The sequence below is a fragment of the Peromyscus eremicus genome, chromosome 8a (genome assembly GCF_949786415.1).
Source record: "Peromyscus eremicus chromosome 8a, PerEre_H2_v1, whole genome shotgun sequence".
Lineage (NCBI taxonomy): Eukaryota > Metazoa > Chordata > Mammalia > Rodentia > Cricetidae > Peromyscus > Peromyscus eremicus.
In genome coordinates, this window is record NC_081423.1 from 15399494 (window position 1) to 15543672 (window position 144179).

At 48.7% G+C, this 144179-nt stretch overlaps 1 protein-coding gene across 1 annotated transcript; it reads right to left on the reverse strand.

The window, feature by feature from the left end:
* Positions 1 to 1161: 1161 nt before the first annotated feature.
* On the reverse strand, positions 1162 to 86829 carry Sh3pxd2b (SH3 and PX domains 2B). The gene is made up of 13 exons (XM_059270236.1): positions 86728 to 86829; positions 58734 to 58814; positions 48628 to 48703; positions 43005 to 43081; positions 31605 to 31696; positions 30600 to 30625; positions 25441 to 25575; positions 21550 to 21654; positions 17934 to 18051; positions 14362 to 14588; positions 12347 to 12396; positions 11061 to 11186; positions 1162 to 4505 (listed from the first exon to the last, which is right to left on the reverse strand). Exons 1-13 carry the CDS (start codon positions 86800 to 86802, stop codon positions 2952 to 2954), a joined length of 2742 nt encoding a protein of 913 aa, XP_059126219.1. The 5' UTR covers positions 86803 to 86829; the 3' UTR covers positions 1162 to 2951.
* Between the last annotated feature and the right edge of the window lie 57350 nt (positions 86830 to 144179).

The window sequence follows — 144179 nt, forward strand, 5'->3', positions numbered from 1 at the left end:
GCTGGAAATGCCTGGCACGGCTCTAGCCATTTCCTCCCTCCCCTGGTCTTGGACTGGGGCCATGATATAAACACAAATGGCCACGAGTGACTCTGGCCAGAAAATACAAGCCAAGTCTCATTTTACCGAGTGGCCGTTTTCAAGTCCAGGTCTCCAGAGGTCAGGCCACACTACACTTGCTCTCAGGCAGAAACAATGCAGTCGTGGAGCCAGAGAGCAGGGCCCATCTGCAGGGGTCTGTGGCCAATGTTTGGCCAGGGGGTTGTGGGGGCAACACCTAAATTCAGAAACTGGGTCACCTGATTGCCTGCAAGGACTATACACATTTCTCTGCTGGTGGCCAGTATCTGGACGAGGCTGGATGTGCCATCAACCTCCACATCTTAACTTTCTCATTACATATTGGGGCTGATCCTTGGCATCTGACAGGGCTGATGTGAAGATCAGTTAAGGGGGGTGGTGGCAGGTTCCTGTTGGTGATCTGATCTGTGATTGGTCCAGACACTGCTACCATGGTCTTAGAAGTTTTCCAAGGCAGGGATGGAGGGGAGTCTGGTACACGCTCCATCCCAGAGGAGTGGCCACATTCCTGGATGTTGAAAAGCTTAGTCCCAGGTAAGGGAAGCTGGGTGAGTCACTGACTCACTTCCAGTTGACCAGAGCAAGATGACCACTATGGTTGATGGAGCTCGCCACAGAAATCTCCAGGCTGTGCATGTGACCCAAGAAAAGGACAGTGAGCAGAGAATGCACCTTACATACCTACAGTTCACCTCAGCACGAGGATAGGACAAAAGGCAAATTCTAGTACCTGCTGCAAAGTAGGGACGTGCAAACTACTTGAAAAGGTTACAGAGAGTCAAATGCAAACAAGAAAAACAAAAACAAAAATGCAAAAAAACCCCACCAAAAAACAAAAAAAAACTTTGCCTCTTCAAAGACCTGTAAAACAGCTTCATGAAAGCTATTCAAGTGAAGGTGTTGAAACTCAAAAAACAACACAAAAGCTATGAGGCTTCCTGCACAGTGGGGTGTGTGTGTTGCCTTGAAGAAGTGCTAAGACTCTCTCAGCCTCCCCTCTCCCGAACTGCCTCTCTCTCCTGAGGCCCTGGGCATAGACTAAGCAGGAATGTCCTTCAGGAGGGGCCTCATACCCTGGGGGGTGGGGGGGCTGAGCAGAGGAACAGAGCCACGTGCCACCATGGGTCAGAGGGGCACAGAGACGGGGCTGGGGAGGGGTGGGGGCGCAGAAGAGATCTGCTTGCACAAAATCTTTGGCACTGCAGGTAGGATGCAAACACCTTGAAAAATGGGCTTTGTGGTTCCCAAAGCACAGGTTAATAAAAGAAGGGTGTGTGCGAGTGAGAGAGATTCCTGGGGTAGGCATAGAGCAGGACAGGGCAGCCTCTTCTGCAGGGTCTTTGGGATGAGATGGAGTTCTGTTCTCTCAACCCCACCCCTCTGTTACAGGAAGCCTGTTCATAGGTACAAGTTGCTCTGGGCTGGGGGCTAGAAATCTGAGTCCTGATTTTAGCCCTGTGATAGCTAAGCAGACCTCTTGAGGTCCCAGTTAAGTCTATTTAGTCAAAATAGGGAAGGGCTGCCCTGGGCAGTTCTCCAGGAAGCCACACCTGCCGGGGGCAAGAGTCTTGGCTACTGCAGGGTCTTGGCTACTACTGCTCTGCTTAGTTTACCACAGACCCGGCTGCTGGTCCTTGGCCACCAGAGCCCTCTTTAAACCACCAAGAGACACTGCCTCCGCTCTCCGTATTCCCCATCCCCACATGGGGTACCAGCCTACAGGCTCTGTGCCAGCTACCAAGGATCCAGGGCATACCCTGCCCCGGAGAAGCAGCCACAAGTCTAGGGCAGTCACTACTGTCCCCTTGCTCATACCACAAGGAAGCCCCCAGGCCATCTGCCCTGGTCAACCCGCCTCTCCTCCCTCACCGGCTTGTTCTTGCCAGAAGAACATGGGTGTTGGAATCAGGCAGGCCTGGACTCGAACCTCCTCCCCCTCCTCTTCCTAGCTGGTACGTCCTGGGGCCCGTATAGCCTGCGTTTTCTCATCTGGAAAATGGGTGCGATAGAACAGTGGGGGCTGGTTGAAGGTTTGGACATGAAGGCAAAAGCCCAAGGGCAGTTTGGCACCTACTAGGGAAAAAAGCTCTCACAGGCTGTATGCCTTGCAAAGGGCCCCTTACTTAAACAAACTTGGAGACTTGTTTTAGGGACTGGGGGAGGTGGGACTGGGAGGCTTTTGTAATTTCAAAGCCCTGGATGGACCAGAGGCTGCAGCAGTGAAGTGAGGCATGCTCCTTTAGGACTGATCCTGGTCCAAGGCAGACGGGAGGCGGGATGAGTGAGTGAATCTCCAGGATCACTTCACGGAAGCTGCATCTGGTCAGGACGTAGAAACAGAAAGCCTGGAAGCCGAGTCCTTCAGGACACGGTTCTTCCGGGTACCAGGCATTCTGGGAACACTGAACAAAGCCACTACCGGGCTTCCGGAAACATGGAGACGTTAGAGTTGTCGCAGGCCGTGTGGGCTGTCCCTCTATGCCACATCTGAGCACTGGGGTGCAGTCTGGAAGCTCTCCAGGTGACAGGTCTCAGACCTGGAGATCTGAGTGTCACTGTCCTGCTCCTAGGTGACAATGCTATTGACTAGGAGGATGGGTGCTACTATAGAGAAAGATGTTGATGTGATCTCTACCTAGCAAAGGCTGTGTGGCTTTCGAGCCTTTTGGGGGGTGCCACAACAGGAGAATCAGACCCCAGGTGACAGGACATCTCTGCACCAAGCATTCTCCACTCTGGGAGGGAAGAAGCCACAGCACCCCAGTGGCCTCCTTCCTTGAAACTGTGTGGAGACTGATAAATTAAGATGCATATTAAATACGTGGGAGAGGCCGGCAGGGACTGCGGGGTCTCTGGGCAGGGTGGGGAAGCTAAGGTTTCTTCCGGAGGTAGTTGGAAGGAATCCAGCCTTCCCAGGAAGGAGCCCCGCTGAGGACCTGGCAGAACCACCAGCCACTGCTGTTCTTCTCCCGAACTTCAAACACTGTCCCTTCTTGGAAGCTGCTGGTGTCTTCGTCTCCTTCAAAGTTGGCCACAGCCACATACAGTGAGTCCTTTGGGCCATCGGCATTGAGGAAGGAGGCTGCTTTCTCTCGGTTTTCTCCCACCTTGCCGGCCAGGCGTGGCCCCAGCCCACCTTTGCTTCGCACGTCACCCTGGCCTGCCGAGGAGGAGGAGCTGGTCAGGAAGGGTTTGGCTTTCGGAGGGACAAGGAGGGCACGGCCTGGGGCAGGAACGGCCCGGCTTTCGTTGGCTTCACGCTGTGGTCCTCTGACCTCTGGGAGGGGCCTGCACAACAACGGTGATGAGGAGGTCTTCTTGGGGGGTGGGGGTCTCCGAGGAGGGACCACGGGTCTTTGCTGGGTAGCTTCTTGGACAGGCATAGGCAAACTTTTGGGTGCAGGGTCCGTGGTCTTGGCCGGCCTGGGAGAGGCTCTGCAGGGTGTCTCCTTTGGACTCAGCCCATCCTGTCGGCCAGACCTGTCCTGACCACGGCCAGGTCCCTCCGCTGGAAGGAAGCTTCGGCTGAGAGCTGCGTCATGGCCCCCAGCAGCATGGTGGCTCTCCCCATCCAATAAGGCTTTCTCCTGGGACTTGGCAGGTCTGAGCTTGCTCCTGAAGTTGTAGATGTCCACTTGATCTTCCCTCTGAGCTGGCTCCGTCTTGGGGGAAGGAGTTGGTTTGGGCCTAACCTGAGGTCTAGACTTCAAGAACAGATTTTGGGGAGTGGCTTCCGAAGCCTTCTCCTCGGGCAGCTCGGCTTTGGACCTGGGGACAGGACGGAGGTTGGGCTTCTTCACTTCCTTGGCCAGCACCTTGTGGCCACACTCCAGTCCCATGTCGTTTTTCAGTGGGAACAACTTGGTTTTGTCGGGTTTGGGCTCTGGCTTCCTGCTGTCCCGGGCCGGCGAGGCCTGCTTGGCCGGAATCATTGGCAAAATCATGCCAGGTGGCTTGGGGGAGGAGCCCCGGAGTGGCTCCATCTTCTGTCTCTCCCTCTCCAGCAGCTCCTCTTCGGACTTGATGATGGACTCTTTGCGTGGAGGGAGGCTGGGCTTCTCCTCCTGTGTGGGGTCTGAGATCTCCTCATAGCCTGCTGATGCAGACAGGTCTGAAGATGCCTTTCTTGGGGCCTCTTTTCCCCCTTTCCAGTCTTTGGACCACAGCATCCCAGAGTCCATAGCACCATGTGGTGCCTCGGGCAGGGGCCTGGAGGGCCCCACTGCTTCTGGACCCAGACTGTTCTCCATTGCAGCTGCATCCCCAAGCCGGAGCTGAGTCATCTCATGAGGCAGGGGAGCCAGGAAGTTGGGTCTTGAGGCTCTGCTGGTCTTCTTGTACTTGTCAATGAAGGTTGCTGGAGCCCATCCCTCCTTATCGTCCATCTGAATGTACCACCAACCACTTAAACTCTTCTCAATCACCTAGGAGGGGGACAGGAAAAGTGCTTAGTAGGTGTGACACCACAGCCCAGGCAGGGGCCACAATTTATGAAAGATCCCACATGAAACAGGCACCCTGGAAGCTGTCCTCTGAGCCTGCAAATTCTATGAGGTCTATGCTAGACCAGTGTGGTGGTGTGGATGAGAATGACCCATAGGCTCTTTATGTTTGAATACCTGGTCCCCAGTTAGTGGAACTGTTTGGGAGAGAACAGGAGGTGTGGCCTTGTTGGAGGAAGTGTGTCACTGGGGGTGGGCTTTGAGCTTTCAAAAGACTTGTGCCATTTCCAGTGTCTCTCTCTGCCTCTTGCTTGTGGATCAAGAAGTGAGCTCTTAGCTGTTCCTGCTGTCATGCCTTTGCTCTGCCATCATTGCTGAGACTGCAATCCCAACTAAAGGCCTTATAAGTTGCCTTCGTCATGGTGTTTTGTCACAGCAACAGAAAAGTGACTAATACAACCAGCTATGGACACTGTATCAGGACACCTCATTGAAGGTGGATTCTTGTCCATATTGATTTTTGAGATGGGAGTATTGCTATACTGCCAGTCTAGCTTCTAAGTCCTGGCTCCAGCCATCCTCTTGCCCTAGCCACCTGAAAAGCTGGGACTGTAGGTGCACACTGCCATATCTATCAGGTTCTTGTCCACTTGCGGACTGTGATGAGGACCCTTTGAAAGATGTGGCCGACAGTGCCTTAGAAGGCACCTGTGGGGGAGGAGTACTTACTGACATGCAGGCCCTCTGCACCCTGGTTTTAAATTCCCTTTCCCTCCGTGAGGTGGGAAGCTACAGGGATCTACGGGCAGCTGCAGGTCAACTTGAGAGGACTAGGCGACCAATGCCTCCTGCTGCAATGCCAAAGAAGTACAGGGCAAAAGCCACGGAGAGGGAGAACTACCCTTGATCCTGGCTTCTTCAGCCGAACACTAGAGGAGCTGGCTGGTGTTTACAGCAGCTACGCCATATGAAAAATGGGAATCTTTAAACACAGGAATCACACTGAGGTCGATGACATGCTATGGCTACATACAGGGGAACAGAGGCCAGAGGAATAAAGTGAGTTCATCTCTCTTTCTCTCTCTCTTTTTTTTAGATTTATTTATTTATTATGTACACAGTGTTCTAGTCTGCATGTATGCATGCAGGCCAGAAGAGGGCACCAGATCTCATTACAGATGGTTGTGAGCCACCATGTGGTTGCTGGGAATTGAACTCAGGACCTCTGGAGGAGCAGTCAGTGCTCTTAACCTCTGAGCCATCTCTCCAGCCCCGAGTTCATCTCTTATCTCCATCTCTCCCTCATGCCCATACCCACTGGATTGAATGGTGGGTAGAGATGCTGATGTTATTTAAGATTTGATGTTCCCTTTGTCTTTTTGATCTAGTATCATCCGAGGGAATTCTTGGAGATGAGCGACACACAAACTGTATGCTGTGGGCTGAAGTGTGCCCCCGAATCCCTGTGTGAAGCATTCACCTTCAGCACTCCAAATGTCCTTGCCTCTGGACGGGACCTTTAAGGAGGTAACTAGGTAGAAATGGGTCATAAGAGCAGGCTCTAGTTTACTAAACTGATATCTTCAAAGGAAGAGATTTGGAAATACAGAGTAAGGGACTGCATGTCCAAGAAAAGAAGCCACAGGAGATACCAATCCTGCCACACCTTCATCTTAGACTCTAGCACCATGAGAAGGTAAATCACTGGGTTTAATCTAGCCTATCTGAGGTGTTTTGGTATACAGCAGGCCTAAGGAAACCAGCAAAGGCAATTCCCCAGCAGGTTCTGTACACAGGAAATGTGATGCTCATGACCTTCCTGTGATCCAGGGACCATCATCCCTTTCTACAAATGCAGAGCAGAACCTCAGGAGAGCTGAGGATTGGGAAGAGGGTTCTGGAGAGAGTGAATGGTGGAGTGGAGCACGGAGGGCAGGCAGCTGGGCTCTGAGTACTGCCAGACTCTGACTCTTAGGAAGAGCCAAGCCTGGCCTGAGAAACTGCTACAGGAGTCATAAGGACTGAGGCCTGGCAGGAGCGACAGAGGGCATAGACTCAGCACTGGGAGACCAACTCTGGGGCCTGCAGTCCTGGGTGTCAGCTCAGAGCTCTGCCACGTGAATGACGACAGCAGCGGTAACACCCAATGGCAAGACTTACTAATGCCCAGACACGCAAGAGCGCCCCACCTTTGTGAAAGCAGCAACTGCACTTGGTAGGGGTCACATTAGCCAATCAGAGGGAAGGTCACCAAGGAAAGGATGCCGTGGACAGGCAGGACATAGTCTAGCGGACTGACAAATATGTGACTGGTATGCTATTATACTCAGTAGTGTGGGTCCAGTTAATGTCACTGCTGGATACATGGCCTTCATCAGCAATTCAACTCCATCACTAAGCCAGCGTGAGGGAAGCTAAATGGGACAATGATGAAGAGAAGATGCCAGTGTGGCTTTGTGACAGACACTTAGGGGAAAGGAGAGTGGCAGAAACTCCGGCCATCTGGATTTCTTTTTTTTTTTTTCTTTTGAGACAAGGTCTCACTAGGTAGCCTGTGCTGCCCTGCAACTTCCTAGGAAAACAAGGCTGGTTCCAGCTCATAGAGGTTGGACTACTTCTGCCTCTTGAGTGCAGGGATTAAAGGCATATGTACCCACACCTGTTGCCTATTTGGGTTCTTGTTGGTAGACAGAAGCCACGTGTTATGATGAAAGAAACAAATGCAAGGTCGCTAGAACTAAAGGAAAGGAAAGAACCTGGGCTTTAAAACCAGACAGATCTCAGTTCGAGTCTCTGTTCCACCTCTCACTCACTGCACCCTTAGGCGAGCATACCCACTCCCTGAGCTGCATCTGTGAGACAGGCTGACACCGATCTCCCAGGCCTCCTGTCGAGTACAGTCATCAAGCAGGTAAGGCACCAGGGAAGTGCCTACATCAACAGTACAATCACCACCGCCACCCCACTGCCATCTCAAAACATGTGTGAAAGATAAACAGGGCAGACAATGAGCGAGTCTCACTGTACCCTGACTGCCAGGAGCTTCTGGATGCGTTAATGAGCGTGGAGGCCTGAGATTATAAAGATATGAACCAGAAAGCAAAAGAGGAAAAAGGAAAACGGTGTATGGAACTCATCACACGAAACAACAACTGTTTAAGCCCCAAGCATTAGTGGCAATTATTCCCTCAAAAAAATCCACCGGTAGGATCTATCAGCATTGTGGAACTGTAAAGCAAAAAAGTCTCAAGGTGGGTGGTGGCGATGATTTTGTTAAACAAAGCTTGACATGGCTGAGCATGGTAGCGCATGCCTTTCATCCCAGTTCTCGGGAGGCAGAAGCAGGCACTGTGAGTTCTGGCCAGCCCGGTGTACATAGCGAGTTCCAGACCAGCTAGGGCTACGGGGGTGGGGGTGGGGGTGGGGAAGCGTGTTGTGCTGGATATGAGTTTGTCGCTGGACCAGCTTGAGCAAGAATAGAGGAGAAAGGTCAAAAAAGAAAAGGAGCTGCAACACTTCCACTGATGCCCCCGTTTTCAGTGCCGACGTGTTGCTGAGATCCTGAGGATCCCTGGCAGACTTCTGAACGTTCTGAGCCGGGGTGGCAGCGCTTACTGCTCAATACCGTGTGTTGGTAGAAACTGCAGGAGATACATTGTCAAAGGATCTCTAGCTTTCATGAACTGAACTGAATCCAGGGTCTGTGTGTGCACACCAGGCTTACGCTCTGCCATAGAGCTGTGCCCCCAGCCCAGGGAAGCTGTGTCTTAAAACCACATGGTGGTTTTCAGCTCTCAGGGGAAGAAGGCTTTTATAGCCTACATGGTTTCAAGGTGGAATGGACACTGTCTTCTCTTTGTGTAACACATTAGAGGAAAGAAGTCATGAATCTGCAGCCCAGATCAGAGGGAAGTAGAGGGTGGATCAGAGACTAAGAATCCTCAGGTGACTCCTGGCAGTTTCTCAGAGGGCAGGGAGTTCTGCAAAGGGAAGGAGACAGGGAGGCACTGAGGGAGGTGGGGGCAGGAGCAAGGGCATGCCTGGGAGTAACTAGCATGTCACTACACAAGCAGCCAGCCTGGCTGGCCTCTGCCCTAGGTCCCATTCTTGTATGGGAGACTGCAGGTGGCAACTATGACCCCCTGCAGGCTGGGGTCACAGAGATGTGACACTGCTCCATAGTTGGCTCAGAAGGCTCTGGAAGCCGATCAACCTCTTTTGTGTATTTCCACGGACTGTCTGACTCAGAGCTGCCTTGTCTTTCACTTCATTCTATGATGCTCGACGATGGGACCCAGGGCCTCACATGTGCTAGGAAACTGGTCGACTGCTGAGCTATAGCTCTAGCCCCTGTAGCCCAAACCAGGGACTGACACCACGGAGTAACTGCAGTGAGTATCAGTAACAACAAAAAGAGTTGACAACCGAGGAAAAAGATAATCAGTGGTGACAGCAGGAGTGCAAGTTAAACCACCATCCTAGACAGACAGGGAAGAACAGCAAGTCAATCAAAGGCCGGTGAAACAAGAACAGGCAGCTGCAAAAAAAGAATCCAGCTGGGCAGTGGTGGTGCACGTCTTTAATCCCAGCACTTGGGAGGCAGAGCCAGACGGATCTCTGTGAGTTTGAGGCCAGCCTGGTCTACATAGCGAGATCCAGGACAGGCACCAAAACTACACAGAGAAACCTTGTCTCGAAAAAATGAAAATAAAAATTTTAAAAAAGAATCCAGAAGAATCAATTAAGAATGGAAATGAACATTATAATTGTTGAACGACAATGAGGGACATACTGAACAGCTGAAGAGCACATTGGTGAATTTAGAGACTGGGCAGGACGTCCTATGGATGTGCCACTCATCTTCCTACGGTCAATATGTCATCTTAGATTGGCCATGATATCTACCATCTATAGAGAGGTACGTAGGAAAAAGTTATATTGTTACTGTTTTGGGTAAAAATGATAAGCCAGAAAGTATATGTTCCACAGAGTTATAATCTTTTCTTTCTTTCCTTTTTCTTTTCTTTTTTTTTTTTGGTTTTTTGAGACAGTTTCTCTTTGTAGCCCTGGCTGTCCCAGAACTCACAGAGATCCACCTGCCTCTGCCTCCCAAGTGCTGGGATTAAAGGTGTGTGCCACCAATGCCCGTTGTAATCTTCTCTTTTTGAATGCTTGCTAAAATCACAGATATGATCCTAGGAATGTGAGGGGGATGGGGTAGGGGATTTAGCTCAGTGGTAGAGCGCTTGCCTAGCAAGCACAAGGCCCTGAGTTCAGTCCTCAGCTCCAAAAACAAAAACAAAAACAAAAACAAAAAAAGGAATGTGAGGGGGTGACTGGATTATAGGTATCCTAGAGATGAGTGGATTTAATCTCTGCCTCCTGAAGTGGAGGAGGAAGCATCTGGCCAAAGTTTACTCATGACAGAGCAGAAGTCGGGGGGGAGGGGGCCAGAGGCCAGATCCCTTGGCTCTGTCAGGAGGCATCTTTGCAGATTTCTCATCCCGCTCTTGGATGCTATCCTGTTACCTGCAGGCTTTCTTGAGAGCATTGGGAAACATCTTTCATCCCTACACTTGTGAAGATAAAATTTACACAGGAGAAGAGAAAGGACTTCCATTGGTTACCCAGGGATCAGAGGACACACGCAGAGAATGGGAGGGGAAGATGGGAGAGGGGAGGCAGGAGGTGACAGGAACACAGGACCAGGAGAGGGCGCAGTGGATAAAAGCACTTGCTGGGTAACACTAATGACCCAAGTTCGATCCTTGGACCCATGGTGGTTCAGGTCTGTATTCCCAGCCTCGGCACTCCTATGGCAAATGGGAGGCGGAGACAGGAGACTTGGCCAGAAGTTCACATGCAGAGTGCAGCAGCAGAAAAAACAGGACACTCTGCCTCAAAAACAAGGAGAGAACCAATTTGTGGAAAAACTGTCCTCTGACCTCCACATGCAGTGAGTGCCCTGGGTGCATACACAATAAACAAATCCTCTTAAAAAGGAAAAGAGAGGGGCTGGAGAGACGGTTCAGGGAGATAAGAGCACTGGCTACTTCACCAGAGGACACATATTCAGTTCCAGCACCCCCATGGCAGCTCACAACTGTCTGTAACGCCAGTCCCGGGGATCTGACACCCTGGACACATGAGATACACAGACAGACAGGCAGGCAAAACACCAATACATATAAAAATAAATAAAAATTTAAAAAAGAAACAGAAATACAAGCCAGCCACACAGGGCCATATATTGTATGATTCCACTCTAGTGAGAAGGACTAGGGGGTTGAGGTAAAAAGGGCGGTGCTGGGTGGGGGGACAGGGTTTCTGCTAAGGGCGTCGGAACTGGAAGGTGGTGATGGTTACACAACTCTGAGTAAAATAAACCACTGACTTTTACACTTCACTTGGCCAACAGTTCGGTATGTGACTATGACGATACCTTAATCAAGCCGTTGACCTCATCTCCCCTGCCCATAGCAAGAGTAAGAAGAGAAAAGGCAATGCCAAGGAAGGATTGACAGCCGGTGTGCTCACCTCGACCTTCAGGCCGGCCTGGAAGCTGATGCCGTCTGGGATGGTGGTCTGGAACTCTGCAATGGTGTAATACTCTTCTTCCACCTGGGGCGGGATGGGAGGCTTCGGCAGGTTGAGGCCTCGAGGCTGGCAGGATTACACACAGAGCTGACTGAGTCAGGGTGGGATGGAGGGACTAGGGGTACACAGCATCACCACTGAAGGGGTACTTACTGGGAGGCCTAATTAGTCTCTGAGGGGCAAAACAGAGGATTTGACTGTCATCTCCTAGTTGAGATCTCACTTGCCCTTCAACTTTACAGAAACAGGAGCGACACGGGACATTCGGGTGTATCAGGAGAATATGAGAAAACATAAAAGTGTCTGAATGTAAGAGGCAGCAAGGCTGTGGGAAGACCACAGGTCTTTGAATCAGACCCATGTGGGCTGGAATGCTGATGAAGGCCATGTCGAGCCTCCGCTTCATCTCCTGTACAGCGGGCATCCTAACACTACTGGCCCGGAACATTGCTATGACGATTAAATTTGCTACTGAGTGAAGCACCTGGCACATTTATGGTGCTGGACAGGTACCCAAGAAGTGGCAGACATTTTCAAAAGGCCCCTTTCCAAATTGCTTGTGATCACTAATGCTTTACAGTTTGAATATCTGTATACACAGTGAGACATCCTGGGGATAGGATCCAAGTCCAAACACAAAATACATTTATGCTTCATGTATATTTAGCCCAACTATAACATTTTACAATATTTTTAGTGCATCTGTGTTTTGACTGTGATCTCTCATGTAAGGTCAGGTATGGAATTTTCATTTCACTTTTGGTGTCATGTTGGCACTCAAAGTGTCAAGATTTTGAAGGATTTTAGGTTTTTGGATTAAGAATGTTCGATGTATATTGGTTAAAAAGGTACCTATAGGCAGGGCATGATGGTGCAAGCCTTTTCCCAGCACTCAGGAGGCAGAGGCAGGTGAATCTCTGTGAGTGTGAAGCCAGCCTGGTTTACACAGAGACTTCCAGGCTAACCAGGGCTATAAAGTGAGACTCTATCTATAAATAAATCAGTGAATTAATGAATTAATAAATGGACCTATAGAGTTAAAAATGGATCAGAATACGAGAATGTCACCACTGACAAACTGTGCTGCTAAGCTTGGGCCTGCTTCACAAGGCTGGCTGCATGAAAAAGAACTGCTTGGAAAGCACTGGAACAGGTGAGGTCTGGTGGGTAACCAGACAGGCCCCTGGCCAGGAAGGGGGGGGGGGCCGAGGCAAGCGTGCACTTACAATGGTCATGTCCCGGCGAGGAGGGGGTCTCTGCCTCATCTTTGGTGATCCTATGGAGAAACAAGACTTCACTCACATGCAGAGCTCCACAGACAGCTTCTCAGTTGTGGGAGCCAGGTGGGGTCTCCTCCCTCCCTCCTCTGTCCAGGAGCCACATGTTCGTGTTTCCACCAGCCTTCATGAGAACAGCCTGCTAGACTCTCCTCATGCTAGGCTCGGGACCCTCCATCAACATGGCCTTCCCTGGTTCTTTTCTATATGGGAATGGTAGATGAATGGTTCTGATTCTCAAGTAAAGGGAGGCTGTCCACACAGGGCATAAAGCATAAAGGACTCAGAGCCATACAGGGCTGGCTCAGACTCATCCTGGCACAGCACAAAATTCCTGTTTGACTCTGAGCCATAGGTCCTTTTTTGTGGAAGAGCCTAATGCATACCTCTCCCTGGCAGCTGGGGTAATGTGAAATGCCGACTTCCATGTCTACTAGAATATTAGAAAATACAACAGAGTGCTAGCCAAGACATTTAGTTGCCTATATAAGGACTACCTTGCAGCTTGGTGTTGCCATGTGACTAAGTCCAGTGGAGGATGAGGGAAGGTGGAACATTTGAGTTCTTTCACTCCTCCCTGCCTTTCACTGGTTGGATAGTGATGGGTCACACTGAATGATGAGGTCAACAGGAAACAGATGCAGGAGACCAAGATCCTTGACTGCACGGAAGCATCATCTCAGCTATAGACACAAAACTGCTCTATTGTGTAGAATGGAAATGAGTCTCTAGACCAAATGAGCCATTGTTATTAGGTTATGTGTGTGTGTCTCAGGGGAGGAGACTTTGATTTAGCATCTGAACATCCTAATAAAGTCACGTTACTTCAGATTTTCATTAGGTCCCCGGGTATTAGTGGACTATGCTCTTGACTATGAGAGTCCAGAATCACAGAACGAGACCTGCCATGGCCTGTAGCACCCATGAAGCTCTTTGTACTTAAGATGGTACAGAGAGCATGGAACTCGGCTCAGTGCCCTCATCTCTGTGAGGGGTTGGAGTCCGTTCTCCACAGATTCTTGCTGCCTTTAGGACCAGCACAGGGTGCTGGGCACTGTGTTGAGGCCACAGTTCTAAATACAATCCAGACAACTACGAGTAACCCTGCTCATGGGTGTATGGCGAATACTAACAGTAAAATATACACAGGGAGGCTTTGAAAAGCAAGAGGGGTGAAGTACTGTGCTGGAAGCAAACCCAACATGGGGTCAACTTTTCTCCCCCTGGTTCACATATGAGGCCATGGAGAAGACTACAAGGGTATGGGCTTGGGTTCAAGCCCCAGTCCCACTGTTACCAGGTGAATGACCTTGATCTCACCACCTATTTTTTCTGATTTTTTTTTTTTTCCGAGACAGGGTTTCTCTGTGTTGTTTTGATGCCTATCCTGGATCTTGCTATGTAGACCAGGCTGGCCTCGAACTCACAGAGATCCACCTGGCTCTGCCTCCCGAGTGCTGGGATTAAAGGTGTGCGCCACCACCACCCGGCTATTTGTCTGATTTTTATCTGTAAAACAAAAGCTGTTCCTCAAGCCAGGTGGTGGTGGCGTAAGCCTTTAATCCCAGCACATGGGAGGCAGAGCCAGGCAGATCTCTGTGAGTTCAAGGCCAGCTTGGGCTACAGAGTGAGTTCCAGCAAAGCTACACAGAGAAACCCTGTCTCGAAAAACAAAAAACAAACAAACAAACAAAGCCGTCCCTCAAAGGTTGGCAGGGTAGCCAGTGAGCTAACCAGGAGATTCCTGACACACACTAGGAGCTTATCATCATGATACAGTGGGACAATCTAGGGAAGGACCAGTACACTGTTCAGGTTCTGTACTCTGCTGGGTGAGTTACCCAAGGTCCCCAAGTTTTTATTTTAACCTGCAGGACATCAACAGATGGCAGGCTGTTGTAAGGAAGAGGTGCTCTAAGCTCCATAGACCTCAGCTGTCTGGAGCAAGGGTGGGTGGCACTCACTCTGCTTAACGTCACCATCTGGCACCAGGCGACTTTCAAACCGGCCATCCCTCTGGTTGTTGAGCAGCTCCTTCTCCCTGCCCAGAGCATTCTGCTGCCGAGAAACACCATCCAGGTCGAGGGCCCCTGAGTGGGCAGATGAGCTGGGGCCCAGCTTTGGGGGCAAGGGCTCCCCGCTGCTCTTCTTTAGGTAGGAAGCAGGGGCCCAGCCCTCTTTGCCCTGGAACCTAGAAGGAAGGGGAAGGATTCTGGTCAGGTTGGTCCGTGTGTGTGTGTGTGTGTGTGTGTGTGTGTGTGTGTGTGTGTGTGTGTGTGTGTAGGCATGCCTCTATACATCTTGTTCAGGATGGTGGGTGTGGTGGTTTGAAAAAAAATAGCCCCCAAAGGGAGTGGCACTATTAGGAGGTGTGCCCTTGGAGGAAGTGTGTCACTGTGGAGGTCGGCCTTGATGTCTCACATATGCTCAAGCCACGTCCAGTGAGACAAACCACATCCTGTTGCCTGCAGGACAAGATGTAAGAACTCTCCGTTACCCTCCAGCACCATGTCTGGTTGCACATTGCCATATTCCACCATGGTGATAATGGACTGAACCTCTCTGAACTGTAAGTCACCCCAATTAAATGTTTTCCTTTCTAAGAGTTGCCGTGGTCATGGTGTCTCTTCAGAGCAACAGAATCCCTCACTAAGACAGTGGGACAGTGAACTGTGCATGTGGGCCAGAACATGCAATTCACTGCCCTCAGATGATGCCTACCTTAGTCTTTTTTTATGATTTATTCATGTATTTTTATGTAATTTGCATGTATGCCTGCATGACTGAAAAGAGCATCAGAGAGAAGAGAGGTTCAGGTTACATGACAGATGGCTGTGAGCCACCATGTGGGTGCTGGGAATTGAACCCAGGACCTCTGGAAGAGCAGCCAGTGCTCTTAACTGCTGAGCCATCTCTCCAGCCCCCTACCTAAGCCTTTACACTAGCCTTCCAGGTCTTCCCCACCTGGTCTCCACCTGTCTCTCTCAACAGCTACTGTGTCCCACACATCCTTCCACTTGCATCTCCCAAATGCTCCACTGCTCGTCACTTCCCCACACTGCTGCTTTGGGTGGGCCGCTACCTGGTAAGCTCCTCCCCTCCCTCCTGGTGGCACCTGCTCCTCTTCCCAGGCTTTCCTTAATGTCATTAAGTCTTCTTCTGACACCCAAAAGAGGCCCAATCTCCACAATGGCCCTCTGGCTTCCGCACACCCCGTAATCCCAGCACCTGCAAAATGCACTTGGTTGTGGCTTTCCTGTCTCTAGTTAGAATATGAGCCCCTGGGGACGAGCAACCGGGGGTCGGTGAACTCAATAAAGAAATGAAAGGCCAAGGGGCCAAGCCGCCCATCTCAAATCACATCGTGGGCAAGCAGCGGTAAAGCTCTGCATCAGCGCCGTCCCCTATGGTACCACTGTGACGGTGACAACAGTCACAGCAGTGGCAGCCAGCACTCCTGGCACCTCCTCTGTCAGAGCTACCCTAAGCACTTTACAGCTGCTAGTGTGTTTGAGCCCAGCCAACCTTGGCAGGAGGGACCGCAGGTCCAGCCCCCAACCCCCACTTCCCAGCAAAGCTTTTTAAGCACCAACGTGACCCCACCAATGGAAAATTCCACACTTGACTTCATGTGATGGATCACAGTCAAAATGCAGCTGTATTAGATTTGCATGAACTCATCTTCCAGCTGTGCTTATACAGTGTATATGTAACACAGTGAGCGAATCGGGTTTACCCACGGCCCTCCTCACCCCCAAGACATCACATTACACATATGCCACATTCCCCAAAGATGAAAGCATCCCAGATCCCAAAGACTTCTGTTCCTATTTCAAATAAGGGATTTTCAACCAGAATTGGGATCTGTTTAAAAGACAAGAAGCATGAGACCCATTGGTGTTAAACACCTCACTCAAGTTTACAAGCAAGTCTGTGGCAGGAATAGACCCAGACCTCTTAACTCGTTCTTTGTGGCCTTTTACCAGCAGCCCCAGCCCCTGGTTTGAAGCCTCACACTGACAGACAGGGCTCTGTGTCAACTGACACTTAGATGTGAATGGTGCAGTTCCATGTTGGTGGCCCCTGAACTGAGGGATGACAGGGACTCTGACACACCAGCTCAAGGTCCCTAAAAAGGGTATCAGGGAGGGCAACAACTGCCTAATTCTCACATGGCAGAACTTGGGTTTCATAAATAACCAGTCAGGTCTGTCTGGACCAGAGATGTACTGGAGCAAGCCCACACTGGCTCACCAGAGCCCACTGCATAGACTTCTTCTGAACTTCACATTTAGTGGCATCACATTGGTGGCCTGAAAGTGGCTACAGGACAGGTATTTACACCATGGAAATCAGCCAACCCCACTGAGAGCTACTAGTACCTCTCCAAATAGGTGCTCACACCTTTGGGGAAAAAGGAATAGACCCAGCTGACTAGTCATGATATATGGCAGAGCCAAATCTCATTAAGAATCACTTAAAGGCCGGGGGAGGTAGTGGCGGCCCTCACTACGGAGTGAGATTCAGGACAGGCACCAAAACTACACAGAGAAACCCTGTCTCAAAAAACAAAACAAAACAAAAAGAATCACTTAAAGAAGCAGGCAGTGGTGGCGCACGCCTTTAATCCCAGCACTCCGGAGGCAGAGGCAGGAAGATCTCTGTGAATCTGAGGCCAGCCTGGTCTACAGAGTGAGTTCCAGGACAGTCAGGGCTATGTAGAAGCCTGTCTCAAAAGAAAATAAAACCCAAAACAAACAAACAAACAAAACCCCCAAACAACAACAAAACAAAACTACTTTAGAAACAAAATGGCCTGGGTTTCAGTGAAAAACAGGTCACTTGTAACTGGAGGCAAATTTACAAGGAGATAGAAATCTGTACAATTAAGCATTTGTCAAACTTAAAAAGCCTTCTAAGAGGGAGTAAGTCTTGCTTTAAGTGGAAAAAGCTAGCTAACATGCAGCACAATCCACATCTTCAGGCCATCATTTGGGACACAAGGCCGTAAGCACAGACAGCACACATTCGAGAGTGAGCAGGCTCCGGGGCGAGGAGGGCACGAGTGCCGATACTTTCCAGCTTTGGAGGACCCTTAAGCTCACCCTGATAACTGCCCCCTGAACTCCAGAGCTGTGAGTTCCAGAGTATGCTACTCTGCAGCACGGTACCATGACAGTCACATGCCATTTAGTGACTGGGTGATTTCTGAGAAATGCTTAATTAGGTGACTTCTACCCCGTGCAAACACCATTTTACACAGACTTAGAGCAGTTCACTACACACCCAGGCTCTGGTGTAAGACATATAATAGTGTTCTACTCTCTGAGGCTTGGAGAACTCAGAGGTTTTGCCTGTTAGGACTTTACAGGAAAGCTATGAGCAGGGAAGGGAGGCCAAATCACATTAAGATGTGTCCCTTTCCCAGCTGAGGGAGAAATGTCACCTGCCTGCAGTTTCTCACAGACCTCTGTGAAGGTGGAGCCCATGCTAGACCCAGAACCCACCGAACCACAAGGGAGGCACAGGCAGCTACCTGATCTTCCACCAGCCTTCCAGGTTCTTCTGGATGACTTCCACCACAGCCCCTCGCTCTAGGTTCATTTCGTCCTGGTCACGAGCTGTGTATGGGTAGATGACTGTATACTTCTCCTCTGCAGGGACACAGGGTGATGGGGTGAGAAAGAGACCGGAGGAGTCCAGGATGCTAGCTGTGAACTGGGATCACAAGGAGAGAAATTCTCTGCGAGATCTCTGGCTCCCCAGGCTCCCGCTGAGCTCTAGAGGCCCCAGTCCTGACAGCCTTGGCATTGCAGAACCTCCCTCCTTTCCTTCCAATCTGGACCTCAAGGTCATGGTCCATGACTTCATGCAACATTCGGACCCACAGCATCCTCATGTCCCTCCCTCAGGTTAGCTCCCCAATTCCAGGAATTACCTCTAACTAACTCTACTTCCTCTGGGAAGAGTATGAGCTCCATGAAGGCAGAGATTGGTCTATGTGAGTCATGTCTCTGTCTCCGGCACTGGACTGTGCCTGGAAAAGCTGGTAACTATTTTATGAATGAGCCTCTGTTTAGGGAGGGAGCATGTTCTGAAACCCCCCTGCGGGTTCACAGAGTGAGTTAAGCCTCCTGGGCTCCTGCTAGCTCTTGCTTTATGGAGACCAAGAGTCCAGACATAAGCTGAAACTGCCACCAAGGAGGGGACAGAGAGCACTTCTCATTACCTAGATGGTGACTAGAGTCCACTTTTTACCAGCTATGTTGCAGCCCCGATCCAATCACGCTTATTTCCTGCATGGCTGGGTTCCTTCCCAACCCACTCTCCCCACAAGCCACAGCACCACCCTTACAGCCCACACTCCTCCTGAGAGCCATCTCCCACTGTGTTACCACAGCGGCCCAGAGATCCTGCTCAGTGGCAGACCCTGGGCAGGATGCTTGGGAGGGTAAGGGAACAGTTCTCATTTCCAGTGTCTGCTCTGGCTGCTGACACAGAGAAACACGAACACATGTCCCAGGGGAGCCCAGCAAGGAGAAGAGAGGGCTGTTCTTAGATTACATTTCAGTTCATAGGTGAGAGGCTGAGCCAACCATGACCCAGTGCTCACGCTTCCTGGGAAAACACTTAAGGCATCCGTTGCCAGCCAGCTGCTGCGGAGGAGGTGGGAAGCACTCAGGCAGTTATTTATTTATTGAAATGGCCTGCTGACCGACTGAGGGGGCTGTGCTGACTTGTGGTACACATCTTGTGTTCAGCATGGTCAGCTAGTTCCCCTTGTGCTGATTCAGCAGGTACCAGGCTGGGGTAGGAGGGAGGAAGGAAAGCAGGATTCTGCCGGCCAAGCACAGTAGTTTTGTGTGGTTCAGGTGGGAAGGGGCACTATCTGGATCCTCATCTGAGTGCATTCAAACCCATGAGCCCTAGGTCCCCTCAGGCTCCAGCTGGGAGGGTTCTCAAGCTGTGGGATTCCAGAGATGCTGAGTGACTCCAGACTGAGCTCAGAGTCTACACAAGCAATTCCTGTTTTTCTGCTCGTGGCTCATCCATGTGCAGTAGAGGTGGCTGAGCCCCTACCTCCTGGAGGGAGATGTGCCTATGACCCTGGTCTAGTCACAGTACAAGGCCTGGCTATTGCAAATTGGTTCAGGGATGGCACACAGTGGGAGAGCTAGGGGGAACCAGTCTTAGTGCTTGTGTTGAAGGAGAAGCTGAGTTATTGGTGACTATCCCCGACAGGTGCCTGGGATTGGTGTCCCGAGAAATAGAGCTGTGTCAATGAAACAGAATAGGGCACAGGTGATGAGGGTACATCCAGCCTTGCTTGAAGCTAGTTCTAGCCTGGCTTTTTAGTGACACTTCCTATTCCTTAAAAGACAGCGTTTCATTCATTATGCAGCTCAAGCTGTCCTCAAACTCATGATCATCTTGTCCCAGCCTTCAATTGCCTGCCACACATATGAACCACTCACCACCAACCTGGCTTTTCATACTTTTGGTTTTGCTTAATCTGGTTGATGTGGCTTCCTCCTGTGACTCAAACAAGTCTGGTAAAAGTAATGGGGCTGCCCAGTCACTATGATAGAAGACCCAGGCACCTTTTTAAACTGGGACACTTCAGAGCCCCAAGGCTGTCAGATACCCAGGTCCACTCCTCCCCATCCTGCATGCTTGCACACACAAGATGACAAGATCATGTTTTTTACATGCAGCAGACACACGCAATCCCAGAGCAGGGAGCTCATGCAGATAGATGCAAGGACCTGGCTCCAAGCACCCAATGCAAAGAAATCTCCAAGGGTAGGCACCTTGACGCCAGCTGATGGCATACAAGTCCCCCAGAGTCCGGCGGCGACCCACAGACCGGGGCAGAGAGCAGTACCTCCAGGAGACTGGCCAGGCAGCATGTTGGAGGGAGGGCAGAAGGCAGAGTTAAGAGACACTGACTCCCAGGGGCTGTAGGCCTGGGAGCACCTAACAATGTTCCCTAGGTGCTGAGTCTATTCCCAGTTCCAGGCATCCTGAGAGGAAGTGCCTGGGGAATGAGTGAAGAGGTGTCCAGTAGACATTCTATTCCTAGAGTGATTATACTGATAAACTGTCACAGTAGAGGGAAAGAAAACTCCCAAACCTGTAGGAAGATGTGCTCTAGCTGTGTGGCCCTGGGCAAAAATCAGCCTTTCTGAGCGTGACTCCACATCTGTGAAATGGGGCTAATAGTTTCTTCTCAGGCATGCCATCATAGACTGTGTAAGGAGGCACAGGCTGCCATCAGTGTACCCCCTCCCTTTAATCTGAGCTCATCCTGTGGTAGCCTGTGGTAGCTTGGCCCCCAGCTCCTGGAGGGCCATAGAAGCAGAGCAAACAAACTCTGCAGAGTGTCAACTCAATGCAAAGCCACACGCGATGTTTGGGTGTGTAAATTTTGGGGTTTCTAGACCCTCCTCTCTTTACCCCCTTTTCTGACATATTTCATTTGTCTCTTTGCTTCCTCAGAGCCACCCACTGAACCCCAAAAACACTCCCCTACCCCCAGGCAGGATGGGGACACAGGTCACAACGTTTTCATGTTCAGCAGAGAAGGCTGAGGCTTAGAGAGGTGTCTCTGTCCCAAGATTACTCTGTATGTGGCAGAGGTAAGATTCACACTCAGGTCTGTCTGACTCCCAGACACCTGTGTGCTACCAGAGGCACTGAGGGACTCTGCTTTGGGGAATTCTCGGGGAGAGGAAGCATGGGCCTCCGCATTGCTGGAATGTCAGGCATCACCACATAGAACATCTACCATGAGATGTCCCCTGGAAAAGGAAGTGTGTGGGAGACAGAAGGGAACACTTACACCAACAGAAAAATCAGGCATGTTTAAACAGACAGGGTCAAAAGACTTGTAAATGGGCACGCATAGCTTGGTATTGTGGCAGTGTTCAGGAGGGTGTCAGCAGCAGTCAGGCTGGGAGTCCCATAAAAGGGCGACGGCCTAGCTTTGACAAGGCTCACCTAAGGCAGCTCCCACACACCCATAAGGAAGCATGGGCTTATCCTATAGTTCTAATCCCAATCTGTTCACAGGCTCTGGACCCTGAGCTAGTGAGCTATCAATCCCAGAACAGAGGCTGCCGAGAGGGGGTGACCAGGAAGCTCCCTCCTACCTTCCTCAGGCTGGAGGGAAAACTCATCTTGCACCCCGTCCTGGCCCTCGAGGCAGGTCGCAGGAACCCAGCCTTGCTCCTCAGCGGTGCTGACGAACCACCAACCTGTAAGAAGAATGCAAGGCACTGTCAGTGGGGCAAAGTGCACGCACGTGCGTGCGTGTGTGCGTGCGTGTGTGCGTGCGTGCGTGAGTGCGTACGTGTGTGCGTGAGTGCGTACGTGTGTGTGTGTGTGTGTGTGTGTGTGTGTGTGTGTGTGTGTGTGTGTAATAATCCAGCTGTCCTTCGGCACATACGGGTCTGTTTAGAGGTGCCCTGAGGGCAGCAGGTCCTCACATACAGCAGTCCCTCATATTAAGGGTACAGGACACACCTAGGACCCTCCCACACCCCTGTAGACTTGAACTCATCCACAGGAGACTTCTACCAATAGTGATGTCAAAGCTGTCAACAGTTAGGCTGCATGTCTGGGGGTCACGGTAGGGAAAAGCTCTGGACATGTTCAGCACAATCACATTGTTTTTTTCTTGATTATTTTCTATCCATGGTTGTTTGAATCCAAATATTCAGAACCCACAGGTGTGGAAGCTGACCATATATTCTGCTGCTGAACAGTTAATGTTCAAGTTAGGCTAAAAAAAATAACTAGTTCATTGGATAGAATACAACTGCCAATAGTAGCTACTAACTGCTAAAAAATAAGCTAATAAGAAACTTGTTCCTGAGCCTGGGACAGGGATGAGGGAGATCGCCCAGAGTAAGGAGCCTATAAAACATTTGCCATTAGTAGGGTGTGCAAAGGACTGCTCACTGTACTTGCAGATCTTGTATGACCTTCACATTACTGTCCTCACGGCACAATGAGGAAACTGAGACACAAAGAGGGTAACAGATGTGACCATGTCCATCAAGCGTGTGGCAGGGCTGTAGTCGGTATCTGATCCTAAAGGCACTGGCCTCAAAAGGTACTTGGTGCACGTCAAGAGGAATCTGGCCACAGACTGCTTGACAGGCTTTACACTCACACCAGGTGCTCTCTGAGGAAGGGCTGTTGAGGGCCCAATGGCCTCCACCTAAAGATGTCCATGTTCTAATCCCTCAGTGTCTGGGTTTTACATTTGTGTTTACCAACCATGAAATCAAAAAAAAAAAAAAAAAAAAAAAACCACCTTAAAAAAACCCACAACTCCATGTGTCCTGAATACATAGACCCTTAATATTACTCCCTAAGCCTGTGGTTCTCAACCTTCCCAATGCTGTGACCCTTTAATACAGTTCCTCATGTTGTGGTGATACCCAACCATAAAATTATCTTGTTGCTACTTCAGAACTGTAATTTTGCTACTGTTATGAATCGTAATGTAAATATCTGATATGCAGGACATCTGATATGTGATCCCAAAGGAGTCTCGACTCACAGGTTGAGAACCTCTGCTCTAAACATACAGTAAAATAACTATTCACGTGAATACACAGGTACATGAAGCACAATGCCACTTGGAGAGGATGTAAAGTATATGGGGGTTGTGTACAGGTCAAAAGCAAACTCTCTGCCTGTTTATATAAGGGGCTGGAGCATTATCTGCCCAATCTATCTTCCTGTTTCACATCCTCCCTAGCAACCCATCCTGGCGGCCCAGGGAACGGGGACTCCTTTCTCATGTCCCCTGGTATCTCCTTGCCATATAACCTGCATACATCTCTCTTGGGAGCTAGAAAACCACAAAGAGTTAGGAACAGTGGAACTCCAGCTCTACAGCCTGTAGAGACCTGGGGACAAATGATCAGTCATTTGGAGTCTGGTTCATTCAGCTATAGCACAGAGATTAAAGTGATGTGTATTTTTCAGTTTTCATCCACGGGTCACTATTCCCGTAGCTTTCATGACTTAAGTGGCAAGAATACTCTGGGGTACTTTAGGCCTCAGAAGACTGGGATGCAGTCTCTCTCTGCCCTCCTCCCGCCTGCCCCTTGCATTTGCTTTTTCTGCCCAATGCAGGCAAGGAAGCAAGGATTTCCCTTCTGCAAGGGAAGTCATAGAAGCTAAAAATATGCTCTAATCTTTTCCATCCTGGAGCTCCTAGCTATAAAGAAATTAAATTATCTGACCTACTTTGATAATAGATTATAAAATCCCATTTTGGAAGAGTTCCTACCCCATACCCTGGAATACAAATATAACAGAGAGGCCAAGAAGAGTCTGGATGAGCAGCCTGGCTGGCTTCCCCAGCATCTATTAGCATTTGATCTGACCCCTTTTATCCAATCACAGGTCAACACAGCTGTCAACTGTGCAGTGAGATCTCTGAGAACCCCAGGGGTTTGGACAGCTTTTGGAGCACAGAGGTTCCCGGAGGACAGCACTCACAGAGGGTATGTGAGTGCAGGGTCTCTCCCACCACTTGCCTGAGCATCCCTTCACCTATATCCTTTGGAGCATCCTTGACAATGGCCCTGCAGGCATGTTTCTCTTGGCCATATAAGCCACTTAATGGAGACAGAGGGGCTGTGTGAACCATGCTTGATAGCCAGCTGTAGGACGCACAGCAGAACAACTGGGTTTGTACCTGGCTAAGGCAACGAGGGACGGACTGGGGGACTGAGCCTTTGCGATCCAGTGCTACCACTAGGTGGGCAGTGTCAGAACAGAATTGGACTAAAGGACCTTGAGGTGTTCACTGAAGACGTGGGTGCTGCTTGCTGTGGGAGAAATCCTCCTCATACCTTTGACAGTCACAGACGTGACCTTGGAAGAGTTAGAGCTGGGACACTGAAATGATGTTGGAGCAGTACTTCCTTCCAGGTCCTCATTGCCAATGACATCTAGATTGCATAATTATGGAGGTATGGTTGGCTAACACCAGCCTCACCACTAGTGGTGACATGACCCGGAGGATGCCGGAAACACCGTTTTCCTGTGTTCTTGGAAGCAGGGACTATTCCTAGATTGCACAGTAGGGTCTGATTGACTAACGCTGGTCTCATGACTAACATGAGTAATGGAAACTTGAAGGATGCTGGACACATCGTCCTTCCACAGTTACGTGGATTTAACCAGCCACGGGCTATCATAGAGCTTGGCCCCTAGCAACGTGACGAGCCACTGGAAACCCAGCTGGGGAGAGGGGCTGCTCACTCCCTGCTTTTCCTGCATGGTATGATGGCTGCTATGTAGCTAAGGGAAGAGGAAGAAGGAAGGAAACATACATTTCTGGAGCACATGCTGTGTGCCAAGTCTCTCTCTACACTCCATCATTTACTCTTTCAACAGTCCTTTGACAGTTTTCTGTGTTTTGTGAATGACAGAGCTGGTGGCCAAAGATACGAAGTGACCTGGACTGATGTGCAGTGTAGAGTCCAGGCCCCCAGTCTCAATCACCCCCACCTCCACCCCCATGGATGTGACCAGTGGTCCTGGGATGACAGGTTGGTTGAGGGGACAGGCTGATGTCCATCTTCTCTGAACAGTTTCTTCTATTTTTTTTTTTTTTTGAGACACAGTCTCTCTATGTAGCCCAAGGTAGCCTAGAATTCGAGGTTCTCTCGTCTCCACTGCACAAGTGCTGGAATTACAGGAGTGTGCCATCTCTCTCAGATCTGCAGCTCCCAAGGGACTCCCAAGGGAAATCAGCAAGAAAATTCTCAGTGGAGCACTCAACTCTGTTGATAAGTACTTGAAAACCAGAGGGAATGTTTATGGTACTGAGCATCAGAACATTGGTAACATCGGACCCAACAGGCTGCTGAGGCAGTGGCTACGAGCCCGCCCTCAGTGGCTCTGGGGAGTCAGACCAGGTTGGTCTGCTTATTTGTTCTGGAGCTCCCACATGCTTCTGGTTTATGGGGCTTGGTGACGGTGGAGGGCGCGGGAGAGGTGGTCCACATCCTTACCTGACTCATTCTTCTCAATGATGTCCACTACTTGGCCCACGCTGAGGCTGATCTCTGAGCTCTCCTGCTTCTGATAATCTGCCACCACCACATACTGCTCCAGGACCATGGGGTCCACTGAGGTCAGGTCACTCCCTGTGGACAGCAAATGCCATCAGACACCCTGTTAGCTCCTGCCCATGCACGGAAGAGCAGGAACCAGGGGAAAGGTTGAGTCAGGGGGCTTTCTTTCTTTCTTTTTTTTTCTTTCTTCCTTTTTTTGAGACAGGGTTTCTCTGTGTAGTTTTGGTGCCTGTCCTGGATCTTGTTCTGTAGACCAGGCTAGCCTCAAACTCAGAGATCCGCCTGGTTCTGCCTCCCGAGTGCTGGGATTAAAGGCGTGTGCCACCACCACCCTGTGGGTCAGGGGACTTTCTTTTTCTTTTCTTTTTTTTTTTTTTTTTGGTTTTTCGAGACAGGGTTTCTCTGTGTAGCTTTGCACCTTTCCTGAAACTTGCTTTATAGACCAGGCTGGCCTCGAACTCACAGAGATCCGCCTGGCTCTGCCTCCTGAGTGCTGGGATTAAAGGAGTGTGCTACCACCGCCGGGCCAGGGGACGTTCTAAGCAGAGAAAATCTTTGTTACAGGATTTGTTTCACGCCCCCAGCTCCCTATTCTTGCCTCGTCTCATCCACTTGCTTACTCAGCCACCAAAGTTTACCAAGAGCACTGGGAGTCCCAAGGGGTTCCCAGTGAGTAAGATGTGGCACATGCCTAGAAGCTGGCTGCTTATCCGGGAGCTCAATAGTTTGAATGCTGAGGTCACCAGCCAGCCAGCCTCCATCCACCTAACTTCATCCTAAACTCCTCACCTATGAACTCATTAGTCTTCAGTGATGCACCACGTATTCTGCTGGAGACCACAGGCACAAAAATGGATGAAATGGATGACCTTCAGTCTCGAGTAATAGGGGAAATAGACACATGGAAAATATACATTTACACATACATATGTATACACACATACATACTGGAGATCAAATCATGTAAGTTTCAGTTTGGAAATATCCAGCATGGCGGGTCAGAGAAGGAACAGGCAAGGCAAAGTTGTACCAAATGATCTGTCAGTAAGACATCCCAGGAAATGACAGAAAGCCAAGACTCATGACGGAAGGTGTCCTTGGAGTTGGGAAGGACTGGAGCAGGTGGAGTCTTCCATGATGGGGAAGGCCTGGGAACCTTCAGGAATAGGGGGAGGCTAGGAGGCAGAGTTCTACCTGAAGGAGGGCAGGGTACTGAGAGAAGTGCCCGAGGAAGGCACCGGTCTGAGGCCAAGGACTTGGTAAGTTTGGATTTTTAAATCCTGAGGCGTCAATTAAGAGTTCTATGAAGGGGGTGCTGGAGAGATGGCTCAGAGGTTAAGAGCACTGGCTGCTCTTCCAGAGTTCCTGAGTTCAATCCCCACCACCCACATGGTGGCTCACAACCATCTGTAATGAGATCTGATGCCCTCTTCTGGCATAAAGACCTTCATGCAGATAGAGCACTTGTATACATAAGTAAATTAATTAGAAAGAAAAGAGTTCTATGAAGGGAATGGCAATATTTACAGCTGGACAAGTGGCTCTGTCTGCCAATTAGAGAGAGGCAGAGGCTGGCAAGGGAGAGCACTCCAGGCTGAGGGGGTGACCTCGCAAGAGGCAACGGGGACATTGGAGCTGAGCAGTGGTCCCAGAAGGGAAAAGTGTGGGAAGCGCTTCCAGGCAGGCGGCTTCCCTGGTGAGCGATGCGTGTGTCACCCGGAGCTGTGCAGCCCTGCTACCCACCAAGACAGATGGGTACACACACAAAAACACCACGCAGAAGACTTAAAAGGAACATCTCAGTTCAGAGACGTCAAAGAGAAGGGGCCGGCATGGCATGTGGGGGGCGGGGGGACGGCCTGCTTCTTGGCTCTGTAAGCAGGTTCTGACCCTTTCCTGCTGTGGGGATGGAAGGAAGGCATCTGAGCAGGGACTGCACTAACCACCTGCACCTGAGTGGAGAGAGCATGAGGGGAAGGGAGAGAAGAGACGAAGGATGGAGTTGCTGAAGAAGGCTGGATGGGGGGAAGCCTGGAAAAGAACGCCTCACAGGCTGTGGACCATCGTAAACTTTTCCAGTATCACTGTGCTTGAGGTGGGCACTGCCTGTCACAGGAAGAAAACAGGCTGAGGACGGTAAGTGAATTGTCCCTAACCACACAGCTGGCTACGGGCTCCCCATCCAGGTGTGGAAGTGGATGAAGGAGGCAATGTCTGAGGTCTCTGGCTTTCTTTCCCTGGCAGTTCCTGAGTCCATCCCAGAATCCAGCCAAGCTGTGTCCTTTCTTTGCGTTTCTCGAAGGTTATTGTCACTATTCCCAGCTGTCAACTACCACCTCCTCACAGGTCAACAGTTCACCAAAGCCAGACAGCCACATAGGCTGCAGGTTCTTGCTGAGGCATACTTTAGAGGTAAGAGCAAGGAACTGCTTTTCAGCACTGCTTCCAGGGCAAATTGTCTGCGTTTCACTCAGAACACTCCATTTATCAACATTAATGACAATAAACAAACAAACAAACAAATAAGATCCTGGTATCCGTGATTAGACAGTAGCCTTAAATGACCATTCAGGTGTCATGTAGGAACCCCTACTGGCGGAGTGTGATATTGCAACTAAGCCCTATTATGAATGGTATTATTAGGATCCTCTGAGGCAGATAGGTCCTAGAAGTTGCCAAGGATGAAATCAAAAGATTCCTAGGCTATATCACATGACCCACAAGGAATCGACAGCAGAAGGGTTATTTCTGTTATTAACGCTAAAAGGATTCTCAAGCCACACAGTGCCTACTCTACCAGACGAACTTTTGAGTTAGGTGTTTTTTCTTTCTGATGACATGTCTTGAATGTTTAAAATGATGAGTAATGCCAAAGTGAGATTTATTTTCCTTTCATAAGTTCACTAAATTGCAAGGCTTGCTGGAAGAATCTGTAAATAAGCAAAAATCAAGAAAAAAAAGCTCTTGCAAGCCATCAGATGACTTGCTCAGCTGTGGTAAGATGTCGTGCCCCCCCCCCCCCCTCCGTGGGATGAGCAGAATTTGAGGCCACATGAGTCAAGTCTGCAGGAGCCAGCCGGCTGTGACTGGGCAGTGCTAGGGACAGACAAGCCTTCTTCCATCCAGGGTCTGTCATAGGAATAAGGTCTGTTTTTAATTTACATCTCTTTAAAATTCAATCAAAAAGGCCGGCTCTAAAAGTCAAGGCAGTGTCCACCAGTCATTTAAATAAGGAGCCCATCGAGGGTTCAGAGCCAGAATGAAGAAAGGTGCCACGTTCCAGCCAGTGGGATTATAAATAAACCCGAGCCCCACCACGGCAGGTGAGTGATGTCAACCACAGTCACCACAAATTAGAGCCTCGGCTCTCTCTTCCAGACAGGTCCCCTCATCGAGCCTGTTCCAACTGGACACTCTCATTTTCCCTAATCAGAACTGCCTCTTCCCTCTCTCTCCTCCTTCTCTCCCGCTCCTTCTAGGGGAGCCTCTGCATATTCAAAGCCAGAAACTCTGAGACCAGCCCAGAATGGCAGCTGCTCTCTGATCTTTGCTAAGAAAAGAAATGTGTCATTATCCCAGGCTGAGGGCCGTTTGCAGCTTTAGCAGCATGCCATGGTTGTGGCCAGTGCCCACTAAACCCCAAAGGAGAGCCGGATGCAGTCAATGAGCCAACGGGGCTGGGCTGATGCCAAAAGCCGTGCCTCAAGGAAAGAGGTATGAGGTAGGGCTTCTGTCCTCACTTTCCGCCATGATCAGCCTAGAGGCCTGTAAAGCTGACCCAGGCCCTAATCCCAGCAGGAAAAGGAGACCACAGCTGGGAAATGTGGACCTGCTCCCAGAGATATCGACAGGCTTGAGTGATAATCAAACAGCATCAATTAGATATTACTATTAATGTGTTTATCATATACTACTATAGACCTTCTGATAATCCTATAAAACACATTATCATTTGTGTGTGTGTGTGTGTGTGTGTGTGTGCATGCGAATGCATGTGCACTTGAATGGAACTCAGGGCCTTGTTCATGTTGGAGAAGTGTTCCACCACGCACTCAGGCCTGGATATCACACAGGAGGAAACTGAGTCATCAACTTTCACTTCTGGAATCTCTACTTGTGCCTCCTCCTTCCCATGCATGGAGCCTCTCAAACTTCCTGGGGTTCAATGAGATTAGAGGCTAGGGCCCCGGAAGCTCTGAAACCCACACTGGCTTCAGGGGCCCTCAGGAGCATGGACCATATAAGAAGAGTGGGGCTGGTGAGCTGGTCTTTAGAGTGCACATGCCTGTGGGAACCATCACCCCCAGCCCCACCTTCTGTCTTCCATGACCACCTCTGCTAGAAGAGGGGCATCATCCTAAGAACAGAAAGCTTCCTGTGTGAGAAAGGAGCCCAGCAAGGCTTGAGTGACACGCACCAAGCTCTGACCAAAACAGTGGGCTGAAGGAAGCTTAGAGGCCAGCCAGAGCTGAGGTTGTCAAAGGACCAGACCCAGATCTGTAGCGGGCTTCACCTCCCTGCTTCAATGCTTGGTATCCTCTCGTTCTGGAATTCCCTTCTCTCTTTGGAAAGCTCACCCTCAGTGTCCACGATTCAGGGCCTCCATCATCTTACCTCTCCCTGCATCCTCTCACCCTCCCAGCACTTGAGAAGGTTCTGAGTGTCCACAGTGCTTTGTACGAAGTGGAACAGAGGCACAGAACCCTCTGCAGCATGGTTAGGAAAACATCTGTCATATCATGCCACAAGGGCACTCTCATCTCATCCACTCCATAGTAGTTTTGTTAAGGGATGAAACAGCTTCAAATCCTTCTTCTGAGAGACAGGGTCAGGTATTAGTTAATCATCAATCATCAACTCATCCATTCATCCATCTTATCATCCACATACAAAACTACCCATCCATCGGTCCATCATCTCTCTGTCTACCCACCCAAGCATTCAACTACATACCTGATCATCATCCATCTGTCCATGTATCCCTCTGTCTATCCATCCATCCACCTACCATTCATCTGCATTGCTGTGTCCCCAGCATGGAACCCAACAAGGGCACATGGCAGGAATGAGAACAAGAGAATGGAATATCTGCTTACCTGATTTCTTCTTCCCAATATGCTCTCTGTGTAGGAGAGAGGAGTGAGAGAGAGCCAGTCAGTCCTTCTTATGTACTGATCTGATCCCATTAGGATGCTGAGAGTCTCCACCCCACAGCATCCTCAGTGTTATATGTACTGATCTGATCCCATCAGGATGCTGAGAGTCTCCACCCCACAGCATCCTCAGTGTTATGTACTGATCTGATCTCATCAGGATGCTGAGAGTCTCCACCCCACAGCATCCTCAGTGTTATATGTACTGATCTGATCCCATTAGGATGCTGAGAGTCTCCACCCCACAGCATCCTCAGTGTTATGTACTGATCTGATCCCATTAGGATGCTGAGAGTCTCCACCCCACAGCATCCTCAGTGTTATGTACTGATCTGATCCCATTAGGATGCTGAGAGTCTCCACCCCACAGCATCCTCAGTGTTATATGTACTGATATGATCCCATTAGGATGCTGAGAGTCTCCACCCCACAGCATCCTCAGTGTTATGTACTGATCTGATCCCATTAGGACACTGACAGTCTCCACCCCACATCATCTTAGTGAGTGGATGAATCCAAGCCCACTCCAGGAACCCAGGCTTCTTCTAAGAAAGATTCCTTCTTTGATTCTGCCTCTATCTGATAAGTGTTTTAGATCCTGGGACCAAGTTTTCTATGCATTTGGGGGAGTGGGGACCCTAGGAAAGACTCTCAGTCTACGCAGCCATCATACTCTTTGGTAAGCATAGTGGTGGTGTAGAAGAACTGTGGATTAGGGATGCTTAGCCAGGTTCCACTGCCTGTCAAATGGGACCATCCTTACCCGTGTGCAGTGTCTGTGCAGGCTGCAGGCAGTGAGGCCCTGCAGGGGCCAAGGCAATGACCTCTGGCTTAGTTTATATTTTGCTGATTCTAGATCCCTGAGGGTCAGAAAGCACAGCAGGAGGGGAGGGAGGGAGGGAGGGAGGGAGGGAGGTGTCACCTGGGTAAGTCCACAGACCAACTTACTCTTTGGGAGGATTCAGGTCCTCAGGTCTTGTCTCAAAAAACTGCAGTACCTCATCACACTGAGAGATGTAGGGGGGCAGCTGGATCAGGGCCTAGAGCAGAGACACGGGTGAGCCCAAGGAAGGAGAATGCTGTCACCAGAGGTTCTCAAACTCAGGTAGGCGTTAGGACTGCATAGGCGGATTCTGTTTTGGAGTATTAGTTTAAGATGTGTTACATTCATTTGTGCTGTGGAATATTTGTTTAATGATACAAAGATGTGCTGCATTCTTTTATGTTGCATTTGTTTAACTCTGTAAATCTGTCTTACTTTGCCTGCCTAAAACACCTGATTGGTCTAATAAAGAGTTGAACGGCCAATAGCAAGGCAGGAGAGGGATAGACGGGGCTGTCAGGCAGAGAGAATAAATAGGAGGAGAAATCTAGGCTTGAGAGAAGAGCAAGGAGCAAGAAAAGGAGGAGAGGAGGACACCAGGGGCCAGTCACCCAGCTACACAGCCAGTTATAGAGCAAGAAGGAAAGAAAGACAGATAGAATAAAGAAAGGTTAAAAAGCCTAGAGGCAAAATGTAGTTAAAGAGAAACGGGATAATTTAAGTCAGACAATGTAGCTAGAAACAAGTCAAGCTAAGGCCAGTCATTCATAAGTAAAAATAAATCTCCCTGTATTTATTTGAGGGCTAGGTGGTAGAGCTGGTTCAGGTCCCTGTTACTACAGCCATGGTGTGTGTGGGGTGTTGTGCAATAATCTTTTTCTATACTATAAAGATGTGTCTTTGCCAAGGCACCATCTGATTGGTTTAATGAATAGCTGGATGTCCAATAGCTAGGTAGGAAGAGGTTAGGTGGGACTTCCAGACAGAGAGAGTAAAAAAAAAAAAAAAAAAAACAAAAAACAAAAACAAACAAACACAAACAAACAAAAAAACCCTACAGGATCCCAGGATCCCCCCCCCCCCCCAGCTGAGGACCAAACCCAGGGCCTTGCACTTGCTAGGCAAGCACTCTACCACTGAGCTAAATCCCCAACCCTTACAGGATTTCTAAAGCAGAAATTGGGGCCCACCAGAGCTTGTGATTTAGCAGCCTGTGGTGAGGCCTGAGGATGGGCATTTTAACAAGCTTCCTGACATCTTTGGCTTGGAGAACATGCACATATATACATGCACTCTCCAAGATGTGTGGAGATAATACATTCTGCTGGCATATGTTCAAGCATTATATGTTCATATTTGTATAATCCAGCCCACACTGTACATGCTATTTTGGAAAGTGATGCTTTCACTAACAGTGTGAACTCCATTCATCCACCATCTTCTGCTGTCTGCCATCTCTACCACACCACTGGAGAGCATCTGGAGTGTGTAACACATGTCTGAATTTCCCAAGCTGAAGCTATAAATCCCAACAATTTGGATACAGGTTGGATGGAAGTCTCCAGGGTGATGGAGGCTTAGCATGCCAGCCTTCCACAGGCCAGTTCCTAGCCATCTGGCAGAGCGGCTCAGGTGGGTTAAAAACAGAGCCTGGCTACATCTACTGGCAGGCTGCATGAAGCGAGGTAGGGGCAAAGGAGGCCACAGGCATTTGTTCTGTCTGCTGATCTACAAACAAGTATTCATTCAAGGATTTAACAGGTATCTTCTCTGCCAGTGCTCATCACAGAGGTGGCACCACACTGAAAGAACACCACAGTTCAACAAACATTTAGTCAAGGTCCCCTCCTTTCCCAGTGCAGGTTCTGGACCAGGAAGATGGGGGTGCAGAGGGCTTGTGGTAGAGCTGGTTCAGGTCCCTGTTACTACAGCCATGGTGTGTGTGGGGTGTTGTGCAATAATCTTTTTCTATACTGTAAAGATGTGTCTTTGCCAAGGCGCCTTCTGATTTGTTTAATAAATAGCTGGATGTCCAATAGCTAGGTAGGAAGAGGTTAGGCGGGACTTCCAGACAGAGAGAGAAGGAGAGGAGATGAATCTAGGCATGAGAGAGACACCAGAGGACACAGAGAGGAAACAGGAGGTTCTACATGGAAGAGAGGTAAAAAGCTATGAGGCAAAACATAGATTAACATAAATGGGTTAATTTAAGTTATAAGAGCAAGTGGGACAAGCCTAACATATAGACCAAGCTTTCCTAATAATAATAAGTCTCCATGTCATCTTTTGTGAGCTGGTGGCCCAAAGAAAAATCTGTCTACACATGGTGTCCAATGTGGGAGCTCAAATATCCACACCAGGCCTGAGAAAGCTAAGGAAAGTTCTGGACAAGAAACTGCATGCAGCTTTCTCTCAGGTGGGCTGGTGCGTGGTGTACAGAGGCACAGCTACCGGCCGTTGCCTGTGGGCTAGAGCCAGCCACCAGTACCATGTGCCGGTGCCAGACATGGCAGTTTAAAATTTGTCTCACACGGTCGGAGAACACTGCAGGTGCTCAGTTCATATCAGACAGATCCATATGGAAAAAAACCTCTAAACAGGTTACAGTGTGTTTAAAAAATGTATGTAGGCTTAAAAGAAAAGAAAATGAGTATAGACAGTCATAGAAAAAATAGTTTATAAATAATAAAGTCTTTAAAGAGAGAATAAAATAATATAAAAAAGATAAGCCATGTAAAGATGGAAAATACACAGGGAGTCTGGATCCTGTTTGGTGCCTTGTTAACTTTGAATTTTTTAATCATCATTGATGATGAGCGAATGACAGTTGCTGAGAGACATGGGATTCTGAGAGGGACTGCTGATTTAAGCCAGCCTAGATACTTTAGGAATGCCTTAACTTTAAAATGGAAGTCAGAAGTATATTGTTTTGGGGAAGAGGTTATGCTTTTTTCCCACAGATTCATTCAAGGTTGATAGAGATCAGGTTTGATTGGGGGAGACCCCTTGAAAATTCTGGTTAAAGAAATAAACCTAGACAAACTACAAGACAGGTGACGTATATTTTACCTGCTCAAACATAAAACAAAACAAAAAAAATCATCTTGGCTGGCTTGTGTACAACTCACAGTCCATACTTGTATTAATGCAGATATGTTTTTTTTTTTTTTTTGAAAGCTTGTGTGTTTTCCGAGCAAGGGGACCATACACCAATGAAAACAGGTGCCCAGGTAATCCAGCCTCTCACAGTGCCTCTGTTACAGTTTCCTCAGAGTTCTGCATCCAGAACAGCTTCAAGGCTATTGGCTGAAATCGTCCAGCCTCACAGACTATTCTAGCCAGGACTGCAGATAAACCTTGTGCTTTCCCATTGCACAGAGACTAGACAACACATGTTAGGGCTAATTTTCCCCGGACTTTATCACTAGCTCAATTTTCTCAGGGTCCCCTAAAGATTCTATCACCCCCAGATAGCAGGAAGCAGTCTAGAGAACATGATGTCCACACCCCTAAGAGGTGGTGTGGGTGGCTTTTGGTCATTTGTTGGGTTATGGGTGTTTGTCACCATCTACTCTCTGTGAATTTCTCCTCTAGGCTCCTCCTAGGTGGGACCGGATAGCATTTGTCCCCTCATGTCCAGCTAGTATCTTGGAGCATGCTCACCCATTCAGGGGTCCCCCTTGTTGCAGCCCATGTCAGGATTTCTTTCTTTGGACTGAACAACATTCCATTGTCCATGTACATCACATTCCCTTCATCCATCCATGAACAGCTGGGCAGGTGGCTCCACTTTTTTGGGGGGTGGTAGTGCTGAGGATGGGTCCCAGAAATGTTCACACTAGGTAAGTGTTCTGTTGCTGCATTCCACCTCAGTCCTGAATGAGTTTTTGACCCAAACTCTAAGCTACCTCCACAAACTTAAAGTGGAAAGGTATAATGTGGGGTGGGCAATGGTGCTGGAAGTCTCCTCTATGGTCACTGTCCACTCTTCACCCCTTAGGGTGAGAGATGCTCACATATGGCTTGTTGATAGTTTTAATTTTTTTGAGGTTTTATTTATTTTTATTTTATGCATATGAGTGTTTGCCTGCACGTGTATCTGTGCACCAAGTGTGTGCAGTGCCCCCAAAAGCCAGAAGAGGACATCGGATATCCTGTGACTGGAGTCACAGACAGTTGTGAGCCACCGTGTAGGCACAGGGAGTCGAACCCAGGTCCTCTGGGAGAGCAGCCAGGGCTCCTAACTGCTGAGCCATCCTCCAGCCCCTTGTTGATCATTTCTCCAGTCATGAAGCACCTCCTATTCTGCATCCGGCACCAGGACTGACCTCTGCCAGGGAGAAGGACCACACTCTGCTGCTCCACCTCCCATTTTGATGCATCTCCTTTTTCTAATTCTGGGTAGTGAGTGGTCATCCTTCTGCCCAGGATACCTGCTGCCCAGGGCTCGCTGTGGGTCTGTCCTCTGAAGTCCTGTAGCTTCTGCAGCTGAACCACACCAGGGAGTTGTGATGGGATGCCAGTTGAACTGTGCCATGCCCTGCTGTGTGGCGTACAGACACCATACATCTACCTAGTCTGTGACAGCAATGGGCTTCCCAGCAGAACTCTCAAGAATAAACTAATGCTCTCTCTAGTGAGCTTTGCTCTGGAAGGGCAATGCACTTCTATAAGTCGAGTCCTCCCCCCCCCCCCCCCATTTTTCTCTTTTGTTTTCCACCATGAGTTGGGAATGCTTAAGAAGTCCTTGCTGGAACCACACTCTACAACTTTCCAGCTTCCAGAACCATGAGCCAAAAGAAACTTTTCTTCCTTATTAGATATCCAGTCTCAGCTATTCTGTTATGTCAACAGGAAATGAACTAGGCTAGGCTGTACTCAGATGTCCTGGGGCTGGAGTGTAGCTCAGTGAAAGAGCACTTGCTTAGCATCCATGAGACCCTGGGATCAATTCTCAGTACCAGCAGGTCATAGTGGTTCACACCTTTAATCCCAGCACTTGGGAGGCAGAAACAGGCGGATCTCTGTGAGTTCGAGGCCAGCTTGATCTACATGGTGAGTTCCACGACAGCCAGGGTTACACAGTGAGACAGTGTCTCGAAAAAAACCAAACCAAACCAACCAACCAACCAACCAAAAATCCCCAGTGCCAAACTTAGAACAAAACCCAATTCATTTTAGAATACCTTCAAGGTATCAGCCATGTCTGTCTTGGATCAATCCTATAGTCTATGGTCATCAGCATTGCCGCTGTTAGACGTGATTTTTTTTTCCTCTACTGAAGAAGTGAGATGCATTCTACAGCTATTCTGACATTCTGGCCCATGTGAACAGCAGTCAGTGAGCCTGTGTCTCACATACATCCTCCATAATGGTGCCCTGGGGCCAAACCTCTTCTTGAGGGTTTTATAGCTAGGTTTAGCTGGTCTGCCCCTAGAATGTGCTGCATCTGTCGTGGGCAACTGCTGATGCCAAGAGCTGCCAGACACACAGCTGGGATTTCAACGAGCCCCACAGCAAGCTGAGTGGCTGTTTATAAGGCCGTGTGACAATACAAGCTCATCATTGTGACAGGTTCAGGAGTCATGTTTTCACTGTGTCTTTCTATAAGTTCTTAGATGAACTGTGGCCAAATAAATACATCTTCTTTGTGGTCAGGACATTTTGTGTCTTTAAAAATCCCTCCATGCCTAGAGATTCTAAGATCTTTATAGCACTGCCTCTTAGAGGGCCGGCTTTAAGCTCCTGGAAGTGGTCCCACTGTTCTGTGAGGCTTCAGTTATCTTCCATATCCCCATCACCATATGGAGACCCTTTATCCCAGAATCCAGTCTTTCCCAATGATCCAAAAGTTTGTCTCTGTCACTGTCAACCTGACCAACCTGCAGGGGTCCGATTCTGGGGTCTCAATTTGTTTCCAATAGATTTTCTATCTGGTGACAATTATGTGAATAATGGTAACTTTACACTATGCCCGGCAGAGCACTTTCTTGAGTTTTACTACACACTTGACAGCCAGATTTGGGTACCAACAGTCCTTGCCTATTTCTACCTGTTGGAGATGATCACTTTCTACTAAAATTAAGCTCAGTGCAATGGATTCCATTGCCTTAAGTCAGTTCACAATGTCCCTAACAGATGTCTAAACATTAGGAACACTTGAGGATCTAAAAGTGCAAATCTTGTGACAGAAGAGACATTTTCATCTCCTCCAAAGAGGGCAGGTCCTTGATGCTGACCCAGGGAATCTGGGCAATTAAAACATCAAAATAATGGCTCTGTTCTTCTGATTTGTTGCAGGGCTCAGATCATAGAAACTAAGCAGTTTCTTTCTTGTGGTTAATTCATGATCTCTGTATCATCTCTCACCCCAGGCAGCTGTGGGCAACTGGTGTCTCTTAGAGCTCCACGTTCTAAAATCTCCTTTTCAGAATAAGATGTCCAGAGGCTGTGGAAGCCCTGGGCACCAGTGCAGCTGGAGCTGGAGAGAAGTGGGTGTGCTACTTAGAGAACAGGGCGCAATGATGTGGGCAGAGGAAGGACAGCTTCTGGGAAATGTACAGGCAGGAATTGTCCAGCAGGGCAAGGTGACCCTAAGGACCTAAGGTTCTTGCCAGCAGGGCCTGGACAGGGGGATGCTACCTCCAGAATGGCAATTTCAGGCTTTTTAGGTTTAAAAAGGAGACATGGAACTTTCCTCTGAGAGTTGGAAAGTAGTAGCAAAGTGCGTGTCCCTGCCTCCTACCCCTTCTGAAGATGACAGTTAGGAGGGAGGAATGTATCTGCCTTTGTTAATCTGTGTTCTGTTGCTATACCAAAGTAACTAAGGCTGGGTCCTTAATGAGATGAAGGTTTATTTGGCTCATAATTGTGGGGCTGGCCAGAGCCCCTGGCTGTGTCATAACATGGTAGAGAAATTCAGAAAGGAACAAGAGCACCAGATAGTCTTGACTTCTATAACAGCAAGCTCTTGAGGAAACTAAGTCGCTTGGGACCAGTATGAAGCCCAGTTCTTACGGGCTCTGCCACCTGAACACTGCCACACTGAAGGTCAAATATCCAACATAGGAACCTTCTGAGGAGCACTCTCCATCCACATTCAGACCATAGCACTGCGACACAATCCAGGCCCGATTACTTCAACCTCTTTCATTTTTATTTCTTCAGAGACAGTAATCGGTACCCAGGGTGTTAAGTCTGGGCTCAACTTGCAAGCCCTTCGATACTGTTACTATGCCTAGCTGAGAGGCTTCATTTCTTCCTCTACACAACAGGAATATGGAAATCAACCTTGCAGAGTCACTGGAGGGATGGAACAAGGTCATGTCTGACCAGGAGCAGACAACACCAACAGGAGATTTTCAGCCTTTACTAGATGTCGCCTGACCAAAAGGGGCCATCTGTCCCAACACTACCCCCTTTGGTATAAAAATTTTCAGATTTATTACAGTATAATTTACATGCCATAAACTCACTCACTGCAAGTGCCCAGTTCAGTGTTTAGTAAATTACAGAGTTCTATCCTCATCCCTACAATTCAGTTTTAGAACTTTCCCATTATCCCAAACATCAAATTTGCAGTCCATCTCCCCACCCATGGTCCCAGAGCCCAGGAAACAGTTCATCTGTGTTCTGTGCTCATAAATTCACCCTGCCTGTACATTTCATTCGGTCAGTCAATTTCTGCATCTGGTTTCTTTCACTATGCATCATGTTTCTGTGATTCCTCTAGCTTGTAGAAGCTACCCAAATTTAATTGCTTGATATCATCAAGTTGTAGACTGCCCTTCCATTTGGCTACTACTTAATGTTGCTAGGAATGTTTGCATCCAAGACTGTGTGTGGACATAAGTGGTCTCTTATGTATAGACCCAGGGCTGACTGTGTGATAAGTTCCATCGGATGTGTTGAAATAGGTTCTTGTTATGTATCCAGGCTGGCCTGGAATTTTGTGGTCTTTGTAACCCAGCCTCGCAGAAACTGCCCCATTATTTCCCAACGTGGTTTCTCATTTTATGTCCCATCAGGATGAGGGCTCCAGTTTTCCCAGATCCTCACTAACATCTGGCACAACTGCCCCATGATTAATAACAATCTATGGTCCCTGTTTGCATGACTCCACTGGTTCACAATGCTAAACATCTCTTCATGTGTTTATTATTTTTTTAATTTATTTTTGGAAAAGGCTCTCGCTTTGCAATCCTGGCTGGCCTTGAACTCTTTTGCAGATCAGGTTGGCCTTGAAATCACAGAGCTCCTCCTGCCTCTGTCTCCCGAGTGCTGGGATTAAAGTTGTGCACCACCACGCCCAGCTCACAAGTTTATTGTAATCCCTGTCCTCTCTTGGTGAAGGCCCTGCTGGAGTTCTTCCCCAAGTCTTTTTATTCTGGAGGTTTTTTCTTCCTTCCTTCCTTCCTTCCTTCCTTCCTTCCTTCCTTCCTTCCTTCCTTCTTTCTTTCTTTCTTTCTTTCTTTCTTTCTTTCTTTCTTTCTTTCTTTCTTTCTTTCCTGAGACAGGGTTTCACTGTGTAGTCCTGGCTGTCCTGGAACTCACTCTGTAGACCAGGCTGGTCTCGAATTCACAGAGATCTGCCTGCCTCTGCCTCCCAAGTGCTGGGATTAAAGGTGTGTGCCACTATGCCTGGCTTTTTGGTTTTTTTTTTTGTTTTTTTTAAAGCAGAGAAGTTTGTCAATAGGTTTGATGATGGCTAACTTGACCCCCCATTTTTTTTTAAAGGACCATTACTTTTGGTGTCACATTTAAAAACTCATTCCTTAGTCCAGGGTCATGGACCTCCACATTTTCTTCTGGAATTTTTACAATTTTGGCTCTTTTATTTAGGGCTGTGGTCCATTCTGTGTACGCTTGTGCATGTGTACAGGTGTGTGTGTGTGTGTGTGTGTGTGTGTGTGTGTGTGTGTGTGTGTGTAGGTGAGCGGTCTAACTGGATGTCTTCCTCTGTCACTATTCACCTTGTTTTTTGAGATGATGTTTTCCTGAATCTAGACATCACCAATTCAGCTAAACCACATGGTCACTGAGCCCCTGAGACTCTCTTCTCTCCTCCCCAGCACAAGGATTACACATGTGTGCTGTCATATCTGGCTTTTTACATGGGTTCTGGGGGTCCAAACTCAGGTTTCCAAGCTTCAGAAGCAAACACTCCCCACTGAGCTATCTCTCCAGCTCCTGTGACCTCTTTTGAGTGGATTTTTGTACAAAATGTGAGATAAGGGCTCAAGTTCACTGTATTCTTGCATGTGTACAGATGCTGTGGGCTGAACGGTACCCTCCTTTCACCCTCAAATCTATATAGTAAAGCTCTAACCCCTCAGGATCTATGTATTTAGAGAAGGGTCTTTACAGAAGTAGTTGAAGATTAAACAAAATCATTAGGGGTGAGCCTTAATCCATATGAACAGCATCCTCTGGATTAGGGTGCAGATAAAGAGAACACCTCCCGTACAGTCACAGACAGCTAGCCCAGGACAAGGCCTGAGAGACCCTGCTACTTTCATTTAAGCTTTTAGAAGTGCCAGAAAACCCATCCTGCTGTTGAAATCCCCAAGTCTGTAGTGACTAGTGGCCCCAATAAACTATGAAGTGGCTAGTTGTCCCATCTATTTATTAAAACTCTTAGCTGGGCGGTGGTGGCATAAGCCTTTTATCCCAGCACTCAGGAGGCAGAGGCAGGTGGAATTCTGTGAGTTCGAGGCCAGCCTGGTCTACAGAGTGACTTCCAGGACAGTCTCCAAAGCTACACAAAGAAACCCTTCTCCAAAAACCAAAAACCAAAAAAACAAAAACAAAAACACCCAAACAAAACACCTCTTCCCTCTTTGAACTGTTTTGGCATCTTGCTGAGTATCACTGAGCCTGGCATTTTGGAACATTTACTCCTGGTTCACAACATTGTCCAGTGATCTGTGCATGGGTCCTAGGAAAGCACCACAGAGTTTGGATTACTGCAGTTTGTACAGAATCTAGGAAATGGCAAGTGTGACTTGTCCTTTAAGATCCTTTGCATTTACACACACACACACACACACACACACACACACACGCACACACACACACACACACACACACACACACACACAGAGTTCATCTTCTCAGCACCACTGTGGTAGTTTAAATGTAACTGGCCCCCATAATCTCATAGGAAGTGGCACTATTAGGAGGTGTGCCTTTGTTGGAGTGGGCATGGCCTTTTTGGAGGAAATATGTCACTGTGGGGGTGGGCTTTGAGGTTTCCTATGCTCAGATATTGCCCAGTGTCTCAGTTGACTTCCTCTTGCCAGGAAGATGTAGGACTCCCAGCTAACTCTCTATACCATGTCTGCCTGCACGCAGCCATGCTCCCCATCATGATGATAATGGACCGAGCCTCTGAAACTGTAAAGGAGCCACCACAATTAAATGTTTTCCTTATAAGAGTTGCTGTGGTCATGGTGTCTCTTCACAGCAATAGAAACCCTAACTAAGACAGCCACTAGGAAGCCCACTGGATTTCTACAGGATTAAGTCTCGACTGAAAGAATTTAGAAGGATGGCTGCTTTTGCAGCTCCTAGTCTTCCAACTTATGTGTACAGAATGCCTTTCCATTCAGCTAGAAGTTTTTTGTTTGTCTGTTTGTGAGCCAGGGTCTCAGTATGCAAGCCTGGTTACCAGAACTGTGTAGATGAAGCTGACCTTGAACTCACAGAGAGTTCTGCTTCTGCCCCAGAGTGCTGAATAAAGGCGATCACTACCACAGCCAGCTTTACTCAGAGCTCTCTGGACTCTGCTTGGCAATGCTTTGAGGTTCAGACTATAAATCCTGCACTTTCGGGTAAGTACATTTTTAAGGGTTTTTACTTTTTTTGTTTTGGAAGCTGGTGTGAGCAGAACTTCTCTCAGTTTTTAGACAGTGTCTCTCACGAAACCCAGAACTTGCTGGCTGGCTGGACTGGCAGGCCAGCGAGCCCCCAGGACCTACCTGTCTCCACTCCTAAGCTCAGGGTCACAGGGACTTAATGCCACTCTCAGCATTTGAAATAGGTGCGCGGACAAACTCAGAACTTCGTGTTTGTGTGGCAAACACTCTGCTGACTGAGTCATCTCCCCAGTGCGTTCTTAACTCCACTTTTGGATAGAGAAACAACTGGCGACTGCACATGGCACCTGCATCCTGTGATCTTTCTGTGCTCACCTAACGGAGAAACTAAAGGAAATGAAAACACGCTTCCTTCCCGACCAATCCAATCCAGCCCAGTCCAATTCAATAGCACCAGAAGGCACATTCAAGGGGCAGGAGACCAGCTGCTCTATCAGTAATAGGGGTTGAATGCTGACTGGAACATTCATGCCCAGGGCCACACCACACAGCCACTGAGAGTGGATTTGGGTTGATGCCACAGTAGCACGGGGGATTTGTATGTTTTGTTCTGTTTTGTTTCCCACCCTCCCATGAACATGTGGCACACAGAAAGGAAAACAAAACAGAACACCCACGAGGGAAGATGGTGTTGGCATCTCAGCTTACCTTACAGTACTCGTCAATCGGTATCAGGCGTTTGACAGCCACGTCCCGGATGTGGCTGCGGCGGAAGAGGATTTTGCCTGCAGGAGATGAGAACACATTCAGCATGGTAGGGAGTAGTGACCTGCCCTCTGCCACCTGGAGTGGCTGTCGGGGTGGACTTGAGGGCTATCAAAAGTCCTGGCTGCCCTCAGCATCTCCAGGCTGCACCGGGAGACAGCTTGGGTAGCCGAGCCAAGCTCAACTCCTCAGAACTCTGCCACTGTAGCACAATGGCTGAGGAAAATGAGGCTCATGGGGAAAAGCTTTAAGTGTTATGAGGATTGAACTCAGAGCCTCGCTCATGCTAAGCACATGCCCTGTGATGGGATTACACTCCTGCCCCACCTCCACACCAGGGGTAGGTTAAAAGCACAGTCATTGTACATATTTATGGGCCACACTGTAACTATATGTGCAATTAAAGTGTTCAGGATGACTGGCGTGGCCCTCACTTCCAGCATTTCTCATCCCCGTTAGAAACACCCAAAAGCCGCTCTACCAGCTATTTTAAAAAACCCAATCTGCAGTTGTCAGGCGCGGCCCCCTACTGCCCTGTAGTGTCGGCTGCTAGTCCTTCCTTCTCTCCTGATAACCAATCCCACCCTCTCCCAGTGCTCTCCACTCCTGTCCAGGCTCTGGTAACCGAGACTCTACCTGCTCCTTCCATGAGGTCATCTTTCTAGATTCTGCATTTGTGTGAAACCATGGGGGACGGCCCCTGCAGGAAGGGTTCCTCCAGGGTGAACCCATGCAAACCAAGGCTCTCAGGCTGCACGAACAGCTCAGAGCAGAAACTCACCCCCTTCCTTCCCTCATTCATGCCTCTGCTCCTGTCCAAGGGCTCCCCAAACTTGGGAGCTATTTGTTTAATGATTCTGTGCCTTTCTGCTCCACCCATGCTTGCAGAAAAGAAAAATCTAGGAGATAAAGCACCAAGGGTTTGAAGTACTCCGTCTTTGAGTGGCAGACGACAGGTAACGTTTTCTGCTCTACGCTTTTCCTAAAGTTTCTATCATATTTATTGCTTTTGGAACCATAAAAGCATCCTCCCACAGAAGAGGGGACAGTATTGACAACCTGCTTTCCTCAATGGGCCATCCCCATGGGAACAGGCAGGGGCGGGGGCAGCAGGCCCTACTGGTTGCCCTACCATGGAGGAACCCTGCTGGGATTCTGGGTGGGGCATCCTTCCCAGGGCAGGACTGTCCCCAACCCATCATTTCAACTCCCATGGATGGAGCAGGTGGCCTTCCCAGCCTCAGTCACTGTGACAATCAAATAGCCCTCCTTCTCATTTTCACTGGTCTCTGCAGGCAGGGCTGTTTGCAATCTAGACTCCACTGAAGTGCCACAAGCCTGTGAGGCTTCATGACTAAGAAAGAGTGTGATGCTATGGAGCAGCCCTGGGCAGCAAACGCTTTCTGCTGTTACCTGTTTCTCAAAGTGGGAGAGGATCTCCCCCCCAGCCCCCAGCCCCCGCAACCAAAACTAATGTGGTCCCATTTGGTGGCAGTTCCCTTCTGTACATCAGGGAAGGAGGGTAGTATTCAGGCTTCTTACCATAAAGGTAAGTGGGCTCAAAGTATTTACAACTAGCATGGCATTACTGCCAACCCACAGCACAAGGAACAGATTTGTCTCAAAGCTACTACCCAACTAAAGAGTCTGTTTTGGTTAAAGTGTGTGTGTGTGTGTGTGTGTGTGTGTGTGTGTGTGTGTGTGTTAACTTGGCACAAGCTAGAGTCATCTAAGAGGGAAGCCCAGGTAAGAACATGTCTCCATAAGATTGGCCTGTAGGGAAACCTATGGGGTATTGTCTTGATTAATGATTCATTGGGGAGGGTTTAGTTGACCGTGGGTGGTGTCACCCCTGCACAGGTGGCTGAATGAGCCAGGAGCAAGGCAGGGAGCAGCAGTCCTCTAGGTTTCTGCTGCAGTTCCCGCCTTGACTTCCCTCAATGACAGACTGTGACATGGACGTATTAGCCAAATAAACCCTTTATTCCCCAGATTTGTGTCTGGTCACAGTGTTTTATCAGAGCAATGGGAAGTAAAGGAGGCCAGAGCCCAACGCTAGGGCTTCACCCAGGAGCTGAGAGGGTGGGAACTCCCCAGGCACACAACAGTGCTTCCACACAAGGACCGAAGGTGTGGCCTTGAAGGGACTCTGGGGACACTTTGTAGCAGGAGAAGAGCTCACTAGAGGGTTACAGCCAATCCCTCCTACACTGTGAGGCCGGAGGGCCAATGGCCTCTGGAGTCTGTGGACTCAGAGAACAGGGCTTTGTTCTTAGAGATCACCTCCACAACACACCTAGAGCCTGGCCCCTGGTAGACCTTACAAAGGAGTAATTACTATGTGTCCCCCAAAACAGTGTGGGGATGCACGACACTCTAGTTAAGAACACATCAATCCTTTCTCCCACCCTCAGCTTTCTGGCCAGCCAGCCACATCAGAGCCAGGTTACACTGAGGCCAGGAGCCAGGCAGCCAGGCCAGTGCTCTCAGTGGTTCCTACTTGTTGGTGATGCCTCTCTGGTGAAGTGTGAGGACAGCCAGCAGGGGCAAGGGTCTGGGTCTAGGATCAGGAAGGACGGTGGGGTTACCTCCACACTGGAGTGGAAAGGGTGTTCAGAAGAGAAACCGGCTTTGGTGGGAATGGGCGGCTTTTGTTTTCCATAGTGGAACTGCAATTCTTAGTTTTCAAGTCGCATCCTCTGCCAAGTTGGCCTCCCCAGCTCTCCCTGGGATGGAAAGTCCACACAGGCCGGTCCCTTCCCCCGCCTGTGTGCTAACATGAAAACTGCCTTTGTCTTGCTGACAAGGCAGTCTGGGTAGAGAACTGACCTCAGGAGAGGAGACCTACTTCCTGCCCATGGCATTGGCCTGGGGAATAGCTGAGAGGTGGGCTCAGAAGGGATGGGCCAGAGTTCCTGGGACCCCTGGGGGTCCCAAGCTGGAAGTGGGCACGAGGACAAAGGGGCTAGGCCCCGAGAGCAGCATTTGCATGAATTCTTGCTAGAAAAGAATTACGTAACCACAAAGGCTTTTAAGGGCTGGGGAGAGGGTCGGGCTCAAGTTCTCTGCCTTGGGAAGTTTCCCAGAGCTGACTTTTGCCTTTCATCCAGAAGAAAGCTACGACTTACTGCTCCCCTCTTTCTTGAAGAAAGTCTGGCTTTTAGAGCCTGGCTGAACTTGAACATTCTTGGTCATCCCAGGGTGATGCCAACATACAGAACCAAGAACCCCCAAAGGGAGGCCCCCCGACTCTCCCTTGCTGCCTCTGCTGAGAGCCTATTCTGAGCCAGGAATTAAACCTGGCAAAGCAGATTCCCTGTCTTATTTAACAGATGTGGAAACAGAGGTGCAGGGGAGGGGGAGGCTGGGGGTAGTGATTAAAGTCACGGGGCTGAAGAGGGCTGATTCCAAAGCATGTGCTTTACAGCCCTGAGTTTTGGCTACTGCAGCTGGCACATGGGGTTCCCTCCAGTGGGGGTAAAATTCCATGTGGTTGATGCTATCCCAGTGGAGGGATTAGAAATGTTAGGTTTCTGTCTTTTTTTTTTTCTTTTTGGGTAAAGGAGTCTCCTAGCGGAGGGGGCCTAGCAAACACAGCTAGCCCAATGTTCAACCCAGCCAGGCTGATAGTGTCTGAGAACCTGCTGACTGTCTGACAGGGACCCAAGAAAGGAAGAAGATGACAAGCTCTCCAAACCATGGATATCTGAGACTAGGGGGACTGTCAGCGTGCCCATCAACCCTGGGTAACAACAGCAAGTGAGCAATGGCCCTCCGTGACCTGTCAGACATTTACACAATCCTCACGGGCACCAGCATTACAGCACCATTCCCATCTCCAATTGGCAACAGAGGAAATCAAACCTGCTCTCGAATCATTTACCAAGGTTAGGGGTGTGCGCGTGCCCAGGGTGCCAAAGTTGGAAGCGACTCCAGCGTGAAGCTTGGAGCCAGCCAGGCACACCTTTGTTCACATCCCAGGTCTGCCTACCACGCACGCGTTTGTGGTTTCTCTGGGCCCTAGTTTCTCCTCTGTGACAGGGGTGTGGTACTGACTCCCTGTAGGGAATGAACTGGGGTGACCAGTGTAAAGCGCTCAGCCCAACGCTTGTGTCAGCTGTAAGCAGCAGCTGTTGACGTTTGGAGCAGGTTCTGTTTCCGAGTAATCCCTCTTCTTCACCTCAAGCCTGGACGTTACTCTTTGGTAGGGACGTAGGGGTGCTGGGGGTGCACACAAGTACCAGCCAAGACTGCGCTGTACCCTTTGCAGCAGCTGGTGGGACACCTGGCACTCAAGGTGCTTGGTAGATTTGTGTACTGTGAGCCCCAACATGTCCTGCCCTAATCCCTAGTCTGTGGAGATGATGGGACAGTCCAAGCCTTACATTATCCTGGGTCAGCCTGGAAACCACATGAAACCTTCTAAGCGGACTGCTTTCTCTGACAGGGAGGTTAGAAAGATCTGAAGTGTCAGAAGATGTCTATGTCCCATCACTGGCTCCCTATGAGGAATGCAGCTTCTAGATGCTGGAGCGCCCCCTGGAGGGCCCCCCCACTGACAGCCATCAAGCCGACTTCAGGGAACTCTTTTTTTTTTTTTTTTTTTGGTTTTTCGAGACAGGGAACTCTTGTGAGTGAAATGTGAGTGAGATTGGACCGTTCTTCTCTGGCAAGTCCAGGTAGCCTGGTTAACACCTTAGCTTTGGCCTCATGAGGGTCAACAGGGAACTCAGCTGAGCTTGCCAAGCCTTCTGCTCCACAGAACTCTGAGGCAATAAGGGCTGTTGTATTGCTGTTAAAACTGTTGGTAACTTGTGACGTAGGAATAGAACACAGATAATGAACACAGTGGTTATACCAACCAGCTGCTGCCCGTGAAAACCCTCTGGGCTCCAGCTCCCACCCGAGAGCTGGGAGAAGCTGAGCATCCTAGATGGCAGGATCCCACTCAAGGTCACACAGTAAGAGGCATATGCCCATTCTTAGCCACTCACTCTGCCCTCGGCTGAGGCTCTTGTCAGTGGAGCCGTGCTGGTTAGTTTGACATGGTTAGGCCCACGTCAACTAAACACAAACTGGAGGGACCCAGAAGAGAGAACTCAACAGAGGAACTGCCTCCATCAGATTGGCCTGTGGGAATGCATGTGTGTGAGTGGCCTGTTCTTCATTGCTGAGTGATGTGGGCGGGCTCAGCCCACTGTGGGCGGTGCCACCTCTGGGCAGGTGGTCACGGGCTGTAGAAGGGAGCAAGCCGAGCAAGCCATGGTGAGTTAGCAAGCAGCTTCTTCCACAGTCTCAGCTTCGGTTCCTGTTTTACCTTCCTCTGATGACAGACTGTGACGGAGAAGTGTAATTGATGCAATAAACCCTTTCCTCCCAGAGCTGCTCTTCCTTTGCGGTGTTTATCACAGCGATAGGAAAGCAAACTAGAAGAGAAACAATGTCGCGCACACCCCCCCCCCCGCCCCCACCGTGAGAGGGGGTGAGCTCATGTGCTCTACTGGGGATCAGGAGCTGTTCTTCAGTGGCCAGGCTTGCCCTGTCCAAGAGCGCGCACCTTACCCACCTGGCAGAAATGGAATGATCCTCTGCTTGGGATCCTTCTGTCCTCCTTCCATGGGGAACTTGTCCAGCATCTGCATCTAAACAGGGTGGGAACAAAAGCAAAGACCGTTCTCAATATGGAATACACATTATCTGACATCTTACAGGCGTATGTGAAATTTGTGATTTGACAGATTAGAAGTTCCCTCTGTGTAGCTTTCCAGAAACCTGAGGTAATGGGGATGGGGGCTGGATCCGAGGACCATGTGAGATCAACTGTTTACATCCACAGTGTCCAAACTGTGAAAGCTTGAAGGTGCAAGGGACCATTCTTAGTTGTTGTTTTTTAAGATCCATTTTAAATTATGTGCACATGTATACACATCTGGGCCACATGCATGCAGGTGCCCTCAGAGGCCAGAAATGTCAGAGCCCCTGGAGTGGATTTACAGGCAGCTGTGAGTTATCTGATTAGATCAGGAACCAAACTTGGGTCCTCTACAAGCAAGGGCAATGCATGATCTTAACCACTGAGCCATCTCTCCAGGCCACCATTCTTGGTTCTCCTGGAGAGTTTAAGCCATGGCACTTGAAATGTGAATAAGAGCCTGACGTCTTCTGTGTCACAGACAGCAGGTCACTCTGTATTCTGAGAAGTAACAGGTTTGTTAAAATGCCCTTCCACCTGGTTAAGCCCATGCTTATGATATCATTCTATTCCTGACCCACTCTGAAATCCCCAACCTGCTCAGCAGAGCCCAGTGCCTGGTTGTATGTTGTATGCATGAGCCAGCCATGAAGACGAGCAGTCTCTAAAAGAGTCTGGGAAATAATCTGGTGACTATGAAGTAGTGTATGAGACACCATGAAACAGTCAGAGGTAGAGGATGGAGTTGGGGAGCAGACCATAAAAACCAGTATCTCTGTGTCTTAGTTAGGGTTTCTGTTGCTGGGAAGAGACACCACAACCACGGCAACTCTTATAAAGGAAAACATTTAATCGAGGTGGTGGCCTACAGTTCAGAGGCTCACTCCATTATCATCATGGCAGGGAGCATGGTAGCGTACAGGCAGACATGGTGCTGGCTACATCTTGATCAGAAGGCAACAGGAAGTGAACTGAGTGTCACACTGATTATAGCAGCTTGAGCAAAAGAGACCTCAAAACCTGTCCCCTAGAGGGACACACTTCCTCTAACAAGGCCACACTTAACTTCAACAAGGCCATACCTCCTAATAGTGCCACTCCCTCCGAGGGGCATTTCCTTTCAAACAACCACACTCTGATGGTTTAAGAAAAGAAAGTGAAGCTGGGTGTGGCTGTAATCCACAGGCAGGTGGGGCTCAGTGAGCTCAAGGCCAACTTGGTCTACATAATGAATTCCAGGCCAGCCAGGGCTACATGGTGAGACCTTGTAAAAAGAATTCATTTTAGAAAAAGAAAGAAACTAATGTGGAATGTCTGGCTTGGTACTCAAAGATCTGCCACTTAACTCTTGTGGGTTCTTTTTTTTTTTCGAGACAGGGTTTCTCTGTGTAGCTTTGCGCCTTTCCTGGAACTCAGGCTGGCCTCGAACTCACAGAGATCCGCCTGGCTCTGTCTCCCGAGTGCTGGGATTAAAGGCGTGCGCCACCACGCTCTTGTGGGTTCTGATGTAACTGTAAAGGTCTTCTCTTTTGGTTCCTAATAAAGACAGCATATCATAGCACTATAGTTAAGGCTGGGCCAGGGGAGGTTCCCGGAGCTGTCCGCAGCTGTATGCCAGGTTTCTGAACCCAGGGTTGAACTGTACTTTCCCATCTCCCTGAAATGGGCCACGTCTAATGATCAGCGACACATATTACTTCAGGGTGGAGGTTTGCCATTCTCTATTTCCCGCTCTTGTGATGGACTCACACTCCCTGCAGTCCTGCGGGGGTGGGGTGGGTGCAGAGCCTCAGCAACCCCACCCATGGTCCAGCCCATGGCCTGGTTGCCCATGTGGGATGCAAGTTGCCCCGCTGTCTGGTGGAGTTATCTGTTTTTGATTTTGTTTTTTGAGGCAGAGGCTCTCACTATGTGGCTCTGGCTATCCTGAAACTATGTAAACCAGGCTGTCCTCAAACTCACAGAGATCTGCTTGCCTTAGCCTCCCAAGGGCGTGTCTCTTGGCTGTCACCACCAACCATGATACCTGGCTCAATAATACAGACGATGGCCTCTTTCTGGCAATGTTAGGGACTGAACCCGGGTCTCCCCACATGCTAAGCCAGTACTCTACCACTTAGCCATCCCTGAGGTTACCTGCTACAGCAGCATATCCTGATCTTTCCTAATTTACAAGGAAGCTAGAGAGGAGGAAAGGAGTCCCGGGCCTGTCAAGAATGGCTGACGGGTGACAAGCGTCCCCACCTTCAGGGGGAGGATGCTTCAGGGAGCTCATCACCCTGACTTCCCACACTGTCTCTCTGATGGAAAGAAAGAAGTTTGGAAAAGTCCAGGAAAAGAGGCTCCGGGAAGGAGCAGGCACACAAGTAAAGGAGGAAATGTGTTCATGGAGCAGGCAGGTGCTGCTGCATCTTAGCAGGACTCCCCGCCCCCTGCCCCCCAATTCTCAGAACTCTATAATGTGAACACTAGCACCCAAGGTCCTAGAGACGAAGAAATTGAGCCAGTGCCTACAGCCCAAGTGTGGCAAGGCCAGAGCCTGCAGCTCAGGGGCTTTTTGTCACTGCAAGGCTGCACCTCTGCCACGCCAAGAAGACACAGAGAGGGCAGGGGATACGTGTGCTGGGCTGGAGCTCCTGGCTTCTTCTGTGCTGTTTTATACCAGGCCCTGGGGGAGTGGGCCAGCTTCGGTGCGGCTGGGCTTGCCAGGCAGCTGCGGTATGCAGAGGCTTTATTCATGGATTTTATTATTATGTGCAGTGCTAGGGATAGACCCAAGGGCTTTGCACATGCTATGTAAGAGATCCTGCACTGTAGCCACTGGGCTACCCTGGGTCCTGTTATCCATGGCATTATTTGTGGCTGTCCATCACTGGTCCCCACTCTGTCCTGCATGGGAAATACTCGGTCCACTGTCCTTCCCTGACTGCCAAGGCCACTCTGGGCCTCCTGGGAAAGATGGATTCATTTATGAAGAGTGCTTCTATATCAGCACAGAGCAGGCTTTCAATAAACACAGGCAGAATGGATGCTAACAGTGGGGGAGACTGGCAAGTTCAGGTGGTACCCCAAAATACTCTGGACTTTCCAAGACATTTTATGGTGAACTTAAAACTACCCCAAAACACAGAAGTTTAATGAAAAAGAATCAACGAATCCAACAGAGACAACTTTTTTCCTTTGGGAGATCACTTCAAGGCACAGTTAAATAACTCTAATGAGTAACAGTCATATTACTAATATAAAATAATAATAATAATGGTTACAGTGCACTGCAGCTGACAGTTAAGTCTTCACATTTACTTTCATCTGATCCTTACAACAACCCTCTGAAACAAATGCTACAAGTTCAAAGTCACAGATGAGGAAACCTGGGGCCAGAGAGGGGAATGAACTTGCCTTAAGCCACACAGCAAAGCAGCAGCATGATGTGTCCAAACACCTTTGTCTAATCACATTCTCCTAATACCACTCTTTAGCTGGCTTCAAGGTTACATGGATATGGAAAACCAGCTGGAGACAAGGTAAGCTTAATACTCTGTGCACACGTGAGCGGCACATCATTCCCTTCTCAAAAGCAATTCATCAGTCTTAGCTGCAGAGGCTCTGAAATTGATACTCTTGCCTAATGCTATCTATCTCCTCCCCCACCCCACCCCCAACCCCACCGCCACAGAGAAGCACGTTGTCAAGAATGCACAGTAACAAGGCCGCTTCTGTTCTCTTGGTGCCTTTTGAGACCCTCTCTGGATCTCCACACTGGCTAACAAGCGCCCACACTGGCTAGTGATGTCTGCATTGGCTAACAAATGTCCACACTGGGTTATACACCACTGGTCTAACCTCAGCTAAGTCCCTTTAGAGCAGACAGCTCAGGTGAAATCCTGATGCTTCCTCCACCGGCTGCATCCTTCGAGCCTGTGAGGCCGTTTGGGAAATGAGGGACATTCTGCAGGGGGCTGTAAACACTACTTTGAAACTGATTTGGGAATAACTTAGCAGTCTGGGAGGCTAGTTGTTTGTTTTGTTTGATTTGTTTATTTATGAATATGTATGGTCTGTCTGCATGTATGCCTGCAGAGGGCATCAAATCTCATTATAGATGGTTGTGGGACACCAGGTGGATGCTGGGAACTGAACTCAGGACCTCTGGAAGAGCAGCCAGTGTTCTTAACTGCAGAGACATCTCTCCAGCCATGTTTTGTTTTTGTTTTTTAACTGTGTTACACATACACAATGTATAATACATCTGTCAACCCTATATGGGTGCACAGTTCTGTGGCCTTATGCACACTCACTCAGCGGACACCCATCTCCTCCATCATCTCCACAGACTTCCATCAGCCAGAGCACCAAATAGCTCTCATCCACCCTGCCTGGTGTCACCACCTCCACCTTCCGACTCAGTTGACTACTCTGGGTACCTTGCACAAGTGTAGTGAAACATCTGTCCTTTTCTCTCTGGCCGTACTCTACTCAGGGCACAGTGTTCAGGTTCGATCATATTACAGCCAGTACAGGAATTGTTTTGTTTTGTTTTTTGTTTTTGTGAGACAGGGTCTCTCTGTGTAGCTACATCTGTGACCCTCCCCCAGGGGGACACACTGAACCTGGAGGACTCGGAGTGCAAAGGCTGTATAACACAGTGTGAGGTGGACTCATGTCTGGGGCTTATCTGTAAAGGACTCAGGTGGTGCTCAAGCTGGAGGGAGGAGATGTGCCATGAACCCATGAACAGGATTCTGAGGGCAAGTTCACCTTTTCAGACACACCCAAAGGTAACCCTGGGTCCCAGGGAGGTAGTGGTCAGAGCCCTGCTGTTTGGGGCATGGACTACCGCTCTAAACTTGAGTGTTGACACTTGTCAAATGGCCATGGTGCTGACCTCATGCTGGCAAGGGAGGGTTTGGTGAGGTGGCATTTAAGACGGGTACCTCACAGTTCTAGGCAAGAGTAGTTGATATTAATGCATTGCTCTGCTGGGTGCTGCCCCGAGACTTGTGGGTACTCCAGTCACTCATCCCCAGAGCCTTGCTTCAATGTCCGCTCCCTCCAAGACGTTCTTATACACTCTACTCACCAGCTCAGGCTAAGGCAGAAAGTGAAGCTCAGGGACACTGAGTGACCTGTCCAAAGGTTGGGACCACACATCAGGTGTTCCTATTCCAAGCTCAGGGCTCTTTTCCATCCCCTCCAGCCTCATATGAACAAGACACATGGCTAGATGTCAAGTCTTAACAGCAGACATGACCATAGGAGTCTAACTTTTCTAAGAAGTCAGGAAGGTGGGTCCTTATTATGGGGACATTTTTGCTGGTGACAGTGTCCTTTCCCATGAAGTAGCCTGGGCCATGGGCCTTCTACCACGAGTAACAACCTCTCTTTACACTGTTTCCTCTGCTTAAAATTTTCCACCCACTGGATTCCCCAATGCCCTCTAGCAGCTGGTACCCAGGCACATTATCAAGATGTTGATCCTGTTTTTCTGTCCCTGTGCAGGCCTCCTATGGTCCAAGATGAGCTTAAGCCATAGGGGACATTCTTTTTCCCCTAAAGTAATAGTGCTGATGTGCCGGACACAGCCTGGAGCAGTAGCTGCTGCTGTGGAACTCACCATGGGGCCCAGAAACAATGGAGAAAGACAAGTCTTTGACATGGTGGCCCTGGGCCTAGTTGTATCCAAAGCCAAAAGTCCTTAGATTTCTCAGCTGACAAACAGGAGCTGGGAGCATCCAACCTAGCCGGGGGTCTCCTATCAGCGCCATGACAGTCTGACAAAAACCGGACGTCGGGCTAGAAAACAGTGAGAACTGGACTGACGCCCGGCTGTCAAATTCCGAAGTCTGGAACCTCAAGAAACTGGTATCATGTGCCCCCTTTCTCCTTCTGATGATTCTAAGCAGCCTGGGCCTGTCAGTCACCCTCCCAGCTGGCACCTGCTCCATACTCAGCGCAGGCCTGTTCTTATAGTCTCAAGAGCTATACCTCACATACCACAAAAGCCACCCTTTAAAACGACCACGCAGTGGTTTTCCGTGTATTTACACAGTATGCAGTCATGACCACTATCTAATTCTAGAACATTTTCAGCACCCTCAAAAGATACCCAACACCTACAGCCACTGTCTGCCCATCATCCCCTCCCCCAAGCCCCGTGGGATTGCCCCTTCGGACACGACCACCAATTTTAACCTGTAGCTGGTAGTAAAAGTGGCAACAGAGAGCGGAGTGGCTAGCGGCATGGACTTTGGTATCACGCAGCCTCAAATCTGAGTACTGTCAAACTAGCTGTGTGACTGGGCAAGTGAATGGACGTCTCTGAGCCCAGGCTCTTCCGTCTGCGTGATCTGATAAACTGGTTGTGAGGACGAAACGAATGGACCGGGCCCACGAACAGAGCTTCAGAAATGCTGGCTGTTTTTACTGACATGTCCCCACATCACCAATGAGAGCACTCAGACACAGTGGAGTAAAGGAGCGGGCCCAAGGCCACACAGCTGGGGGTGGCTGGGCCCAGGTCTTCTGCGGTCTCTGCTTTTTCTGTTCCACCAATTCAGTGGCTCTTCCTCCGCCCAGCCTCAGCCCTCCCTCCCTCTGTGAGCCAGTTCAGCGGCTCTTCCTCCATCCAGCCTCAGCCCTCCCTCCCTCTGTGAGCCAAGTCACTTCTTTAAAAAAAAAAATCAAGGCCATGTGCCAAATGGGACATGGAATCATGAAATCATCTAATGTTGGGGTATCGTGGCCCCATATGGGCTGGTCTCCTTGCCTAATCCTTGGGGACAGCTGAGCTGAGTGGACATGGATAGGGGAAGGCTGCTTCTAGCTTGAACCAGAGCCACTAGAATACATGGTTTTCCCACCCTGCAGCCACACCATCTGGGACTTCTTAAAACTGGATGAAGCCGGGCCTCTGGACAGCTTCACCATGCCAGGGATGGCCACCCGAGGCAGCCAATTCTGCTCCAGCAAACCCCCAATCATTACTACACTGAGCTGGGAAGAAAACCTGGCTTTTAAGAAATCAGTGAGATCAGGGGTCTAGTCAACACAGGATTTGGGCTGGGAAGACCTGTGGCCAGACCCAGCAAAGGAGGTCATGGCAGGTGTCACATCTGTGGAGAGGGACAGATGACAGGTCAAGCACTCAGCCAAGTCCATCTCATTGTCATAACAAGCACACGATGGAAGTACTTTCTTTCCCATTAAAAGCAAAGGAGGAAATGGAGGAAGCAGAGGTAACACCAAGCTGAGACTGAAAAGGGAAAGCGGAGTCTTGAACTTGGGTTTGTCTTCAGCCTTGGGCCAGGCGGGAATAGGAAATTCAGGTAACAGTCTAGCCACACGCTTCAATGTGCCAGTAGTCAGACACTTTCCCATTCACAGGGCTCCTCCCACCCTGCATTCCCTAGACAGTGTCACCTGCTCCCCACCACAGCTGACAGGCTGGGGTGGAGTCTGACCCAGGATCCTGGAGACCACCAGATTCTCTCCCCAGGGACTCCAGGTTCCTGAGAGCAGGGAAAGACACTGACGGAGACGAAATGTGCTGCCCTGAAGACAGATCCTGAGCATGTTGGCCAACAGACAAGTGAAGAGGCTGGTCTAGAGTGGTCAGTGAGAAAATAAAGCAGGTTGAACAGAGGGGCCTGAGGTCACTGAGACGGCCAGGAGCTGCCGGTAGACACTAGGCCCTTCCAAGGTCACAGCACTGCTTGTTTTGGGTTCCAGGCAACACTCCGCTCTGCCCATGAATCCAATCTACTCCTCTCTTCATGTGTCAACCAGTGGAGTGGGCTCTGCTCTGCCGCTCAAAGTAACCCTGGGAAGACAATCATGTCACTCTTGTTCCTTAGCCCCACAGCCCCTTCTTGGAGGTGCCAGGCTGGCAAGAAGCCCCTGAACACACGCCAAGGCAGAGCTCCCAAGGTAGACACCATTGCCTGTAACAGCAGCCTAGCAGTGGGCAAAAGCCCTAGGTCACCTGCATTATCACCCGTCTGTGTGAAAGGGCAGAGCAGCCCGGAATGCTGTTGGTCACTCTCCCATGGGGCTGTGTCACCTGCTCAGGGCACTGGATGGTGCCCGTCATCACCACTGCCCCATGCCCCCTTTTCCTGTGTTTTCTTCTGTCTGCTCATTCTAGACGGTGGTTAGTTTATTTATTATGGGGCTGGGATCAAACTCGCGGCTTTGTGTGTGTGAAGCACGTATTCTCTCATTTAGCTGCATCCCAGCCCCACAGCACATTTTACGGATAGCCCCACTGTTTATTTATATTCAGCTCACTTGCAGCAGAACAGTCGAAAATTATAACTGTGTGTGACACTGCTTGATGTGGCTGCATGCTGCTGAACACAAAGCATCACCGATGAGCTCATTATGTTTTCAATAATTAAGTGACTGGTATCTCACTCGCTTTATACGGCGCAGCAACTCCTGGCTGCGTGTCCTGAAGGCATTAGATTTAGCTGCACTTGAGAAAGCAGTTAAGAGCCTATGGCTGTCTGCCCTCCTTTGCTACAGTGGGACAAGGCTCTGAACATTCTCTAGTCCACATGGTCAGGAATGGCTTGGGTCTATGTAGTCACGGATGCTTGCAGTTAATGTTACCAGAACCTGAGATTCTCCTTCCCAACCCAGACTATGCCCTTGATACCAAGGGTGGAGCAGCCACCCAGGAAAGCCCATTGGCTGTCATAGTGATCGGCATAGAGAGAAGCCAATGAAACACAAAGTGCCTGCCAGGACATGTGAGAAGTCTTTGTTACTCTTTCCTACAGAGCGTGAGCCCAGAGTTGCTGGAGCCATTTGCAATCACGTGTGACTGAGGAGGAAGCCAATACCACTGTGAGGACACAGAAGGAGAAGTCAGGTCAGATGACGGAGTGAAAACCCTACAGTAAGCCGTGCCTGAAGTCTGGAAGCCTTCTCCTCCTGGGACAGTCAATCACAGGGCCAAAATACCCAAAGCAAATCTAGGTTGGTTCTGTCACAATAGGGCAGACACTGCACATCCATTGTGGGATGGAGGCTTGCCCTGGACCCTCACCACACAGTAGGGAGAATGCGCAAAAGTTCAGAAAGCCAGGAACATCCCCTAATGTCTGTGGCAGACATTGTCTAAAGAACTTTGCCACATCATCTCCTGAAGGACCCTGACTTCTCCAGCCTCCTAGGAGCTGCCCGCTTTTGGAGACATGGAGATGAAGCCACAGGCCCAGGATTAGCATTGTTTCACGCTGGTGAAGATGAATCCTACTGAGCTGTCCTCATGTTCCCCAGCTCACTGTGAGACTGGTGGCACATGTTGATCATGTGTTCATTCATTCATTCATTCATTCATTCACATCCTCACTCACTCATGTCAAACACGCATCAATCACTAAGTGAGCATGTGCTATGTACCAAGCCTTGAATAAAAACATTAAGGAAAGAAAGGATGAGGAAGACAATGGTCCCTGACCATGACTGTCACAGTCTAGAAGAAAAGATAGATAAGCTGACAACATCAATATGAAGGAGCTCACAGCACTGGGTGATGCCTCCTGACGAGCTGAGAACAAAGTCAGACAAGGCTTCCGGAAGCTGGAGAAACTGGTGGCGGACAGTTATCCAAGCCAGCGAGTCCGGTAGGAGAGAGAGCACAGAGTAGCATCCCAGGTGAGAATCAGTAGTGTAAAATCTAGCAGGTTGGACTGGGAGGTGTCCAGGCAGACTCGGCATCCTGGATCACCACATAGCCACTGTACAAAACTCGCTTCAACATGGTTCCAGAGCCATGTGTGGCGTCCAGACTGGCCCCTTCAGGGGCAGCCGACAAGCACCTCTTATTTAGTTAAATGTATCAAAACATAGGGCAACCAAAGACCTTACTCACGTCCCAAGTAATGGATGTCAATTTAGAGTCGAGACCGTGAAAAGACAAGGCTCTCAGGTGACAGTGTAGGGAAAGTCGATGAACCTTCTCCACAAATGCCTACCTGGAGGTCGAAGAACTTGCTGTAGCGCCGGTAGATGGCCTCTGTGGTGCCGCTGGACCACGTGACTCGGATGATGTAGACCTGCAGGGAGGGACAGAAGAGACAGGTGTTAACCACAGGGGGTGACATGGTTGGAAAGCATCCTCTTCCAGTTCAGGTCCTGGGAATTTCATCCCCATGGAACAGTGCTGGCAGGTGCCCCTTTGAGAGGTCTCCAGTGGGTTAGAGGCACGAGCTCAAGGGTTAACAGCAAAGGGAGTTCAGTCCACCCGTCTTCCTCCTGCTCTCTCCCATCTTCTGCCACGAGTTAAGCATCATAAAGGCCCTGTCAGATGCCAGCCCCTCGATCGAGGATTTCCCAGCTCTTTTGTTGTTGTTGTTGTTTGTTTGTTTTTCCGAGACAGGGTTTCTCTGTGTAGCCTTAACTGTCTAGAACTTGCTTTGTAGACCAGGCTGGCCTCGAACTCACAGAGATCCGCCTGGCTCTGCCTCCCGAGTGCTGGGATTAAAGGCGTGCGCCACCACCGCCCAGCCGGACTTCCCAGCTCTAAGAAATAAACCTCCATTTGTTACCAATTACCCACCGGTGCCATTTTATTACAACAACGTAAAGCAGACTAAGAAAGTCTTCATCCCTGAGACTGAGGAGGAGTTTGAGGCAGAAAAACCCTGAATTTCAATCTCAGCTTGGCCAAGGACCAGCCGGACCAGTCAGTCCCTTGCTGTCTCGGAGCCTCGGCTCCCTCCTCAGTAGAAGGGGAATAGAGTCCCTGCCTGCAGAGCTGTGTCAGGGACGGTACAGGGCCAGCTTGGGGCAGCTGCTACTCTTGGGACTGTAAAGGTGACTGGCTGCTCCCCAGGTGGCTCTTCTTTCAGAGCAATTCTTAAAACCTTCACATTTGGGGTTGGGGATTTAGCTCAGTGGTAGAGCGTTTGCCTAGCAAGCGCAGGGCCCTGGGTTCGGTCCTTAGCTCCAAAGAAAAAACCTTCACATTTATCAAGAGGAGTCAGGGCGCTTGCATCCTTAACCTCTTCTATCACCCCAAAACAGCCACCCTGATGTTTCCGCCAGTGAGGACTCAGGCTAACTCAGAAGTGTCTTGAGTCTCAGCTGCTTCAACTGTAAAGTAGGCTAACAGCATCTGTCTCCTCTGTTTCCTGAGCTATATGAAAGCCTAAAAAAATAAAGGTCATGAATCATCTTAGCAACCAGAGGACATGTCTCTGACCTTGGTCACATGTTATGATACACACAGGAAACAATATACTGATACAAATTTGGGGAAACTGAGGTATCTGCTGGAAGGCAGGCATATACCTCAGTGGGGACAGCAGTGGGTCCCTGCTGGCTCTGGCTGGCAGTGATTACCACAGCACATTGACTTTTCTCCAGGGAGCCCTCTTCTCCATCCTGCCCAGCCCCTTAGAAACAGAGGCGGGACTATCCAGGGTGTCTTGGAAGAGGCGAACTAAGCTGGACCAATCAGGGTCAGTAAGCCTCAGCCCTGGGACTCTAGCGTTAACTCTTGAGAAAGACCAGTGCTCCTCCTCTGAGGCTGCAGGGGCCACTGTCCCATGTCTGCGGTGAGGTCAGCCTGAGAATGAAGCCACATAAGGAAACTCCAAGGATGCAATCTGACCGTATCTAGTTCAGCTTGAAGTTAAGTCTACAGACACCTGTTTCCTGAGCCAGTAATTACCATTTGGTCCACAGAGAGCTATGTATAATTACAATAAACCTGTATAATTATAATAAAAATAGCTTATCATTTTCACTTGTACATATTTATGGGGTATGGTATGATAGTCTGATGTATGCATATCATGTGTAGTGATCAAATCCAAGTGTGTGTGATATATATGACTGACATATATGATAGACATATATCGTATGATATTTACATGTGCATATGTACACACATATACATACACACACATAATGGTGCTGGGGATGGAAACTGAAGAAGTTAAAAATGAAAGAAATGGTACAACTCAGCTAAGCTAATGACTTCACCTTCTAGTTGGGTAAACTGAGGCCTAGAAAGTGAAAACACAGTATTAAAGGTCCCTGTCCCTGAGATGTACAAGCAAAATTTGGCTAGCGGGCTGCAAAGGACATTACCATTAAAAATTAAAAGAAAAATAAAAAAATATTAAGAAAGACTGCCAAATATTTTTTCTTAAAATCAACGCACGGCACCTTCCCACACATGGAGAGCCTCCTCGCCTATGATTCACTCCTGGACTCCTGTTATCAGTCTCTGAAGTCCTTGGACTCCAGCACACCGACTGCTCCGCAGGAATGAAACCCTGAACAACTGATGCAGTGCTTTAGGCATAGGCCAGACTGTCACAAGGCTTGTCCTACACCGGTCCTGAGGGCTCAGGGCTGGAAGATGGCAGACTCCTGCTCTGCTGCTGTGGGACACTCACAAGGTGCCGGCCTCTCTGGCTGTGGTGTCCTTCACCCTGGAATGGAGACAGCAGCCTCCATGAGAATCAAGTATGACAATGAAGGGCTATGGCCTTGTCTGGAGCCTGGTACACATTAGGAGCGCTCACTAGCTTCTCCCATGCTCCCGTCTGGTACCCTTCCCCCGTTTTGGGCTTCAGTACCAGTTTCTCTTGGAGAATTACCTCCTTTCTCACTGTTTTGCTATAGGGAGGCATGTTTCCCATGCCTGGTCAAATACAGCACTGTCTGGCCCTGGCCACAAAAAGGGGCCTGCACCTGACCCAAGCCAGGCTGACAGAATTCATGATCTCCAATGGCATCCTAGAGGAGATTGGACTCATGGCCTCAGAGGTGTCAGCCTCTCCCCGCTGAAAAGGCCCGGTGGGAGAACACCATGTGAGGAATGATTGCATGACAAGCATTTGCTTGCACAGAAGAAAGCCAAGTGAAGAAACAATGTCTTTATGGGATGCCTTTTTAAAAGCCTCAAAACTCATGAGCAGAAAAACAACTAACTCAATTACAAGAGGCATGCAAAAGACTTGATCAGCCTCGTCACTTGAGTGGATAGGTGGATGGCAAGAAAGGCAGTGAGAAGATGACTGTGCCACTGCCACTGGAGAAGGGCAGACTAAACAGTGATGAGAAACCATGCTAAGTCTTGGTGAGGGTCCTCGCCAGGACCATGTGCCACAGGCCTGGTCACCAGCCTGTGGTGTAGCCACCAGTAGGCAGAGTCCAGAAGGAGGAAGTGAAGTTACTGGGAGCTTGCCCATGAAGCACATGCTGGAAACCCTGTCTCTTCCTGTCTTTCTCGTCGCTTCATGGCTAATATGCTCCACCATACACTCCCTCCATGATCTCTGTTGCCATCACAGATCCAAACGCAGAGGAGATAACTACCCTAGACCTCTGAACATACCAGCCAATGCAAGCTTCCCCTCCTAGACCTTGTGTATCTCAGGCATTCCGTCAGAGCAACAGAAAAGGAGCACAATTGTGAATCTATTAGCACAGATGAAATGAAAAACACTGACTTTGTTGGGCACGATAGTACTGCCTGTAAGCCCAGCACTTGGAAGTTGAAGCAGAAAGATTAGGGAGTTCAAGGCCAGCCTGGGTTACACAGTGAGGACCTGTCCTAATTGTCACTGTGTTAGCGTTCCAGTCACTGTGACAGATTGCCTGATATAAACAACTTAAGAGGAGAGATCGAACTCATGGTCTCGGAGGAGTCAGCCTTTCATGGAGGGAGGGCGTGGTGGACCAGAGCCACACATACCGTGGTGGCAAGACACAGCCTCTGAAGCACACAGATGACAGCCTACTTCTGACTAGGCCTGACTCTCAGCAACACCACAGGAAAGGACACAATGCGCCCATTAGCCAGAGCCTTCTCTGGAAACACCACCTGAGCCACACAAAAGTATGCGTTGCTAATCTCCTTCATGCTTCTCAATCCAATCTTTCGAGCTGACAGTTGAGACAAACCGTTACCACAGCGAGCACAGGAACAAATGGTGGAATCGGGCAGGCCTGCCCCCCCAGATGACTCCACCTCACCTCATCGCTCTCTCCCCAGGACCCCCCTCTGTTCTCTGGGTCCCACAGGGTTACAGAAGGACTGTACCTCTGGGTCACCTTACCAAGGCTCAGGCACAGGTTCCTAGATGCTGAATGAGCTTGGGTTCTGTTCCCTCCTCCTGGTTCCTATGGGGAGCCCTGACCATAGGGTTATGTTAGGTAAAGTCCTTACACTGAAGTCAGTCACCCCGGCTTCAGCGAGCCATAGTTGGCTTCTGTGCCTGAGGTTCTACATGTGGGGTGGGAATGGTCAGCGACACTGGCTTGCACTGAACACAGACTGCTTTTTCCTTCGAGTCATTATTCCAACCAACACACCGAACACTGCTCACACAGCATCTCCATCGGGACCAGACACCAGCATCATGAGTGACCTAGAGATACAGAAAGCACGTGGGAGGATGTGCGTGGGTTCTATGCAAATGTGTTATTCCACATAAGCATCTGCAGATATGGATGCCTGTGGGATAGAGGAGCTGGAATCAAGTCCTCATGGGTACCAAGAGATAGCTGCACATAATTATATGCACAGTACGTATACGTGTTTACACGTATGCATCACAGATACACACATACACACCCATGCTACATCACACACACGCACAGCTGCTTCTTGTCACTTGAAGTAGCTCTGTTCTACAGTGCTGCCAGTAATAGTGACTCGGTCAGTACTCAAGCATTACTCCTTGGAGAAACAGTTAGGATCCTTCAAGTTTTCAAGCGTTTTTATCATCAGATCAATATATAACCTGATCATCTATGCTTATGTTTCAGGACACTTGATTAATATGTACAATTAGTTCACTCACACTGAACTCAACGTCCAGCAGCTCCATCACTCAAGCCTGAACGAAGCTTTTCTAACCCATGCACACTCATGAGGCCCAGCAAGCCTTTCCCACTCAGGGTCCCAGGCTGCACCTCAGTCCCAGGCTTGGGTCCATCTAATATAGTGGAATCACTAACAACAAAAAAAAAAATCACACAAATGTAAAAGGTGGGAAAAAACAACACTTGTTCAGGACCCAAGAGAAAAAACCAGGGAGCCAAATGTTGTCCTGCTCAACCTCAGCTGAGAATGTCATGTATGGCTGGATGACGTGAACTGTGACACTGGGGGCAAGCCCGTGCCTATAAACATCCCCCAAAGCCACGAGTGCTCATTTGGGCCACAGATAAATGTCATCAAGCATACAAATTCATAAATATAAATAATGAGGATGGACTTACACATAAATGTGTGTGCGTGTGTTCATGTAAACACACATGCTAACAGTTACTCTGGGCTAGAAGGAATATGGAGGAGTTTTTTTTAAAACTCTGGTCTTGATGCTTTCTCATATTTCCAGACGTTTTTATGCTGTACCAATGCTCCTCAATGTATGATGGGCTATATCTTGACAAGCCCTTAAGTCAAAAACCTTCAGCAGAAAATGTACTGACTCCACCTGATCTCCCCAACACCCCAACTCAGCCACGCAGCCCCCTGTGTGGTGTCAGCTGTTCCCCTCCGTGGTGTGACTGGCCAGCAGCTGTGGCTTAACACTACAGCCTCAGAAGAGTATCTGACTGAACAGCACCAGCTACACATCAGAGGCCATCTGCATTGTCTAACTAGGAGAGAAAAAAAAAAGACATCACCTCCTGGGAAAAAAATGAAAAATACTTTGTTCTGAACCCCAGCTAGCATCTTTTTGCTTGGTCCCCAAGGCCACCATATACAAGTGTGACCAGTACCACAGGGATGCCAGGTACAGGATGGCAGAGTCTAGCGCTGACCTCAACTAGATCCGGCTGTACAGTCTGCATCCAGAACTCATTGTGTGAAATAGGGTGTTACTTCTGTCTCTCGGAACCTTAAGTTCTCTGCAAAACAGGTGAAAGATGCTGGTAATCCTTACCTCCTGAGCTGATGGAAAGTTCCAGAAATGAAATACATGCTAAATAAAATCTCAGCTTAGGGATGGGATTTGTAGGAAATGTTCTCTGAATGGTGTTCAACCCTTCACCCTTACTACTTGGCAAGTCTACACCTGGGCCATGAGCCCCAAGTCCTTACAGGGCCCCCATAAAGCATTTAGGAACCTAGGCCCATTTCCAATGTCAATACCCCAAAGGGTTGGATGTTTCAAGAATAAAGTCTGAAGCCAAAATCTAGTGTACAGCTCCTTGGGAAATCAGAGCTGGGCCCTGGTAAAAGTAGGTGGTAGGACAGAGATAGCCACGCCATCTCCTGTGGGACCCCGAGTGCTGGGTCAGTGGTCATGCCTCATTCCTGCTCACCTACTAGCTTAGGGCCTAGCACTTGGCTGCAGCACCTGGAGAGGCCCTAGAACATGGACAGGCCATTTCCCAGGGCAGTCTGACGGCCAGCTGTGATCTCAAAGGGTTTCATCATATGAACTGCAAACACATTGAGTTATTTCTTGGAGGCTGAGGGGCATCCTCCAATCTTATTCTGATTTGCAGATCTATTGCTGGAGTTTCTAGGGCCTTCTGGGCTTGGCTCCAACTCCAGGCTGAGAGCAACGATTGGATGGGGCCACTGTGCTGGTCACAGGACAGTCGTAACCCTGGGGGCTGCAGGGCCAGAGGCTGATACTTATTTACCTTCCTCACACTCTTGCCCAGAATGTCTCCTGCCACGAAGGACCAACAATCTCAGAGCAGGCCACACTGGCCAGGGGGATTTAACATCAGAGTTTCTTAGTCCTATTTCTAGCTAGTGTTACTGGCTTTCCATTTATGGTAGATGGCTACAGTTTCCTTTTAAAAGTAACTGAATTGTCTAGAGTGCATGTGAGGAGCCAGGCTGCGCTGGGAAAATATAGTAAGGCAGTCTGTGGGCACAGAAAAGCTCCCATGATGCCGTGCCGGGAGAGCTGAGAATGCGGACTTCCCCGCCATTCTCTCTGCGTCTGCAGTGCTGCTGTTCATAGGCCATTGGAGGACATTTCCAAAGTCAGAAGCACTTCCCTGCCTCTTCTGTGCTGGTGGGTGGTCTGCAGTGACCTGAGGGTGACTGAAAAAAAAATCTAAAGACAAGGCCCAAGTGGGACGGAGGCGGTTTCTCCACAGGAGGGTTGAGAAAGCTACGTCAGCAGGACGGTGCTGTTATTCATTAGCAACGTCTGCCACGGGGCAGGCTGGATGGTGAAATGCATGCTACAATCCAGACTTCATGGGGAGACTCATCCCTCACACTACTGCAGAAATCAACTTCTTCAGGGTTATACTTCAGCTGCGGGCTCCTCCCGCTTCCACGACAGGGAATTTTCTTACAGGTTCTCTGAGATAACCTTTGGGCTTTCCACACAAAAGCTTGTTCAGAGAAGTGTAAATCTGAAGAACTCTTAGGCCAGCTGTCAAACTGGCCTGCAAGAAGCCCCGGGATCCGGCAGAGGCCAAGTGGGTGGGCCTCTCTGGACTGTCTACCCAGTTTCCATAGCACATGCCACTTTTAGCTCTTCTATATGTAGGAGAGGGTGTAACCAGCGGCCCACAGACCAGATTGTTAGACACTGTGGATCCACGGTGCCACGGGCAACCATTGCCTAGAGCCTGCGGACAGGGCCCCAGCCCTTGGCAGACTGCAGGGCCTTCCAACACTTTAATAGAGGAAATTCCTGCTTTAGGATAACCTTCACTTTATAGTTAGGGAAAGTTGGAGGGAGTTGCCCAGGGCCATGTAGCCACAGGGAGGAGGGTTGGAACCAGAAGCCAGGGCTCTCCTTGGCAGGGGTTAGGGCAGGGGTCAGGGCAGGGTCTTCCCTCTAGAAAGCTGCTCTTGATCCCAGAGAAGAATACAGCTCTTTTGGGGTGGGGGTGCAGAGGGCACAAAGAGCATCACTGAGAGGCTGTGGCTTCTGTTCACAGGCCATGGTTAGTCCAGTGAGCCATCAGGCCAGAGTAACTGACTCAGCCCTGCTCTGCCACCAAAGCAAGCCCGAAGTCACTCTGCTAAGTGATGCCAGGCTAAGGAAAGGCAGCAGGGGAAAGAACATGCCAAAGGAAGATGGAAGGAGGGCATCTGGGTTTCTAGGTGTGGTGGGGTAAATGCAGTTAACAATGTTGTTATAGATTTTAAAATGGCGAGAAGAAAGGCTGGGAGTGGATATAGAAAAGATAGCCATTTAAGGCAGCGGACATACCAATGACCAATGTGATCATAAAACAATGTACCCAAGTACCCAAACATCACACTGTGCTCCATAAATTGTCAATAAAAAGTAGTTTAAAGTGATTCAGATAAACCTATTTCCTGTTATGGAGCACCTAGGGATGTGTTTAAGGAGTCCACAGACCTCAGGAATCAAAAATCATCTCTAGCTGGGCATGGTGGCACACACCTTTAACTCCAGCACTTGGGAGGCAGAGACAGGTGGACCTCTTTAGACAAGGCCAGCCTGGTCTACAGAGTGAGTTCTAAGACAGCCAGGGCTATATATAGATATGTCTCAAAAACAACAAAAATCATCTCTAAAACGTCAGTGGGTTTCCCTCAAAGTTCCCACCCCAGCTGTGTTTCCAAGCTGAGAGATCCAGCAAGGAGCCTGATGGTGCTCGTGCCTCTGGCAGTGTGCTGCCCTGGCCATGAGGCCCAAAATGGACAGCAGAGTCGGGGTGAGAGGGGTCAGAAAGAGATGGGTGGGAGAGAGAAGAATCGGGGCGAGGGTAGAGGGTGAAAGAGAGGGAAGGGGGGTAAGGAGAGAGAAAGTGGGGCTGGGAGCAGCACGGTGGAGGACCATGGACGCAGCGGAGGGAGGGAGCTGCAGCTGGCCTCCTTTGGGCCTACACTAATAGGAAACACGATTGCACAGCTCCTCCTGGAGACCCTGGGTTCCCTTTGGTTCCGATCTGCCAACTCTCTCCAGCTGTCAGCCCAACATCTGGCCTATGTAGGTCAGCGCCTCTAGCCTTTTTCTGAAACTGCAACACGCGCAGTTTGATTTCCCAACACCCCACGGCAGCCCCGCCACAGGAAGTGCTGAAAAAATGTGGGTTTCTCTTAAATAAAAACATGTTCAATTTATTCCTGGATAGGAACGCTGCCAAGCTTCATGGTGCTACGTAGGAACACTGGGTGCTAGTGGGCAGTGCTGGGTGCTAACAGGGAGTACTGAGTGCTAGGAGGGAACACTGAGTGCTAGAAAGGAATACTGAGTGCTAGGAGAGAGTACTGAGTGCTATGGGGGGAACTCTGAGTGCTAGAAAGGAATACTGAGTGCTAGGAGAGAGTACTGAGTGCTGGGGGGGGAACACTGAATGCTACGAGGTAACACTGGGTGCTAGGAGGGAGTAATGAGTGCTGGGAGGGAGTACTGAGTGCTAGGAGATAATACGGGGTGCCAGAAGGGAGTACTGAGTACTAGGAGGGAGTACTGAGTGCTAGGAGGAAATGCTGGGTGCTCAGAGGGAAGGCTCTGGTACCTCTCGGTACTCAGGAAGCACTAGGAAGATCGAGGTAGGCAAGCCAGGGCGCATGCAGGGCATGGAGCTCTGCCCCTGGATCTGGGCCTGTTTACTGTTATGTACCACTAGGCCCAGCCCTCACAGATCACCTGCCAGGAAGGTGGGGTCACCCTGGGGTGAGACAGAGCAGGAGATCAACCAGTGGGGAGGACAGGTTAGCTCCCCGCCAGCCCACCCGCCTCTTCTAGGCCCCAGGCCAGAGCTTTCCTGTCCCCAAGTCCGCAGCAGGGGTCACCAAACTGAGAGGCACCCCTCAGCAGGAGACAAAGAGACCCTGGAGGATGGCAGACTGCCAGCCCTCTCTCCCTCCTTCTTTCTCTTTTCCAGTTTTTCCAATTAAGTGAATGGTTGGAATGGGGCCCAGACACAGGAGTCCGCAGTGCCCGGCCCCAGCCAGGATGCACCAGATTTAGGGCTGGGCCCCAGCTGCCTGTGTCCACTGGGCACACTGCAAGGCGGGGGCTGGCGGCTGAGGGCTGTGGTTGCACTTGTATGCAGGTGTGCGGCCAGGAGGCAGGCAGGAGGTGGAGGGGACTTCAAAGGAAAAGCTGGGCTCTTTGTCCAACGTGCTACTCAGCCTCCTCTGTTCACAGGGCCGATACACACAGGCCTGCTATGTGCCAACTGTGGCGGTGGCCACGCAGAGCAGAATGCCACATGACGGAGAGGTTATAAGGACCTCAGCCAGCCATCCCTTCTCCTCAGGAGCACAAGACTGTCTCTCCTGGGGATACTTTCTCTGCCCTCCCACCAAGCCACTTCCCACTGGAGCCTCAACCGACAGCCTGAGTCTGAACTGGCCGCTAGTTCTGGGTTCCCTAGAACACCAAGCCATGTACCCGGCTGCCACCTAGTCTCTCGGGACCCTCCAGCAGCAGGGCCCAGTCTGTCCTACCACTGTTCTGCCAGGGCCTGGGGACAGCGGGCTTTTGAAACATCCAACAAAAGAGATGAAAAAAGCCCAAACAGGGCTCCACGGTCAAAGATCACAGTGACCTCTCTCAGCCTCTGTGCCTGGACAGTCACAATGCTCCTGAAATGAACGGGTGAACGGCTCAGCTGCCAAGGGGAGGAGGAACAGAACCGCTTTGTGACAAGGAGAATGCAGCCATGGGCTGAGCCTGGGGGGGAGCCTCACTCTGCCCGCCGCTCTAAGCAGCAGTGGATGGACATACAACGTCCTCGGGTCATAGGAGCCGCACGGGAGCTTCGTCCCACTGCTGGCTGAGAGGACTCGGGTGTTCCTTGGGAGAGCTTGACTGTCCAGTGCCCTGCCTGTAGCAGCCCTTATAAGAGCTCATAGACCAGTCATGTATGGTGCCACATGCCTTTGATCCCAGAACTCAGGAGGTAGAGGCAGGTGGATTTCTGTGAGTTTGAAGCCAGCCTGGTCTGTGTAGCGAGTTTCGGGCTAGCCGAGGATATACAGAGAGACCCTATCTCAAAAAGAAAAGGAACGTTAGATCAAAAAAATGATCTGTTCTGTTTTGTGTTTTCTGTTTTGGCCCAGGCTGGCCTTGAACTCCTGACTCTTCCTCCTTTCTCTACCCTGTTGAGTACTGGGATTATAGATGCAGGCCTGCTCGGGGTTAGAGAAGCCTGAAGATAGTGCCTGTCCTATCTGGTCACAGGCCAATGCCCAGATCTGGCAATTAGCAAGCCAAGGCTGGAGCTCACAGCACGACCTGTCCCTTCCCTTGGGCACACTTGGACCCTGTGGTGGGAGCCACATCAGCAGGAAAAGGTGGAGCACTGGTGATCAGGGAAGGTGGAGCACTGGTGAGCAGGGAAGGTGGAGCACTGGTGAGCAGGGAAGGTGGAGCACTGGAGGGCAGGGAAGGTGGAGCACTGGTGAGCAGAGAAGGTGGAACACTGGTGAGCAGGGAAGGTGGAGCACTGGTGAGCAGGGAAGGTGGAGCACTGGTGAGCAGGGAAGGTGGAGCACTGGTGAGCAGGGAAGGTGGAGCACTGGTGATCAGGGAAGGTGGAGCACTGGTGAGCAGGGAAGGTGGAGCACTGGTGAGCAGGGAAGGTGGAGCACTGGAGGGCAGGGAAGGTGGAGCACTGGTGAGCAGAGAAGGTGGAACACTGGTGAGCAGGGAAGGTGGAGCACTGGTGAGCAGGGAAGGTGGAGCACTGGTGAGCAGGGAAGGTGGAGCACTGGTGAGCAGGGAAGGTGGAGCACTGGTGAGCAGGGAAGGTGGAGCACTGGTGAGCAGGGAAGGTGGAGCACTGGTGAGCAGGGAAGGTGGAGCGCTGGTGAGTAGGGAAGGTGGAGCACTAGTGAGCAGGGAAAGTGGAGCACCGGTGAGCAGGGAAGGTGAGGCACTGGTGAGCAGGGAAGGTGGAGCACTAGTGAGCAGGGAAGGTGGTGCACCAGTGAGCGGGGAAGGTGGGGCACTGGTGAGTAGAGAAGGTGGAGCACTGGTGAGCAGGGAAGGTGGAGCACTGGTGAGCAGGAAAGGTGGAGCACTGGTGAGCAGGGAAGGTGGAGCACTGATGAACAGGGAAGGTGGGGCACTGGTGAGCAGGGAAGGTGGAGCACTGATGAACAGAGAAGCCAGCCCACAGGTCTTCGTGCATGGGCACGCCTGGGCCTATTCACACTTTGGTCCATGTTCCCTCAGGTTAGGGGGACATTCAGGGCCAAGGACTGGAGCTGCTACTGGACTGGCCAGGCGAAGCACTCTGCTTGCAGACTGAGGTACTGAGTGCTGGAAACACCACTGGCTTGGGCCTGTGGCTCCAGCTGGGCCTTGGCTGCCAACTCACACATGTCTGCACACATCTGGCCCGAGCGGCATGGGAACTTTCCAATGGCAAGCTGTAGTGCTGGCGCCAAAGCCCAGGCTCAAGGCGCTAACCTGCAGGCTGGCTCTCTAGGAACAACTCCAGGGCAGGCATGCAGGGTTTGCTGAGATCCAAAGACTGCCAGGCCTTAGAGGTGCCTGGGCAATGTGAGAGGGGCTGAAGACAGTTGGGGCTGCCCCGTGTTGACAGGGCTGCCTAGGGTCATGGAGTCGATGACAGCACCCACTAGGTGCGCCACACAACTACTTCCTTTACGATATGCCACTGGTTTTGGACTCATAGAGGGTCAATAGTTTACCCACGGTCACACAGCCACATGTGACAGAGCTGAGATTGGTCCTCAGCCTGTGTGATATAGGAGCCAAAGCCCACGGTATGTGGTCAGCCACCTAAAGGGCCTAGCACAGTACCTAGCACCCAGCAGTTAATTCATAGAGACCTTAGTAGGGCCTTCATGGGCCATAGGCCATCTGGGAACTCTGAAGAACACAAGGGGGCTAGTTCTGCTAGTGGCACCTGGGGACACTTTCCAGGTCAGAAATAACTGCTCTGGGTCTTGACGGGTGATAGTGTCTTCTATCTGGCAACCACACTAATGACCCCTCCTCCTAGGAAACCAAACCTGTGTGGTGGAACATATGATCTACCCCATTTTGTCGCACACCAAAATGACATTCAGAGAAGCTATAATGGCACTTGTCCAAAGTCACACAGGGACTGATTAGGGAGGTGCCAGAGCAAGGGTCTGGATTCCTTCAAAGCAGAAAAGCAGAGTCATATCACAGTGGGGTACCACCTCACCCCAGCCAGGCAGGTGACTACCAAAAAGACAAGACATAAGAAGGCATCCTTCCTGGGGACGTAAACTAGTACTAGACTGTGGGAAATAGCATGGTGGTCCCTCCATACCCCAGAACTAGAACTACCACCATATGACCCAGAAGCCTGCTCCTGGAAACACCCTCAGAGGAAGTGAAGTCAGTATGTCGAAGAAACAGCTGGACCCCCATGCTCACTACAGCACTGCTCACAACAGCCAAGGAACAGCTCTGTAACGGATGAATGATGGGTGAGAAAATGTGGCCCATGCACAACAGAACATTAATTGGCTAGGAAAAGAATATGGCGACCTTGATGGACCCGGATGACATTATGTTGTGTGAAATAACTAAGGCACAGGCAATTACACCCTAAGATGCAAGGTGTCTTAGGGTTTCTGTCGCTTGATGAAACACCATGACCAAAGCAACTTGGGAAGGAAAAGGTTTATTTCAGGTTACATTTCCAGGTAACAGTCCATTGATGAGGGAAGTCAGGACAGGAACTCAAACAGGCCAAGAACCTGGAGGCAGGAGCCGATGCAGAGGCCATGGAGGGGTGCTGCTTACTGGCTTGCTCATCATGGTTTGCTCAGTCTTCTTTCTAATAGATCTCAGGACCACCAGCCCAGGAGTGAAACCACCCACAAGGGGCTGGGCCCTCCTCCATCACTCACTAATTAAGAAATGACCTATAGGCTTGCCTAAAGCCTGATCTTAATTTTCTCAATTGAGGCTCTCTCCTCTCTAGTGACTCTAGCTTGTGTCAAGTTGATAGGAAATTAGCCAGTAGACACGGAAAACCTAAAAACTGTGGATCTGATGGAGGTAAAGAGAATGGAGGAGGCCAGAAGGAGGGGTAGAGACAAGATGATTACTGGAGATAGGATAGAAGCAGACAGGAGGGAGGATGTGGAATGTTCCACAGTGCCACAGGGCAATCACGGTGGGTGGCAGTGAACTGTGTACTTCCAAGAAGCTTCATGAGAGCATCTGGGACGTCCCCACACAGCAATGATGACTCTCTAAGGTGATGAGCACAGCAGTACCCTGATCTGGTCATCACACAAATGCACGCTCAGATGTCAGTGTGTACCCCGTGAACATGTGTGACCACTACGTAATTCAAAGAAGAATATTCAAAACAAAACAAAACAAAACAAAATCCTGCCTCTAGCACTTGGCCAGATGATGCAGAATGACTGGGCGAGGTGAATGACTTCACAATGGAAAGCTGAGCACAGCGCTGGTGAACAGGCGTGATCTGCAGGATTAATGGCCAGAGAAAATGAACCAGCCTTAGCTGACCATACTTACTATCCCTATTCGTTTTCAAGGGTGCCCACTCTGAGTGGGGCACGCTGGCACACATCTGAAATCCAGCATTAGGGAGGCTGAAGCAGGAGGAGAATGAATTCCAGGTTCACTAGGCTACACAGTGAGCCTCAGGCCAACCCAAGTTAGATAGCCAGACTATCTCAAGAATGACTGCTCAGTCAACAAGGCAGTGCTTAAAATACCAGAATTAAGATACCACACTTGCCAGTCCCTCACCGCGTGTGTCCAACTTCTGCCCTCTGGCCACCCAGCTGTGTGCCTGGCAAATCCTCCCTCAGCCTCTGTTCCACCTCTGTAACACAAAGTGACATCTAGCCGACTGCATGCATAGTGCCAACACACGCATGACACCCAATGAAGCTGGTTATAAGGTGACATCTAGCCGACTGCATGCACAGTGCCAGCACACATATGACACCCAATGAAGCTGGTTATAAGGTGACATCTAGCCGACTGAACGCATAGTGCCAGCACACATATGACACCCAATGAAGCTGGTTATAAGGTGACATCTAGCCGACTGCATGCACAGTGCCAGCATATGCACAGCACCTAATGAAGCTGGTTATAAGGTGACATCTAGCCGACTGCATGCACAGTGCCAGCATATGCACAGCACCTTATGAAGTGGTTATTGCCCCGGTCCACTCCAGCTATCAGAGTGAGCCTGGAGGGTCACAGAATTGAGCCCAGAGGCCCCCACCCTGCCAGGAGCCCGGCACCTCCCCAAACAAGAGGGGCGATGGGACCTGATGAGGGTGTCAGCTGGGAGATACAGGCTGGGGTGACAGGAAAGGCAGAGAAAGAAGCCTGCTGCTCATGGCCGAGTTGGCCATGCCTTCCACCACATGACTTCACCTGGGCCCAGCCTGCTGGATGCCATTGGTCATCCAGATAGGGTCTTCCCAAAACAGGTGTCCTGTGTTAGAAGTTTGGTCCCCAATGTGCCACCATGGGACCTTTAAGAGGTGGGGCCTAGTTCCAGGTAATTGGGTCTCTAGGGGCTAAGTGGCTCTGCCAAGACTCCATGAGTTCTGTAGGAACAAACAGCTGTCCCCCACCCATGACAGCCCCTGACATCTCCTGGGACAGCCGAGGGCCCTCACCACTGCTGCCCACTGCTGCCATACGATCTGGACCTTTTCTGTTTCCACACCTGTGAGCTAAAGACACTTTTTTCTTTTTAAGTTACTCAACCTCTGGCATTTTGTCATAGAAATAGAAAACTGACTAATACATACAGCCCTTAAGCTAATTCTTGTCCTCTGTAGGGCCCCTTCATGGCTCCTTTTAAAGATAAAACAGCAAATACCGTAGGCTCATATTTAATGAGCAAAACTCTAGCATTGGGCAGAAGGATGACGGAGCAGGGCTGCACAAAGAGACTTCCACCTCAGGCATGCCAGGAAGACTCTTTTCCTGCATCAAGTATAAGTGGCTCTCGTAGGCCAGGTTCGGTGAGTACAACTGCTCACCTGTGTCCAGCCTTGCTGGCTCGATGGTCACGAATGCCCCCATCCCAGTTAGGGCTTGGTGTGGACTCCTACGGCATCCTACACTGTCCTCTCCTCTTTCGGGAAAACTGGATAATACATAAAAACAAAACAGTTTCATGTGACTGCTGACCACATGCCAGAGTCTGGGTCACCACTGCTCTGCTCTGCAGGGAGGTACCCAGGCTACACTATTTTGCAATGAGGATGGTATGTGGGGAGGGTAAGGAACTCGCTCCATCCAGACGGCAATAAGCAGGCCTAGTAACTGCAGAGTCTTGAGGCCTTAAAACCATGCACATTCCCACCCACTGAGACGACACTCTTGGCACACTCCCCAGACCCTGTCCCTGCACAGAATTGCTTTTGCTAATGAAGATCACACCGTATCCGGCCATTCCTCTCTATCCTCAAGGCGTGGTTCTGGGATCCCTCCAGATCCTCCTATCCACTTCAGACCATCTTTAGGTGACTTAAACACCCGATACAACATGCACACCATGTAAACAGTTGCCATACACATTCAACATAGATACGATCATCACATGCCTAACCACACAGAACACTCCAGCAACAAGTAAATTGCCTCCCCTCCAATATTTTCTTTCTTTCTTTTTTTCCCCTCAGTATTTTCAGACCATGGTTAGTTCCAGCCTGTGGAGAGAACTGGAGGCACATAGGCCAAGAGGATGACTTGTGTTTTTAATTTGCCTTGTATGTTGAGTCTCTCTCCATTTCGCTAAACATGCTTTGAACAAATCACTTTTAAAGCTCCTTGTTCCACAGTGACATGGTATATCACATTCTTTCCCAGTGGTAGATATTTAAGCTATTTTGAATAATTTTAATGCTGAATGTCTTAACCTGCCAGTCCTCACAGAAGCTGACTTATCTGAACTTTAGTGAACTGGACCCTTGTCCACCTAGAACACGGACTCGTGTGTGGCCCTTCCAGACTGGTTGTGTACTTGAGGCTGCCGGCTAAAAAACCCAAGGCTTTGATCCCAGCACTTGGGAGGCGGACAGCCAGGCTACAGAGTGAGACCCTGTCTAAAAAGAAGAAACAGTCACCCAAAGACAAGAGCACGTCGCTGGTCCGAAAGGTGACGGTGGTGTGGTAAAGACTTCAGAGGGAACTGGCTGCAGGCAGTACTCCTGTACTACCCAGCCCAGCCCTGTCACCACCCAGCTCAGCCCGCTGCTCTCAGTGCCCTCAACAAAATGTTTACCCTTCAAAAGAAAATAGGGAACCATTTATTCAGCACTTCTAGACGCCAGGAAGTGAACTAAACCCTTTCTGTGACTAAGCCACCTCAGTCATTATCCTACCCTCATTTCCCAGAAGAGAGAACGGACACAGAGAGGCTAAGCCACTCACTCCAGGTCACAGAGCCAGGCTATCACAGGCCACCTGGCTAGCAACCTCTGAGCATTCTACCCAGGGGCTGTTCATCCTTTCTGGGAGCTCATTTGGCAATCTCATGGACTTTACTACTCCATCTCAAAATGATTTAAAAATCAATAAAATACATAGGATTCCAAATGAAACCAAGTCAAACTCTATTTATTAAAATAAAAAGCAAAATTGTAACAGACATATGTTTATTAACTTTAAAAAAAATCTATCAATAAACCATGTGACACCATGATTTTAAGCAGTGATGAGGACCAGGGAACTATTAAAAATACACTGAAAAAAAATTAGTGAATTTACCTGGAAAGACAGTCACATCAGGACAGAATGGAAGGCAGTCTCAGAGAGGTGTGAAAACTGAGATCTAGCCCTTTTCTAAGCCCTAGGCCCACGCTGAGGACCCTCTGCCAGACAGCATTGGCTCCCCAGTCCCCAACATCCATCCCCATCTGGCTTTCCTCTCGGGAATGGGACCCCAGCCCTGTGGCCTCCATTCTCTTCATCACAGACGCACTTCAGCAGAGGTGATCTCTTTAAGGACAGCCCTGTGCCTGCTCATCACTGCTTCCCTCTCTGGCCCTGATCCACAGCTGGCCCAGGGCAGACATTAAGCCACATCTGTGGAACTGACTGGAAGCCAAGGGTGGCCCAAAGCCACAGCTGCTGATTCACACCCTGGCCCGAGAGGAGGAAACAGTGACGCCACCTCGTGGGTTCTGGCTTGTGGGCCAGCACTGTGGGCGGAGGAGGTCCGTGCAATTCTGCTTAATTAAGCAGAACTGAACACACCAACCTTGTGTGCTTTAAGGCAGCTTCCCTCCAGCGAGCGCTGGGAAGTGCTGGTACCCACAATGTCAGCCAGTGTGATCCTGGGCGAACTACCTCACCTTCTAACTCCCTCAGTGTCCACGTGTGAAGCAGACCAGGACAGAACTCACGTATTGTGCATGTATGACATCACCTTCCCAGTCCATGCCTCCTCCTTCCAAACCCAGGGCCCTTGACCTTTGCTGCCCACTACTTGAAATAAGAGTAGGATTGTCAATCAGGATATCCCACCTCCACCCGACCACAGATGGTCAGGTGATCTGGCCAATCAGAGTCCCTCTTACAGCTGTGGGATCAGACGCCACTGGTGGTGCTGTCACTTCCTATTCGTTCAGAGATGGGGAGCAGAGGGATTCACTGGGTTCTGGACATTCCTCTCTGGTTCAAGTTGGTCAGGACTCTGTTTGGTTTTTTGTTTGTTTGTTTTTTCTCTGACACTTACTCTGCATCAACTTTTTATTCCAGAACACTGTTGCACAGACTCAGTGGCATTAGGTACGAGACCCTTGAGCACATGAGGAGCACTCAGGTCAATGACAGTTAGTGTCTGATATTATCATAATTAGCAATAAAAACATTGTTACATTCTGAAAGCAAAACCAACTTAGAGTTATTAGCACACGGCTCAAATGTTAGAATCCCAGTGTCTTTTACACTGTCTCCTGAAGAGTCAGTCTTGACTCCACTGTACACATGGGCTCTGTCTTCTTCCTGCTTCTGAGATGCAGGCAGGAGGCCAAAGACCAGCTTCTCTCTGAGGATCAGCTTCTCTCTGAGGATCAGCTTCTCTCTGTGATCCGCTTCTCTCTGAGGATCAGCTTCTCTCTCTGCTCAGTGGCTTTCACTGTGCATGTGGTCCATGCAGTGCACAAGCTCCAGCACCAGCCCACATGCATGGTCCTAGATGCCCAGGTCTCTTAATTTCTTCCTATCCATGGCTTCTATTTCCACTCCTCACATCTCTTCTGCTTGCCCAATCTCTGCCCCTTTTCTCTGCCAAATCTTTCTTACCCTTGTCCACTGGGCATCACCGGTCCCATGCTGGGTGATCAACCTCAGGGTACCTCCTCATTACACCTCCTCATTACTTGCCTTCTTGGGGTTCATGGTCAGAAGCAGCCCAAGGTGATCTGTCTGTCTTCTTTCCTTGGAGACCCTTTGTTTATCTCAACATTGTGTCTGTGTTTTTGGAGTACCTGGCCCCTCGGTGTCTTGTGTTTGTCCACAGATTCTCAAGACACAGTGGACTTCCCAGTAGGAAGGTTCCGGAATGCTATTTGCAAAGAGGTATCTCTGGCAACATTGTATGAAGCACAGTGTCCAGTAAAACTTAATTCCAGCTAAGTGATGAGTCACCACTAAGCATCAGTACGGTCCAGATACTGCGTACGTATTTATCTGGAATTCACACTGTACTGGGTGTACTGGGTTCTCATTTGCTCATTCGGGATGGGCCGAGACGGGGCTGCAGAGGTTGATGGTGAAAAGCCCCTCCCCCAAGCCCTTTCTCCCTGTAGCTCCTGAAGAAGGCTTAGGCCAGAAAGCAAGAGGGAGGAGCCCCAAAGCTTAAGTATGCTGCAGAGGGCCTATAGCTTCTAGTGAAACAGCCTGCGGGATCCTGGAAGGAACAGAGTCCTGGGAGTGGGGGCAACCACACCACCCATCCACAGTACCACTGCTGAGCCACTGAGCCACCTGTTACTCTGTTCCTAACCTTGTCCCCACGTTCAACCAGGAGATAACAAATGCCAGCTTGGTGCAGGGTCTGGTCTGTTTCACCACTCAGGGCTCTAGGAGAGGGACCACAGAGCGTCCCAAGGACAAACATCCCAGCAAGTGTCCCCAGGCATTCTGCAAAAAGCGTTTGAATCCTGGCAAAGCCACCAGGTTTGAAGAAGGGACATCTCATGGGCAGCAGTAAACAAAGGACAGTACCAACCCAGAGCTGGGTTCCAGATGCCACACGCGGCTGTCCGAACTAGCCTCGTTTCCTCTCAGCCAACACCCACTGGCTCACAGGCTACTCAGGGACTGTCATCTCCCTTTCCTGCAACTGCAGGGACACAAAGGGATGGGGACAACTGAGACATGAGAAGGAAGAGACTATTCGCCAGTTTTCCTGCAAGGAAAAAGGATGCTGCGCTGTCTAGTTTTCTGTCAACTTGACACAAGCTAGAGTCATCTGAAAGGAGGGAACCTCAATTGGGAAAATGCCTCCATACGATCCAGCTGTGGGGCATTTTCTAAATAAGTGATTGATGGAGGAGGGCCCAGCCCATTGTGGGTGGGGCCACCCCTGGGCTGGTGGTCCTGGGTTCCATAAGAAAGCAGGCTCAGTAAGCCATGAGGAACAAGCCAGTGAGTAGCACCCCTCCCTCCATAGCTTCTGCATCAGCTTCTGCCTCCAGGTTCCTGTCCTGTTTGAGTTCCTGCCTTGGCTTCCCTCAACGGACTGTGACTCAGGATAGAGAAGCCAAATAAACCCTTTCCTCCCCAAGCTGCTTTGGCCATAGTGTTTCATCACAGCAATAGCAACCGTAACTAAGACAGATGAGTAATTTGCAGGCAGAGTCCAAGCATCATGAATGGGATGTGCAGCTCAATGGGAGGATCTCTAGTCTGGTCCTTTCTGGAGGTGCAGTAAACCGTGACACTTGCCCATTTGGGTACCTGGGTTGGGGAGCCCTCAGACATACAAAATACCCTAGGAGCAGAGGCGGGGCACACCTCTAGACAAAGGACTTTTCCAGGACCCTGCGACCTCAGGGAGCACACCAGAGTGTCTGCGGGACTCTGGACTGCTGGGTTTTGCACCCCTCCTTAGCTGCAGGCACCATTAAAGTCTGGACTCTCTGGGCAAGGCACACTATAGCCAGGAAATCAAGCCCCTGGTTGTCCCGCGGGATTTCACACTCACAGCTTTTGCTCCTTCAGCTCGTGGCTGGAAAAGCACATGCGAGCCCTTCACGTGTGGCAGGAATAGAAAGAAGTGTCAGTGGCCAGCAGAAGTCCAGCTGAGGAGGCCTTGCTCTTGGAGGGTCAGGAAGAATGGAGAGGGACCTCGGGGTGACAGCAGGATGTGGGGACCTGTTGGAGCCACCTCGGCTTGGCACGGCCTCTTTTTTAAAAACAAGTAGTCACCGGTTTTTATTTTCACTAAAAACAGGGCCATATGTACATTGCAGAACATTTGGAAAACATAAAAAAAAAAAAAAAAAAAAACCCACAGACAAGCAAAATAAAGAAGTGCAACATTTTTTATCAGCTCTTTTTCTGGGTCTTTGTAGATGGCCATTTCCACCCTTCAATGGCAATCTGCAGGAAAGGCCTGAGCGTGTGTCCATAGCCAGTTTGACTGTGATGCCCTGGCAGAAGCCAAGCGTATCTACACCACCCTCCTGGAATTCTGCATGTGCATGTCACATGGATCCTGTTCTCTACTGATGGACATTTAAGCAGCCACCAACCTACAACTATGGTAAATGACAGTTATACATGATGTTTCTAGTAAGGCTTGATCTCGCCAGGCTGGGACCAGGGCCTGGGTCCACTATCATCCTCACACTGGCCTCCTCAAACTGCAACTACTAACGACCCCATTTTATAGATGGGGACACTGAGCACAGAGAGGGTAGTAGATCCCGCTGTGGTCACAGAGTTGGTAAGTGACAGAGCAGCAATCTGACTAGTGGGCTTTCTCCATTCACTAGAAGCGTGGAAGGCACGGATTCAACGTCTGCACCCATTCCCTGCTGAAACCGTTCGGAGCTACGCTGGCACAGCCTCCTCCAACCTGCAGGACCCAGGGTAAGAGAGAAGTAGCTGAGGCACCTCCCTTGCAGCAGGCCTTCCAGTGAGGGGAGTGCCTGGTGCCTGCACCTGGGGCTGAGGGGATGTGAGTAGTGTCAAGGTCCCCAGAAGAGCATCCCGAAGCTGTCTTCCTTGCCACCTCCTCAGCACCCCACCTTTTTTTTTTTCCAGCCTCAAGAAAGCAACAGACACTTAAAAAAAAAGTTCTCAGGGGCTGGAGAGATGGCTAGGTAGTTAAGAGCATTTGCTGCTCTTCCAGATGACCCAAGTTCGGTTCTCAGCACTCAGGTTTACAACTATCTGTAACGTCAGCTCCAGAGGACTGAACACCTTCTTCTGGCCTCCGAGGACATCAGTGTAGTTTTGCACATTCCCTCACACAGACAAGCACATGCGCGTATAGATAAAAATAAGAAATCTCTTTTTGAAAATGCCGTGAGGGTGTCACCGTTGTGTGACAGACATGGGGAAGTCCAGGACCATCTGTAGAGGAGACTGGAGTGGCTCTTCATGCTGCAGCATGGCGCCCAGCCTGGCAGGTGTCACAGGAGAGATCAGAAGAGCGAGGCAGACACAGCACATCTCAGAGGGCCGGTGGCTCCAGATCAGGGCCACGCTGTGGTTCTCCGTGGCCGCCACTGATGCCATCAGGCTCCGCACTGAGGCTCAGGACTTAAACCCTTGGAAGTGCCGTTGGCAGGCCTCCTAGCTCAGCCAGCAGTGACGAGATGCAAAAGCCAGGCTTTGCCACCACACAGGCAAAGGTAAGTCGGTAAGAAATGTGCTAGTCGCTGGCAGTTTTCTCCAGCAGAATTCTAGCACCTTCGAATTCTCACACTATCTTCTCAGGAGGAGCCACCTTGCTCGCAAAGCCAGAAGCCAACGCGGGACAGGGTGGCCTACTGCCACAAAGAACTTGCATCCAGGCTGGTTTGTCTCTAACATTCCCACTGGCTGCCCTGCTCTGAGGGCTTCCATAAAAGGGGTGCCAGGGACGGCAGAGGAGGGAAATGGCTGAGGATATACATGGGCAGCAGATCTACACTCCACACAGCTCGGCATCTGGGGACCGCCACACGATACAGAGGACAGCTCTGGCTTCACAGGATCCACACTGACTCGGCCGGCACCATCACTCCCAGGCTCCAGGTACCTGACCAGTTAAGGAGGGACGCCCTGACAATCTCTCACTCTATGAGGACAATCCACTCAGAGCTTCTTTGGAGTGAGTGACAAGGGCTGATGTCAGTAGACTGAATGAACAGAGGGAGGAGGGAAGGGCCGAGGATGACCCCGACATCTCAGAAAAGGGGCCACAGTGAGCCCCCTGGTTTGTGGTGGCGTCACAAAACTGCCTCTGTCTCCCAGACACACACACCTAGCTCGGTTCCCACGCAGTTTCTCCCCTGCTGTGTGACATCACACCCATACTTTGGAATCTCTGAGCCTACAGTCTCCTCAAGGGGAAACTGAGAACATTAATCTAACCACCCGCAAGATTAGTATCTGAGATGTATAAACCTTTCACATCACGAGAAGATGAAAGGCAAAACACAGGGAGCCGGCAGCAGAGGATAAACAGGCAATTCACAGAGGAGGAATCTCAGCCGGCCAAGGAAGGCACACAAGGCCACTGGACCTCATTAGCAAGCAGGGAAAGGCTAAGGAGCACCACCATGGGACACTACCGTGCAGCAAGCAGACTGGCATCCATCAACTACAAAGTCTGACAATAGAGAGACTGGCCCCGCACAGAGGGAAGCCAGGGAGGTGGCTCCTGCGGGGACAGGCAGAGTTGAACATACACTCCAAGGCCCAGCAGAGTTCCTGTGCTGGGACTAGACACAGGAACAGTTCCAGCCAGGTTACCTGCTGGGAAGAACAGCCCTGAGTCCCCAGGAGGAAAGGACCTTCAAAATGGAGGGAAATAGCCACACATGGAGTACTATGCAGCCGTGAAGATGACCTGGGGCTTCTGTATTAACACAGATCTGAACAGGGCAAGATTTTTTTTATAGTTTCAAAACACTGAAGACAAGATTGAGATGGGTTAGCAGGTAAAACATGTAAAGGACAAGGAAGGGGATACTGAGGGCAAATGGGGCGGCAGAAATGTTATAAAACTGGACTGGGGTGATGGCTATTCAGCCCTACACAGTTTCTACAAATGCCAGTGACCTCTATGGTTACAACGGGTCACTGTGGTGGTATATAAATGATATGTGAAGAAGACAGCTAAATTAAAAAAAAGTTACCCCTATGAACCCCTATTTTATGTGTGTAGATGTTGCCTGGATGTACATGCACCACATGTGTGCCTGGTGCCTGTGGAGACCAGAAGAGGGCGTCAAATCCCCTGGAACTGGAGTCACAGATGGTTGTGAAGCTCCATGTGGGTACTGGGAATCAAACCCAGGTCCTCTGCAAGGGCAACACACGCGCTTAACCACTGAGCCATCTCTCCAACCTGTGACTCTGTATTTTCAGTGAGTGAGGGCCAGGCACGGCAGTCTGTAATCCCAGCACTCAGAAGGCAAAGGCAGGCAGAGCTCTGTGAGTTCAAGGCCAGCCTGGTCTACATGGTTAGTTCCAGGCCCGCCTGGGCTACCAACTGGGAATGATAAATAACAGATGTGGGGCAGTGGTTTGGGGAAAGATGTGAGTGGAAGGGCCCACGGGGGCTCTGCCCCTGTGATTTATTTATTTTAAATATGAAGACAAAAGGGACCTGAGACAAATGCACAGCCCAGCAGGGGCAGGAGTCTACGGATGGGGTGGGCTTTTTTCTGTCTGTGCCTCTGAAACACTGAAGTCACGTGACGGGAGTCTACCACTCTCAAAGAGCTGTCAGGACAACGAAACCCACACCCAAGGCTCCACCTAGGGCTAGTTAGTACTGCTGTGGTTGGGGACCCTACTGTTCCCTTGACCCTGTGTGTCCTTTATCAGAACAGGGGAGAGGATCCCAACAAGACCTCCAGAGCCTGCAGGTTGCTGCTAGAAGACACTCCAGTTGGAGGGTGGCCCCAGGATGTCACTCTGAGGAGTTCTCTTCCCATTTATTCTGAAGTCCAGGCTCTGAGTGGGGCAGGCACATCAGGGGTGACACACAGTGACACCAGCCTTGTCCACAGGTGAAGGCGGCCCCTGTGGAGAGCCTGCTAACCTGACATGGAGGTGCAGCAGGGGACTGGCCCTGAGCCCCAGCTACTGTTGTCTAACTGAAGCCTCTGACTGGGTCTCTTCCAGGCCCGGCATCAGAGGGGCGCAGCAGCCAGGACACTGCAAACTGACGTGCACATTGCACTGTGGCGGTGTGACAGGGGCAGAAGTACGTGGTGTCACCCCTGTTAAGGTCTGGATATGGTCTGTCAAGAGTTTTGTGTTGGAACCTTGGTCCCCAGTGTGGTGACCTGAGAAGTGGTAGGACCTAAGAGGCGGAGCCTAGGGAGAGGCAGTTAGGTGATTGGGTGCATGGCCTTAACAGAGATTAAGGTAGTTCTCCCAGGACCTTAGTTCCCAAAGGGCTGGTTGTTACAAAGGAGCAAAGCGGCTCCTCCCCCATCTTTCTGGCTTCTAGTCTCAGCATACAATCACTCCCGCTATACATGCTCCCCCCATGATGTCACCTATGACTCTGGGATGGAGCCGAGAAGTCCAGGGGCCAAACCGATGAGGCAGCCCAGTCTTGGACTTCCAGCTTCCCAGGCAGCTAAAGAAACCTCTTTATTTTACATAGGACTGCACCTCAGGTACTTGGCTCTACAACGAAAAACAGACTAAGACGGTCCTCTGTCCATATTTTTGGTTGCTACCACTGAGGAAAGGGGAGCTGCTGTATGGAGGGCAGAAGCAAGGGTACTTCAGCCAGCTGCCAACGCCTGTTTTCCTGACCCACTCCCTTCAGTGTGTGGAGCTGGGGGGACAGGTGATACGGTCCACATCTGCTGCTGTTGGCTTTGGGACCCTCCTACCATTGTACCAAATTATCTGCTCCTCTGGATGACTCAGGGTGCATTCATCCCCACCCCCTTCCTCATCTGGGGAATCAAAGGCAGGGAGAAGGCCCCTTGTCACAGCAGTGACTAAGCCCACATTCAGAGGAACGAGTTCTCGGAACAAGCTCCTGCATGACTTCAGCATGTTTCCAATCAGAGAGACATGGACACCACGGGGATACCGTTAAGTTAAGGAACGCCATGTCGGTCACATGACTGCTCCCAACGGGAGGGGGCATCACCACCCCATCTTTCATCTGAGGACACAGAGACTCCAAGAAGTAACAGCAACCTGGGAGTCCAAGAGCTGAGCCCCAAGCTAGGCTGCTATGTAGACCTGGCTCAGTGGGCCCCTAACAATTTGCTGGAAGTTCAGGGGTACCCCTCAAAGCTGCAAAACGTTGGCAGGGAGACGTGGCCCTGAGTGGACTCCCAGGTTTTGAAAGGACTTTGTCCAGGGCCTCTGTGGGTGTGTGGGGTCTGAGAAGAGGCGTGGTCACAAAGTTTTTGGTCCAACAGGCCTGCATTTACACACTTGCTCTGCTCCTGACAGTCCTTCACCTGTGAAACAGACTTGAGAAAACCACTACTAAAGGTGTGCGACAGCCCGAGAGTGTGGGCCGTGATGCCCAGTCCTCGGGGACTGTAGCTCTTCTGGTTTGGCGGGCTCACAGATCTGGTGGGCTCACAGATCTGGTGGCAGGCGGCATAGAGAATTCTCCACTTCCTCCAGTTGGTGTGTTACTGAAAACTGTCCCGTACCCAAGAGGCAACTCAGCAGGGCTCCAACAAGAAACCAAGATCTGGCAGCACTTTCAACAGTGAAGGGGAGAAAAGGGGGTGGGGTGTGGGGAAACCAAGACAATTTAGCTGAGCTCTGAAGCAAGGGAAACTTAGCTCTATTTAAAGATACCACAGGTCCAGGAAGCAGCCCCCGCAGGCTGGCCCAGGACTGAGTAACTGAACGCCTAGCCAATAACAATACATGGGAACACAGCACACCCTTTCTTGCAGAGTGCAGTGGATTCCCGGCCATCTCCTTCCAGAATTTTATGGGCGACTCATGGAAGGCATGGATATCTGTCTGTTTGTAAGAACGGCTCTCTTAAACAAACAGACCCCAAAGGGGCTTCCAGGGAGGCCCCTGGCCAGCCTTCCTCCAGCCAACGCCCTTTTCTAGTTATTGTTCCACATTTCTTTGTTAGGATTTTTTTTTCCCCTCCCTCTTGCTTTTCTCCTTCCTGGTTAACTTCTCCAGGGCTGCCACAGGCAGGTTCTTCCAGGCAGGGACACCAGCTCCCTTCACTCCTGGAGGGAAGTCCCCAGGGCTTCCTCTGGATCCACTGTCCTACTTCTCAGAACCTCTGAGGTGGAACCTGGGCCATCTCAACCGCAGACAAGGTCCCTAAGCAGCCCTGGAGGCCACTTCCCACCTGAGGGTCACCGTGGGCCCGGGGCCCACCGTCCACGTTCTAGAACCCTCAGCCTTCCCATCCGCAAAATGACACCGGGAACCCATTTCCTCCCTATTTTGCCAGCTCCAAACAAAATTCTCATCTCACAGAGGGGGGTACTCCTGGGGAAACTTTCCCACATTGTTAAACGGAAGTTACTGGAGAGGGGCACTCAAATGACCCATGCTCAGAAGGACGAGGGGCTTGGTTGGCTGGCCCCACGAGGCTGGGCGCCTCTGGACAGGAGGGTGGCCTGAAACCGCGCCTCCGTGGGTCTCTCTCCTGGTTTCTGTCTGAGTCTCCAGCAGCAGCTGGGGCCAGACTTTTGCACGGGTGGGTGGGCAGGGCGGGGGCTCGCGGAGAGATGGCAGGGAGGGCGCGGGGGGCCCGGGGCGCGCGGGGAGATGGCGGGGAGGGTGCGGGGACCAGGGGCGCGTGGAGAGACAGACGGCAGGGAGGGCGCGGGGCACAAGTTCTGCGCGGGGCTGGGGTCGCCGCGTGGCGCGGGCGCAGACTCACATAATGCTTGTTGGGCACGCGCCGCTTCTGCACGTCCAGCACCTTCACCTCCACGATGCTGCGCCGCGGCGGCATGGCGGTTCTCCGCGCCCAGCGCCGTGCGGGCCGGGCCGGGCCAACGCGATCCGAGCCGCCGAGCACTAGCCGCCGCCGCCGCCGCCGCCGCCGCCGCCGCCCTCCGCGCCCCGCCCCTGCCCGCCCCCGCGCCGCCCGCCCACCCTGCTTAAAGGGCCCGCCCGGCCTGGCCGGGCCACGTCCGCCCGCGGGCCTTTGTCCCCGCGCCCGGCGGGACGGCGCGCCCCGCCCCCCGCGCCCCGGCCTGGCGACTATAAGCCCACGCATCCAAGCAGCCTGCTCGGGCTCTCCATCCCCGAAATGGGCTCAGAGCGAGTGCCCACCCCCCTCGGTGTCTGCGAACCGCGGACATTCCAGTCGCTATAAATCCGGTCTCCCACCCCCAGCTCTAGGAATTCAGAGGAGAAGCAGTGGTGACTAGGTCTCCTGGGTTCACTGTCTGTGACATGTTGAGAAAAACTGCAAAAAATGCCCTCGCGGTAGGGCAAAGGGCGGCGAATGTGAGCGAAAGTAGGGGTGCTGGTGCTGGGTAGGTAGCGAACCCCTGCCCCCGATGGTGGACTGAGTCCACACCTGGCCCTGGGCCCTGTCCTTTTCACAGATGCCCGCTTAAAGTCTCAGAACACCCGGGTATAGGGGAAGACGATGAATCGCCTTTTACAGGGGACCTGAGAGTGGCCTCCAGATTCATGGAGCAGGTGGTTTGAAACCATGGTTGCCCCACACTAAGCAAATCAAAGCTACAAGTGGTTCCACACTTCTTCACCTAGCACCTCCTAACAATGGCTGGGCACTCAGTGCTGGCCCAATGAATGAACGAATGAATGAATGACCGGACACGCATAACAGCATGGATGGATAGTTCAGGCTTCAGGTCAATGTTCTCACAGCCACTGAGCGGGGGTGGGTGGTGTGTGTGTGTGTGTGTGTGTGTGTGTGTGTGTGTGTGTGTGTGTTTCCCCTCCAGGCACCTTCCCACCCATAGTCCAAGGAATTTCTCAGGGGAGGGTCCCCTCAGTCCAGTCAGGCCTTGCAGATAGTTTGGTTTTGATTCCCTCTGGAAACCCTTCCAATACCTTTCTGACTTCCTTGCCCACCTTTCCCACTGCTCTGGCTGTAGAGGCTGGTCTGATGGGCTTCACTAGTAGATGCCCTGTGCTTGGGTAACTTGGCTGGTGGGAGGCCTTGGCAGGAGAAGTCTGGGTAACCCTCCTCCCCCAACTCCCTTCTGAATTGTCTTTACCAAAGGCCACAGTTTTGTACTAGCAGTGGGCACAGTTCCGGGCACAGGACCCTTTTCTTGGTTACCTTGGTACGGCCCATCCCTTGACAAACAGACTCTTCATTAAGCGGTTTTCGCTGACCCATTTGGAGAGTGGCATCCATTTTGGACTAGGGCCTTCTTTGGCCCAGTCATCCCCTCAAGGCTTTCTCTTCAGCAGAGCAGCCACCCAAGGCACCCTCTGGCCACACCGGAAATAGGCAATGTGGTGACCCACCTGATTTCTGCCGTCCTCTGCACAAAGCAAGCCTCCCTAACAAGCAGAACCATAGACTGTAGAGTCTGGATGCAATCAGCTAGTGTCCCCAGCTCCAGGTTCCCAGCTCCAGGTTCCCAGCCCTCCAGGTGTGTCTCATTCCCTGCCTGGCGGGCCTGGCCTGGGGAGATTATGATGTTATGATGTCCCGCTTCCTGCCTGTAGCAGCAGTTATATGCCTCATCACTCATGTCCCTCACCCGTTCCCCCGCCTGCTGAATTCTGTCTGTATGAGTCTAATCACGCTGGGTCACTCAAGAAAGTTCAGTCTCGGCCTTCGTCTTGAGTGTCTGGCTGATTTCACTCAGTGTCCTCAAGGTTCATCCTCATCCTCGTTACCTGCTTCAGAGTCTCCTTTCTGTGGCTGATTACTACTATTTCAGTGTGCGCTCTTTATACATCTTCTCCTTCCATGTTCCCGATGGTCACTTTAGTGTCACTGCCTTTGGGCTACTGTGACTAAGGCTGCTGGGAATGTTGACACAATGATATCTGTTCAAAGTCCTTGCTTTAGGGTATAATCCGGAAGCAGAATTTCTGGGTTGCTGGCAATTCTGTCTTGATCATTCTTTTGTGGAATTGCCCTTCTGTCTGCCTGGTGGCCATGCCATTCTTACTTCCCAGTGCACAAGAGGTCCAGCCTTCTCTACCCTGCTCCCTGAGCCTGTTACTTTCTGCTTCCTCTATTGTTCTTGACTGCAGCCGCCCCAATGGTGTGGATCAGTGACTCACTCTAGCTTTTATTTGCATTTCCCCAGTGATTAGTGACAGGGGGAAAAATGCCTGTTTAAGCTCTTTGTCAAACTTTATACAGGGTGTCGGCCCTTTTCTCTTGCCTTTCTGAATCTGTGACTTAACCTCCTACACTTCTGGGCTTTCCCAAGCAGGCAGCCTCTTTGAGGTAGGGTGGGGACTGAACAGTGGGCTAGTGATGTGATTTAGGTTGGCTATTCACACTGGAAAGGGCCACCCAGGCTTTGCTTGGGAGGCACTGAAGATTATCTGCTGGGAAAACAGAACGAGAAACAACAACACCCCAAACAAAAAACAAACCCTTAACTCACATGGTCAGTAGAGCTTAAGGGGGCAGGGCTACCTATTGTGGTACTTGGCTGGCCACACAAAACCCTTCTGCAAATTCAAGTGCACCAGGGGATCCAAATCTCTAGCAGGAGAGAGAAATCCCACTTGGATTCTAAACTGACTCCAGCCACTCACCAGCCTGATAGTATTTGCTGAGGTTTGCCCGTGAGTTTGGCACTGGCCTGGCACTTTACATGTGTATGTCTTACTAGGGTACCATAGCCCTGTGACTTAGCAGCCATGCTTTCTGTTTGCGGCCGGGGAAGTTGAAGAGGTTTGAACAGGCAGTGCTTCCTTGAGACGACAGTGCTGGCATAAAGCGGTGCCTGCAGATTGTCTAACTCCACACTTGGTGCCCAGCCATAAACCTGTGTCCACCCGCGGGCAAGTCCCTCGCTCTTCTCATCCACAGGGGGCAGAAGAACAGCTACAGTCTTGGAGGCGTGTCTGAGGGAGGTAGTTCACGGACAGTATGTGTATTTTTGTGAATCTTCTGCCAGCTGAACTGATAACAACTAAGTCGTCCCTTAAGCCTCATAGAAGCCCCAGGTTTGACTTTAATCTTGGTGATGCCCAAACTATAACTGTATTTTTCTTACTCCAAACCTCTGGAAGCTCTTGATCACATGTCCAGCCTCATTCCCTACCAGTCACCTCCCTCTTCTGGTTCCCAAAGACTGGGGGGAGGTCAGGGATAAAATCCTTACTGTGTAAGCATGAAGACCTGAGTGTGGATCCCTAATACCCATACGAAAAGCTGAGTGCAGTGGCTCATGTCTGCAAGCTCCCCAGTGGGGAAGGGGTCAAGACAGGCCCCTGGAACTTGCTGGCCAGCTGGTCTAGCCGATAGATGACCTTCAAATTCAGAGTGAGACCCTGTCTCAAAAAGTAAGGGAGAGAGGGACAGAGAAAAACACACCGACTTCAACATGCGCACACAGATAAGTGCACTTACACCAACACCTAGACACACTGAGAAACACCACACATGCTGTAGTTAGAGTTTTGTCAACTTGACTCAAACCTAGACACAGCTGGGAAGACAGAATCTCACTGAAGAATTGCCTCCCTCAGACTGGCCTGTGGGCATGGCTGTAGGGCATTTTCTTGACAGCTCGTTGATAAGGAGGGCCCAGCCCACTGTGGGCGGTGTGGTCCCTAGGCAGGTGGGCCTTGGTTGTATAAGAAAGGTAGCTGAGCAAGCCAGGAGAGCAGCCTGTGAGCAGTGCTCCTCCATGGTCTCTTCTCCAATCTGCCCTCACTGCCCCCAGTGACAGATAGATGACTTGGGGGTTGTAAGATGAAGCAAATTCCTTCCTCTCCAATTTGGTTTTGGTCATGGTGCTTCATCACAGCAATAAAAACCCAATTAGAACAACACACAAAAACAGAAGACAAGAAGAAGGGGCCGGCGAGGTGGCTCAGAGGATAAAGGTGCCTGCTGTCAAGCCTGATGGCCTGCAGCCCACATAGTAGGAGGAAAGACTCCCCTGAATTGTCCTCTGCCCTCCATACATGCATTGCGACACACCGGCCCAGTGTACACACCCACAGAGACAAATGAGTGTCGAGTCAACAGGACCACCAGTGGGAGGGAAGCCCATCCCAGCCCCCTCCCGTCCTGTGCAGACATTCCAGACAGAACAGCCTCCTCCTCCTTCCTGGGGCAATCTTTCTGTTTCCCAAGTCAACACTCTTCACACCATTCCTGCACATCCTGGTTTAACCCTTAGCCCTACCAGGCCAAAGTGGACCTCAGGCCCTTCCCCAGCTCTGATGAAATCCGTACCCATGAGAGAGGCTCAGTTTACAGTCTCACCTTCTCATAGTGGGTCCTCCTCGGGTTTATTCTGAAACAAACATTTCCTTCACTGTTGGGCCACCTCCGCATTTTCTTAAAAATGTAAATGTAATTTTTTCTCTTTCTTTCTTTCCTTTTTTTTCCCCCTTGAAGAACAGGAGGGCTGGAGAGACGGCTCAACAGTTAAGAACTCTCTCAGAGGACCTGAGTCTTGTTCCCCACACTCACCAGGAAAGGCTCAGAACCTGTAACTCCAGCTCCAGGGGCTCTGATGCCCTCTTCTGTCCTTTGAGGGCATCTGCATTCACACACATGCAGATAAAATATGTCCTAAAAGAAAATGTCTGGCGCACGCCTTTAATCCCAGCACTCGGGAGGCAGAGCCAGGCGGATCTCTGTGAGTTCGAGGCCAGCCTGGACTACCAAGTGAGTCCCAGGAAAGGTGCAAAGCTACACAGAGAAACCCTTTCTCGTAAAAAACAAACAAACAAACAAAAAACAAAAAACAAAAACAAAAAAAAAACCAAAAAAAAAACAAAAGAGAAAAGAAAAGAAAAGAAAAGAAAAGAAAAGAAAAGAAAAGAAAATGTCTTCTTCAGGGAACAGCTGTACCTTACATATCCACTCTATTTCCACAGCCATCAGTGGTTTAATGATTGGCACACGGTCTTCAGGGCGCCCTCTACAGGCTGGTGTGAGAGTGCACTGTTTATCAGCACCATCATCATTTCTAGCATCATCATGGCTTTGCACAACCCAGTGCTTGTTAAATGTCTACTTATAGGAATGGACCCAGACCTGAGGGGTGCGAACAGTCTTTGCATGGGTGTATGTTCATCCCTACATGTTCACACACAGTGCTTGTTAAATGTCTACTTATAGGAATGGACCCAAACCTGAGGGGTGCGAACAGTCTTTGCATGGGTGTATGTTCATCCCTACATGTTCACACACTCACAACACATGCACGCGCGCGCACACACACACACACACACACACACACACACACAGCTCCCCATCTGACTCCAAGCTTTCTAAGAGCCAGAGTGGCTTTACTTGTTTTAAAACTCCTAATTCCCTGCACAGACTTGCAGAGAGGTCCCAGAGAGATGCTTCTGTGATGGATAAGCCTGTCTCAAGCTGCTTGACTACAGTGGGTCCTTGCCAGGGACAAACCAGCTTTTGGATGGACTTCTCTACTTTCCTGTCTCTCAGAGGCATCTTGGGAGCAGGGTGTTACCCTTTATGTGCACAGAGACCAGGGATAGAGCTCAGACTCCCATCTTAGGTGGTACTACTCCAAATTTCTGGCCCAGAAGGCATTTTCAAACTCAAGTACTGCTGAGCATAGATCACTCCCACTAGAGCTGATGGAGCGCTGTGTTCCACATTGCAGGATCATGTAGGAAGGGCCAGGCACTGGAGGGGCGTTTCATCAAGCTTGAATGAGCTCCTGGTCCTTTGTGATGTTGGTGTCAGCTTGGCTGGCAGGCTGTACTTCTCCCAGTCCCTAGATCACAGAAAAACCGGCAAGCCAGGAAGGCTGAAGCCTGTGTTTACTGCCTCTTCATCAGCAGTCTCCAGGATGGAACTGGGCCCTTTTCCAGGACATGGTTGGACGGAGAAAGGGACAGAAATGTTCTCTCTGAGGTGCTGTCTGTCTGTCTCCGTAGGGATGATCATCACAAGAGCAACGGCTGTGAAGGCTTAGGGACCGAGACATTTGAACCCGTGAAGCAAATCATAGCTAGAGGAAGCTGGTTAAGGCAGAATCCCATGCAGGGAGAGCCTCCTGGGACGGGAGGAGGCCATGTGGTCTCAGGGGCAGGGAGAGAGTGTGCGGTCTCCCTTCCATCTCCGTCTTTCCTCTGGCCAAGTTTAGCTCCCTCAAGGGAGCTCTGTTTGCAATCCTTCCCTGCTCAGAAGTCTTCCCTGGACCCCACTGCCCATTCTTCACGTGAAGCTGTTTTTCACGATAGGTGGTGTTCAAGGCCTCCATGACTAACCCCGTCCATGCTGCTTGCATGTCTTCCAACCTCATGCTGTTCACCGGCCCCCCACCCCCCACCCCTAAGAAATATGTGACTGTTTTTAGGCACTAGCCAGCCATATCTACAATATCGTAAGTTCTGTGTCAGATGTAAGTCAACTGTGTCTCTAACATGACTATACTAGTCCATTTGCTACAGGAAGTTAGAGGCTGGATGCGTTACAAAGAAACGAGGTTTGTTTAGTTCACAGTTTTGAAGGTGAAGGTCCAAGGTCAGGGGGTTGGCCCCCTGTGACCTCTGGTGAGGACCTTGTGGCGGGTGGCATCACAATGGTGGGAGTGCACAGAGATTATCAGTGAGATGCGCAGTGGGATGAGCATCTCTCTTTTGTATATGACAACTTGTTCTTGAGAGAACTAAGTTTGCGGAGCACTATATTAATCCCTCCTGAGGGTGGCACTCTTCCTGGTGGCCCCCTCTCTTACAGCTTCCACTACACTGCCGTGTGGGTCAAGCTTCCAGCTCACAGACCTAGCCAAGCCACAGCGATCCCAGAAGATTTGCAGCACGTTAATTTTCTCATTTCAGTGAGAAAACAAGATGCCCGGGGTCACAGCACAAGAGAAGCTGGGATCCGAATGCAATCATCTCTGGCTGCCTCTGAGAAACAAAGCGCCCTTTGAGGACGGGGCTAGAGTCTTCCTGATTCCATATCTCCCCCCTCCACCGATTTCCTGCTGCACATAGGATAAAGAGCAGCCATTAGGGATTAGTACAATCTGGTTTCAATGACCCGCTGACTTCATCTAGTCCCCTCCCCTGTCGCACTCTCCTCCAGTCACTGTTTCTCAATTCTAGAAACGCACCCCTTTATGAATGCTGTTCCCTGCTCCTGAATGCTTTTCCTGTCTTTAAAGTTTTAGTCTGAACGTGCTTTCTTCTGTGACCTTTCCCAATGCAGCCCCCTTCCCTCCTGTGTGCATTTTCTTCACAGCGGCCTTTCCTAATGCAGCCCCCTTCCCTCCTGTGTGCATTTTCTTCACAGCGGCCTTCCCCAATGCAGCCCCTTTTCTCCTGTGTGCATTTTCTTCACAGTGCTTGGCACTGCGGTCACCTCTTCTTGCACGGCTTTCAACCAGAATGTACCTGCGTGAGGGTGTCAGGCTCTCGAGGCTATTATCCCCCAGGTCAGCACAGTCCCGCAGGCCCTCAGAAAAGAGCCTTGAATACACGAACACTGCCTTTCCTATGGGAGAATCAGAGATCTCCCCACACTGTCCTGCCCCTGGCAGCTGATCGGTAGATATTTACCAAGTGAGTGGATAGATATGGATGTGCACAGGTTTTAAAGATCACATTGATCACAAAATAAAACCTTTGGGTTACATTTCAGTTCAATGATCACATTCTCCGAAGGCCAGTGGGAAACCAAACCTGTCACCAGTGTCTTGATTATAGAAGTGAGAGACCCTGGCAGCAATATGTAACCTTTTAAATGTTGAGCATCACCCTGTGGAGACTGGGTGTACTTTCTCATTCAGCCACAAGGTGGCAGCCTCTCTCAGTGAGCCACGAACTAGTCCCTAAAGGAGCAACAGTTGCTCTTTCTCCATTGTTCCTCAGTGCCTCCCACTCCTAACATTTCCCTGACAACCTAACCCTGAGAGGTTGCTCCATGGACTATGCATATTGTAGCGCAGCCTTGCCTACTCAGATAGCATGGTTTATTATGCAGGTGGCACTGGGAGCCCCCTTTTGCTTCCAGTAGACAAGCCTTAAGAACCTAGTGTCTGTCTGCCCAGCACTGAGCAAGGTGCTTTCGAGACAGAGGCAAACACAACAGGTAAGGACCCCCCCCCCCCGTCCCCCGCCGCCATGACTCATGACTCATATTCTAACAAGGAAGGCAGGCGATGAGCAACAAGCGATGAACAGGGGTCATGTCTCACCCACAGGAAGTCAGTGTTAGGAACAAATAAGTACCCAGGGCAGGCTGTAGGTGGCCAGGGTGACACAGAACCCCTGCAAGGGCTCCTGAGGGCCAATTCATGCCATCCCTCCCCACCCCCAGGGAAATGGAACCCAGGCTCCTCTTTGAGCTTGCTGCTCGCTAGGTTCACCTCCTGAGGATCTGGTGTCACTCAGTGGGGTCGAGAAGTGACTGGGAAGAGGAAGAGGATGGTAGTGGCTGAAGACTCGGGGTAGGGAAGGGAGGTTGGGAGGTGGAGTTGGGCTCTGGCCCAAGTGTTCTGGCAGCACAGACCCTGAACCTGTGACATCCCCGCTCTGGGAGCGTGGGTGGATATCCTGGGGAAGGAAGGGAACTGTGGTCCTGGGCCTGTCTCATGTTACCCTGCTAAGAGCTGGGTGGTCACTGTGAGACTGTGATAATGATGTTGCTGGAGAATGACACAGAGACAGGGTTTTAGGAGGAGCCTGGGTTGGTGTTCATGCTGGGTGCCTGTGATGTCCAGGCCCTGGTCCCCAGTTGCTCATCCACGTGGGCCAGCAGCCCTGCCCTCTCTGACTCAAGAACATCTATAGCCCCAGGGAAGCAGGCCTGACTCCTCAGAGTGGGTGGCCCTGGCCAACCAGAACCTGGAGTGTGGCAGGGAACTTTGGCTGCTCTCTACCACACAACCATCAGGACAGACCTCCGTGTCTGCACACTGTTGAGACAAACTTCTTCCTCATCTCTGAGTGTTCTACAGCAGCATCTTACTGGAAAGTTCTGGCTGAGGAAGGCTGGGCTGTATACTCTGGTCAGCCAGCACTCACCGGTTCCTTAAAGAGAGTGTCTTTTTTATTTGGTTCCAATTCATACCCCTTAGCAACACGGAATCCAGACTTACTTAGTTCTTTGACCCTGCTACTCAAAGAGGATTATCACACACATTACCCTACAGTGAAGACTGGAGAAACTGGGGAATATTGAAACATATGTTTGGTGCAAAAAACCAGAACCAAAAACCAAAACCAAAAACCAAACCAAACCAAAATAAAATAACAACAACAAAACAAATACCTGGCTGCGGTTCTGCAAGGGACGCTTCAGATGTGGTAGCTGCTGCTCCTCCTCAAAATGCCATGTCCACTTTGGTGACAGAGGTGACAGCCTGATGGTCAGGTGGTAGAAGGTGGTTATGTCTCTTCCTGGTGTGGCAGGACTTAGGATCACACGATCCAGCTATAGGGAGAAAATGAGGTGCTAACTGAAGCATCATCCTAATTAGTCTTATCAATAAAAACCTGGAGTCAGATATGGGGTAAAGCTGAAAGATCAGAGAAGCAGAGCAGCAGCCACTAGAGACTTCTTACCTCTATGAATCCTCAGACTGAAAGGGGGTGAAGATCCTGTCATCACCTGCCTTATATTCCTGTCTTCACCTCCCTAGTGCTGGGATTAAAGGTGTGAGTCTCCCAAGTGCTGGGATCAAAGGCATGAGCCTCCCAAGTGCTGGGATTAAAGGCATGAGCCTTCCAAGTGCTGAAATCAAAGGTGTGAGCCACCACCACCTGGCCTCTATGATTAACTAGTGGCTAGCTCCAGGCATATGATCTCCAGGCAAGCTCTATTTGTCAGAACACTAACACAATATCATATAACAGCTACCTTAAGGGGAGGGTCTCTCTTTTCTCCACTCTCAGTTCATCCTGATTCCCTACTCCATCCCTAGGGTTAGACTTCCACAGGAGCACCTTGGGACAGCCCTTCCCTTGTCTGGTCCCCCTAGCTGGCCATCTGTCCAGGTTCCCTAGACGATGAAATAATAAATATATATTTTTTAAGCAGAGTGGTACAGTGGGGGCCAGGAAGCAAGGACTGGGAGGACAAGGGACACGCCTCCCTTTTATTTTCTTCATCCCAACCCTGACTCTTAGTCGTGCCCAATCTCCAGCCCCACTTTACAAATATATTTATTCTTCCCCAATTCCATGTATTTGATCACATCCTCCCCTGTTAATCTCTTTCCTCTAACCACTCCTGACGAGTCCTTTCTCACCAACAAGTGTCTCTCATGTTCACATTGTACGTGTCTGCTGGAAGTGAACCTTACAGTCGTTCTTAAAACGGTGTTTTTCCTGTGGACTGTTTGCTGATCTCCTCCTCCTGGTTACAGAGCCAGGGATCTGCCTGAGGACAGGGGCTTAGGTGGGGGGTGGGGGTATTTGACATACACAGGCTTGGATCTGAAGTGTGTGTGTGGCAACCTTGTTCTAGAGGTAGCTTCTCAGTTATCTCAGACTACACAGGACCATTTACCAATATCACTCACATTACCCTATAGCCAAGTGAACTGGAGAAACTGGGAAAGAGGTGCAAAGAATTCCTCATTTTAGGGGGCTGGAGAGATGGCTCAGCAGTTGGGAGCACTGGCTGCCCTTCCAGAGGTCCTGAGTTCAATTCCCAGCAACCACATGGTGGTACACAACCATCTACAATGGGAACTGATGCCCTCTTTTGGAATAAAGGTGTACATGCAAATAGATCACTCATACGCACAAAAATAAATAAATAAATAAATAGATAGATAGATAGATAGATAAATAAATAAATAAATAAATAAATCTATCTTTTAAAATGTTTAAAAAATTGCTCATTTTAAATCTCATGCTCTGGCCATGGATGGCAGAACTCTCACTGTGAATATGGCCAACCCACCATCTTCACCAGAAGCATCAATGGTGAGTGTGATGTCATTGAAGATACGGCTTCTCTATAGCCATTCAAAGATACAACTGGAGACGAGATGTGGCTTGGTGGTCAAAAGCACTTGCTGCTCTTCCAGAGGACCCAGGTTCAATTCGTAGCACACACATGGTGCTTACAACAGTTTGTATCTCTAGTTCCAGGGAACCTGATTTCTTCTTATCTGTGTGGGCACCCAGCATGAATGTGGTACACAGGTTGCATGGAGGGAAGGCACTCATGCACAGAAAATAAAAATAAATAAATTATTTCTAAGATACAACTAGATCAAGAGATCTATATACCACAGTAAAAAAAAAGGGTAGGTGATTTTCTTTTTTCTTGTAAATGTGTCCGGAACACTTGCTGATGGGACATGAGGGAGAGAGACTTGTAAAATCAGTAGAAGAGATGATTGCCACGTCGAACTCGTGTTTAATTGCCATTGTGTAGCTCACTCAGAAAACTCATGCACAAATGTCTTACGAAGGGGACCATCAGCCAGCCTGGTGGTGGTGGTTCCCACCTTTTATCCCAACACCTGGGAGGCAGAGGCAGGTGAACCTCCGAGTTCCAGGACAGCCAAGACTACACAGAGAAACCCAGTCTTGAGAAACCAAAGGGGTAAAAAAAAAAAAAAAAAAGGAGCCATCATGCACACTGTACTCATCAAGACTGAACTGCATAAGGGCCGAGGGATCAATTCATCTCTAGCTCAGAACTCCTTAGAAGTGTTCGTGTTGACTATGGCGACATTTACTTTTCTGAGTTTGGATGGCTAAGTCAAGGTCCAATGTTGGAAAGACTTTATGATTTGTGACATATGACAGTTATCAAGTCATATATGGTATCAAAACCAAAATTTGCCTAGAATTTGAAAATCAAAACCAAATCAGCTTATGGACTTAACATTTTTATTGGATTTAACCTATCATCCATCCATCCATCCATCCATCCATCCATCTATCATCTATCTATCTATCTATCTATCTATCTATCTATCTATCTATCTATCTATCTATCATCTATCTATCATCTATCTATCTATCTATCTATCTATCATCTATCCATTTATCTATTTAATTTTGAAAGATTTATTTTATTATTGGTTTGCGTGTGTGCATGTGCACATGTGAGTGCAGTGCTTGAGGAGGGCCAGAAGAGGGCACTGACTCCCCAGAACTGGAGTTACAGGTAGCTGTGAAGTACCATGTGGGTGCTGGGAACCAAACCCAGGTCCTCTGAAAGAGCAGCTAGTGCTCTTAACCCCTGAGCCATCTCTGCAGTCTGAATCTGGAGCTCACTGATTGGCGAGGAGCCAGGAAGCCTCCTGTCTCTACCTTCCAGTTCTGTTATGACAGGCACAGGTGGCACCATGCCGTTTTTTCCATGGGTGCTAGCGATCTTGACTCCGGCCCTCAGGCTTGAGCGTTTTACCTGTGAGCCACCTCCCTGGTCTTTAGATACCTATTTAAGGGAGTTACATAAATGTCTTCAAGGTGAAACCAATTTATCAACACAACATTTCAAATCATAACAGAAGAGATGGAAATTATGGAACATTCAAGCAAAGTTCAAATCAAAGCAAACAAATTCTAATGAAAGCAAACAGTTTTATGCATTTGGCAATTGGCTAAACACCCCTGTGCACAACAACAACAAAATATGTAGCCTTACTTTTCAATTTAAGGATTTGATAACAGTTTAAGATTTTCAAGAAGATATTCAATAGTTTTGTATGTCTGGGACTTCATTTCCGCCCACACAAACATGCTTAGCTGGTGGTTTTCGGAGGAACCTGTACAGCTGCCATCTGACGTTCAGCTGGAAGAAAGGTGTGAGCGTATCTCTCTGCTGGGCTTCTACAGGTCTGCGTTAGTTACTGGTCTCCTCGCTGCAGCCAAACACCAGACAAAAGCAGCTTCCAGGAGGGAGGGTCTGTTTCAGCTCACAGTCAGGGTGCAGTCCGCCACAGCAGGGGCATCACGACAGCAGAAGCTGAGGCAGCTGGTCACACTGTGTGTGCAGTCAGGACCAGAGATGGCCCATGGCGCTTAGCTTGCTTTCTCTTACTCAGTCCAGGACCCCAGTCCACAGACTGGTGCCACCCACATTCAGGGTGGCTCTCCCCACCTCAGTTAACCTAAACTAGATTCTACTTCACAGGCAAGCCTGGGAGTTAACCTAATGCAGATAATCCTTCCAAGGAATGCTTAGAATTTTGGTGTCCAAGGTGAGTGCAGATCTTGTCAAGTTGATGCTCAGTTTTAACCGTCACAGGTCTACCTCCCCAGGCACAAACATCCCTCACTTACCCATCATGCCTCTCTCATGTCATCACTTGTTGGCATCATTTATATTTGTGAGTGACTGTTTTCAAGAATGAAGCTGGGCATGGTGGGTCATGCTTACTACAGCAGCAGCTTTGGGGAGGACGAGACAGGCAGACCACTGGGACTTTCTGGTTGTCCAGCTTAGACTGCTTGGAGAGTACCAGGCCCGCGAGAGACCTGGTCTCAAAAGAAAAAAATTAAAATTAAAATTAAAAAAAAATAAAGAAGGATGGGGTCTGAGGAATGACACCTGTGGCCGTTCACAAACACGGGCACACACACACACACACACACACACACACACACACACACACACACACTCACTCGTGCTATTGAGAGAAGCACACAAAAGTAAACAAAGGACATGGTGAGAACTCACTGACTTCTCCCACTGAAGCACAGACCTGAAGCAGTAACCACAGCATTGAACATCCCATTAATTTTTTTAATGTTGCCCTCTTTTTTTAAACTTTTATAGTAAACACAATTTTAAAAATCATTAAAATTTTATTTCTTATATATGTCCATTTTCTTTACTGGTGACCACAAACGGGCCTGTTGACATATTCTTAGATCTGATGTTTTGTATCTACATAAGAATCTCCCAACTATTGTCTAGAGTGGTTATGCTACTATGTTGTTATTTTAAGACAGGGTCTCACTTGTAGCACTGGCTGCACCGGAACTTGCTATGGCGACCAGGCTGGCCCCCGAATTACTAGAGATCCACCAGCCTTTGCTTTTCCAGTGCTTAAAGATTCATGCTACCACACCCAGCTACACTGTTTTGTTTTTTAAATAATTTATTTAACTTTATTTTATGTGTATGAAGGTATCAGATCACCTGGAACTGGAGTTACAGGCAGCTGTGAACTGCCATGTGGGTGCTGGGAATTGAACCTGGGAAAACAGGTCCTCTGGGAAAACAGCCAGTGCTCTTAACCACTGAGCCATCTCTCCAGGCCCTACACTGCTTTTTTTATTCCCATCAGCAACATATGAGAAATCCAAATTTTCTGCCTCCTTATCAGCAGTTGAGGTTTTTCACTTTCAAGTCCAGCTGTTCTGATTGGTGTGCCGTGACATTCCACCGTACAGACAAACCCCAGGTAATGTTTCGTGGGTGCCTGGCTGGTCTCCAGACGTAGGCTAGTGTGAATAGTGCCACTGTGAAGGCTATGTATGGTTGTTGTTAGATCCGTTGCTCTAAGTTCTTTACAGGTGGACTTGTTAACTCAAGTGGTGATTCTAGGATTAACACCCTGAGAACATGAAACAGCCTTCCTCACAAGGTGGGAGGAAGAACCAACTTCTGAAAGTTGTCTGTATGCCTGGGCTGGCATGGCACACACACACACTCTCTAATAACGATCTGTGGCATGCATGGGCTGATATGGCACATGTGCATGTGCACACACACACACACACACATACACACACACAAATAATGAGTGGGCTGGAGTGGCACACGCACATCCACACACAGAAATAATAATTGCCCTTGGCATGCGTAGGCTGGGCTGGCACACGTAAATAATGCATAGTTTAAAAGTTTTCATTTTCATTTTAACACTTGTTCAGTGTGTTCCAGAATCCAGGGTTTACGGCTGTGTCGCCAGCCTCGGGACCGTCTTCCCTTCTCAGATGAGTTAAGGACAAATGTGGAGCTTCCTGCAGGCGCTGAGATGGGCAAGAGGCTCTGACAAAGGCCAGAGGGGACCAGCTGTCTGGGAGTGGAGCCAAGACGGACGAAGCTGCTGACAGCGGCGGCAATGGGCCCTCATTGTGAAGCCAATCACAAGGAAAATGGATTCAGGAAGACGGAGGCCCTCACAAAGGAGGCATTAGAAGGGACTGGAGATGACCAGGAAGTCCTAAGCGGAAATGGAAATCAATATGTGTTGCTTTTGAACTGAATGGGCCAGAAGCCACAGAACACCAACACACAGAACCGAAGCAAGCAGAAGTCATACGGGAAGTGGGGGCAGGGGATGGTTGCCGGGTAAGAAAGCAAAGGATAATTCAATTGGAGAAACTGATCGCTGAGTTTTTAAAAGCAAGCTGACTCAGGAAGTGCCTGAGCAAATCCAATGATGTCAGAAGGTGGGTGGCAAGTATGGGCAGTGTTGGGGCACAAAGGATGTTTCTGGAAGAGCAGTTGGGCAAACGCCTTTTGTCTTGCTTTCTTCTGAGACACTCTACAGCTCAGGCTGGCCTGGGGCTCACGGTGCATCCCTAGGACAAACTCAAGGCAATGCTCCTGCTTCAGTGTCCTAAGTGCTGGGATGATAGGTGTGAGTCCCTTTACCCAAATCTGTAAATGTCCTTCATGGATCAGTATACTGTGTGCGAGAGGTGGGCAGGCGTGACTGTAGGGTAAGAGGTGACTGAGGCGGGGATCCTGGAGCATAGAGACTGCAGGAAAGACATGACGATGGGCAGAGACAAACGGAGTTCTGGGCTGGGAGTGAAGATCTTTAACCTCTGGGAAGGGGCTTTGCTATTACACTAGACACAAGACAAGTCTCGTGTGCAGAGCAGCAAGCGCATCTCGGTCCCAGACAGCTGAGCAAAAGCTCTGCATGTGTAAAGACGTCCTGAGAGACGCCGAGCAGTAGCTGTGGTGGCATTCCTTTGTCAGCCGACACTGATGGCTGCTGTCTGTGCTTCTGGTCATAATGATGAGAGCTAACTCTCTGCCTGCTCCTCACCTGTAGTGCCTCAGTTAATCCCCATAACAACCCCGTGAAGGAGTTAAATAATTGCATAAGGCTAGGATGGGGGCAGCATGAATGGAATGGAGTTCCAGAGGCAACATCTAAAGTGGGTGCCAAACCCCTCCATAATTAAGATAATACACGAATACAACACTTCTTAAAAAATCAAAGTTAATGCAAAAAATAAACCCATGCTGAGCAAATTGCCAAATTAGTGAAGACAGGATCAACAAGATGACAGATTTTAAGTAGAGGAGCTGGGACCCAAATCCATGCAGCCTGTCTGTAGGAAGCATGTCACTCTCACTACTCCGTAGTTGTATTCAGAGCTGACTGAGCAGCAGGCTACATCTGCTGTTTCTCCACCCTGTATGGCACCTGCTTAGGGTCCAGCACACAGGAGGGCTGCAGCTCATGACTGTGAAGGGCCCACAGGCAGGCTACAGCTAATGGCTGTCAAGAGTCCTCACTGCCCAGAGACATGCATGGTCTCACAACCAGCACCTGCTCAGGAATTGAGACCAAGGGTTTCGTCTGACTGACACACATGACGAGTGCCTCAGATTATTCCTAGAGTGACATGAACACGTCACTAGGCTTTGAAGATGCTTGGTGTTCTGTACGGTCTGGAGAATGATGCATGCTAGCTGCCATGCTTTTGGTTCTGAGTGAGTTTATTAAGTCTATAAGGAGTAAAAGTAAAAGAATAAATACTGAGTAGTGGATATTGAGAAGCAGCAGACAGAGGGTAAAACATCATCCATTTGGGAGTTCATAGCATCCAGCAGAGGTGGCTGCTGCAGTCCAATCCAGAGGGCAGACAGAAGGCAGCACCAGCAGATCAAGGAAGGGCTCATAGACCCCAGCAGACATCGACCATGGAAGCCAAGGCAGTCAGCTGGAGGTTTTGACAGAGGGTCCTCTGCGCTCTTTTTATGGCTGAGCTTCCTCTGGCTGAACCTCCTGCGGTTCCCACTGCAGGTGCTTTTATATCAAGGAATGAATAGTAATAAGACGTGCTGGAAATGGTTCACTGTCTAGCGGTCCTCAAGGGTACCGTGTGCTGTTCTCTTCCCTGTCACAGAATCACTGGGGCACAGCCCATCCAGGTCAAGGAGGACAATGAGATGCTTGGGTCTGAAGTGGAGGGGGCAGTCCCATTTCCAGAGTCAGCATCAGTGAGCTTAAACAGCATCTAAAAACTTATCAATATAATGCATGCCATTCCTGGTCTCTCCAAAACTTGTGTTAAAGTTGTCTTGCTATTGTGGCCATATTGGAAGGCAGGGCCTATGAGATGTAGGTGATTAGGTCATTAAGAGTGATTAAAGGTTTTTTTCACGGGAGTTTGACAATGTGTGGCTTGTAGAGAAAGTGGCTGTTAAGATGTGAGCCTGGCAATATGTGTGTCTCTCCCACATGTACCAGATGTGGCCACCTGACCTTGGACTTCCCAGTCTCTAGAATCCTGAGTTCAAGTAACTGCTTTCATTTTTAGGTGGCTTGGTCTCAAGTATTCTGCTGTAGCAACAGAAAAAAAAAAACCCAAACTAAACAAAACCGTGGGCTACAGGAACCCACAGTTAAGAGGGAAGACTCCAGTCTTGAAATCCTGTGATGGACTTTGAGAGGAGGTGACAATGAACTGGGATTTCTCTAGGTAGGATGGGGGAAGTGATACGGTAAGCAGAAGGCAAAATGCTGAATCCTCACACAAGGTTTTGAGAAAGTGTCTCACTATGAGTTGGAGGCTGGCTTTGAACTTGAGATCTTCCAGCCTTGTCTCCTGAATGCTGGGATTGCAAATGAGTGCCACCACACCTTGTATAACGTTCAACTTCTAAAAATCTAAAAAGAGGGTGATGTACACTTGTTAATTAACTTAATAAACAGAATAAATTGAGGAAAAAGGGGGGATGGTTGTGTGGGTTAGTTTTTGTCAACTTGATACTAACTATTGTCACCTGGGGAAGGGAACCTCAAATGAAGATTTACGTCTACCAAACTGGCCTGTGGGCATGTCTGTGGGACATTTTCTTTAAAGTTTTTTTCCCTTTATTTTTACTTTGTGTGTATGGGTGTTTTGCTTGCATGTGTGTCTGTGTTCACGTGGGCTCCTGGTGCCTGCAGAGGTCAGAAGCAGGTGTTGATACCCTGAGACTGGAATTACAAACAGATGATAATGAGCGGTCATGTGGGTGCTGGGGATAGAACCTGGATCCTTTGGAAGAATAGCCAGTGCTCTTAACCTGTAAGCCACCTTTCCAGCTTCATGGGGCATTTCTTGATTGCTGATTGGTGTGGGAAGGCCCCGCCCACTGTGAGCAGTGCCATCTGGGGCTGGTGGTCCTGGGTTATATAAGAGAGCAAGGTGAGCAAGCCATCAAGAGTGAGCCAGTCAGCAGTGGTCTTCCACAGCTTCAAGTCCCTGCCACAAATCTGTTGCTTTTGGGAGGCGGGGCTGGGATGTCTGCAGGAGCTGCACCAGCAGAGAGGTACACACAGGGAGGAAGGGTGGGAGATAGTGTGGGAGGGCGGTACAGGGAGGGCATCCCTTCTTCTTGGTACCAAAGCCATTTAGGAAGACGCCTGCTACGTTCACAACTTGGTGACTCCCTGAAGTGTGTTCTATTGGGAAGCCAGACCAAGTATCAGGGGATTATACTCTGAAACTTCTAGACCGGGGTGTGGTGGAGAACTTTGAGTCAGACCTGACGAAAGCAAGAAGGGCATCTGACCCGAGCTATAGTCTAGAGTTGAACATGCAGATGGAGGCTCCTGCTTTCCCTGACTGCAAAGAACTGCCCAGAGGTGGGACCCTGCATCCATGACCGTCCAAGGATTGCCCAGAGGCAGGATCAGTACCTATGGCTTGACCCCATGAAAAAATACCCAGATGCAGGCCAAAACAGCTCTGATGAGACACCACATACAGGCGATGCCATCCACCTGGCTCTCCCCTTCTTGAGTGTAGGCTTATATGCATGTGTCCATCTGTGTGTGTGCATGTGTGTTCAGGCTGCACATGAACATGTGAACATGTATATGCGGAGGTCAAGTCTTTGTCAGGTGTCTTCTTTGCTCTCCACCTTAAAATGGTTTTTGCACATTGTGTGTGTGTGTGTGTGTGTGTGTGTGTGTGTGTGTGTGTGTGTCCGTGTCCGTGAGGGACAAAAAGGGATGTCACATTCTCTAGAGCTGGAGTTGCAAGTGGCTGTGAGCCACCCACAGGAAGTGCTCTTAAATGCTGAGCCATCTCTCTAGCTCCCTCCTTCTTCACTCTTACATTTTCTTTATTATCTAGTGTCAGTTTAGTAGGTCAGCTCTGTCCTGCTCTGATGTACATATGTACCACTGAAAAGGAAAAATAAGTAGCATCTTGAGAGAAGCTCCCTTCCCTCCTCTTCCTCTAAAGGTATTTGCTGACCAGCAGTTTTGGAACTGACCAGGAGTTGAACTCATGGGAAGATAAGGCTGGAACAATAAATCTATGTATCCTGGACTTGGTAAAACAGGATATGGGGAGTAATGGACTCAACTGACCAGAAACTGAACTCATGGGAGAATAGGACTGGAACAATAAATTTGAATGTATATATCCTGGGTTCAGCAAAAGCAGAACATAGGGGGTAAAAAATTTATGTCTCTGCAGATACCCTGAATCCTGTTAGCCATCAGTAACCTCATGCTCATAGTTCAGCCAGTAACTTCAAAGAACTACCTCACCCCTAGCTCCCTTGTCCAATCCCAAGCTGCATGTAAACCTTTCCTACGTAAACCCCTTAAAGTGAGTGCTCAGGGCCGTCCTCCTCCACCCGCTGTGTCGGATGTTGGACCAAGCCCCAGGCTTGCTTGTTTTGTTATTAAAAAAAACCTCTGATTTGTGCTTACATTGGATATTGGCTCTGTGGTGGTCTTGCTTGGGGGTCTTGCGACCTGGGCACACCACACCACCACCACCACCACCACCACCATCATCATCATCATCATCATCTTTTCTTTTTCATAGGCTGTCACAAAGAATACAAGCTGGAATGGTGTTGGGCGATTTTGGTTGTCAACTTGATCAAGTCTGAAATTAACTGAAACCCCCAAATGGCTAGGCACAGCTGTGAGGGATTTTTGCTTAATTCAATCATTTGAAGAGGGAAGCTAACACTTCTAATCAGTATCTTTGAGGTGGGAAGACATGTTCCTTTAATCCTGATTTTCTTCAAATGGTTTTTGGTTTTGATTATTTATTTAATTGGTGTTTTGCTTGCATGCATATCTGTGTGAGGGTGTCAAATCCCTTGGAACTGGAGTTACAGATAGGTGTGAGTTGCCATGTGGGTGCTGGGAATTGAACCCAGGTCCTCTGGAAGAGTAGCCAGTGCTCTTAACCATTGAGCCATTGCTCCAGCCCTAATCCAGGTTTTTTTGAGGTGGGAATACCCACTTCTAATCTGGGCCACACCTTTTGCTGGAGGCCTATACAAGGACATGAAAGAAGGAAGCCTTACTCTTTTCCTGCTTGCTCTTGCCCTCTTTAGCAAGTCCATTCCTTCACTGGCATTGGAGCCTACTTATTTGGGATTCTGGGGTGTGCTGAAGACTAGCTGAACATTTAGCCTCATGGACTAAACAACTACTGCATACTTAGACTTTCTGTTCATAGACAGCCATTTTTGGACTAGCAAGAACACAGCTTCTAAGTCATCCTAATAAATTATAATAAATCACACACACACACACACACACACACACACACACACACACACACACACGGCCTATAAGTTCTTCTACTCTAGAGAAACCTGACTAATACAGATTTTGGTTTCAGAAGTGACTCTAGAACAACAGAAGTGTAAGGATGGATCTTTTAAGTATCTGGAATAGGTTTTCTAATTTGCCAACACCTACAGTTACCGAAGCCTCTCCAGTTACTGAAGCCTCTTCAGTTACTGAAGCCTCTCCTGGGAGCTCACAGATTACTGAAAGCCCATGGTGTGAATTATTTTACAAATTTTTTTCCAAGACAGGGTTTCTTTGTGTAGTGTTGGCTGTCCTGGAACTAGCTCTGTAGACTAGGCTGTCCTTGAACTCAAAGATCTACCTGGAGTGCTAGGATTAAAGGCATGTACAACCACCACCTGACCTATTTTAGAAAATTAAGGAGACAAATACATTTGATTATGCTGATTCACCAATTGTGAAAGGCAACAGATTTGGTAACTCTGTATATAAAGCTTTTGACAATTTGTGAGAAAATAAGGAAAACGAACGTGATGGTCTATTGCTCCTGAATCTCTGGATAAATTGACAAAGGGAAAGAATGAACTCTATTATAAAATTAACCAACTTCTAGCATCTCAGAATACGGTGTAGGATAATAATGAACTTAGCGATAAAAATGACCGAGTCCAGATGCACACAAACATAAAGTTTCTAAAGTTTCTAAGCATACCCTGAAGAGAATCTTCTTTCCAGCAGCCACAGAGTTCAAGTTGAAGAAAATCAAACCAAAGACCTCATTATAAGGTTGGCTGAATTATACTGAAAATTCAAGTCTCAGCCTAGGAGGGTGTCAGCAGTTAAAGTCAGGGTGTTAACTGGTCAAGACTGAGATCCTGTAACATGGGGTGGGGAGGTGTGGGAGGACCCTATTGGAGCTGAGGACTTTGAACCCCCAGTTTCTCAAGGGTTTATCTCACCTGAGGAAGTATTCTCCCCACCCTCAGCAGATGTACTCCCACCCCAACACCCCGAAATACTGTCTATTCTGCCTTTTGCTAAGGAAATTAATCCTTCATTGTCTGCTAAACCAGCAGTGACTTTGTCTGAAGGAGATGCCAGGCAACACAATAGTGATGTCCCTCAGGGCCGACCAACAGTTGCCTCTGGACCTATAACCAGACTTAAGGCTAAGCAGGCTTCTAGAGAGGAGATAGGAAGTGTAGTCCAGGAGGAGGTGCACTACACTACTACAGAGCTTAATGAGTTTGCTAGTTCATTCAAGCAGAAGTCTGGGGAATACGTGTGGGAGTGGATTTCAAGGGTGTGGGATAACGGTGGAAGGAACATAAAACTAGATCAGGCTGAGTTCATTGATATGGACCAACGGAGTGGAGATTCTAGATTTAATATGGGAGCTTGCACAGTTTAAAAAGTGTCAAAAGTTTGAGTGGTTGGCTGAAGCATTTGTCAAAAGACAGACTACTGAAAAGGAGCTGGAAATGCCTGATATCCCTTGGCTTAGTGTTGATGAAGGCATTTTCAGGCTCAAGGAAATGGAAATGCTCGAGTGGGTATGCTATGTAAAACCTAATTCTCCACAATGGGGAGGCCCAGAAGACATGGCAAAATAGTGAGAGGGTCCCAGCACATTTGAAGAGTCTTGTTATCACCATTTTCCTTGTGCCAGACCTGACTGAGGGTTGGAGACACTGCTGCTCAGTTGAATGAATTAAATGCAGTGGGTTTAGCTGGGTCCTGAGGTAGCAGGGGCCAGGTGGGAGAACTGAATCGCCACAGGCAAGGTGGTCGTAGTTATTGCAATGGGCAGCACAGACAAAACAATGTCCATAATGGCCTACCCATAATGCTCACCACATGCAAAGTGAATTTTATGGTGGCACAACTTGTATGGACCTTTGGTGCTGGCTAATCAGTCCTGGTGTTTCCAGGCATGAAATAGATATGAAGTCTACTGCATTTCTTTTTGATCTGAATAAGCAGAAACATTCTCGAATGAAAGAAAGTCTGCACTGCAAAGGGAATCTCAGCCTGTGAACCAGTTTCCAGACTGGAGTCAGTTTGCAGACCCAGAACCTCTTGAATGCAGGGATGGCCAGGTTCCCCTGAGGAAGGAACTTGATGAAATACCTAAGAGTTTCACTGTTAGCCTTTCTCCAGTCCTTCCCAGAGGGGCCTGCGGCCTTTACAAGGGCAACTGTACACTGGGGGAAAGTGACAATCAGACTTTGCAGGGTCTGTTGGATACTGGGTGAGTTGATGCTGATTCCAGAAGACCCCAAGAAACACTGTGGCCCTCCAGTTAAAGGAGGGGCTTATGGAGGTCAGGTGATTAATGGAGTGTTGACTGAAGTCTGACTCACAGTAGGTCCAGTGGGTCCTGAACTCATCCTATGGTTATTTCCCCAGTCCCAGAATGTGTAATCGGGATAGATATACTTAGAAGTTGGCAAATTCTCATATTGGTTCCCTGACCTGTGGAGTGAGGGCTATTATGGTTGGAAAGACTAAGTGGAAGCTTTTGGAGTTGTCTTTTCCAAGGAAAATAGTGGATCATAAACAGTATCGTATCCCCGGAGGAATTGCAGAAATTAGTGCTACCATCAAGCACTAATTTAAAGATGCAGGGGTGGTGGTTCCCACCACATCTGCCTTTACCTCTCCTGTCTGGCCAGTGCAGAAGACAGCTGGATTATGGAGAATGACAGATGACTATCCAAAGCTCAATCAAGTAGTGTCCTAGACTGCAGCTGCTGTACCAGGTATGGTGTCCTTAACTGAACAGATTAACACACCTCCTGGTACATGGTATACAGGTATTGATCTAACAAAGGCCTTTTTCTCAATACTCGTCCATAACGACCACCAGAAGCATTTTGCTTTTAGTTGGCAAGGCCAGCAATATACCTTTACAGATTTTTTTTTTAATTTCTTTTGGTTATGTTTTGGATTGTCTGTGTATGCCTTGGCTCTCCTGGAACTCACTATGTAGATCAGGCTGGTCTCGAACTCACAGAGATCTGCCTGACTCTGCCTCCCGACCGCTGGGATTAAAGGTGTGCACTACCACTGCTCGGCTATATGTTTACATTTTTCCTTAAGGATATATTAACTCTCCAGTCCTTTGTCATAACTCAGTTAGAAGGGATCTTGATTGCCTGTCTTCCACACAGTATCACACTGGTGCACTGCATTAACAGCATCATGCTGGATGCACCAAGTGAGCAGGAGGAAGCAACCACTTTCGACTCATTGGTAACACATATGGGTATTGGAAGATGGGAAATAAATCCAACCAAAATTTAAGGACCTTCTACCTCAGCGAGATTTTTTTAGGAGTCCAGTGGTGCGGGGCAGGCAGAGATACTCCTTCTAAGGTGAAGGATAGGTTATTGCACCTGGCCCCTCCCACCACCAAGAAAGAAGCACAATGTTTAGTGGGTCTATTTGGATTCTGGAGACGACGGCACATTCCCCACTTAGGCCTGCTACTCTCGCCATATACCAAGTGACCCAGAAAGCTGCTGGCTTTGAGTGGGGTCTGGAACAGGAGAAGGCTCTTCAACAGGTCCAGGCTGCTCTACCACTTGGACCATATGCTCCAGCAGACCTGGTGGTACTGGGTGCAAGTCTCTCCTATTATCTGCAGACAGCTATTGTCCCTTTGAAAGACAGCTCTTGGTCTATTATTGGGCCTTAATGGAAACTGAACGTTTGATAACGGGCCGCCAGATTACCATGTGACCTGAGCTGCGCATTATGAGCTAGGTGTTATCTGACTCACTAAGTCATAAAGTAGGATGTGCACAGCTGCAATCTATTATCAAATGGAAGTGGTAAAGGCGTGATTAGGCCCGAGTAGGTCCTGAAGATACAATCATATTACATAAAGAAGCTGCCCAAATGACTATGGTTTCTACTCCCGTTACAATGCTTTCTGCTGCCAAGCAGGTGCTTACAGCCTTGTGGGGTCCTATGAGCAGTTGACTGAGGAAGAGAAGAATAGGGCCTGGTTTACTGGTGGTTCTGTATGTTGTACAGGCACCACCCAGAAGTGGACAGCTGCAGCATTACAATTGCTTTCTGGGACAACCCTGAAAGACACCAGCAAAGGGAAATCTTCACAATGGGCAGAACTTCAGGCTGTACACATGGTATTGCAGTTTGTTTGGAAGGAGAAATAGCCAAGTATTCAATTGTTCACTGATTCATGGACTGCATGGCCAGAGACCTGGAAAGAGCATGACTGGAAAATTGGTGAGAAAGACATCTGGAGAAGGAGTATGTGTATAGATCTTTCAAAATGGGTGAAGGATGTGGAGATACTTGTGTCCCATGTAAATGCTCATCAAAAGGTGACTTCAGCTGAGGAGGAGTTCAGTAATCAAGTAGATAGGATGACCCCTTCTGTGGACAGCCAGCCTCTTTCTCCAGCCATTCTTGTCATTACCCAATGGGTTCATGGACAAAGTGGCCATGGTAGCAGAGCCAGAGGTTATGAATGGGCTTGACAACATAGACTTCCACTCACCAAGGTTGACCTGGCTACAGCTGCTGCTGAGTGCCAGGTCTGCCAGTGGCAGAGGCCAACATTGATTCCCAGATGTGGCATCACTCTCTGGGGTGATCAGCCAGTGGCCCGATGGCAGGTTGACTAAACTGGACTGTTTCCTCTGTGGGAAGGACAGTGTTTTGTCCTTACTGGAGTAGATACTTATTCAGGTTATGGATTTACCTTTCCTGCACATAATGCTTTTGTCAAAACCATCATCTGTGGGCTTATAGAATGCCTGATCTGTAGTGATATATTGTGTACCCTAATAAACTTGCCTGAGGATCAGAGGACAGAGCCAGCCACCAGATTAGACATAGAGGTCAGGCAACGGTGGTACACACCTTTAATTCTAGCACTTGAGATCTCATGCCTTTGTTTGGGAAGCACACATGCCTTTAATCCCAGGAAGTAATATGGCAGGGCAGAGAAAGGTATATAAGGCATGAAGAAACAGGAACTCACTCTCTTTAGGCTGAGGATTTCATAGAAGTAAGAGCTAGTGGCTGACTGCTCTGCTTCGCTGATCTTTCAGCTTTCACCCTGATGTCTGGCTCTGGGATTTTTATTAAAAGACCATCTAGATTCAAACAACACTGATTCACTGACATGGTATTCCACACAGCATTGCTCCTGACCAATGAATTCACAGCCAAAGAAATGCATCCGTGGGCCCACAGTCTTGGAATCCACTGGTCTTACCATGTTCCCTGCCATCCTGAAGCAGTTAGCCTGATAGAAAGATGGGATGGCCTTTAGAAGACACAGTTACAGCACCATTTAGGTGGCAACAGCCTGGAGGGCTGGGGCAGCCATGAAGGGTGGGGCCGGCTCTCCTGCTGCAGTGACCAGCAAGGGGCAGGACCAGTTATCCCAGGGCCAGTGAGGGGCAGGAACAGCTCAGCACAGCCCTCAGATTTTAATTCGAGCGGTTCCTATGACTCCCTGTGGCAACATGGGCCATGGACATCATCACACTCCCAGCTGCAGCAGGACCACAGACCCAGACATGGCACTCAGCAGCAACTTGGTCCCAGATGTCACTATGGTCCCATTGGCAGCACAGACCACCTAGATCAGTATGGCCCCTGCAGCAGCAAGGTCCTTAGACACCAACATGGTCTCAGGTGGGCTGTCTAGACCCTAGGCATCTTCGCAGCCCTTGGTGGTAACAGGAGCCATAGACTTCAACTCAGATCCTGGCTGCTGCTGGGCTATGGACCTAGACATGGCCCTAGGCAGCAGCCCAGGCCTGGACAACACCATGACCCTGTGTAGCAGTGCAGGCCACACAGATTGGCATGGCCCCGGTGACAGTATGGTCCTCAGACACCAACATGGCCACACATTGTGACCTAGACCCTGGGGCATCTGTTTGGCCTCTGGTGGCACCACAGGCCATAGACATGAACGCAGACTCTGGCTGTGGTAGGATCATAGACTTAGACATGGTCCTCATCAGCCACGTGGGCTCAGATATCATCATGGCCCTAGGTGGCAGTGCAGGACACTCAGATCGACATGGCTCCAGTGGCAGTTCGGACCTTAAACACCAACACGGCCCCAGGTGATGGTGACCTGTAGCTAGAGTTTTTCTCCAGTTCTGCCTGGCCCACAGTCAGGACAAATCTCTCTCACCCGCCAGTCCCACAGCCGTTCAGACCCAACCAAATAAACACACAGAGACTTATACTGCTTACAAACTGTATGGCCGTGGCAGGCTTCTTGCTATCTAGTTCTTATATCTTAAATTAACCCATATATATTAGTCTATAAGTTGCCACGTGGCTTGTGGCTTACCGGTACCTTACATCTCTCTTGTCATGGCGGCGGCTGGCAGCATCTCTCTGCCTCAGCCTTCCACTTCCCAGAATTCTCTTCTCTGCTTGTCCCACCTATACTTCCTGCCTGGCTACTGGCCAATCAGCATTTTATTTATACAGAGCGATATCCACAGCAGTGACCCATACCCCTGGCATCTGAATGGCTTCAATGATATCAAGAGCCACAGACACCAACCTAGACCCTGGCTGTGGTAGGGCCATGGACCCAGATATGGCCCCCAGCTGCAGCCTAGGCCTGGATGTCACCATGGCACCTTGTGGCAACACAGGCCATTCATATCTGTATGGACCCAGCTGCAGCATGATCCTTAGATCCCCACTGGCCTCAAGTGACAGTCCAGACCCCCAGTATTGGCACAGTCTTTGGTGGTATCAGGAACCATAGATATCAACCCAGACCCTGGCTGCTGCAGGGCCATTGACCCAGACATGGTCCCACACCAGACATTACCATGGCCCCAGGTGGCAGCACAGGCCATCCAGATTAGTATGACCCTGGCAGCAGTGTGGCCCTTGGACACCAACATGGGACTCAGGTGTCTGACCAGACCATACTCATCCACATGACCTTCAGAGGTTACTGAAGCCATGGACATCAGCACAGATCCTGGATGCTGTAGGGACACGGATCCCGACATGGCCTTTGGCAGCAGCTTGGGCCTGGATGTCATCATGTCCCCAGTGGCAGCACAGGCCACTCAGATCAACATGGCCCCAGTGGCAGCATGGCTCTTGGGCACTGAAATGGCCACAGGTGGCAGCCCAGACCCCAGGCATCCCTTGGTGGCAACATAGGTCATAGACGTCAACACAGACCCCAGCCGTGGCAGGACCACGGACCCAGACATGGTCCTAGGCAGCAGCTCAGGCCCAGATGTCACCTTGGTCCCTGGTGGCAAGCAGGCCACCAATATCAATCCATTCCTTACAGCCCTTGCCTGTTCGGATCTGCCTCTTACCACAGCACACGGACCATTTTGCCTCTCTTTCTCCCGCATTTCTCTACTGTAAACTTGCTCATCATAACTGTGAGGACCCAAGTCATCCCGTGGGTGTCTTTCACCCACCTGAGCTGCATCAGGTGTAATTTTGACCTGGTAAAATACATACTATGTTTGCAAGTGTATTGTGGGATAGTTATGTAATTTTGACCTCTGGTTATTGTTTTCATTTGGAAATTAAGCATGACATAAGGAGATATGATTGCATGTCAAGTTGACAAGGGGCAAACTTGTGATGGTTACTTTGGCTGTCAAAGTGACTACATCTGGAATTAACTAAAATCCCAAAATGATGGGGTAGGAGGGATTTTTGCTTACTTAAATCATTTGAAGTGGAAAGGCACAGCTTTGCTCCAGAACTTTTGAGTTTGGAAGATCCATCTCTAATCTGGGCCAAGCCTTTTGCTGGAATCCCGTATAAACACACTGAGAAGGAAGCCTTACTCTTTGCTTGCTTGCTCTCAAAGGCAGGTCCATTCCTTCACTGGCATTACAGCCTACTTCTTTGGAATTCTGGTGTATACTGTAGACCAGCTGAGACAGCCAGCTTCCTGCACTGAATGACTACTGGATTCCTGGACCAGAGCCTGTAAGTCATTTTAATAAGTCCCATCTATCTCTATCTATGTCTATCTATATATCTATATGTATGTCTATGTCTATCTATAGCTACATCTATCTATGAAAGACTCATTCTATAAGTTGTTACTCTAGAGAACCCCGACTAATACAGCTGGAGTTGAGGTCTCCCTGCCTAAGTTTCCTGAGTGTGGGGATGGCTTTACCTTTTTCTCTGTTCATTTTACCTTTACCCAGTGCTGCCCCAGCTCTTCCCCTTGTCGTTATTACCTCCCTTCTATTTATTTACTTTTCCATCTTATATTTTTCTCTGTTGGTAGTTTTACCCTGCTTACTTCTTTTATAATCACGACGAATATGTCAGCGCACACAGTACTGTCCATGTCCCTTTACTCTATAACAAGTACTAGCATTGGAGGGGAAGGTGCTTTGCAACTGGTTGTTCACAGTGGGCCTGTCCATCGGTTGTGCTGACTTCTGCAGAGAGTATTCCACTCTTGGAGTGGTATAGGGTATTGAGCTGGTGCCTAAGCATATGGGTGGAGGGTCTACTGAGATATACCCTAGCCTAGCAGAGAGAAATAACACCTCAATCCTACTACAAGCTGCTCCACTAAAACATTGCAAATACTTCTACTGAAGAGATTATGGGTGATTAAACAAGAATTCAGCCAACATCCTAATCCATATACATAAGTCGCAAGAGCTACAAAGAACCAAGGCAACATGACTGCTCCAAAAATTACCAGTCTCACAGTAATGGCCTCCAGCAAAAGTAAACTAGATGAAATCCCAGACAAAAATGTCAAAAGAATTATGATAATAAATATTAAATAAAATCAAAGATGACACAAATAAACTCCTGAATAAACTAGAAAAGAACACAGTGAACAACTGAATGGAGTAAAGATGTCAACATGGGCCATCAAAGAGGGTTCAACAAAGAATTAGAAACACTGAAAAAAAATCAATCTGAAATCTTGGAAATGAAAAGTCCAATAAGTGAAGAAATTCAGCTCACTAAGCCATGAGAGCAGAATGGATCAAGTGGAAGGAGTAGACAAATTGGAACATTGAGACAGTGGCAAAGGCAGATTAATAAGAAAACACAAGATTCAAGATCTTGGTGACTCCATGACAAAGCCAAGTCTACAAATTATGAGTGCAAAATAAGAATGTCAGGAAAAATCCTGTTGTGTGATATTTTGTTTGAGTTCTGACAAATAAAGCTTGCCTGGGCATCAGAGGGCTGATCTAGCCACTAGTTAACCATAGAGGCCTGGAGGTCTGTACAGAGGAGACAGGAAGTGACAAGGTATGGTGGAGACAGGAGCTCAGCCCCTTTTGGTTGAAGGATATAGAGAAGTAAGAAGTTACTGGTGGCTGCCCCTTTGCTTCTCTGATCTTTCAGGTTTTACCCCAATATCTGACTCCTAGTTTTTATTGATAAGATTAATTAGATTTACACTTCATCTGGCATCCAACTTTGGGGGCACAAATTCATGAAAAAGCCACTTGCCCATGGCTTTGTAGTGACTGGCACACACTAGAGCTGCATGCAGGGGCTCCTGCAGAAGTCACCACCCCACCAGCTAGGTTCCCCCCCCCCAAGCCCTCTGAGTGAGTCTGGGATTTTTCTGTTGCAGCTTCTCTACAGCAGTTTCCACAGGTACTTGGGCTCCAGACTTCACTGGAGTGCTTCTGCACAATCCCAGGTACATTTTTCAGACAGTCAGCTCCCTCTCCCTGTGGGTTGTGGGCTTTCTCTGGACCCACTCTTTGGGCTGCTGCCACACTAAGTAGCTGCCTTGATACCTGCTCAGGCTTCTACTGCTCTATGCAGCGGCAGCCAGCCTCACACTTCACCATCATTGTCAGCAGATTCAGTGAGACAATTGGGAATGCTTAAATGGGGGAATTAGTTAAAAAAAGAGAGTTTTTTTCCCCACATTAAAAAATGGGAAACAATATTACAATGGAAGGAGTTAGGTCTCTGTGTGATTACATACTGGCTGTTTTAAAAGTGGAACAATTAAAATGAGGGGATAATTAACTTATCTGTGATTTACATAGTGTTAATTATAATCATTATTGATTTGATAATTCTTGTTTTATCCCTAAGAGAGTTGGTTGATATGAGTGCCAAGATACAGGCCTTAGAAAAGGCCACTACTGATAATATGCATGCCTTACAAATAATTACTAAGGGGATTAATACAATTTTGACTGATAAGAAATATTTACTGGTGAAGAGAGCAAAAAAGTGACTGATAATATGTAAACCCAAGAAAAACTTACTATTCAAAAGTTACAAACCTTAGAAAAACTTATTAAAACAGATGATAGAGATATTCAGACACAGACAGAGGTATTTAAATGAGAACCAACCTCACCATTATATTATAAAATTAGAGAGGAACACCCCAAGTTTATCAAACAACCAACTTTAATTTATTCACTCTCCTTATGGGAACAATTGCCAAATAACAGGTATCCCCAAGGCTGTGTAAGAGCTGACTGTATTCCTGTGGAAATGTTAGATTTGAGGAGATATTTGAAGAAGCAATAGTTGCATATGGTATGCATTAACCTTTTGTGAAGCAGATGTTAAATTCATGGTCATCAAGTAACAGAACTGTCCTACAAGACTGTAGTGACTTGGTTACAGCAGTATTGGAACCTGGTCCTCAATTACAGTGGAGGACTTAGTTGGTGGAAAGATGAGGCTAGGACCATTGAACAATGAAGTAGGGCTAGAGATATTGAAATCTCCCAAGACCAACTTCTTGGAGAGGGTGATTATGCTGACATATAAAGACATTCTCTATATGATGACCACACCCTGGCTCTCTGCCATGCAGCAGCTTTGAATGCTTGGAACAGAATTGAAGAAGTTGGAAAGAAAACTGAGTCATTTACTAAAGTTATAGATGGCCTGAAGGAAACCTTCAATGATTTTTTTTTACAAAGATTGACTTCAGCTGTAAATAGAAAGATACCAAATTCAGAAGCTAGATAAATAATAACTGAATCTTTGGCTTTTGAAAATGTTAATTCACAATGCAAAAGGGTAATTAGGCCTTTAAAGGCAAGATCAGCACCCATAGAAGAATGGGTCTGAGATATAGTCAATGCTGATTCTCATAACCATGATGGCACTTGGATAGGAGAGGTAATTTCCAGAAGCTTGAAAAAAAATCAAAATGTCAGTTGTTTTAATTGTGGCAAACAAGGTCACCTAAAAAGGGATTGTAGACAGGGCATTCCTAGAAACAATATTTTTTGTAGGACTAATCCAGAGGGCCTTCTGGAGTATGCAGAAGGTACAGCAAAGGCCAACACTGGACCAATGAATATCAACAAGACAGACAGAGTAACCCTTTGCCATCAGGAAATGCCTTGAGGGGCCTCTCACATACCCCCATGTCAAATTTCATTCAGTCATTCCCTGTCACCTTGGGGGAAACTCCTCCCCAGAGTACTTAAAGGATCTAATGAGTATTGTAAGAAGTCATACTGCTCTGGATGATAAAACAGCTTTAGAAGATAAAACAAAAATTTTAGGAGAAACCATATAGCGAATATTTTGGCAGACTTCCATAAATGATCAAAGACCAAAGCTAAATGTACGAATAAATGACATTGTAACTGAGGGTCTTGTAGACACAGGGGCAGATGTAACCAGATTGCACCAGAATCTTGGGTTTCAAATTGGCCTCTTCAGAAGGTAAATGTTAGGTTTTAGGGATTGGAACTTTATCTCAGGTAAAACAAAGCATGAGATGGGTTGACTGTATAGGGCCAGAAGGACAGAGAGGAAAATTAAAGCCATGTGTGGCTAATATAGCAATGAATTTATGGGGATATGATTTGTTACAGCAATGGAAAAGACAGATTAACATTCCTCCAATCTCAGAAATAAACTGATAAACTAACCTATGTTTCTGGGGAAAATATTAAAAGGTATTATAAAGAATAGTCGACGACCATTCAGGGTGTACAAAAACAGGGCACAACAGCTGTTGATCTTTCAAAGATAGATCAGCCAACAGCCCTACCTTTAAAATGGTTAACTGACAAACCTGTCTGGGTGGAACAATGGCCTTTGACATCAGAAAAATTATGGGCCTTAGAACAGCTGGTACAGGAGCAGTTAAATGCTCAACATATTGAAGAATCAACCAGTCCTTGGAATTCTCCTGTATTTGTTATTAAAAAGAAATCAGGAAAATAGAAAATGGTAACAGATATAAGAGCTATTAATAAGATGATTAGCCAATGAGCTCTCTAAAGCCTGGAATTTCTCTGCCTTCTCTATTACCTAAAGGATCATCTATTATAGTTATTTATTTAAAAGACCGTTTCTTCACTATACTGCCACAAGAAAAGGATAGAAAAAATTTGCCTTCATTGTACCTACTTATAAATAAAATATAACTGAGAAAAAATAATTCTCAGTCTGTTAAGAGATATCAATGGAGGCCGGGCGGTGGTGGCGCATGCCTTTAATCTCAGCACTTGGGAGGCAGAGCCAGAAAGGCGCAAAGCTACACAGAGAAACCCTGTCTCGAAAAACCAAAAAAAAAAAAAAAAAGAGATATCAATGGAACATTTTCCCATAAGAGATGTTAAATAGCCCCACCCTGTGCCAATATTTTGTATGACAGCCAATGGAAACGATTTGTGTACAGTTTCCTCAATCTATAATTTACCATTATATAGATGATAGCTTACTAGCTGATTCAAATATAGATACTTTAGAGAAAATGTTTGAAGACATAAAGAAAATTTTTGCCTTGTTGGGGATTACAAATTGCTCCTGAAAAAATACAAAGAGGAGATTCTATTCATTACTTAGGATATAAAATAGGTTTACAAAAAATTCAACTCCAAAAGGTACAAATCAGGATAGATCAATTGCAGACTCTTAATGACTTTCAAAAATTGCTGGGAGACACTAGTTGGCTATGGCCTACAATCAGATTAACAACTCAAGAACTGAGTAATTTGTTTCAAATCTTTAAAGGTGACAAGGACTTAAATAGTCCAAGAAAATTGTCAGCTGAAGCTGAGAGAGAATTGGCTCTGGTAGAAAAGAAATTATAGGATGCACATGTGGATCATTTGGATCCAGAGCTTCATTGCATTCTAGTTATTTTAACTTGTATGCATTCCCTACAGGAATTTTAATTCAGAAAGAAAATAATATCTTAGAATGGATATTTTTACCACATAAACAGAGTAAAAAATTAAAGAACTATGTAGAAAAGGTTTCTGAGTTGATTCTAACAGCAAAATTGAAACTTCACCATTTAGCAAGGATAGACCCAGCAGAAATTGTAGTACCTTTTACTAATGCTGAAATTTCCTCTTTATAGGCAGAAAATGAACATTGACAAAGAGCTTGAAGTAATTTTTTGGGGGAAAGATTAACAACAAATATCCAAAAAGCAAAAGCATTCAGTCTATAAAAAGAATTAATTGGATTCTTCTTCACATTGTATGGGGAACACCAATTTCTGGAGTCCTTGCATTTTATAATGATGCAAACAAATCAGGAAAGGCAAGTTATGAATCAGGAAATTTGAATAAAATGGCTCAAAGTCCTTATGATGCTGTTCCAAAGTCAGAATTATGTGCTATTCTCATAGTATTATTATATTTTTCAGAGGTTCTTAATATAGTTACTGACTCTCAATATGCAGAAAGAGTTGTTTTACATATTGTAACTGCTGAATTTATTCCTAATGATACAGAATTAACTTCATTATTTATTCAGTTACAAGAAATAATCAGAAATAAAAACCATACCTTATTTATAACACATTAAATCCCATACATGTCTACCAGGCCCTCTAACACAGGGTAATGATGAAATTGATCAACTATTGGTGGGTGTGATGATATTGTGTTCCCCAATATATTGTGCACCCTAATAAACATATCTGGGGTCAGAAAACAGAACAGACACTAGATAGACATAGAGGCAAAAAAGTGGTGGCACACACCCCTTTAATTCTAGCATTCTGGAGGCAGAGATCCATGCAGCTCTCTGTGATCTCAAGGCCACACTGGAAACTGAGCCAGGCATGGTGGCACACGCCTTTAATCCCAGGAAGTGATGGCAGGAAGCAGAAAGATATATAAGGCATGAAAACCAGGAACTAGAGCCCATTAGGCTTTTAGGCTTTTGAGCAGCAGTTCAGCTGAGATCCATTCAGGTGAGGACTCAGAGGCTTCCAGTTTGAGGAAACAAGATCAGCTGAGGAATTGGCGAGGTGAGGTTGGATGTGGCTTGTTCTGTTTCTCTGATCTTTCAGCGTTCACCCTAATATCTGGCTCCCGAGTTTTTTTTGTTTTTTGTTTTTTTTTTTTTTTTTTTACTAATAAGACCCTTTAAGATTCATCCTACAGGTGGGAAATGTGCTAGAAGCCTCAGAATTTCATTTAAAAAAAACCCACCATGTCAATAGTAAAGGTCTAAAAAAAGAAATTATAAGAAAATATCCTACTTGTTACTTGTATAACCAAACTCTTTTTTTTTTTTTTTTTGAGACAGGGTTTCTCTGTGTAGCTTTGCGCCTCTCCTGGCACTCACTTGGTAGCCCAGGCTGGCCTCGAACTCACAGAGATCCGCCTGGCTCTGCCTCCCAAGTGCTGGGATTAAAGGCATGCGCCACCACCGCCCGGCTATATAACCAAACTCTTTTACCTGCAGGAAGTAACCCAAAGGGTACTTAAATAAATGAAATTTGGCAAATGGACATTTTCATTTTGCAGAGTTTCGAAAATTAAAATATGTACACTACACCATAGATACATATTCAGGATTTCAATGGGCAACTGCTTTGAGTTCTGAAAAGGCTGATTCTGTAATCAGACATTTGTTAGAAGTTATGGCCATCATGGGGATACCTGTACAAATTAAGACTGACAATGCTCCAGCATATGTCTCCAGCAAAATGAAACAGGTTTTTGCATATTATAGGACAAGCACAATCCTACAGGACAAGCAGTTATAGAAATATCTAATCAAACTCTAAAGGATATGCTTAATAAACAGAAAGGGGTAATAAAGACCCTCAGAGATAGATTGCATAATGCTCTATTAACTTTAAATTTTCTAAATGCTAATGAACAATGAAAAACAGCTGTGGAGAGACATTGGATAATAGAAAAAAAACTACCAGATTAATTCAGTCTGTGTATTTTAAAGATGTGATGACCTCAGAATGGAAACCAGGCTATGTGTTATGTTGGGGAAGAGGTTTTGCTTTTGTTTCCACAGGAGAAGAAAAGCTATGGATACCATCAAAATCGATAAAGATTAGATTTGAACAAGAGAGACCTCTTGATTAGGAGAGGTGATAGTTCATCAATCAGTATGACTTTTCAATCTAAACTAACAAATGCTTTACATTTGATCAGATATAACTTGCCTTATATACAAAAGAGAAATTCCCCAAAGTTAGGGTTGGGGCAGATTTTTGCTTTCATCTTTCTAGGAGAATGAAGGCATCCAATTAAGGAATCTGAAGATCACTAGACAAACAAGACATCTGAAGAAAAAGGATGAATCATCCAGAGAAAACGTCCCGAGAAAAAGAGTAAATTAGCCTATTGGTATATCACATTTCCAACAGGATAAAATTTCATAAATCTTCCCAAATGTTTGTTTCTGCTGTTCTCTACAGACATATAATGCAAATGGTCTTTTTGTAGTCCCAGTCCAATTACAAATTAAAGCTGGCTTTGGAGTTGGAGTGTGACTCTCTCTTTCTCTAAACCCAAGCATACTTGCTAAAAGGAAAATCCAAAATCTCTCTCTCATGTTAGAAGAGCCACCTGATATGGGACATAAGAAAAACCAAAATTAGGGACTATTCTATTGCTACTAATCTCATAATCCTTTGGTTTTATTTTAACTCTTTAAAACTTTTCTTAAGGTATAAATATTTATCAAAATTTATAAGATTAATATATTTATTTTTCAACTGTTTGTCATGACATTAATGGTCATATAGAGAACTAATTCTAGAAGAAGGCTTCATCTAACTTTCTATACATGATTTCAGGTTTGAGTCTATATTATATAACTAGGAATTAAGTTTTTGTACTCTGGATATATATATCAAATTATGGTCCTTTAACCTCTTTGAGATCTGCTGCACATGATATTTAAAATGTTTAGGTTTTCTGCAGTGAACCATGACCATGCCTAAAAGTGACCTTTGAAATCTCCAAAAGGAAGATGGGGCCCCATGATGATGATTCCACCTGGACTATGGTAATGCCACTGAGCTGACAAATGCCACCTAAAGATTAACTTTGTACTACAAACTGCTCAGGACAATTTCAATAGTGGCTAGCCGAGATGGTCCAGCCTCACAGACTACTCTAGCCAGGACTTGAGACAAGCCATTACATAGAGACTGGATAACAAATGATACAGCTAGCTCTCCTAGGACTTGACAATTATTCCAACTTTTTTCAGGGTCCCCAAAGATGCCATCATTCCCAGACAGCAAGAAGCAATTTTAAGAACACAATACCCATATTCCCAAGAGGTAGGGTGGGCAATTTTTGGTCATTTAGTGGGTTATGGATATTTATCATCATTTAGGGGGGTTGGTTACAAGTTGTTCTTGGTGTGGTCAGGAAAAAAAGCTGAACAAAGGAGATTAGATTTAGGGAGATACAGAAATAATAGGATAAAAGGGTAGATTATTGAACCTACTTTTTTTTTTTTTTGGTTTTTTGAGACAGGGTCTCTCTGTGTAGCTTTGTGCCTTTCCTGGAACTCGCTTTGGAGACCAGGCTGGCCTCGAACTCACAGAGATCCGCCTGCCTCTGCTTCCCGAGTGCTGGGCTTAAAGGCATGCACCACCACTGCCCCGCTGAACCTACTTTTAAACCATAAAAAGCTACTACTAGTTTTAAATATTTTACATTGATATGGATTTTGTATATTAATACAAATTTAAGGTTATTTTTGTTAAAACATACTGTACATATGTTTCTATTCTTGTTCAAGGTATTGTACCTATATGGCTCATTTAACAATGTAATGTAAATTTCTAGTCCTTATTATTACAAACTATTTAGGATAGTAAAGAAATGCAGGTTAGTAGTTAGTCACCTATTACAATCAAACTTGTAGTTAGGTTAGGTATGTTTTCAAGGTCAAAGAGATTTATTTTAGATAGGCATGTGGTCTTCAAGCACTTCAGAGACCTATGGAATATGGCATTTAAGATGTTTTAATAACATAAGGTTCTTTTTTTTTTTTAAATGACAAGAGCCATGTCTATTCTTGGCAGCACCAATCTACTTCAGAGAAGATGATGGGCACTGAAGAAACTCCATAGGGAGTTTACTTTCTTTGTGGCAAAAGTTGGCCCCTGAGCAAGAAAGTGCCCTTGCCTCAACTGACAGTATGCTGTCCAAATTGGACAAGCAGGACACAAAAGAAAGTAACTGCTGAACTTTGCCAAGACAGACAGGATACTCCTTCAAAATTTCTGCTTCACAGAAAAGTCTGTCAGATATTCTAGGCCTGCAGGCTGAAGATGGATGCCCCAATGTTGTAGAACCCCTTGGGTGACTGTCCGGGCAGCCAGCTCTTTCTGTAATTTCTTAATTTTGGAAGTTGTTTGCTCTGCACTTCCTGCTTACTCAATTAATATTATATCCTTCTTACATCTCTGATGGAGTTGAAGACTAGATAGTTATAGTTTTCCTTTTTAACAAATTCAGAAAAGACACTCATAAAAAGATGTAATGTATATAAGGTTGAGAGATATCAAAAGATAGTTTTGGCTTGGCAATGCAAGTTAGGCTAGAAAGTTAATTAGGTACATTTTGGACTCATCAAGATAGGATTGATAACGGAATGTTTTCTCTGAATTTGTCAAATGTAGAGCTTGAGAGATGGCTCAGTGGTTAAGAGCACTGGATATTCTTCCAGAGGTCCTGAGTTCAATTCTCAGCAACCACATGGTGGTTCACAACCATCTGTAATGAGATCTGGTGCCCTCTTCTGGCCAGCAGGTATACATGCGGACAGAACACTGTATACATAATAACAGAATTTGTCAAATGCTAACGGACTAGACATTGTTAATGTAATTATTGCCTGTATATATTTGTATATAGTTTTTGTACTTATTGTATATAGTTTTTCTATGTTAGTTAAAAGCTTTGATTTTTATTTAGACAAAAAGGGGGAAAAGTATGATATTTTGTTTGTGTTCTGACAAATAAAGCTTGCCTGGAGATCAGAGGGCAGAGCTAGCCACTAGTTAACCACAGAGGTTTGGAAGTCTGTACAGAGAGGAAACAGGAAGTGATAAAGTGGCACAGAGAGGAAGTGATAAGGTGGAGCAGAGACAGGATCTTGGCCCCTTTCAGTCAGAGGATCTGGAGGGGTAAGAAGTCACTAGTGGCTGCTCCTCTGCTTCTCTGATCTTTCAGGGTTTACCCCAGTATCTGACTCCTGGTTTTTATTGATAAGATTAATTAGATTTACACTTCAAAATGCATTAAAAATATTCACTAAAATCATAGGAGAATATTCCCCAAATCTAAGGAAAGATATGGCCATCCAGGTATAGGAAGAATTTGGACTGCCAGCCAAGGCCAGGAAAGACCTCCCCATGCTGTATTGAAGCTGAAACACTAAGCAGCCAAACAAAGCAAGGTTATTGAAGGCCAAAAGAAACACTGAGCCACACATAATGGTGAAGCTATCTGAGCAACAGCAGGTTTCTCAATAGAAACTTTAAAAGTCCCCAGAGCATATATCGACATATTTCAAACAAATACTGTGACAGACAGTAGCAGTCAGCCCAGATCACTACAGCTCATAAAGCATCCTTCCAAATTAAAGGAGAAGAAACTTCTTATACTAAAGACGCTAAGCCAGAACAACAGGACCTCATGGCTACTGATTTCCATATGTTAATTTTGTATTCTATCATTTCGATGAAAGTTCTCATCAACTCTGGTTTTGTGATGGAGTCTTTAGGGTCTCTTTGATAAGGAATCATATCATCTGCAAACAGGGCAGTCCTTACAGGCAGCAAACAGAGGGGACATGTTTTAAATTCAATATTCCAGCCCATATCTTTTGATTGGAGAATTGAGACCATCAGTATTCAGAGTTTGTAATAAAAATTATATATTAAATCATACATCTGTCATTTTGTTGATTTTATAATGTCTGATGCTTTCCAAATTTTCATTTATTTATTTACTGTTCTAATTTGGTTTATTATTTCTTGTGGCCTCATGGAAGTGTTCATTTTTTCTCTCCTGTGGGTAGGATTCTTTTGAGGGCCATGATCCACCAGGTTGGTTTCCTGGGTGTCACACATCTTGGCTTTATCATTTTAGCATGTGGAATATTCCTTTACACTGTGTGACTATATGTCACTGTGATTGGTCTAATATAGAATCTGACTGGCCAATAGCTGAACAGGATAAAGTTAGGTGGGAGAGCCAGACTGAGAATGCTGGGAGGAAGAAGGGTGGAGTCTGGAGTCCTGAGTAGACACAGAGAGAAGCAAGATGGGCATGCCGTACCAAGAAAAGGTACCAAGCTACACAGCAAGACATAGATAAAAATGTAGGTTAACAAAAATGTACGATTTAGCTAGTAACAAGCCTGAGCCATTGGCTGAGCATTTATAATTAATACTAAGCCTCTATGTGGTTACTTGGGAGCGGCTTGCAGGACAGAAACTTCCACCTACATTAGCATCCTGACTGTAACTGTCATGAGGAGACTTTCTGTCTGTGTCTGCCTAGATTCTAAATTGCACTTGGATTTGCAGGTCTGTTTCTTTCTCTAGGAAATTCGGGGCTACAGTTTCATTGAACAGTCTTTGGTGTTTTCCCAGGCCCTCCTCTCCTCTGGACTTTTGAGTTTTGTCCTTTGATGGCATCTCGGAGTGTGCAGGTGTCACGACCATACTCTTTAATTCTTTTTGTCATTGATGGTTGAGTGCAGCCCCCTCATCAACCTTGTCCTCACCCTCATCTTCCTCCTCCTGCTTGGTGGCCTCTTGGTGACATTTCCCACTGTGCTTCTTATTTGATTCATTGAGTTTTCATCTACAGCCTTTCTAGTGTTTTTATCTTTCTAAATCTCTATTTTCTTGCTGAATTATTTTTTGATGTTGCCAAATTTTTAAATCCATTTCAGTGATGTTCTCATACATTTTGGTGATTTTTTTTTTACTTTATATTGCTGACTTTCCTCTCCAGTCACTGACCATTTTTACAAGAAAATCATCCATATCTACACATTCATACATACACACACACACACACACATGCACACACTCACACACACACATGCACACACATATACACACTCACACACACTCTCACACACACTCACATATACACACACATTCACACACACACACACACACTCACATAAATATGACTTGGCATCAAGCAGAAAGAGTGGGGGAGTGAGGGGAGACTAGTGGGAGGAGATTCTAAGGAAGTGAGGATGGGATGGGGGTTGGAGGTGGGGGTGGGGGAGACCAGGAGAGAAGGTGAATATGGTCAAAGTACCTGATATCGTCAAGATCATCTTCATGAAACCCAGCACTATTACAATGAATATACATTAGTAATAATAAGAACACAAGAGCAAAGCAAACCAACACAATGGGGAGGCTCTCCACAATCAGTGCAGCGAGGCTTCTAAAATATGTTTACAAAGTAACATTGTTTCCTTTTTTAAAAAATGTAGAGGTGGACCATGGGAAGACTAGACCAGAAATAGCAAAGGACTGACAGGGACAGGGATTGAGGACAGGGAAGGAATCTATATATTTTATAGTTTTGATTTTGGTACCAAAAATTGCTTATTGCATAAAAAAGAAGCCAGGGCTGGAGTGTGGCTCAGTAGCTCGGTCGATCACTGGCCCAGCATGACAAGGCCCCAACACCACACAAAATAAAATAAATAAAAACAACAAATCAACCTCAAACTTGAATACCTGAAAAACATGAAACCTGTCTGCTAAATTGCCGATGGAAGTCTCCCTATGGCTGTGGCAATCCACTCTTATCAGGACACACATCAAAGATGAAAAGACCCTCAGAACACGAACTGGACTTGGAAGAGTTCTGTCCAACGAGAACGGAGTGAGGAGGTGTGGGCAAAGAGCCAGCACGTGATGGGTGCTGGTTACACCAGGGTCCTGAGTGCAGCAGAGGAGTCTCTGTTCCCAAGTCAGCCACACGAGGGCGCTCGCCGCCGCCTCATCTCTCCCGAGGTGCCTGGACCTGCAAAGCCCCGCCACCTTCTTCCAGGGTCTCCAAGCAGACAGGACAGTGATGGGTTTGGGTGGGTGCAGTTTCCCTTCTCAGTGGCCACCACCTCGTTGTGCTCTGAGGACCGGTGCTTCACTGGAGGGGATGGCTGGTTGGCAGGGCCGCGCACAAAGGCCAGGTCCTGGTGCCACGGCTTACCTGCCTTCGCCCTGAGACTTCCTGTCTTCCAGCCTGGGGCGACTCTGGAGACAAGGCAGCCAGACAGGACCCCTCCCCTTCCTACTGCTTTATCACCAGCCTCGATCCTAAAAGAGAGAACATAGAAAGAGCAGCAACCTTTCTCCCTCCCCAAAGCTACAAGAAACTACGAGACTCTTCCCTTCTGCTGTATTTCGGTTGAGTCCCTCGCACTGTCCTGGTGGGTCATTTGACCCAATGAGTCTCTTTTTTGTTTCTGAACATTTGCACAGCTTTGATGGTGTTAATTTTGTGGTTTTGAAGGAGAGTCGAACGCCGGGCAGTGGTGGTGCACGCCTTTAATCCCAGCACTCACGAGGCAGAGGCAGGCAGATCTCTGTGAGTTCGAGGCCAGCCTGGGCTACAGAGTGAGTTCCAGGACAGGCTCCAAAGCAACACAGAGAAACCCTGTCTTGAACCCCCCCCCAAAAAAAAAGAGGGAGAGAGAGAGTCGAGACTGAATTCACCCTGACCCGGGTTTGAATTCTGAAGGCTGTCAATCTTCCAGCAGTAATCTGACCTCTGGAGGTTTGCCGTCTTCATCCAGGAACAGGAAAACTAGAGTACCTTTTCCAGAAACTTATTTGTGGAACTTTGAAAATATACCTCTCATTATGAAATACGTCAGACAAAACGATTAGGAACACCAGGGCCACAGGCGCCAACCTCCCTCACTGCTCTCCACATGGGCTAATTTTGAAGCAGGTTCTCACTCTGCAGGCTCATTTGTGAAAACAATATGCTCTTTTTCAAAACAAGGCTGGGGGGACTTTAGGGAGCCTGTTCTCTGTGGGCAAGAATTTTTTTTTTTTTTCGAGACAGGGTTTCTCTGTGTAGCTTTGGAGGTTGTCCTGGATCTCACTCTGTAGACCAGGCTGGCCTCGAACTCACAGAGATCTGCATGGCTCTGCCTTCTGAGTGCTGCGATTAAAGGCATGCATCACCACCTCCCGGCCTCAGGACTTTTCTTTTAAACTTTTACTTACTTACTTACTTACTTACTTACTTACTTACTTACTTACTTACTTACTTATTTTTGATTCAGGGTCTTCCTGTTCAGCCCATGATAGTTTCAAATGCACACCATAGTTTCAAATGCACAATCCCCCAGCCTCAGCACACCCCTCCCCAAGGCCTGGGATTATTAGTACTGTGCCCAAGTGAGGTCTAGATTTTCAATGATGTTTGTGCATGTGCACTACTTACTTACATTGATGCTACAACAGAATACCCCACGAAAACAGCTTCAGGAAGAAAGGGTTTGCTTTGGCTTATAGTTCCAGGGGATCCAGTCCATCATGGCAGGAGCAAGAGGCAGCTGGTCATATTCCATCCACAGTCAGGAAGCAGAGAGGTGAATGCTGGTGCTCAGCTCACTTTTTTTGTTGAATTCAGGACCCCAGTCCATGGAAGGGTACAGCCCACATTTACAGTGGATCTTCTCAACTCAACCCAATCTAGAAACTTCCTCCCAGGTGTGCCCAGAGGCTTGCTGCCATGGTAATTCTAAATCTCATCAAGTTGGTGCCAGTATTAACTAGCACAGCTCCACCCCTTATCAACTCGACACCCAAACACATTGCTTTTAAGCCATAACCTTTCATCCCTTGTCCCTCTAGGCTTGTGGCCATCTCAAAATGCAAAATGTATTCAGTCCAACTTCAAAAGCCCACATGGTCAATAAATTCCAACACTGTTGAGAAGAGAAAAATGCAAGTCTTACCTGAGACTCAATCTCTTAACTATGACCACCTATAAAATAAAAAACAAGTTATAGACTTCTGACATGCGATGGCACAGAGTGAATGTTCCTGTTACTAAAGGGAAGACTGGGCCTAATAAAGAAAGCACAGTCAGAAACCCAGCAGGGCAAGCACCAAATTCTGCCCCTCCACGGGGGTCTGGGGCTTGTAATGGAATTGTCCTGGCTCTAAAGTGTGCTGTCAGCTCCATCCTCCAGCTCAGTGGTCAGCCCCGTCCCCCAGCCCTGCTGCCTGGGCACAGCCGCTCTCTTGGGCAGTTCCATCCTGTGCCTGTAGATTTCTTTAGCAGATGTCTCATGGTTCTGACATCTTCAATATCGTGGGGTCTCCGTTACAACGTAGGTTTCACCTTCATACAGTGGCCTCTCAGGGTCTCCTTGCAGGCTCTGTCACACACTGTCTGACTCAGTGGCTCTCTAGAACTATGGTACAAGGCTCTATGGCTCTTGCAATTGTGTGTCTTTCATTCCTTCTAAACTAGTGCTCTGTGGATGTTGCCACTAAGTTCTGCCATCTCTGGGTGGAGCCTGGGCCCTCTGGACCACAGCTGCACTGGCTTTCATGTGCTGGTCCCAGGAAACATTTCCCCAAGTTACTCAACCAGGAAACCTCTTTTTATCTGTCTGTCTATCTATCTGTCTATCTATCTATCTATCTATCTATCTATCTATCTATCTATCTATCTATCTATCTATCTATATTATGTATACAGTGTTCTGCCTGCAGGCCAGAAGAGGGCACCAGATCTCATTACAGATGGCTGTGAGCCACCATGTGGTTGCTGGGAATTGAACTCAGGACCTCTGGAAGAGCAGCCAGTGCTCTTAACCGCTGAGCCATCTCTTCAACCCCCTCAACCAGGGAACCTCTTATATGGCATCCTCAGTTGAGACTTTCCTCCACAATGAACTCGCAGTTTCACAGGATGGAGCCTTCACTGGGTGGATCTCACCCCAGGGCACCTTTCTTGTCACCCAGCGTCAACTTCTCTTTGCGCCACTCATCTCCTTAGCTGCTCTGTCACCTGGCTCTCCTTCTCTGACCCTAGAACCTTTTCTCACCAAACCTCAGGCTCACCTATCTTTCCACTTTTCTCTCTCTCACCAGAGGCCTTGATGAGAGCAATGAGCAATAACTGTGCTGAAGCCCAGTGTTCCCTTGTCTGGAGACTTCCTCTGCAAGACACGCCAGCCTGCACTTTTAAAATCCAACCTCACTCATGTTCTCAGGACACAGGCAGAATGCAGTCAGATCTTTTGCCAGAATACCACACAATGTCCCTTAACCTGTTTCCTGATAGAACGTTTCCCCTAAAGCCTCACTGGGTCTTGACTGTCCACATTTCTCTCTGCATTCTTGTCTTCCTGGCTCCTTCCAAAATGCCCCAATTAATCTGTGCTTACTGTGTCCCAGGGCCTTTGTAGCACAAAATTCCAAGCTCTTCCACATGCCTCCCACAAATCAGTTCAAAAAGCTTAAGAACCCCATGATCAGGGTTCTCACAGAAGCAACAACCCCCACCACCACACACACACAACAATTTTCTATATTAGTTACTGTTCCTGTCACCATGACAAACACTTGACACAGCAATTCAAGGAAGGCAGGCTTTGTTTTGGCTCATGGTTCTAAGGGGTACAGTCCACCATGGTGGGGAGGTCTGGTGGTAGAAGAGGTAGGTCACATTGTATACACATCCTGGGTGCCAAGAAAGCTTGTGCTCAGCTATCTTTCCCTTTATTCAGTCCAGGACCCCAGCTCTGCCCACATTCACACATTTAACATGACTCTCCCACCAGACCCAGGACTGCTCATGGCTTCAGTTCACCTCATGCCACATCTTTGTCCTTGAGTGGAGTAGGAATCTACCCTGGCAGGCGAGAAGCTACCTGATAGGTTTTCTGTAGCCTGATAATAGGTTTCTCTGCCGACACAGTAAGCCAGATCAAGCCGAATTGAAAAAGTATAACAACAAGTATGTTTGAACAAATTAACTCCTGGATGGGTTCTCCAGTCCCAGAGATGGAGGCCGGAGAAGCCACACTCTTGAGCTAAAGTGGGGAGATTATATAGCCTATAGGCAAGGGGTGATGACATGTCCGCCACAAGCTGGGTTTGTGCCCAAGTGTGGTCACAAGCTGGAATGCTTAGGTGGGACTTGGGCTGCTACTGGCAGCAGGGGAGGAAGTTGTAATAGTCACCAGGGATCTGAACTGGGCTTTTGTCACCTTTTCGTTGTTGGAGACTCTTTGAGAGGGCGGGGTTTGGAGACAGAGAGGCAGGAATGGGGCTTTTCGGATCATGAAAGGGCAAGCTGGAGGTTCCAACCGAACACCACCCAACGTCAGTGAGATGCCCACCACAGTCCCAGTGCCACTGTGTCTGAACTGACCCCTGGCAGTTACAGCAGTGACACCAAGAGCAAGAACTGTCTTCTCCATCCCACAGGTCTGAGTGCAGTCTTAAACAGACTCCCCTACCCCAAGACAGAGTTTCTCTGTGCAGCCCTGGCTGTCCTAGAACCAGCTCTGTAGACCAAACTGCCCTCTAACTCAGAGAGATCTGCCTGCCTCCGCCTCCCGAGTGATGAGATTAAAAAGGTGTGCGCTACCACTGCCTGACAAATAGTCAATTAACAAGCACTTGTGCAAAGCTGTGGTAATGCTGGAGGTAGTGATGGTGCTAGAAATGCACCAACCTGCAGTGGCCTGCAGAGGGCACCCTGGAGACTGGCTGCCCAGCAGTCATTAAACTGGTGAGGGTGGGCCCCAAGGCGGCACCGCTGGTCTTATAATAAGAAGAGAGTTGAGCTTCCTCCGTTCTTCTTGCCTAGACCCTCCATCACGTTGCCGTGTGGCTTGAGACTCTCACCAGTTGCCTATGTTCTGCCCTCAGACCTCCCACCCTCCAGCATTGTGAGCCGAACCGACTCCATCCCCCAGGCATGTTACAGTGACAGAACCCACACCAGAAAAGGACAGAAAGGTGCTTTGTGACCTTCGCTGGTCTCAGGGATGTCACCATGTGGGAAGCAGAGCTGGGCAGAGGTAAGCCCAGCTGAATGTCCTGGAAGGTGTTCTTCCCCACAAGGCAATGTGGCTAGGGAAGGCTGGCTGTCCCAGCTTAGGCTTCCAACCCTCAGCAGGCATGAAGGGATGTCTGGCGCAAATCATCCGTTCCCTGTGTGAGCCCCTGGTCTGCGAGTCGGTTGACAGGGTGCTGGATCTGAGGATTGGTGACAGTGTCCTGGGCCCATTGTCTCAGTTCCCAGACAATTCCAGACAAAACCAAAGGCGGCTCTTCAGAGGCGCGCAGGAGAGAGACGGGCTGCTATTTTAAGACAGCCGCTGAACTCTTTTCTGCAGCCCTAGAAGCAGCCGGAGCCGACCACGGGGAGAGGAGGGGGTGAGTCACAAAAAAACAGGGAGGGCTTAGTGGACGGAGCAGAGGAGGCTTGGGGCATCTGATGAGCAGTTCAGAACCGCAGGGCACACCAGAGCCCACCCATGCCATTTAGGTGATACCTTCATGCCACTAGAGGGGAAGCTGAGGCAGAGATATGTATAAGCAGGGGGTATAGGATCAGAGGTCAAGGCTGCTTTCCTTTGTAAATGACAGAGGTCCCTTGTTTTGTTTGAGATAGGTAGTATCTTGGTAAGAGGAAAACAAATTGTAGACAAACATATACAGCAGGTATTTTGTTTAAAGCCTATGGCTGAAGAGCCTAAGTTTGAACCCTGGAATCCATATCAAAAAGTCAGGGTGGTGGCTCACACTTCCAAAGCTGGGGAGGTGGAGACCAGGAGCCCTGGGGCTCATTCGCCAGCCAATATTGCCTGCTTGGTAAGTTCCAGGATAATGAGGCTTGTTTGTTTTTAAGGTGGTGCCCAAGGATCGATGCCCAAGATGTCCAAGGCTTTCCTCTGGTGTCTATGTATGTGAACACACACGCACGCACACACACACACACACACACACACACACACACGCCCCCTGCCCCCAGATCCACAAACGAAACAAAACCTACACAAGGGGTCTCTGTTTCAGCAGGTCCATAAACATATCGAGGCTTGGAGAAGTTCTGGAAGGAGGCCAGGTTGTCACCTTTCAGAGGGGCTGGGCGGAATAGGACGTGGGGGCAATCTTTGTCAGGCTCCACTGACCTGATAAGATAATCTTTTTGGATACTATTGTGTCATTAAAATGCAAGATTCATGATACTTTAAAAATGTCACACGGCTTGTTGGTCCTGGCCTCCTCTCAGGAGCCAGGCTCTGCTCCTCCCCCCAGGGTTTATTGGATTCATAAGTTACAGAGATGGGATAAAATGCTAATTTAGCAACATGCTCCCCTGCCCCCCTTTGCTCAAATGCTCAGGGAAGAGGCCTTTTCCCAGAGTGCCTCGGGCTTCCAGGAACTTTGTAAGCCCTGGGGACAAGGCTTGTGGGTGCGGCCTTGTGACGGCAGGTGTGGAGGGTTAGAACTGGCCTCCTCTTTGAACTTCTGGTCTGTCTGTCTGTCTCTCTAGTTTGTACTCCTTCCCGGACTCCAGAAGGGTGACCATTCCACCCCATTTGGTGCACACACTCCAGAACTTTCTCTCTGCCTTGCTATGTCAAAAACAGGTCATTATTGAAGTATGGTCACCTATTGGTAGCCTCTTTCAAAATTAATTTTTAGGGCCCCACTGAAACCAGAACACATTCTCTTGGGGTGAAGGGAAGAAAGAAAAGTTGAAGCGGAGGTCATTTTGAGCACCTCATCTCTAGAAAGTGCATCTAACAGTGTGATGTGGACCTCAGACCTTCCCTGTGTGTTCTCAGCTGGCTGATGTCTGGGATGCAGCATCTGGGATGAATGGGTCTCACAGAGACCTTATGTAAAACAGCAGTGTTGACCCTAACCTCCATCTGCTGCTGTGTACTTCATCACGCTGGGTAACGACATCACCTCATATGGTGACCTGCCAGAAGGATCTGAAGATGCTGTCTGTGACAGACACCAGAGACAATCAACCCAGAGCCTGAAGGCCCATCCTGGCTTCCAGTTATGGGGGCTTCAGTCTGAAGTTGTGTGGCTTCTTGTGTGTAGGACTGTGGGGAGCTGGCTCATCACAGGGCAGGGATGGGGGTGTGTGGAGTAGACATGCTCAGCTTAAGGGCAAGATAGGAATGAAAGAGAAAAAGAACGGGATCAGAGTCTTACTATCCCCACCATGATACCCTTCCAATGACCTCAAGACTTCCACCAAGCCCCACCTAGGAAAGTTCCCCCACAATGAGCCAAGCTGGGGACTTGGCCTGAACACTGGTGGACTGGTTAGTTTTTTTGTCAGCTTGAGATAAGCTAGAGTCATCTAGGAAGAGGTTGAGGAATTGAATGCAGCAGATTGGCCTGTATGCAAGTCTGTTGGACACTTTCTTGATTAATGATTCCTGTGGGAGGGCCCAGACCACTGTGGGCAGTACCACCCCTAGGCAGGTGTTCCTGGGGCATATAAGAAAGCAAGCAAGGGAACAAGCCACTAAGCAGCACTCCTCCAAGGCCCCTGCTTCAGTTCCTGCCTCCAGGTTCCTGCCTTGAGTTCCTGTCCTGGCTTCCTTCATGATGGACTGGGGACTGTCAGGTTGCTTTTGGTCACGGTGTTTGTCACAGTAGCAGAAAGCAAACTAGCTCTCTCTGTGTCACCAGCCTTGTCACCTCCCTAACCCTCTCCCGTCCAGGTAAAGCTAGAGGGAGAGGATAGTGTGAACAGCTGGGACCATGTTTCAGTACACATTCATGGCCCTGGACTACCACCAGCCTGTAGGCTCCAACGGCAAAGATGAAACAGAGTTTACAAACTGTATTGTGTGGCTTGCAGACCAGAGAACTGGAGACAGAGATTATTTAAGAAACATCTACAGTAGTGACTGACCTGTGGCTTTGGAAAGTATCTGCAAGATACTTTCAAGATTCGGGATCAGCGAGGGCAAGAGGCAACTGACTGGCTGCTTGGCTTAGCTGTCAAGACTGGAACATAGATAACACTGAAAAACACAAAGACTCAGCATCTGGTAACAACATAATACCAACAACGTAACTGATCAACCTGGATGTCAAGGGTTTTAAGGCTGGCATGGTAGCTCTAACTGCCACCAGCTTTTGCCGAAGGCTGATGACCTGGCGTGCTTTGCGGCAGTTCACACTCTGGTTCGGGAGCCACTAACACTGGATGCACTTGCTAACACAGATGCAACGGGAGAGGGCCTGCCTGTGGCTTTAGCCAATCTCCTTGGTGAGAGAGCTGCTCTTCAGGAAGCTCCTCTTCAGATTCTGAGGTTGCGGCGTGGAGACAACTGCAGAGAGATAAACCCCAGAGTCATAGTCGCTATTCAGGAGTTATTGCCGATCCAAAGGCAGACCACAGACTGGGGAAGGTGGGAAGATATGTACATCTGGATTTCAGCTCCTTGCCTGCTTCCTACAACTGGGAACCATGTACGCTTCCAGTGTATGTTTGGAAATCAAATGTCACTTTCAATGGAGGAATCCCAGAAGATTGACGATGTCCTTGAGATTTATCACCAGAAGTTTGGGAAAGTGAGTCACAGAAAGAATACAAGCTAACTAGAACATCTGGAGACACTCCAGGCACAAGCCACAGCAGGGTGTAAGCGGTGCTGAGCTGTAGTGGTTGAGGGAGAAAGGTAAGAGCAATCCGGTCTGTGCTGGTTCACACCCACTCTTCTCTTCCTTCTGATTTTACTGAAGCCAGGGTCGGATGACTCCTGACCACAGATACTGATCAAGTTACCTGAACGCTTTAAATGCCACATCAGGTGGACAGTGGTACAGGCCTGTCATCCCAGCACTGGCCAGAGGGAGGCAGGAGGATGGGGAGTTCAAGGTCACCCTGATCTATACAGCAAGTTCTAAGACAGCCTTGGCTACGTAGAGTCAAACCAAACCAAACCCAAATCCCCACATCTGTGTGGTGCTGCTGTGGGTGGAAGGCTGTCATGTGGCTGGAGCCAGCTACAAATTCTGGGTCATTCTGGTTCGCTGTGGGAAGACCAGGTGCCATAGGAGCCTTGTTGTCTTGCTGGATGGCCTCTGAAAAGCAGGTATGGGAGCAGGAGCTTTCTGTGGACCGAAGAAAGAGGCTGGGGCTCCTCAGAGTGCCCTGGGGAAGAAGCAGAAGCTTTGGTGTGGGGGTGCAGGCAAGTCTATGCGGGTCCTCACTGTGAGGCTATTAGCCACCTCTGGTCCTGGTCGAGGGGTCTTGGGGGAGCCTCTGGCTATACAGATAATGTAAGGATCATTTAGACTATTAGGTATCTCCAATCCTGGTTGTGGGAACATGGGGAGCCCCTGGATATAAGAGTCATTTAGATGACTAGCCACTCCCAATACTGGTTGTAGAGCTTGGTATGGCCTGGCCCAACAGATAATGCAGATCACTGGGCTATTAATCCTTTCCAATTCCCAGCTTTCTGGATGGAAGAACAGGTTTTACATCTTTCCCATTGGAAAGACAGTCCTGCATGCTTAACATTCCTGTTTTATTTTCTGGAGATCTGTGGGTGCAGGAACTTTCATGCCATGCTTCTAACAAAAATGGGACTCTGAGACCCACTACCTCACTTCTGAGAAACAATATGGGGGCCAGGGATGTGAACTAGCTCCTGCTCCAGGGTCTTATCACAGCAGATCAAACATCACATGGAGTCACTCATGCCAAAACTCTCATACCAAGCTGGGATGACTATGCTTGGTTGTCAACTTGACTACATCTGGGATTAAAACCAAAGCAGCTGGGTACACCTGTGAGGGATTTTTTTCCCCTTAATTAAACCATTTGAAGTGGGAAGACCCACCTCTAATCTGGGCTATGCCTCTGGCAGCCTGTACAAAGGACAGGAAGAAGGGAGTCTGCGCTTTGTCTGTTTCCTCTTGATGACAACTCCATCCTTCACTGGTGTTGGAGCTTCTTGGGATTCCAGCGTTTACTGAAGACCAGTCAGGACATCCAGCTTCATGGACTGAACAGCTATTAGATTCTAGATGTTCTGTTGGTAGACAGACTAGTGAAAAAACAGTCTGTAAGCCATTCTAACAAATCCTCGTGTGTGTGTGTGTGTGTGTGTGTGTGTGTGTGTGTGTGTGGTGTGTGTGTGTGTGTGTGTGTGTGTTTTCATTCTATCAGTCTGTTCCTCCAGAGAACCCTGACCAATACAAGCCAAGATAGAGGCATCTCACCACCCAAGAAGTCAAGAGGGAAACAGCTGACTTCCCAAGTAGGTGTTTCATGACAGTGGAGTTCTCTCAGCCTTAACAAACGCTAACCTGAAGTGAGCTAATGCTAACTGATCAGCTACTTTTCTACAGGTCTGCCCCCTGTCCCCGCCATGAAGAGTAAGCAACTTCTGGTGCAGCCAGCAGTCTTTTGTTCTCTGTTCCTGCTCCTCTCAGCTCACTATCTGTGAGACCTGCCTCCGCTCAGCCTCCTCGACACCCTTGCTGTTTTGTGAGATGAATTTTGTCCAGTTCTAGAATCACATTACAAGCCAATGAAAATCTTTAAAAGATATTGTTTTAGCCTTTGACAAGTGGAACGATAATCAGACCACTTGGCTCTACACGTGGGCTCAGCCCGTTCTCAGCTTTGCATTGGGAGCAAGTCCATGTTGGGCCGTCTTCTTCCTCCCAACCATACCACAGCACATCCTCACCTGGGGTTCTCAGCCTGCCTTGGGTCCTCTGCTCTGACTCAGGGACCTCCCTGTGTGAAGGGGACTCACGCTGTAGGTCAAGCTTGCATTTGACGCATGTCAGTGAGCTGCTGCATGCCGGCGCCCATGAGAAGCCTTGGGTTGCAGGTCCCAGAAAGAAAACTCATGGCCCCCAGCTTAAAGGTCACTCCATCCAGACTCTGGGTTTCTCTTGTGATGAGGCCTCTGTTATGGGACAGCGCTTCCCTACGTGGCTGCCCACAGTGTCCAGACTGACACCCGTCTTCACCCCTTGGAGCAGGCAGGAGCCAGTGTCTCTTAGCAGCGTCAGCCAGAACGGGGTCTGGGTCACAGGCCTCTCGTGGTGCGACAGATCAGGACCCAGACGGTCTCTTTTAGTGGTCAGACTCATCACAGGACAACTATGGAGTAAGGTTGGTGAGCATCCCTGCCTGTCATGTGGCCTGAGGGCTGGGGAGGCCAGTGGACAGTGAGCCACCCGGCCCTGGAGGCCTCAGGATCACTGAGCCTAAAGAAGAAAGTAGCTCCACAGAGCGCAGGAGAAGATGTCGGACTCAGCGACTTCCCACACATCAGAGTGGGCCACTGTGGTTCAGAGTTCATCTAGGCCCCCAATTTCACAAGCAGAGGTCTTAGTTCCAGACCAAGGAACCAGGGAAGTCAAGTGATCTGTTTCTCAGTGGCTGAGCTGACGATGGGATGCAAGCGCCGGTCTCCTGGTGCATCACCAGCCCAATGTGAAACTGTATTAGGGATTTTTCTCCTCATGTGGGAAGAAAAAAAGGCCTGACAGAAGCTAAAGATAGGAAGTTTATTTTGCCCTCTAGCTTTAGAGGGTCCAGGGCATCATGGTAGGGAGGGCATGGTGGGTGAGGAGGGCGTGGTGGGTGAGTGGCTCTGTCCGTAGTAATGGGGACCTGGAGTACCAGCTTGTACACACAGCGCAACAGGGAAAGGGTGTAACTTTCATAGTCCTGCCCATAGAGATCCGTTCCTACCAGCCAGTCCTACCTCCTAAAGGCTACACAGCCTTCAAAACACAGTACCAGCTGGGAGCAAGCCTTCAGAACTGGAGCCTGTGTGGGGCATTTCAAATACAGACGGTAGCAGAGACTGACTGTGTTCAAGGTCACACTGTGTGGGGTAGACAGATGTTTCTGTGTAGAGGAGCAAGAAGGGACACCCCTCACTTAAGGTTTTACATCCTAGTGGGCTGGTGGAGGGTCCTGGGAATAGGCAAGGTCTTCTGGAGTTGAATATGGCTTCAAGGCTTGGATTGGCTTGTAGGGGCATTCTAAAATCTCTCCCTAAATTCTTAGTGTCATCTTTCTGATGCCGTAGGGGGAAAAAAAAACATTCACAGGCAGACAGACCTGCCCCTTACTGACTGTGCGATCAGCCAGATGTTCATGTTTCTGCTCAGCTATAGAAGGAGGTGGGTCACCTGCCTCTCTAGACTAGGAGGAAGGGATGGCTGAGGATGTGTAAGGGGTCCACAGCCAGAGCTAACATGTTCGTGGCTCTCAAGGAACAGGCAGATGTCCAGTTCTGGCTATGTGTTTGACCCTGTCTGTCTCAGGGTCACTTCAGGGCTTCCTGGGGAGGAATGGGATTCTGTCTGGCATCTGAAGATGAGTTGGAATTGCTTCTAAAATGATCCAAGCCAGCCTGGGCATGCAGCTCCCAGTCTGCTTTGCCCGAAGGCCTTCTACGGTCTTGGGAGGCTCTTCCCTGGTCTCCAAGCAGAGGATTAGTGGGGTGATTCACCTGTAGAGCGAGGCCAAGTCAGAATCCAGACACCTCAGAGGAAGAAAGACTCCTTCTATCTCAGAGACAGTGAGACTCTGAAGAGACATCATGTTGTCGATTATTCACAGGTCCGAAGGAGCCTGAGCAGCAAGCCCTGCTGGTGCAGAGTGGATGATGGGCTAAGAAATCAATGATGCCTCACCCCAGGGCTGATGCTGGCAATGGTTTCTCCTGACCCCAAGAGATCTTTCCCAGGAGAGCTGCATTGCAGGGGGCAGGGCATCTTACACCGTCATGTTGTCACCCGGGATAGACCATCATATGACCAGAGAGGTGACGATGCTATAGTGTGACCAGCCCATGACTAAGTGGAAGGGATGGTGTTCATATAAGCAGGAAGTGAAAGTTCTTGAGCTTCTCAGGGCGCTCAGGGGCAGGCCTGTGCTAGGGCCTGTCAGTGTGCACGGCTGAGCCCTCCCCTCCAGGCCTTATGTTTTATCTGTGGAGCAATAGACAATAAACAAGCAGACACACAGAATTATTTTAAGTAGGAGAAGTGCTATGAAGAAAACAAATGGGAGCCTATGCACCAGCCCAGCCTGGTGAGTGACCCAGGCCTCATCCGCCCACCCATGATATCCCCACACTCCCAGGCCCGGCTGGGGTCACACAGCTTGCACGCCAACCCAGCCAGATAAATGTAGCTCTCAGCTCTTTTTTTTTTTTTCCAGTAGATGGAGACTATAAATGCAGAACATAAGTGGCCATGGAGTGCCCAACCCGAGTTGGTACATCTGCAGCTCAACTCCTACACCTAAGCCTCAGAGCACATTCTGAAAGAGAGACAGAGAGACTGTAGCAGTCAGAGGGCCAGGACATCTGCTGCAAGACCGTGTCATCTGGGGACGATAGGGAAGCTACACCCTGAAGTTGCAACAATGTGGCTGTAGTGACAATACCCGCTAACATGCCAAAGGGGTTGGGGGCAATTTCACAAGGCCCCACCTCTAGACCAAGAGCTACAGGCAATCAATGGCTGCTGAGAGAGGAAGGGTTGGTTTTCTCCAGGGATGAGGCTCCTGGGAGGTTGTCTAATCCCGAGTGGTCAGCCCTAAACACATGTACATATGAGCAACACTAGATGAACTCAGTAGATTGCAAACATGCATCTGTGCGTGTGTGTGTGTGTGTGTGTGTGTGTGTGTGTGTGTATAACAGTAATAATTAAAGAAGAGGCCGGGAGAGGGAGTAGGTAGACTATGGGAAGAGTTAGTGGGCAGCAGGGAGACAGAGGGATAGAAAAAAATGTAAATACAGCTCTCACATGAAATTCTCAAAATTCTTTCAATTAAAAGACAGACAAATGCCGGGTGGTTGTGGTGGCACACGCCATTAATCCCAGCACTCAAGAAGCAGAGACAGGCGGATCTCTGTGAGTCTGAGGTCAGCCTGGTCTATAGAGCAAGTTCCAGGACACCCAGGGCTGTTATACAGATAAACCCTGTCTCAAAAAACCAAACCAAGGGGCTGGAGAGATGGCTCAGCGGTTAAGAGCACTGAATGCTCTTCCAGAGGTCCTGAGTTCAATTCCCAGCACCCACATGGTGGCTCACAACCATCTGTAATGAGATCTGGCACCCTCTTCTGTATACATAATAAATAAATAAATCTTTTAAAAAAAACCAAACTAACTAAAACAAAATAATCTGCCACTCCCCCCCAAAAACCCAGAAACCCAGACAAGTGGGGAAGAGAGTACAGGGAATGAGAGATGGAGAGAGAGAGATTCTCTTTCAGTGGGGTGGCTGAGAAGGAGGAAGTGACCTTGACGCTGAGGTCAGAAGGAAGCAAGGCACTAATGGTACAGACAGGGGAATGGTTGGCACAGAGGCCTGAGGCCACAGGCTCCTGGGGTGCTCAGAACAATGGGTGGATAGTGTGGTCCAGGGGTGCATCATGGTGGTAGGAGGGCCCAGCATGGAGGCCTCCTTCCCTCTACACATACATTGGAGAACATGGAGTTCCCTGTGAGCAGGGGAAAGCTGACCTCAGAGCAGGTCTGGATCCACACAGGTCTGCATTCTCTCGGCTGGCTTCACCCCATCATCTCCTTACATGAGCCAGGCCTGGGGTGCAGCACCACACGGTCCCCATCCCTGTCTCATGCTTGAGAAATCCCAGGCTCGGCTTTGCCAGGATCACTTACAAAGGGTCACACAGCTACAGACACGGAGAGTGGTCCACTTGATTGGGAAGGGTGTTTGATAAGTCTGCTTGGATCCCTACAGGACAGACATACAAGGCCCCGTCTCTACTCACTCTGTGTCCCAGGACCTCAGACCCCACCAGCCATTAGTGTTATCAGTCTCTGATAGGAAATAACAGCTCTTCTGATGGGAGTTCCCATGAGAAGCCCATCTCTGTGTCTGTAACTTCATGACCTGTGACCTGTGACCTATGACCTAGCACCAGATGAATAGCCAGAGAACAGAAGGGACATGTTTTCAGTGTCAGTGAAGTGGCTGCCACTGACAAGTAGGTTATCCCGGCTGAGGGGAAAGTGGAGGCAGGGGGATTGGAGCTCAAGGCTATCCTCTCAGCCTGGGCTACACAAGACGCTGTCAAATAAAAAACAAAAATCAATAGACGAGCAACCAAATGAAAGTCTAAGTTGTTCTGTTGTCCTTGGCCATATCTCAGTTCTACATCATGGAATTTGTCCAGGTGAAGTCACAAG

Excerpts from the sequence above, each read along its gene's own strand:
- Sh3pxd2b (XM_059270236.1), bottom strand. The coding sequence starts at position 86,802 with ATGCCGCCGCGGCGCAGCATCGTGGAGGTGAAGGTGCTGGACGTGCAG. Across the intron at positions 18,052-21,549 it reads TTCCCTCCAGCCTGAGGAAG|AGGAGAAGTATACAGTCATC; the intron begins GTAGGAGGGAGC and ends GTGTCCCTGCAG. Across the intron at positions 14,589-17,933 it reads GAAGGCTGGTGGAAGATCAG|GTTCCAGGGCAAAGAGGGCT; the intron begins GTAGCTGCCTGT and ends CCTTCCTTCTAG.